At 39.3% G+C, this 144,179-nt stretch overlaps 3 protein-coding genes across 6 annotated transcripts; 2 read left to right on the top strand and 1 right to left on the bottom strand.

Annotated features, from left to right (window-relative positions):
• The first annotated feature begins 5,638 nt into the window (after positions 1 to 5,638).
• PIP4P2 (phosphatidylinositol-4,5-bisphosphate 4-phosphatase 2) lies at positions 5,639 to 30,050 on the top strand. The gene is made up of 7 exons (XM_051785389.1): positions 5,639 to 5,895; positions 11,792 to 11,940; positions 13,282 to 13,388; positions 15,066 to 15,189; positions 20,990 to 21,042; positions 27,242 to 27,332; positions 28,471 to 30,050. The coding sequence occupies exons 1-7, from the start codon at positions 5,790 to 5,792 to the stop codon at positions 28,612 to 28,614; spliced, it is 774 nt and encodes a 257-aa protein (XP_051641349.1). The 5' UTR covers positions 5,639 to 5,789; the 3' UTR covers positions 28,615 to 30,050.
• A 14,975-nt stretch (positions 30,051 to 45,025) lies between these two features.
• Positions 45,026 to 59,725, top strand: CUNH8orf88 (chromosome unknown C8orf88 homolog). Of its 3 annotated transcripts, none has more exons than XM_051785390.1 (6): positions 45,026 to 45,128; positions 47,211 to 47,317; positions 48,125 to 48,201; positions 51,646 to 51,730; positions 55,211 to 55,317; positions 59,485 to 59,722. In XM_051785390.1, the coding sequence occupies exons 2-6, from the start codon at positions 47,230 to 47,232 to the stop codon at positions 59,521 to 59,523; spliced, it is 396 nt and encodes a 131-aa protein (XP_051641350.1). In that variant the 5' UTR covers positions 45,026 to 45,128; positions 47,211 to 47,229; the 3' UTR covers positions 59,524 to 59,722. The 3 variants fall into 3 exon arrangements, with proteins under 3 accessions (XP_051641350.1, XP_051641352.1, XP_051641351.1); XM_051785392.1 differs by having other exon boundaries at positions 45,050 to 45,128; positions 47,226 to 47,317; positions 59,485 to 59,725; XM_051785391.1 differs by lacking the exon at positions 45,026 to 45,128 and adding an exon at positions 45,138 to 45,231 and having other exon boundaries at positions 59,485 to 59,725.
• Positions 59,726 to 62,909: 3,184 nt separating this feature from the next.
• Positions 62,910 to 122,334, bottom strand: NECAB1 (N-terminal EF-hand calcium binding protein 1). Of its 2 annotated transcripts, XM_051785382.1 has the most exons (14): positions 122,016 to 122,334; positions 117,629 to 117,653; positions 112,033 to 112,089; positions 107,171 to 107,279; positions 98,443 to 98,468; positions 95,977 to 96,074; positions 80,463 to 80,599; positions 78,427 to 78,539; positions 75,490 to 75,566; positions 71,357 to 71,410; positions 69,783 to 69,895; positions 67,462 to 67,539; positions 66,375 to 66,466; positions 62,910 to 63,262 (listed from the first exon to the last, which is right to left on the bottom strand). In XM_051785382.1, the coding sequence occupies exons 1-14, from the start codon at positions 122,280 to 122,282 to the stop codon at positions 63,234 to 63,236; spliced, it is 1,275 nt and encodes a 424-aa protein (XP_051641342.1). In that variant the 5' UTR covers positions 122,283 to 122,334; the 3' UTR covers positions 62,910 to 63,233. The 2 variants fall into 2 exon arrangements, with proteins under 2 accessions (XP_051641342.1, XP_051641343.1); XM_051785383.1 differs by lacking the exon at positions 112,033 to 112,089 and having other exon boundaries at positions 122,016 to 122,332.
• Positions 122,335 to 144,179: the final 21,845 nt, after the last annotated feature.

The raw sequence follows: 144,179 nt of genomic DNA, 5'->3' as shown, positions 1-144,179 counted from the left end.
TTCCCCTCAAACCCCCACCCTTAGGACTAAAAATCAGAGATCAAATTAAAATTGTATAGGATGCTAACATTTAGAAGTGTCTAATAACTTTAGAACTAAATTAATTCTTTAAAATTAATTCATTCAAGAATAGAAAGAAAGTAGAAAAAAGAATTAAAAGATTATTCAAAAGCTACTAATACAAGACCATTTGACTGGCATTAGTAAAGAAATTGAATGATTTTACAGAAGGAAGAGATCTAGATATTTAAATATAATACAGATATTTAATAATATAGATGTTTATTGAGTAGCAAAATCTGTCAATTAACAAAGGAAAGAATCTTGACTATATGTAATGTGATTCAGAGAAGATTAATAAATTAAATAAAGATTTTTGAAAGCAGCTGTGTCTCCAAGATGACCAAAAAAGAGCTTAACAGTTATGCTAATACACTGAGACAGAACTGGGCTGGAAAGAAATTTAAAACCCGTAAACAATTTTCCTGTCAATAAACATTGCATTTTCCAGTGTGAACTGCTTCTTAATTGAGACTGAAAACTCCTCCATTGTTCTAAAAATGAGGTTAACTAGAAATAGCACCAATACTGTAAAAAAATGACAGATGTACAATAAGGGAAAGCTGATAAGAAGATAACACTTTACAAGAATTGCAATTCCAGTTAGAAATAGCAGAAGACATCTCCCTTTGTGTAAATGAAGAGTTCTTTACTATTATAATTTCTGTCTGTCATAATATACTGTGGTAAAATTAATGCAGTCCAGGAAATTGCAGCTTTGTAACAGCAGCTTCCATACATACATTTGCATGAGTGCTCTGTAGTGACAGAAATATAGGATAAAAAGAGACTAAAAATAGACTTGTCTAGTCACTGGCCAAATGCTACCCATTGCTTTTGGGACCAGAGGGTGTGACAGGCAGAGGCTGTCAGTGCAGCAAGTATGACCCTTCCCACAGCTCTGGTATTCTGTTCTCCTGCCTGTGTAGCTCTGCAGGTGGGAAGGAGTGGGTTGAAAGAACAAACCCTTTCTGCAACATTAGCTGCTGTCACCCTCCAAAGTCATCACTGAATAACATAATGTCTGTGTTTTGCCAGTGGGAGAGTGACTTATCACACAACCACAAAGGGATGAGCAGTGTTGATGGGATTAAAGGTAAAATTCTTCTGCACATAAGAGGTTCATATTTAATTCCTGTGCTCTGTAGACCTACTGTCTAACTTCTACAATATGGAGAGAAAACAGCCCTTTCCCAAACACAAATATATATGGAATTTTATTACATTCCCATTTTGATGGTGCTTGTATACTTTTGCACTTGAATAAATTACAGATACATACATTAAAAGGAAAAAAAGAAGAAAATAAAAATAAACATTCCAGCATACTAACCATTCCAGAAGTTATCACATGGTTGTGCATATCAATGCCCAGTCACAATCCTATCTGGAGTCGAAAGTCTGTGCTAGTTTGTGGCATGGCACAAAGGACAGAACTGAGAAGTATTTTCAAAGCCTTACCTATCTTCCAAATACTATCCTGGATATTGTATCATAGTTATTGTGTTAGTTTATGTTGCATTACCTTACCTGAAACCACATGTGCTATCCTACAGTTAGTTATTTTTATAACTGGTGCTAATTATTATATCCTGCATCTCATACTATACACAGTAATGCAATTACATTTTTCAGACTACCTGCAATATAAAATTTTATTTTGTCACAGACTTGATCTTGCAGCACAGGATGGATACCTTTGCAAATGAAAATCCTGAGAGGATTTTATGTGTATTGTATATGCTGCTCCTATGCACCTCTCTGTATTACAGTTTTAAAAAATAAGCCAGGTCTCATATTAGCTTACTGTGCTCCTTCTAATACAGTCAGTCTGGGAAAATGTAAGAATAAGCCCTTACCTTTCTATTTTTATTCAATATACTTACCATTAGGAAGAAACTTGGTTTAGCAAACAATCCTTTGACTGAACTCGAGAAGAACTATATTCCAAATCTTACACTGTGAGTGAGAAGTTATGTGAAATTGCATAACCTGTATTAATTTTGAATTTTTATTTTTATCTTTCTTATATTTTAAATGATCAGGGTATTCCTTTATGTCTTTGAACAGCTCTTATCACAGTGGATTTAGGCTTGCAGACTCTAAGCATTGTTATGAAAATAAAAATAATAGACAGATAAAAGGTTATTATCGGAGGTTATTTGTTCTTAAATATAACACAGAAAATTAGAAAGTTACCTGAAACAAGTCTGCACAACACAAACACCCTCCCTAAGGTAGTTTTTTTACACTTACTAAAGAGGCAAAATTAACAAGAAGTTGTGGTTGTTTATACTATTGATACAAAAATATTTTTGCATCTGACAGTGAGCTTCAACATTTTCAGTGTTTTGTCTCATGCTAAAGTAAATAGATTCTTTTATCTAGGGAAAATGAAAAAAATAAGAAAAGCATTGAGGGTAATCTTTTCAAAATGAAGAAAAATCTTGAACATTACCAAGCTTCTCAAAAGGTCACCCTAAGCATGGAAAATCAATAAAGATTGTAGAAGAAAATATGTTATACCACATTAATTTTATGTCTCTGCTTAATGTAAGCCTTGTTTAACCAATATGCTGTCTTGCTCAGCCCTCATTTATTTGGCATAGAAGTTTATATGAAACAACACAACACTGGGACAGGACAGAGAGGTACATATGTGATTCTATTCTGTGACACAGGTGAAGACACGTGGAGAAATCTGTAAGGCTGTTCTCAGAGGTGTAAGTGGTTCATTTGCCTGTGTCATTTTCAAAGTGCAATTTACCTGCACTTATGAAGGCATCTTCCACAGAGGCACATGGTTTGACTCTCAGTCTGTGTCACACAAATTTCAATGCTGAGATGCCTTGGCAGCACAAACAAGTACCACAGTGCAAGGCTGACATGTCCTGTGACTCACCACTCCAAGGAGCCTGAGGGCAGAGTGCAGAAAACTGATGTGTCCTGCACTGTGGCTTGTGCTACAACACTGAAGTCAAGTGGTGACTTGTCTTCTGGATAGTTCAGTCACAAACAAGGCTGCTCAGAGCAGAGCACCCTACCCACCAGAAAAGGTAGGATTTTCATAGGAGGAAAACTGCACAGCAGTGTAATTAAACATGTATCAGAAGGCACTTCTGTCCAGAGGAAAAAGAGCAGAAAGAAAGCAGCAAGTTCTCTCTGACTAAGTTATCTGCAGCCTGGCATTATCTGATGTTTGAATTCTTCCCTCTAGAGCCCGAGTAACATCCAAAGAAGGCTTGTTACCAGCTGAGTCCATTGCCTTGTTTCCCGGTACAGCTTTTGGTACACTCCAGTGTTGTTATCTGCATCCATCCAACTTCCCATGGATATGGTAGACAATGCTAGCAGTCCTACATGTCAGGCTGCAACATTTGAGTTGGAAAGTCCTGTAGACCTTTAACTACCTTAAACACATGGACTCAAAATACTAAAAAACAGAGGCAGATGACTGAACTATTACCTAATTTCTGCTATTTAGACTGTTTAGCAGCTCAGGTGACTGGTGTTTAAAGGGTTCTGACAAGTCAAGTCAAGGAGCTGGAGGAATGTTTATTTTTTTTTATCCCAAATGGCTACTTATTTACGATGACTGTCATATTTCCAAGACTAGGGCAGCATGTTGGGATGGTTAATAACAATAATTCTCAGATGTATGTGCAGACCTGAGCTGTCAGACTGAGTTGTGACATAGCTTTCCCTGCAGGTACCTGGGAATGAACTTGAACTTCTTCAGAGGCACAGGAGAACAGTTCAGTGGAGAAGGAGGTCCCACACAGACAATTTGCTGTAATTGCGGCAGGATGGACTAGGTGTTGGTGGAACTCAGTGCTGTCTAGTTGTCACGTTTAACAATGTATAAAATCTTTTCTGTCTTTTCCCAGACAAGAAAAATTGTAAAGAAACCTGTTTGCAAATGCCAATTCCTGCATTAGGACTCCAAAGAAAGCCTATGGCTCTGTACTTGTTGAAAACTGGGCATGTGATAGCAAAGTCATGGGCTGAAGATATAACCTCACAAGTACTATTTATGATCTACTTTTGACCTGTCAAGGTTGGCCTCATAGTACACCTTGAGCCTTAAAAATCCTCACAAATTCCTCCCTCTCCCTATTACTGTTAAGAATTGATTTGAGCTTGAGAGTATTTTGAAGCTGACTGAACACTGGAGGCTCCACCTAATTTATACTAAAAAAGCACCTTCCAGATTAGTTACCACATTTTTCGATAGAAACCATAGCCTTACTGCATTTTTGCATGATAAAGACAGTTGGCATAACACAACCAGCTGCCTTATAGCACCTTATCACTTACATGATAACATCAGAGCTCACTCAAATTCAGAGTTTATTTCTGTAGGAAATAACAATGTTCAAAGCCACAATTTTGTCCCAAATGAGAAAGAATGAACAATATTTCAAAATTTACTTCAACATTTTTTTTTCTTTTTTGGAAAACATTAAAATAATCTTTGAAAACATTTTGTTTTGCCATCATATTACCATAGCTTATTAATTCCATATCATAGTTATTAAAGAATTCCATATGATAGTTGTTAAAGTAAAAATGAATAATTGGAATCTTATAAAAATAAAACACATCAGCCTCCATTTAATTTAATGTTTTGATTATTTCTCATAGACTCTCAGATATATTAATCAGTTTTTATAGAACAGTCTGATTTCCTAGAGTCAAATGTAAAAAACAGTTTCCACAGAAAATTTTCAACATGATGCAAGAAACCCTATTTTATCATAAATTGTATTAGGGACAGAATATGACCAGCTTGTGAAGTCTCAGGCCATGATCTCTTCTTTACCCACTTCTTACAAAAACATTTGCCTTCCACATAAGCTGTTTCAAGAAGTGTCTTGCTTCTGGGTAATCACACCGCATGGACATAGGGTGGCACTTGGCAGCCGTGTCCACTTGTGTACAAAGTAACTGCTTTTCTTCTGCTGTCACTGCAGCCTGGCAATCTCCGACTGACGGACAGTAGAAGCACATGATACATGGCTGACTAACATCTGCTTTATCTCAATATAGTCTGAAAAATTAACCAGGGAAGGCTATTTTCCCTCTTTGCCAGAGACTTCCAGATGGTGCCCGAGTGCGCTGTCTAGCAGAAGGATATTAAGTCCTTCCGTCCTGAGAGAGCTCCCTGACACCAGGGGAGAGGCTACCCAGTCGAGCAGATTTGCTAACGGGTAGATTTATGTCCACTCGTTCAGAGCGCCCTTAAAGGTTACCACCACTTTCACACCTGGGTAAGTGCCACCTGAGTCGGTCTGCATCCCCAGACTCCTGGAAAAGGCAACTGGTTCCAGTTAGATCAACTATAGCACTTCCTTGGTACAGACGTCGATATCTACACACAGAGCTTAAAAAAAAAAAAAACAAAACAGAACACCCCCCTCCCCAACAAACCAACAACCAAGAAAAAAAGAACAACCCTACAACCCAGCAAATGCACTTTCTTTTGGACAAATTTATTTACAGAAGGTTGTTACGTTCCTCCTGCAGACACCGCCCCCGGCCCGCCCCGCTCATTAGCCCGTGCCGGGGGGCGGCCGGCCCAGCCCCCGCCCCGCCGTCCCTCCTCCCCGCCTCACTCCCATTCATTCCCAGCCCCTTCCTCTGCGCTCCTTCCCCTTCCCCGGCGCCGTCGGTCCGGCCGCGTCCACGCCGAGCGCCCGGCCGCGGCCAGGGCCCTCCGCGCCGCAGCCATGGCCGCCGAGGGGGTGGACGAGCGCTCCCCGCTGCTCTCCGCGCCCGGCTCCGGCAATGTCACCCCGACCGCGCCGCCCTACCTGCCGGACAGCAGCCCCCGAGGTAAGGCTGTGCCGGGCGGGGGGCGGCGGGGCCCTGGGGGCTGGCCTTGGCGCTGGCAGGGGCGCGGCGCCTCCGCGGGTGCGGCGATGCGGGGGCTCCCCCGCCTTGGCCGGCGAGGGGCGGCGGGGCCGGGCCGGGGCAGCCCCCGCCCTGCCCCGGCTGTGGGGGCGCGGGGGCAACAACAGGTAACGCCGCGCAGGGCCGGGTGTAGGCCCCGCTCCCCGCCGTGCTCCCCGGCCTCGGCGCCTCAGCAGGAAGAATAAAAGACATTAAAATAATTGTTTGCAGGGGCAGAACAAGCCCGAACCGGTCTGCTTATTATAACTCTGTCTCATGCTGCAGCTTGCAGAGTGATTGCTGGACTTGGGTTCCCCCATTAATTAGGAGCAGGATTAGGTGGAAGATCCTGAGCCGAGCTGGGCACTGGCAGCTGCAGGAGGTCTCGCCGCGGTGTCAGGCGCAGGTCCCTGTGCTGTGCCGTCCATCGCAGTGCCACAGCCCAGGGGTGCCCAGCTGCCATCGGCTCCTGTGCTGGCAGTCGGATTGAAATAGCGAAGGGACTCGGTGCAATGTGGTAGTTGAAGTCCAAAACCACTAGGATGTCCTTGCAAACGCGTTTCAAGGCCATAGCTGGCTTTGGCTTTATTTTTAAAGCAAGTCAGATACTGTGGTTCCAAATCTGTAATCGTGGCATAATTATATGGTATTACCTTTCTTGCGCAGACTTAAGAAAATCATCTTGTTGATCAATACTGAATATTTAATAAGTAGGTGAAAAGATTTTACTTAGCAACTATAAATCAGGGTGTTTACAAAGTACATTAGTAGTTTTTTTTGTTTTTGTTTTTTTTTTTTTGTTTGTTTTTTGTTTTTTGTTTTTTTTTCAGTTAAATGTATTAGAGCAGAAAGTGAGGTGTGGAGAAAGCTGAAGGAACAAAGAATCAATAAGATTAGAGTATCTTTGCTAGCAGTAGCCTTTAAAATGTAAGATTATAATCCTTATCTCCGTAGCTCCGGTGTGTTGGTCTTTTCTTGTGGATTTATACGTAATTGTATATATTTATGACATATATGTAACTAGAATGAGTGAGCATCTGTCTCTTTTGAATAATATTTAAACTCATGGAAAACTAGTTCTCTTTGTCTTAATATGACAATGTATTTCAGTTAGGGCTGTAACTGGTATTGACTGTTTACTTTCATTTGAATTGGACAAAGGAATATTGGAAAATCAGCAGAGGTTGGGGGTTTTGTTTTATTTATTTGTTTTTTCCCTAATCAATTTGTGTAGGATTAGCATAATCTCCTAAATTAAAAAAAAATAAAATCCAGAAATCCATCTGAATTTGAATTCTGGTGTTTGATGTTTTTATTCTTAGTAGTCTTTATCCTGTAACCATTACTTTTGTATACTTTTTTTTTAAAGTTTTTATAGATTTAAAAAGTAATGAAAATGCATTAGATCAGTGACTCTTGCCTGAACCCAGGGTGAAACTCATGACCTGGTAAGGAGCTGGACCCCAGATTCTCATTTCAGTTGGTAGCTGTGTCCTGCTGAGCCTTCAGTGGGCATCTGTAATTCGTGGTAACTGGCTGGGCACCTGTGGTGGGGTGTGGTGCTTGAGATAAGTGGCTTGTTCCCAGAAGTGAGGAGGAACCAACTCTAGAGCTTTCTTAAACATCAAAGACCTCTTGTTCAGTCAGTCCATGAGCAAGCATACTAGGTAGCCCTTCAAAACTGCTCTACAATACTTACAAAAAGATAGCTGCAGAACAAAATCTTGCAGAACTGTGATATAGGCCCAGTAGCTCTACTTCCCTTGCTCTGTTTTCCTTAGTAAAAGGATCTATGCAAACTAAACCACGTTTCTAGCTAACAGGCAGCCTTTATCTCTCTCCCTAGTACAAGTCTAGATGTAGAGGGAACAAGCATTCTTGTGGAAAGTTGGGGTTTGCTTCCAAACCTCCTTCTGCAAGAGCGTCCTTGTTTAACATCACCTGACTGGTGTGGAGTGGCAGAGGAAGGAGGAAGAAGCCCTTTGCCCTTAAAACTACCACCTGAATGTACATTAATAGACTTATCCGTGTAATTAACTACTGTGCTCAATATGTCATTCTGAGCTTTGAGAGGCCACAGTCTGAAAGTAGCCTTCTCTTCTCTTGTTGGGCTGCAGCTGGGAACTAGTTGACCCTTTTCAGTATAAGCTGAAGTGGTTGAATCCTGGTAATGGCTCAGTGTTTGTTCCTAATGATGGAAGCAAGCAAGAAAAATCTTTTCAGTGTGGATGCAGGCCAGAGAATTTGAGAAACTTTTCACATAGACAAAGGGTGGGACTGTCAGCTCTGCTCCCTGTAGTAAGGTGGTTATTCAGTGCCTTTTTTTTTTTTTCAGGGTGCCCTCTCCCCTCCCCCCCAGGCTTTCTTAGTTCTTAACTACCTATCTCTGACATAAATCATTTAACTTTCTCCCTCACCCACCCCCTCCTGGGTCACGATAAAGAATTATTTAATTTTTTCTTCTAAATTAAATAAACAAAACAAACTCATTTGTTTGACCCAAGTAAGCTGCAAGTGGTTCTCTGTGGTTTCTGCCCTTCAAATACCAAGGGAGGAAAGTGCACAAGCACCACAGGAATTTCTCAGGTTGAATATGGGATATCTTCCATTCCATTGCTCTCCTGTGGGGATGAGAAGGGACTCAGATGTACTGCATGGTAGGGCATTTTGCTAATCTTGCTGAACTAATTAGTGTTAAATTTTCTTTATTTTTTTAAAAGAAAAATTGGTAATATAGCTGCAAATTGGTATGTCAGCAGCAGGAAATTCAGTATCTCATTAAATGTCTCACGGTGTGTATGTGAAACTTGCCTATAATCCAGTCGTGTCCAGCGTGACAGGCCTTTATGAACTGGTTTTAGATATTATAGTTAGGCTGAAATTCAAGCTGTCAAAAAAAAAAAAAAGGTCGTACCAAAGTATGTTAATGTGCTTTGAAACATTTTTATTAAGGGGTAATAAGCAGCAAACTCCGAGACAATGCCTTTATTTTCCTTTTCACCACCCCCATGCCCTCACCCTCTCCAATATACTTTTCTTTAAACTTAATTTTGGTGGCTTTTGCTGTTTTTGTTTTTTGGAGCTCTTCCAAATGCATGTTTTCTTTAAGCATGAAGGTTGCAGTGCCAAGATACTTCTGGCTTTCTGCTCCATAGCAAATGTCACTTGCTGCAGCACCACTCTGAAAAGCAGCCATTATTTCCTTGCTATCTGATATTTGCTGAGCCAGCAGGACAGGAACAGCGAGGCTGCTTACCTGGAAGCCAAGCAGCTCCAGAATGAGGCTGGAGAAGTGGCTGGCAGTGTCTGCAGGGGCTCTTGCACCTCAGTTAACCAGCTTTCAAACTCCTAAGAATTGTCACTTAGAAATAGGGTACAGAAAATTATAAATGTCTAGAAGGGTATAGTTAGCAATTTTTAAAGTATTCCAGGATCATGGAAAGCTGAAAGGCTGGGGGGGGGGGGGGCTGTGTGTCTATTTTTACGTTCTGGTACCCTTCCAGATATTGTTTGCCTTTCCTCAGTACTGCTGCCCTATTCCCAGCTGATAGAGTTAAGAAATTGCACTTTAAATGGAGAGGACAAAGTGAAAAAGTTCCAGAACACAATTGTTGCTTTTCAGAAAAGCACCCTTAAAGCTGGGAGTGAACTGTAGAGTTTGATATGTTGTTCTATTGCTACCTTTTTCCCAAGCCAGAAAGTGTCAGCTGCTCGCTGCAGGAGCAGTTAAGCAGCCTGCTGACTGCCAAAACCCCCTTGCAGCAGCCTTGACTTTGCCACTCGTGGTGAAGACACTGCTGTTCCTATCATCCAAAGCTTTAACCTGGTTTCTGCAGTGATCTACTAGACTTGAGGTTGTTTCCAGTTGCCAAAGTGTGTGTGTATTGGGGTTTTGTCTTGTGTGTGTTTGTTTTGTTTGTTAATATCTTGTAATATCTCCTGTCTTATATGTGGCAGTCTTACTTAAAATGGGGTATCATAGTACTGCAAAATATTGTGGGTTTTGTTTTGTGGTTTTTTTTTTTTTTTACTGGATGCTGCATTTTTTCAGGAATGTTATTCCTCAGAAACAGAAGAAATCACAACATTGTTACCTCATATCTCTAAATGATGTTGCTTTCTCTAAGTGGTATATCAAAGATGAAGGTGTGAAGTTCACTTGCTCAAATAATGGAGCATAAGTGTGTGTCATGACTTCAAAATTGTATTGCTGCATATAAGTTAATTTTTTTCTCATCTGAAATAATTCAAGTATGTTGGATGTGATTCTGACACTTTTGAAGGTATCCACTGTTCTCCTGCTGCCTCCGTGAGTTAAAATCAAGCACAGGTCTGGGTCATTTGTAGACCAAGTGGCAAAGAGAGAGAGCGAGAGCACACTGAACAGCAGTGCTGCTTCAAAGGTGTGGGATGACTTTTGGATCTGAAGGGCAGACAGGGTTTCTTATATCTCTCCAGCTTATGACATTCACTTTAAGAAGGTGAAGGAGTGATGAGTGCTTTCTTACATGCTTAAATTTAATATTTCAGCTTGTCAGCTTTGATAGCAGCCTGTGATTTCCCTTGCCACCCTCCAGCAGATACTGTTCTGTTCAGTGCTGTTGGTAAACTGAAAGTAGGCTCATCTCTCATTGCTGCTCTGAAGAATTTGTTAGCTGCTTGGATGTAATTTTAAAAAAACTTACTGAAGTCCAAGGCTGCAGGTATTTCAAACTACTAGTATTTAAAAAAAGCTAACTATGAACTGCTGAATATGCCAATTCCATATTTGCTTACCTGAAGAACCCTGAACTTGGTGAAATAAAAGTTGGTGCTATTACATGCCAAATAATTGTCATAATAAGCTTGTGAGAGATTGCCGTGTTGAATTATTTTCATTCCATGGATTCCTAAACCTCAAAGGTTCTTTAGCATTTCTTCCCTGTTGCATTGTGGACACAAGACTGGCAAAGTTGAAGTTTGCTCTTCCACAGAGGCCTAAGGCCACTACACTATATCCTTCCCTGTGTTAGCCTGTCCTAATTGACTAAAGACCACCTTGTCCATCCACACTTTGACTTTTGGACAAGAAAAATATGTGGAACCCTTAAAAGCAGAAACTCTGACTTCATCTTTTTTTTTTTTTTTTTTTTTGAGATAGGATAAGTATACTGTTGTTGTGCTCAAAAAAGAAGCATTTCATGCCACTTCCCATCCAAGATTTGATGTCTTTACAGGACTGTTCTGTGTTTTTACCTGTAGTATTTATTACTATATGATAAACACTTGTCTATATTTCAGTCTTTTCAGATGTTTGTAAAGGCTGTTTATGACTCCTTTGCCTACTTTTGACTTCTGATGTGTCTTATTTTCTGTTTTTTTTTTTCTTCAAAAGCCAGTCTCTGGTTGCTACTAATCTGTAGTAGGTTTGGGGTTTATCTGAGTTTCCCCCCACTGTGATTTCTAAAGACTATTAAAAGTTGGTATAAAAATAAAGTTGCAGAGATGAGCATTTAGTTGGATCCTCATTTCTGGGCTGATTTAGTGTACTCATAGAATCATAGAATCAGCCGGGTTGGAAAGGACCTCTGTGATCATCAAGTCCAACCCTTGCTGTGTTTGTGTTGCTGGTTTGCTTTACCTACAACTATGGGTGATGTTTGTGTCCACAGAAGCTGTGGAGAAGGGGAATGCAAACTTAGGTTTGTCTTTCTTTATGCTAACCATTAACTTCGAGTTGTTTGGGGCCTTTTTAATATTTTTTTTTTCTTTTTTTGAGACTGCGACTTAGGGATGATATTTGCTGAAAGTATTTTAGGATCCTCTAGTGTTTCAGCTGAGATTTCCTTATCTCTTGCAGCAGAGCTTCCTCCTCCATACACTGCTATTGCAAGTCCAGATGCCAGCGGTGTTCCTGTAATAAACTGCCGCGTGTGCCAGTCGCTAATCAATTTGGATGGCAAGCTACACCAACATGTGGTTAAGTGCACAGTTTGCAATGAAGCTACGGTAAAATGGATTTTTAGCATTTTCTTTTTGTGGAGGGAAGCGGGGGGGAAGCTGAAGTATGTGGTTGGTGGAATTCGTGTCGTCACCTACAGAGGGTGAGTCCCTTCCTGCCATCCTGCAAAGGACCTGTGAGCCCAGCTGACTGCTGGTGTAGCTACTGTGCAAGCTCAAGGGTTGCTGGCACAATAAATCTTCGTTTAGCTGGCTGTTCAGGATGTCTCCTGAGGAGGACAGAAAGCAAAGATGTCATTTAAGTAATTACTCTTCTGTAGAGAAGGATGAAATTGGTTTTGATGGGACAAAGAGAAATGAAGAATTTAGTTATTCTAAGTGTGGGAGAAGCAAAGCAACTACCCCACACCTTTCCCTGGATGTATGCCCTCTGTACTGCCCTGCAGTACTATTCAGTCAATTAGTTAGGTTGACAGTAGACTACAATACAACAACTTTGAAATGCTAAGTTGTAGGTTCTTTTCCAGTGATCACAGACCTATTTGTTTCTCCTTCTCTTTTGTTAATTCAAGTCTTCACTATTTAGCTCCTGCTTCTATTTTTTTCTTCCTGCCAGTTTCATGATACTGCAGTGCTCCACAACTACTGGAAGCATTTGTATGAAAAACACAGGATTGGATTTATGATATGAAAAATACTTTAAATTATGTCCAGAAGGCAGGTAGCCTTAAAACTGCAGGAAAACTTTTTTTTTCCACTTGAAAGAGAGAGTACAGAACCTGCCATTGATAGTCACTTTCCCTGCAGATATATAACATTTCAAGCCAAAGTATCTTGCAGCTTTGGAATTGCTGTATGAAAGGGACACTGAAACTTGACTCCGAGGTTGGAGACAGATAATTTCAGTATAAAGTAAGATTAGAGTACAGTGATGTCTACATGTTCCCTTAGTGACTGAGAACCAGACTGTGATCCTTTCACTGTTGAATGAAGCCATTGTACCAGGCAAGGAGACTTGTTTGACTGTCGTTATTTTTTTTTAAATATACCACTCGTTAAGCTCACATTTAAAAAACCAAAACTGAACTGAAGCCTTGAATTGTCATTGCTGAAATATGAATATTTTTTTTTCCTGAGTTTGCAGAATCTCTTTGTTTTTTCTATTGAGGAAATTTTTACTTCTTTGTCTGGGAAGAGAGAAAAAACTTCTAATTTTGTCTTGACTGTGAAGTTTCCTCTGTAAGAGGAACTGTATTTCTCTGTTAGCAAGAACTTGTCGCTGAAGTTGTTCTGCTTTGTCATACTGTTCTGTGGAAAAAAATGAATTGCTATGACTTCTGATGTGTGTTCTCTGGTGGTTGTGTTGGTTTTTTTTTTTTTTTTGTTTAGCCAATCAAAAACCCTCCTTCAGGGAAGAAGTATGTTAGATGTCAATGTAACTGTCTCCTTATCTGTAAGGATACGTCTCGGAAAATAGGCTGTCCAAGACCAAACTGGTAAGAATAAAATACTCTAAATGCGTTGTGATAGTTTTCTTTAAAGCAACAATTCTCTTTGTGTTGAATTTTTAAAATTAAAAGATGTTCAAGGCTGGGCCTCTGCATGTGGACACTTAACAGAGCATTACTGAATTACTACAGACATAGGTAGTGCTGGTGTCAATTTTGAATATTTTTTTTTTTAAGATTAAAGAGGAAAAAAAGTTTCTTCTTCTTCTTCTCTTTAGTGTTAGTCTCAGATGTGTGTGTCCCATTTTATCTACTTCATAAGGAAAAAAAATGATATAAAGAACAACAGAGAAGAAAATCCACTTCTTGTTTCTGGGACTTAACATTCACAATTTCTTGCAGACTTAATTATTATAAACACACAGGATGCTCCCTTTGCTTAGTTCAGAGTAGGGACTCTAGAATGAAATGGGAGAGGAAACAGTCCTGTTCTTCCTCCTGTTTATGCTGAGTTTTCATTTTCCTCTCAGCTCTTTACTTTTGGTGTTAAAGATCCCACTGAGGTAGGAGTAGTTTGATTGTAAGTGGTGCAGCTCTAACACGAGAAATGGAGATGAAAGCTAAGTCTGCAGACACATGAATGGAAGCTCTACCATACCAAGTGCCCTAGTCACCAATATATTGGCTGTTCTGATTTTGAAACAGTTTGAGAGTTGTGGGAATTTTTCTTTTTAATAATACAGTGTTGGGGAGGACTTCAAAACATTCCAAACACTTTCTCAGAGTGCAAGAATGTTCATGGGATACTTCAGTTACCACATGGTTGCTAACTAAACTGAAGCAGAAACTCTGTAATTTTATTAAAATAATTTCAAAAGTATATATCTCAACAGTTTCCCTAAGATGGTCTATGTATTTGTCTTGCTAGAAACTGAGCAAAATTGGTGTACTTTGAAGGAGAGAGTTGTGAGTAAGACTCCAGATTGAATGAAGGGAGGCCATCCAGAACACAATTTTGATTGTATATGGAGAGAGATGCAATGCAAGTTAAATAATGCTTTAATTTTCCCCTTCACTTTTTCATGCTAAGAAGTCTCATCCTGATTCTGAGTTGGTTAATTTGGTTACTGTCATTTTGGACTGACAGATTTTATAATTAAACTTGAAACAAGTTAAACATAAAAGCAAATACTTACAGACTGTTTTTTAAAGTAAACTGCTTGCATTTAGTCAACTGGGGTGGTTTTCTTTCTTAGTTTACTCAATTTGAGTTGAATTTTTACTGTACAAATGTGGAAATGCTGCTTATATTGACGTGATTGTCAGTAGCGTGGGAAGGAGAACTAGGTTATGGAAGAGTCCATACTCTTTCTACATGTTTTCATAGGTACGTACATTTCAATTCACGGGCTTGCTCAGCTCGGGTATTAAGATTTCATTCTCCTGATGAGTGTTTCTGCCATATGCTGGCAAGTCTTTGATCTCTACAGGGTTCAGGCTTGCATGGCTGATCTTGGAGTGAAAGCGAATGTTATCAAAACTGAAAAGGAAAACACTTCAGAGAGAGACCAAAACTGGGTGCATCAGCTGTTTCTAACAAGCAGATTGTAGTTAAAAAGTGTAAAAATATTTGGTAGCGAGTTGCTTAAATTGCTAATTGCTTAAATGCATCGTCCTTCTCTTTTACTAGCTTAATTACATGTGTATCTAATGTTCTTAACGCAGTAGACGCATCATTACTCTTGGTCCAGTAATGCTGATTCCAGAAGAGCAGCCAGCTCAGCCTGCCTTGCCAGTTCAACCAGATGGAACTAGAGTGGTGTGTGGGCATTGTGGAAATACGTTCCTTGTAAGTAAAGCACCAGGTTCTCCTTCTCACCTCACTGTGCTATCCCTCAAGGTATTTGTTGTAAGCACTTCTAAGGGGTGTATTGCCTCACTCTCTGGCATCAGTGAGGAACTAAAGCTTCTTCTGTCCTCATATTGCTGTGGATGTATAGTCTGTATTTGGTTATCTTTATAAGCATTTCAAGAAAACTTCTAACAGTCTTTCTGTGTGTGGATGGATAAAGCTTAAAGTCTGTCTTACTGGTTAGTGATGGGAGAGTGGACAGTGCTGAAAAACAAAGTTTTGCTTCCGGATTCTGTTTAGTCTTGCAGTGGTGGCTGTGTTCTGCAGTGGCTAAGAGAGCGGTTCTGTCATTGCTGTATGGATCCCTGAAAGCTGTTTATGGCACTTGCCCACTGGCATATCTGTCAGTTTTTACAGACTGGAGGTTTTGGTTTATATGTGAGGCTGACAGTTGATCCCATTTTTTAAGTGGAAGGATGCAAGAATATTTTTCTGGTTTTGAACTGTTTGCAGCCTTCTAAATGGATAAGAGGCTGCTATACTTGAACAGTACACAAGTTAGCTTTAGCTTCATCATTCAGCAGTGCTTGAATCTCTGTCAGGTTTGTGAGTTATGGGAAATGGCTATGATAAGTGGTACAGCTGAAGGAACCACATAGTCCTGACAGCGGTGTTACGTTCCTGAAACAAAGGATTGTAAGATACGTAAAGACGAGAGAATACTCAAGGAAAAAGAAAGCTTAGGGAATGGCACTTCATGTTGCCTTGTAGCAGGGAGAGAAGGGTTTGTTTGTGATGGGCTCTATAATGGAGTAGACTTCTGCCTTCAGATTTTACTTCAGGTTTATGGATCAGTGAGGCGCTTTTGTGGCTTAACCCAGGCCATCACTGCGAACACCACCCAGCCCCCTGCCCAGATAGGAGGAAAATCGGACAAAAGGCAAAACTCATGGGTTGAGGTAAAAACAATTCAATGATTGAAACAAAAAACCCCAGTACTACTAATGATGACAATAATAATAGTAATGAAAAGAGAGGGAGAGAGAAATAAAACCCAAGAGAAACAAGTGATGTGCAATACAATCGCTCACCACCCGCTGACCGATGCCCAACCAGTCTCTCAGCAGCAATCAGTGTCTCTCAGCCAACTTCCCCCAGTTTATATATCAAACACGATATTCTGTGGTATGGAATATCCCTTTGGCCAGTTCAGCTCAGCTGTCCTGCCTGTGCTCTCTTGAGTTCCTTGTGCACCTGGTTTGCTGGCAGAGCATGAGAAACTGAAAAGTCCTTGACTTAGGGGAAACACTACTTAGCAACAACTAAAACATTAGTTTGTTACCAACATTGTTACTGAATCTAAAACACAGCACTGTACCAGCTACTAAGAAGAAAATTGATAATCCCAGCTGAAACCAGGACAGGTGTGCTATAATTGTTTGGCTACTATAGTAGGTGATGAATGCAGGAAGCAGGAAATAGCCCTTACACTTCTCATTTTATTTTTTCAGAGGAAATTAGAAATTTGATTATGAATTTACAAGTAATGTGCTAACTGAAAAGCCATTAGAGAGATGCTCGAGAAATATTCTCTCTGGTAATTCTACCTATATATTGAAAAAAATATATTTCTCTTATAACCCTTGCAGAAGAACAGAAAGTAATGGAAGGTAACTGAAGGTAGCTGAAGTGGGTTTTCTACTTGCCTTTTTTTTTTGCCTGTCTTTGGGGACTTTCATAAGCATGGGATTTTTACTTGGCTTTATCCCCTATTTGCTTTATATAAGTACAGCCTAAATCACCTTTGTACTTTACACAATGAACTACTTCAGGTGAAAATAAGGGGAAAGACCTAAACCCATAAAGGCTGTTTTTTTCCTGTAACTACTAGATTATGCCTTAAAAGGCTAAGTTTTTTCTATTTTGGGATTTGTGCATGTGACTTCAGATCTAATTATTACTTTAGGGAACTGCGACATTTTGAACTTCAGAGTTCTATCTGCCACTAAGACAAATTTGTCACTTCATGGTACATCGAAAAGAAAATTTCCAAATCACTAGAAGTAGGAAGTTTGGTATTCTTTTGTGCTGAGTTATCAAGACACAAACCCATTTTTTCTCACTTCACGCAGCTTTTCCACCAGACTTTTGCTTCTCTTGTTTTCTGTAATTAAGTCTGAGATTCTCCACATAAAAGTTTTAGTTAATAAAAATCACAAAATTGCTTGGATTTCAGAGTGAGCAGAGAAAGTGTTTTAGCCAACCTGGAAACTCGGCTCCTGCGTAGGTATTTCTGCCTTTTGCCATCTCCACATTGTAAAGAAGATACATAATGCTAGATGCATCTCTCAGCAATTCAGTTATCCCTTTTACTTGGCAGTTAAAATATAAATAGAATAGACAAACAAAGCTGGAATCCCTGGAGTGGGAAAATCAAATTGTCATTTGCATGTTCTGTGTTCTTTTAAGATTATCAACTTGTTGACCACTTTCCAAGATTTTTTTTTTTCCCATATGAAAGCATCAGTATGGGCTGTGCTTTCCCTGCCTCTCTACACATGTGGGGGTGTTTTTACAGATTATGAAAAGCGCTCTCCATACTATGGAGTGCCTTAAAGTTTGTCTGTCTTAGCTGTCAGGCTTAGTACTAAAGTTATACTGTAGCTGAGCTATCCATAGTTATTCACATTTTATTAATGAGATCTTCTTTTCCCTTGGTAACCTGATAGAAGTTTTTTCTGTGTTAAGATTTCCACTGTTTCTGGGGGATTTGGAGTTCAGACAACTGGAAAAAGGAGTAGAATAGAAAAGGAGAGTAGGACAAGGGTTTAACTTTGTTGCTAAATCATGATTTGATCTGGTTTGGGCTTTTTTGAGTGCTTCTGGACTTGGGCTGTGACAATTAATGTTTCTGCCAGCAGTAAGTCATTCCCTGCAACCCCCCCCACCTCCTGAGGGACCTCTGCCTGTGATAGTCTGTGGCTGTCAGAGACTGAGTTGCCTTTGGAAATGGTGGTGAACAAGGGATGGCTGTCCCTGTGTTGTCCCCCTCTCTGCCATCTTCCTGCTACCAGTCCTGCTTGCAGACACCTCAAGGACAAGAAGTCAGGAGCAAGCTATGGAAGCCACAGGCTATAGGCTAAGCACTGTACTTTGTCAATTTATTTTTTTTTTTAAACTAATCAAATATGAAAATTATTTCTTCTGAAAAAATTGAATAGAAAACCCTTTAAACTTTCCAAAAAACTTAGACGAGTTTTAACCTGCAGAAGTATTTTACTTTCTCAAAGGACCTGAGGGGAGTGGAGGGGAAGCTTCTTTTGCAGAAGCAGCTGTATGTAGGACTCTGTGCATAGAATTTTTCTTTCTCTTTTTTTTTTCCTCTCTCTATCTTACATTAAATGCACTGAGAATTATTTTAGGCTCAGAAGGAAAAAAAGTTTGACATATTCTTCTAGTAATACGTTTGATGGATGCCTGGTTTTGTCCACAGTTGAGATGAAGAGCTCTGGAATCCTTATGTCCTCATTTGTGTTTCAGTACATCTAAACAGGGATTTGGGCCATCATTTATTCTACTGTTTCAATTAGAAAAATACAGTTTGTATTCTCAGCAGAGAGATAAATTTCATGGGACTGGAACTTGAAGTTTTCTTAACAACATGAATCAATATTAGGTACTTTAAAGCACTCTGGAATATGTGTAAAAAAAATACCAGCTTAAGCATGATTTTAACTACTTGTTAAACCCACCAAAGCTCCATGACTTAGAATGTACATGAACATGGCCTTTCCCTACTGCTGATGGGATCTAAATTCTTATGGTTTGAATGTCTTGTCATATTTTTACTCTTTTTTTCCTGCAAATATTTCTGGTATGTGCAGAAAGCATCATAACAGTTAGTGCTTCTGCTACTTCCAGGTAACTCTCTATGAAAACAGATTATTGCTGCCTCTCTTTTCCATCTATACTTGAAGCCCAACTCATGCATTTGAGTTTGTAGCCGTTAATAATTAGGGCTAATAATTAGAATCTTAAGTAAAATTCTAGAAAGACCATTAATGAGTAACTTTGGAAATGGAGTAGTCTACACTGTGATAAAAGTAATGTAAAGAAGTGAAGGTGAAGTACTCTAAATCAAGAACTTATATTTAACCTATTTCTATCTTCTGTTTCTGGAATTGTAGTTTCAAAAGCTGGAATAACCCCTCTGATGAGGCCTATCTCCATTCCTAACATTGACAACTGCATCCAATTCCACTTTCATTATGTGTAGAACTAAGGGAAATAGAGTAGGTTTTTGACAGGGATGCAGGCGAATATCTAACTTGCTCCTCTGCCAGGAATGTGGAAGTAGAATTAATGCTCCTAAAAAGCTTTGCTCGGGTGGGGAGTATTACAGAAGTCTTAAGGGATAAAATAGAACTATGCTAAATCAGTTTGGCCAAGTCTTGTAAACAAATAATACCAGTTACATGGTTGTTCTTTAAATGCGTTATTGGAAAAAAAGGATTTCTTTTCAGTGGTGAAGTATCCCCAAGTAAATAAAATTGAGAAGTAAATAAAACTGAGGGACACCTTCAAGAGGCAGGAAAATACACTCTAAATACTATTATATTTAAATACTACAGATTGAAACTTTACAGCAAAATCTGCTGATACTGGCAAGGCATGAGAAGACACATCCTCTTTCTTTACACATAAAATCATAAATATTTTCTTAATTTAAATGGTGCTGTGCTGTAGGCTGGTCCTGTTTTCCATGCAAGGGCAGGCTTTGATTTTGATTTGTGGTTCTAGCAGTTGTAACTATTCACTTCAGTAGGCCAACTTCAGATTTCTCACAGAGATAAGGCAGATCCTAATGGAGGTGAGGTACTGGTGATCTGCGCTGTGGCTTCTTCCCCTGCTATTAACTTGCAGTGTGACTTTTGCTTAAATCCAGGAGGGAGGGGAGAGGAGAACTATATTTCACCAGGAAAACTGCAAACTAACTTCCACTTGAGAAAGGCAACAGAAGAGAGCTGCAATTATAACTTCTTAAAGGGTGAAGAAAAATAACCTTATCCCCTTGATCAAGGCAAACATGTTTAAAATGCTTGTTTAGTACTTCTGTTATCACAGAATGAAATTTAACAGAACATGCTGTTTTTAAATGAGTATATCACTATGTATCCCCTGGTTGAGGTAGTTCTAGGCACTACTTTCACGAAGGCTGTTTCCCATATAAGTTTTTGTCCATGCACGGAAGGTTATGACCATACCACATACAGTTTTATATATCATCTTTTTAAAAGTCATGTAAGCCAACAGTATTCTCTGTTTTAATGGCATAAAACTTAGATGCCTACTTTCTAAAATATTCTTTAGCTAATCTTTCTGTGCACCCGTAACTTAGTTTTCACAAATGATGCAAGGATTGGGGAAAGATGGGAAAATGCTCCCATTTGTAATTGTGCCAAAGAAAACATACTTATTTTGATTTAGGGTATATTCATAGCTCTTAAGTAAGAGAAAAAACCAGTATTATAATGTTGCCCATAGTATGCCTGTGGATGCAACCACATTACGTCAAGTGAATTTTGTAATACCAGGGTAAGTCATGGGAAATGTTCACGTGGAAATCCCAGTCCTATGTTGCCACTGACAAAAGGGCATCCCATTTATGGAAGAAAGCAAGAAACAAGTTAAAGGAAGTCTGAGAAGCAAAATGTTTTCCTAGTGACATTTAGGATGAAATGCAATAAACATTTTTTCAGGTCAATTTTTCAACCTTTTTCTTTTTTTCTTTTTACAGTGGATGGAACTGAGGTTTAACACACTAGCAAAATGCCCACACTGCAAAAAAATGTAAGTTTTTTGAAAACAAGGTTATGTAAATTACTGTGAAGTTGCCAGTGTTTCTTCTGTAAAAGTCTTTGGAGTAACATGTGTCAGCTGTGCTGATGAGTTTGCCGTGCTCATCTGAACTTCAGGGCTAAAGCGCATGTTGTGTGCACGTGAATTCTCCATTCTTTATGCACAAATCAGGAACTTTGACAAATCCAACCTGCATTTATGAAAAGTCTGATTGAATTGACAGAGGCAAAAATAAACTACTAACAATAGGCAGGAATGGGTGCTAAAATTGACAAGTTACGTCCTTGAAATTTTACCTCTTCATGCAGTAGTAATCAGATGTCGTCTTTAAATTTAGAACTTTACCTGCCTTATTGTAAAAGGAGGAAAGGAACTAATCTTAATTTGAAAGAGGTTTTACTGATATTATAAACTCAGCAACTAACTTGTGTTAAGCATCCTAATGCATTAGCTTGTTTAATGTTTATGAATTACTGTGGAATAACTTGTCTACTCATTTGTTATTACTTTAATGAGAACAAGAAAAGTTAGAATACAGGAACTGTAAGAGTTTGTTTTGGTTTTTTGTTTGGAGCTCTCTTTTTGAGTATTTGGCCTTTATTATTTGAGGTCAGGAATACTTAGTTGGAATTGTTGCTAAAAACTACACTACTAATGTACACTAACTCAACCACAGGATGTGAAATAAGACTTAAATATTACTTCAGAGACTTTTGCATACTGCTGATTTATTTAAATATTGGTCTTCCTTTGACAGGCAAGTGTGACTTCCAGTTGAAGGAGCAAATGTGTTTTCCACTGGGAATGGAGAACCACAGCTGTGTTGCATGTTGTAGGACAACTAGCAGGTCCCTCAGGAAGCAGAAGGCTTAGCATAAATGTACTGTAGTTGTGGGCATGACCTGGCCTTCAACAGTGACTGAAGTCTTTTTATTGGAGTATTTGATAGAGAAGTCAGTCTAGTGCTGTGTTTAACCTCAGGGCTGTAACCGATCATGTGTGTAGTAGTGGATATGTTCTAGTTTGCTTAAGTCAAATAAACTCAGTCTTGGTGAGATGCTTCAGGGATTTTTTAAGGACTGTAATTGCATTAAGTCTCTTCAGTCCTGAGGGAGGGGCTGATGTTTTGCTGTTTGGTTTGTTTTCAAACTAATTGCAATTATGTTTGTATTTTATCATGTCACTCTTGATAGCTGACCTCAGCTTTTTTCTTGACTCTCCTTAGGTACAAAATTATTTGCTGTTTAATCTTAAAAAAAAAAAAGCAAACCAAAAACCTCCAGCAAAAAACAACCAAACAAAAAAACCAACTCCAACAATAACAGCAGCAAAATAAACCATACTCCAAGCAACAGTCGAAAAGTCATACCATGTGATCTTTTGGTTTGTCTTCTGTTGATTAATGTTGCTTGTACTTTAAATTCCAGCTGGAGTCTAAGGTTTTCTTAGTATCTCTGTCGATAAAGTGGAAAGCATGCTATCTGTATGTAAGGAAACGGGAGCCTCTCTGCAGTGCAATTTGTGATAATTGCAGCTTGCCTGGCAACTGTACAGCAGAATACAAAACTAATTTTAACAAGTGGGCATGTCTGTCCTTGGGCTGAGGATGCAAACTGTGGAATATTGTAATTTAGCCTTGAATGAGTTGCTTGGTGTTTTCCCACATTTGAGATGTGATGGTCAGGAGTTCTGCACTTCCAGCAGCATAAACATTTTTAACACTTGGATTTAGGGCACAGCATAGGTGAGACAGAGCTTTGAGTCGTGATGATGGAATAAATAACTGCGGTGACCTGCTTTTTCTCGGGCCTTTGTCAGAGGTCGTTGTGGCCAAGTAGTTAGAAGGGAATGTGGGGTTCTTTATTTCAGCTTATTAATGCAAAGCTTCTTTCTTTAGTAGCTGAGTAGTCAGATGCAAAACTATTCATTCCTTCTGTTGACTCAGTGGATGACTGTCACTGAAAAAAGGATAGTGTAGACTAAGGCACCAGGCACCTTGAATGACTGCAACAGTAAGTTTTTCAAGGAAGCATCAGCTGAGACTTTTAGATTCTCAAATAATTTTCATAACTTTGTTTCAAATGTTTTTAAAAGTGCAGTGCATCTCTGCAAATTGTTTGTTTGTGACCTCCTATTTGGTTGATGGAAATTAGATCTTAATATTAAGAATGTCTTTTAAAACTGCAGGGAGATCAGGAGTTATTACATGAAAAGGTCAATAATGAAACAATGTTCAGGGAAAAATAAAGCAATCGTGCCTTAGAGTATGTAAACAAAGGAACCTTTCTTATCTGGATGTTGGGGGAAATAGGATCTTCTTGTTTGTTTTTAGTCCTATCTATGTGCTATCATTGTGGTTACAGCTGTATTGTTTTGTGACACTTTTTTTCTCTTGCAAAATAACTTGGGAAATACAGGAAATTAATTGTGAGGCAGAGAATAAAATCACTTGTTTAGTAAATGACCAAATGTCTTTGAAGTAGGCTGTAAACCTTGCATGCCAGTATAGGTAAGGTGTTTGCAGAAGCCCTAGTGGTGCGTAGTGGTTCAGCCTGTCTCAAGCCCTTAGTTGCATGTTATCCACTGCTTTGGGACAACAAATGTAGCTAATGAGTAAATTGTTATGATACAGCTTTATTTTATAGCGACACCTAGGAATGGGAGAGAAACTGTTACTTTTTACTCATTGCAAAATAGCAGATGTTTCTCAGCCTGTTTCCCAAAAAAGTAAGAGATTTAAAGGAAGGTTTCTGGTATTTTTCTTGTTTAATGATGAAGAAACTTTTCTTTTATGTTCTCTTAATGTTGTTTTAATGTCTGCAATTCTCTTTCCCAAGCTGTATTTTAAATCATCTAGAAACTTCAGGATCATGAATTCAGTTACTAGAAAGAGAATTGAATGCTACAAGTTATTATTTCAGAATTTCAAATCTTTTTTCCTTTAGAACCTACCTAATTTACTTTTTACAGTCTGACAAAACCATGAACCCTAATGAATGTATAACACCTTTGCTCCATAAAGACTGCAGGACTTTTAGGAAAGAGAGAGATGTTGGAACCCCATCACTACTATGGAGGCTAGTTTCAGCAGTGCTATTCACCTTCAAAATACTGGCATTTTGATTTTCCTCTTAAAAACCCTCCTGAAAGCATGTCTGAAATCCTGGCTATAATTCCTATTATTTAGAGCACAAGAGACCCAGCATTCTTTCCTGTGGTACTTCTTTTATAGCCTTTGTCCCTTGTGGTGGTTTTCCCCTCTTTTAATTACTACCCAGTGCTAAATTGGCTCTGATGTCTTTTATATCTGCTGCTGCTGCCCAAAGGTCTGGCAGGTGCCTTTGCTTCCTCAGCAGCAGCTCAGAAACAAGGAACCACTGCCTTCTGGAGAGTTCTGTAGTGAGTTCCCTCATACTCCCACGGTGGAACTAATTGGCTGCTTCTGTGATATGAAAATGTTCTTTTGATCCCGGATTTCCAAATGTGCTTGTCGATGTCGCAGTTGGTAGGTTTTGAGGTAGAATTTTAACTTTCTTTATTCAAAGTTGGTTTGGGGTTTTTATGTGTAATTTGGTGTGGGCAGAGGGAAACTTCACTATTTAGAGTGGGCCAGTGGCTAGTGTCACTGTCAGGAGGTGAAAAATGAATTATGGTTTATTTGGATTGCTAAATATTTCCAGGTCTGTTATGTGACTGTAGAAACTTAATATTGCTTATTTCATGTTTGCTTTCTGTGGAAAGAGAAAAACTGTTAAATTGAGACATTCTATACGTTTCCTTTTTGTGGTATTTGAGGTGATGGTTTCTCCCTCAGCCTTTCTTCCTGGATAGGAGACAAAACTTGAGAGAAATATGTTTGGGAAATACACACAGCACCTGCAATGTTATGATTACAAAAACAGGATCGTAAGTCAGCTCTGACACTGAAGGTCTCTTTCCCAGAATTAACTTTGCCTCTGTGTGAAATACACAGCACGGTAAATATCATGCATGTTTTAGGTGTATTGAACATGACATTTCTACCAGCTTATCTGACAGTATCCAGCTCTGTAATAGAATTAACTTTCTGAGTACGTAGCCAGGAAATCCTGCAAAGGAGGGAATCTGAGGTCAGTTTGGCAAGCATCTCCTTGCTTTCCCCTTTTATAAAAGTGCTTTTTGATTTGATTATTTTTCTCCTCATGTAACTTGGAATTGGACAACATATCCTTTTTTCTGGAATGGCTGTAGGGTGGCTTTTGAGGGAGTGTGTAGAGGTGTGTGTGTGAGGATTGTAAGATATCATTATTTCCCCAACTGGGAATTCTCCCATACAGATGACACCACACACATCCTCCAGCTCCATCCCACATGTGTATTCTAAGGTTTTTGGTAAAAAATAATTTCCCCATGGAAATTAATGAGCAGAACTGCTTTGGGACTTTTCCTGCTCTTCTGAAAATTACTTGAGTGGTCACTGTATTTCAACTCTTGCCTCACAAGATGAGGCTCAGTGTGTTAGCTTGAGGACTGTGGTGGTGTGTGGTTTTGGTTTGGGTTTTTTTTTTTTCTTGGATCATTTCAGAAATTCCTTGTAAAGAAATAATGTTGGAGTAAAGCTGCTTAAACTCTGTTTGAAGGCTTTCTAAGATGAATGCTTAAAAAATTTTAGTCACATGCTAAGCATATGAGGCCGTACTATGTGGTTAATTAACTGGAGCCAGAAATTTGGTCAGTCATATGATGCATGTACTACTTTAATAGTTTAGCACTGTTTTCTTCTGTTATGCATTTATCTTAAATATGTTGAGCTATCATGAGATGAAAATTACTTTCCCTTGCATCCTTGAACACAGAATACAAGCATTCCATTATTTCCAAAGGTGTGTTGATCTCCCAGAATGGGATGAAGTAACTTAACTAATGATAGCATGCTTCAGGATGCTTCAAAACTACCTCTAATATAGATGGTACATGTTTTTATGAAAGAACCTCTGCCTCTGTAGTCCTTTTACTTGTATTTCAATGAAATTAAATCGTGTTCCTATTTTCCTCATTAGTATAGCTGCATGTCATTGCAGATGTGTGACTCAAGATGTATTTCCTAAACAATGCTAAGCTTCTGAAATAATTTTTCTAACCTCTAGTAAATAATGTTTTATTTGCATTTTATATTCTGTTTGACTGAAGCACTGATAGCTTGATGCAGCAAGTAGAGACAAAACTGTCTGTCCTGGAGTTCATAGTCCAGATGATGAGTGACAGAACTTCAGGGCATTTATTTACCTTGGTTGTCAGAAGTGATTTGTGCAGCTCATGTAACTTGTGGTAGAACTCTGAAAGAAATTGGAAAGTAAGAAGAACTTGTCATGTTTTTGAAGTTACCAAAACTGACTTAAAGATGTCTAAAGCATTTCAGTCTTTGGAGATGCTGAACATGGAAAAAAATTACATGTCTGTGACTAAAACAATTTATGTTTACCTTCAAGAAACAGGACAGTTTAGTTGCTGAACGGTATTGAGTGAACTATTCCAGGAAATGGATAATGAAGGTTGTTATTAATGACATTTAGGGGGAGTAGATGTGATTTCCAGTTAATTAGATGCAGTGAATATATTAAGGCCATATGCTGATGAATCAAGTCTGAAGGGTGTCTTGCAACCTACATAAAAGTTGCAAAGCCAACTTAAGTTTTGCAATCCAAAGGCTACTCAAGATACTTACCTTGATACACTCCTTGTGCTGTGGGCACAGGAGCTGGGACACACTCAAACTGTAGGTGTGGCACCATCCTCTTTCTTGTAAGCACCTAGATTTTTAGGTATTATATAATCACCAATAGTTCCCCTTTAAAACAAATGTGGACTGTGTCTTGTACTTTGTAGTAAAATTTTAAACTTTTCCTACAACTTCATAAACTTAAGATGGTGTATGTCACAGAATCACTGAATATTCTGGGTTGGCAGGGACCCACGAGGATCATTGAGTCCAACTCTTAAGTGAATGGCCCATGCAGGGATCAAACCCTGAACCTTGGCATTGTTAGCACCGTGCTCTAACCAACCAAGCTAATCTCAGGGTTGTGTGTTGCCATTCTCGTTCCACCCCCTCATTTAGTTACTGTTCATGGCAGGGGTTGTTCTTGTGGTGTTTGTTATTTGGTTGGATGGGGGTATTTTTGTTTAATTTACATTATTTCTTTCCTAACAGTTCATCGGTTGGAAGTGCGCTGCCGCGGAGGCGCTGCTGTGCATATATTACAATTGGAATGATATGCATCTTCATTGGCGTTGGATTAACTGTGAGTGATGACCTGTGATGGAATTGCAACTGTGTGGGAGGGTGCATGTTCAAAGGAGCGCTCTCAGTTGACTTGCTCTTCCTTCCCCAGAATTTGAGTAAACCTTCCTAAGTCTATGTTGGTTTTGTCATCTCTATTAAAACTGTGGACTTAGCCAGAAAAATGAAATGTTTCTAAAAAAAAAAAAGTGTTCTGTTCTGGCACTTTGAAAGTTTCTTCGTTCTTATGTTAAATTTGACTCTTCGTCTGTCTAAAACCTTCAGTTTTATGAAAAATGGTTTACTTCACTGTAGAAATACTGGAACATCTTGCTCTTGCTAGAGCTCTTAAAACTTCCAGGGTTCCAGAAATACATGTTACTGTATAGCCAGGAATGTAAGTTCCACTGCAGTAGAGGTGAATGGGATTCCAAAAGCTAGAAATATTTGTATTTGTAATTTGTACAAGCTATAAGGAGTGAAACCAGATAACAAGCTATCTACAAATTAAAAAGCTCACACTCTTGTTGCTCTGCTACTTGGAAAACGGTCTGGCTTACCAGTATCTGGTACTGGTTACTAGAGCCAACCTTCTACCTGGCAATCCCAGAGAAGTACGTGAGGAAATACCTGCAGTGAATTTATGTGTGTAATTCTCATTAGGCCTCTAACTTGCATTTTAACTTAAATAATTATTTATGTGTGAGTTTAAATGAGTTATGAAGGATTTTCCAGTTTCCCTAATAGAAAAAAAAAGACAACCAGAAATAAAAACAGTGAGAGATGGATTTCTTTTTTTTTTCCATGACCTTACTGAGTTTGAAAACTGTGTGGAAAAAATTTTCCACGAGGTTTGTCCACAGGCTGATGTAGCCTTCATCCTTGGGAGTTTTTTGGGACCCATCTGGGGTAAAACCCTGAACAACTTGGTCTGACCTTAGAGTTGACCCTGCTTTGATTGGGAAGTTGGCACTAGAAGTCTCCTGATGTCCCCTTCAAGCTCAATTACCCTATGGTTCTGTAAAATTAAGCTAATAAAATATCTGATTTGCCCTTACCAGAGTTGAAAGGGTGCTGAAATGCTTCTCCTTAATATAACTTGCTCTTCTCTGAAGAGCAGATAGTGCTGTGTGTTTGACACTTCTGTTTTCTCTTTTTAGGTTGGTACACAAGATTTCGCCAGGCGATTTCACGCAACATATGTTTCTTGGGCTGTTGCTTATCTCTTAGGTTTAATCTGCCTCATTCGAGCCTGCTACTGGGGAGCCATTAAAGTCAGTTATCCAGAGCACAGTTTTGCGTAGAGAAATTGTTAGGTTATAGATGAATGTCTAGTAATTCTGGATATTACATCTTGGACACTTTTAAAACCTTTCCTATAAGGATTCCATTCTGTTCAAAGTAGTTTAAAGACTGGGGGTCTCTAAGAACAAATGTTCATTGCACTACATAATATGCAAATAGTTTGTTTTGCTGCTAGATTCCCTAGCTCTGAATACTAAAGCTGTGTTTACATGTTCATAACTCTGTCTTTATAGGCGTTGAATTTTATTTCAATAGTCAGTATTAAGTTTTACATTTCCTTTGTTATGTTAAAATCCGTCTGCCATTTTTCTAGATGATCAGTAAAAGTTCAAAAGCGAGAGTGTTTATAAGTGTTTCTACAGTAGCTTCACATTTGTACTTCACATTTTAACTAAAATTATATTCAAGTGGCTTGCTTTAAAACCTAAGCAATAAGCGTTTTGCTTGAACTGCTTACTGTACCTTTTGCCTAAGATCATAGTGACCTTATTCAGGAAATGAAAGTTATGGGTATACTTTAAAAGACTGACACTGTTGCTAGAGAGACATTTGTAAACACTGTATGCTTGGAGATTTTTCAGGTAGAGAGATGCTATTTTGGTAGTCCAATTAAATTTCCATCTATCCAGGATTGGATTTCAGTTAGGATAAATGCTTTCTTCTCAAGGATCCTGGGACTGAGGTTTTGGGTTTTTTTGGTGGTTTTTTTTAACTGGCAAATCCTAAAAGCCATGCTCGGATTATGGAACTTAACTCCAGTTATTCGTACAAGTTCCTTTACAGGGTCTAAGGGAAGCATTTCGTATGAATTGGTTTGTAATACTTCAGTGTCATGTAGATGACAATAAGGTGGTGATGGGTTTCCTCTTACTTTTCTCTGATCATGTCAGATTTTCCCTGTTTGGGAGAGTTATGACACTGGTCACTGCAAAGGGAGACACTGTAAATTCTCATTAACTGCTGTAATAAGGAAATGAGTAAACTATTACTTGGACCATTCCATCCAGTACATCTAGTCAATTTAGCACTGACTTGCCAAGAGAATACGGAAACAGAAAGTTTTTTCTAATGATGTATTCACAAAGGATTGAGGGACCAGTTCTTGCACTGCCCATCTTTATAGTTTTAAACAAGTTTTTGCTAAATTCAGAAGGAATGTCCTGAGTGATTTAGACAAGTGTAGTAATTTAGATAATGGGGTCAGATGGGTAAATTAATATGGATGTTTCAGGGATACATGTAATTTAAATTATCTATGTTCCTGCTAAGTCAAAATGATATTCGGATAAGGATTTTGGAGCACAATAAATGTAAATGATCAAACTGTAAATGACCTGTCTTTGTATGATGCTAAATGTATAAAAGCAGTAGCTCAGGATTACAATGTACCTTTTACAAATAAACTAATAAATAAAGATTATTATTCAAACTTAAATGTATTTTGTTACTTATATGTAAATAAAAATGGACAAGTGGAAGAATTTCCTAGTGTGATACAGAAACCACAAAGGTATGGCACAGCAAAGGTGAACTCTGCATTTTTACCAAATGGCAGCCTCAGGAATATAAGACAGCAGTAATAAATTGCTCTTTGGTTGATGTTTTGGGAAGAATGAGGAAGTAAATAAGGGATGAAACCCATGCTGGGATTGTTTTATTAGTCAATTGCTTGTTGATGGACTACAGTAATATACTGTCATCTTTTCCTAATGCTTTTCACATCCCTTCGCTGTAGGAATTTGCAGTACATGCTTGCATCTTAAACCTGTGAATACTCTTTTCTGTTATTTTGTGTTTCAAAATACTGCCTGTTCTCCACATTCTGAAATAAAGTAGGCTGGGGCTGTACAGAAAATCATCCACTGCTTTTGTAATTTCAGTGGGGGTTGGGAGAGGCTGGGTATAATGTTTTAATGAATCAAAGGAATTTGCACTTTTTCCCCCTGTGTTAAGCTGTACTTTATCTCTTGTCTCGTGCTTCTCCTTTTTTCTTCTCAACTTCTTTGAGCAGAAGGGACAATCTATGGACAAAGTAACTTATTTTTGTCAGGGTACTAGCATGGTTTGCCTCTTCCTTTTGCAAAGTAAAACATGGTAGTTATTTCTATTAAATGTGTCATTACATTTCAACCACTGCTGGGTACACAGAATCGTGATATTTTAACCAGCTAAGAAAATTAATGGTAGAAGCTGATGGGTCTTTACAAGGGACTCAGGTAGATCTGGCCATTTGTGAAGCAGGCTTGTTTGCAGACAGTCGTGATGTTCTGTGCTGAACTACATGTCAAACTGTTAAACTTCTCTAAACTTTAAGTAAAAAACCACAAATATTAAAATCCTGTGCATACTGACCACTAGAAGAACTTTCAGTTTTTATAGTCACTTGTTGCTTTTGTTGCCTTTCAATAGTCTTTTTCTCTCGGTATTATTTTTCTGTTAGGTGTGGGAAGGAGTTACTCAAATTTACAGTTAAGGGCTTCTGCGCTTTCAGGCTTTATCTCCACCCTTCCTTGCTCTCCTTCCACTCCTTCCCACCAAAGAGCTTTTTTATAAACTGTGTGTCCTTGAGTAGGAAGCACTTCAGACCTTAAACTGTGTTTAATTTTTTAATTATAAACCTACTGATGCCTGAGTCTTTTACTGGTTTTGTTTGTACCTGTCATACATGTTCATATGTTGTCTTAGGAGGCCTAGGGGGTAGTAGGAGATCTTTGTCATAAGTAGCATGTTGAAAGAAGCTAGAGGTTTCAAATCAGCCTGATAAGAATTTCACCATGAAGTGCTTGGAGAAGATGCTGGAGCAGCTGTGGAGTCATTAGTGGTTATTGCTGAGAAATGGATGGTGGTTTTCAAACAATTTGATGTCTTTATAAACAGAGGAAAAGCTGGGGCAGCAGCTTAATAAAAAGTACTAGAAAATCATTGTAACTAACTTTAGGGACTTGAATAATAAGTAGGTGAGTAGCAGCAAGACAATTTGTCATGTTAGATCCATCTAATGGCCTTTCCAACAGCAAAAATTCCACACTGAATGCAGTATGCCCTCTAAAAATATCTGTGAAATATTCTTCCAAGCAAGCTTGAGAAACACCTCAGTAAAATTATTCAAAAACAGTGATTTTCAAATAGGGAAGATGTAGCAAATACATGCCAGCTATTTGGAAATACTTAATATTTTTGTAAAGGTAGTATGCTGTTCATCTATTTCACTTCTAGCTGTTAAAATTTGAGAGCAAGCTGACTGACTGCATTAAGTTAACTCATCCTGTTTTTCTACTTAATTTCTTTATGTGTGATTTGGATTAACAGTGGCAGGGACTGAACTTTCCCTTTGTTGTGGAAAAATAGATCAGTGTTGGAGAAATGAGTGTCACTAAATTACTCAGAATAGAAAATTCTAATGATAACATTTAGTATAATGTATAATATTTGAAAGCTAGACCCTCATTATATTAAATCCCCCTTCATGCTGAAGATTATTCTCTTTATAGTGGAGTTACAAACCGTGTTTGTTTCAGTAGCCAGATCAGATTAAACTGTCCCCATTCCTCAGCCTTCCACCTATCCTTCATCCCTATCCCATGGCTTACCCTCAGAGCTGTACTGGAGGAGTGCGATCGACTGCACTGTACACCCATTGCTGTAGGGCAAAAGCCTGCTTGAAAATAATTTAGAAAGTGCTTCCTTAATTCAGATTTCTTTCTATGATTTTTGTTGGTACAATTGCTGCAGCAGATTGCATGAAGGTGAAGGAGCAAAAGGCTGGTTGGAGGTCATGAAGGAGAGGCGAGAGAGGAACTTAATCCGGTTTAAGTTATTTGCAAGATTTTTGTTATGGATATTTGAGCCAACAAGAAAACAATATCTAGGCTCAATTTCCTACAGCTTTAATCACAAAAGGGCTTTTATTTTAGAACAATAAAGCTACTTGTAACTCATGTTACACTTCACTGGAATCTGGAAGAGTCTACTAGGGAGGTATCCCTCCATCACTTCCTCTGCTTTTTCTGTTCATCTGTAGGCATTCATGTTGGCTGGTCTGGGGGGGCGGGGAAAGGTCATGAGGCTAAACAGATTTTGGAACTGGGTTTTATGGTTCCTTTTTAACAGTTTATTAGCAAGAAGTGTGTTCAGCTAAAACTAGTGAACATAAGTGACAAATCTGACTGGATTGGAAATTGCTGACCCACATGACAAAGTTATATGCCATTGCAATGACTTAGTAAAATGATTATCAAGTGGGTTTAAGAACATTTATAAAAAATGGCTAAAAGATAAAACTGGATGAAACACATGGGGTCATAAGGACAGTTGCATATTAAGGTTTTATCCAGTAACAGCATGTCTTGTAATGGAGAAACAACAATTTATTTCTAAGTAAATTTAATACTCTCTCTTTTACATGGCTTTATATAAGTTTGTTATGACATGATTATAGTTCCAGCTTAGTTAAATTTATGTGCATTGCTTAATGCTTAAAAAAATAACAAGCCCAAAACAATTGGGGCAGAGATGGAGAGACAGGTTAGAAAAACACTTCTGAGGGCATGCTGCTTATTTTTCTTGCAATATTTCCTAAGGACTGCTTTGAATTAAACTGTGTGAGAAGGAAGTTGCTAACAGGCTCACAGGTCCAGACCAAATGGCATACAGAAAGATCAGAATTGGTTTCTAGTATTTCCAAAGCAACATCTTTAAACTTTCACTGTTCATTAGTGAAGTTTCTTACCCATTCTAGTACATCTTTCTTGTCATGCTTTCAGTTTGTTAAAAAAATTAGCAGAGTTGCCTAGATAGGAAATAGGTAGAGAATTTAATTTTTATATTATTTGCCTATGTAATATTACTGGAGTATATTGAGTCCTCTTTAATTTTGTGATGTTATTATCATATTTTTCTTTGGATGTTTTTAATTTCATATCTGTAACTATGTTGTATCTGCCAGTTTCTTGAGATAAACTTTTGAAGTATACCAAATTCTTGCCTCTTAACATACAGTTTTACATACTGAACATAATTTCTAACTATTTCAGAGAGATAAAATATAAAGTACCTTGAAAAAAACAATCTTTAATACAGAGTTTCTGTTAAACAGTAATTTGAAAGGTATAACATACCTCCCAAGAAGCTCTATAGACTTGGAGCCTCTTGCCCTGAGCAGGCTATATGGCAAGGAACCCCAAACAGCCACCAGATGAGCCCACAGAGAGCATGCAGGTTTTCACCAGAGTTCCCTGGCTGTATTTCATTGAAAATGCAGTCATCCTAAGAATTTCCCCTTCAGAAATCTGAGTCTGACAAACTGGCATTCTCTGCTTATTTTTTTTCCCCATCAAAAATTACTCAGCTCGCTCTAATTATCAGTGCTGAAGAGGGTTGAAAGAGCCTATAGTGCTATTTATAGTTTGTTTACTTTTCTTACTTAGGAGTAAGAAAAGAGGACTTTACATTCCTTTTAATATAAGTACACATTATTGATATTTTGATGGACAGGTCAATGAAGTAGGAAGCGTGCTTTAAAAAGTATTTAACTTACCTAATGTTTCGACTGTTTCGATTCAGAGCTTTAAATGTCTCTTGTTTTGATACTTATAATGTCAAATATTAATCTTTTAGAACAAAATTTTCCATCCCAGGTGTCTCAGGTATATTTTCTGTGCAGTTTCAGTTCAAATAGTACTGTTTTGCCATGAGGGAGAGCAGGGGAAAAACTCTTTATGCTTAAATAAAACCACATAGCTATACAATTCCAGCTATCCCTGCACCCTGCTTTGGAGCAGTTTGGCAGGATCAGTTGGCATTTTTAACTCTCCTGCCAAAGTGAGCTGAAATATGGCTGTGTTATGAGGCTTAGAAAAATTTCACCTGTGTGCTTTCGGTAGACATTTGTTAGAAGTAGTGAGCTAAAAATTTCAGAATATCTGTTTTGTGCTGGATATCTTTCCTCTGAACCGGTTAAACCGGTCCCTTCATTCTGGAGGTGCAGGAAATGCACATGGCTTTCCTGTAACTCCTCCTTCTTCCATTCCTCAAAGAAGAAAGGACTGCCTCCACCAGTACTGCAGGCTATTTTGTTGGCAATTGGGCAGCATGAAGGAAGAAAATAAAGGGGAGTGTCAGAATGAAGAAGTAGCACAGAGGGGGATAGTGATACAAAACTGAGGCCAAAAACACAATCCATGAGAGTCAGACCAAGGAATAGAATCAGAGGAAATCACACCATGGAAAATTAGGAAGAAACACCTAATAATTTATTAGCTACATTAAATTCTGCTTAAACCAACCTTTTTACAGACTGCTGCTTTTGTGGTTTTTTGGGCCTTTTAGCACAATTATCTAGTCCATGAAGGATTGCAGCATCTCTGCAAAGATGCTTTTGGTACTCCCAATCACTGTCCACCTGACTTTGCAGCAAAAGAATGAGGATGGAGAGAACCTGGGCTACGAGCTAGTCTTCTGGACTTACTGTTTGACACCAATGTGTCTATATCAGCCTACCCTGTATCAGGTAATGGGAGCTGGAAGATCTGTAGCAGCAAAACACTCCTCTGAAATTAAGAGCACACCTGTGTTCCCTGCAAGCTCCCTCCATCAGCACTATCCTATGTAACCAAGGGACCCTGGAGTTCCTGGCAGAAATGCCCTGAGCTTGACAACACCCACAGACAGAGGGGGAGCCCATATAAACTGTAGAGTTGAATCACCTCCTGAGGGCCAAAACGACCAAGAAACAAGAACTACAAGGGTAATCTTAATTTTTGTGGTTTTTTTTAATTATAAATGCATAAATGTCACAGAGCTGTTGTATTTAATGTTATATTTACATTGTCTAAACTGGACACTAGGGAGGTAATGAAGCTAAGAGAAATTGTTAAAAATGCATGCACACTACGAAAAAACCCTCCACAAAATAAATCGGAGTTTGCTATGAAACAGCTCAGATTTTCCTCAGAGATCTGGCGCTCTCATACACACACACAAACCCACACAAAAGTTTCTCATAGTTGTTATGCGTTAATCTCTTTCTGAGCTGGTTTGCAGTCAGCTCTATACCAGCTGCAAAACGATTGATGGGACATTTGTCACCATAGGCATCACTGTGTACCTACTGTGCTATGCAGCTCTAACAGGACAGCTACCCTCAAATCCATGAATTTTATTCTGATTAGAAAAACACTAAAGTAGTCTCATTTACATATTGCTGAACAGGACAGAGGCTTTTGAAACTGCATTTCTAGTCAACATACTTCCAGTTTTGTTTAAAATGTTCTGTCACCAGGATCAGAAGAGATGGGCAATAGACTTCATGGACTTGTAGGCTTGCAGCAAATTACACTTTTTGTGACTGTTAACAGTGAAAAGAAGACATAACCTTAAAAATGTGTTTTTCTTTCCTATTTTGGAAAACATGACATAGCAGCTATTATCAATAATAACCCCCCAGATGTACAAACATACTACAATTCAGTTTGCAAAGGCAGAAATGGTGTAGTCAAAAGATACTGTATAGATATGGTATTAAATCTGTGGCAGGAAGTTTAACAATAATGCTTTTTCCAGTCTAACAAAGTAAAAATTGGTGAGAATAAACCTTGGGATATATCTCATTTTGGGAGACAGGCTCTGTCAAACAAATTATTGACTTTTTCCTATGCTTTATTGTTAAGAAGACAGAGCAGGTTGAGAGTGCAGAGAGTTCACTGTCCTGCATGTCTGGACATGGGAACAGTGATGTTCGTGTCACGCACAGTCAGCGAGGCACTGTTTGGGATAGTGCCCTTCTCTACCCCAGAGAAGCAGCCTGGCTGTCACAGCAGCCAGCCCCTGGTACAGTGCCAGCAGCAAGAACTTCCAGCATTGACAGACAGTATTACCATTGCACAAGGCATAATCTTGTTAGACCCACAACATGTATTTTTTATATGCCCAGCTCATGTATTTTAATACAGCATTAAGTGTACTGGACTGTTGCTAATACTTGATTTGATTTCTGAGAGTAGGCAGAGAAAGAATAAAATGATGAAATTTACAATTCCAATGTTTATACTTGTGAAATTTAATTTACCTCCCCACTAGGATTAACTGCTTTTAGTTTCACACTTGTAAGTTCACAGGCTAGCTGAGCTGGAAAACTTGAATGGAATTTTCAAGTAACCACAGATCCTAATCTTGGCTTGAAAGAAAGCCTTGGTGTGAGCTGATTTAATGAGATATTTACGTGAGCTGACTGAACCCTAAGTTTCCTATTCCATTATTACTTATGGAATCTGTCATTTTTTAAGTCTATAATATTTTCTAAATTGTTGAGGAATATATGCTTTAATGAATAAAACAATTTCTAACACTCTTTGACTAGAGTGATAGAACATTTTCTGTTTAGTACAACTATATAATATAGTCTTAGTGATGCCCATATTGCTAACTTTGCTTGGATTCAGAACATCAAGTTAGGATTTACTTCTCCTGCAAAAAATGATATTGCTGATAAGAAACTGATACAACTGGAGACCCTGAAATTGCTTTCCAGGAATGAGGTAACATTCCTGGACAACAAATTCCTGACCCAGAGCAGCACATGCATAATGTTCAGAATGGGATACTGACAGCCATGTTTAACTTTCAAAATACCTGTATCTACCCCTACTTGGGGGAGGTGGGACGAGTGGAGAGAGGGTCACAGCAGCTCACATGATGAATTCTCATTGAAACTGATACCCTAGTGATAGATTTCTGTGAAGAATGGCTGTCAGAAGACTCCCTTTAAAATCTAAACTTCCTAGATGCTTTTGTGCTTAATTAAAAACTTTGGATTAAAAACTAAATAAATCTGAAAATGTGTTACATTTGTTGATTAAACTGCAATTAATATGTTATTTAAAAGATTATTCCAGAAAAGTACAGGTTTCTCATAAACCTTGGTTTTGATTGGTAGTGGCAATTAAAAGCATGGAAAGTAAAATACTTGCCTAAAAATACTTTTAATATTTACAGCCTTTGAGTCCTTTTATTTACAGAGCTTATATAAAGACTTTTTTTTTTTGCAAATTTCTTTCACTACATTCATATGATAAACATTAAATCTAAATTAAAGCTCCATAAAAATGCATTTTTAAAAACTTTTAATATAAGCTGTGGTAGAATATTATAAAATAGATGGATATAATGTAATGGTATAAATTTGTTCCAGACCAAGACATATTATTAATGTAATACTTCTAAAGCCCTAGAAAGTATGATTTATTAATTAAAACAAAGGAATATCTGTAACTGCCTTGTGGGGCCAAGTGTCTCTGCAAACTTATGCTCAGAGACTGATCAACAAACTATTTTCTACATAGAAATGAGAACTTGATCTGATGTTTTTGAGGTTTCCTTTTTATTTTTAATAAGATGAATTGAAAATCTTTTAGTTTTTGCCAGTTAGGGGGCTTACTCTCACTAACATCAAAGACTTCAACTGTTCATTTTGCAGGCAGTGAATTACTTTTTCCAATTCATATACAGAAGTAGAAACTTTTACATATTCAAAAAATCAAATTTCTGGGATTCAGTTCCAGAACAGGATTTGTAGGTACTATTTTTGGTTTCATGTTTGGGTTATTTTTTTTTTTTTAATTATTCCTACGTTTGGTTAATGACAGCAGCAATTCTTTTGTTTCTGACTCGCTGTTGTTCCTTCTTCTCATTTGCTGTTTGGTGACCTTTGCTTTTTCCCTACCTCTGTCAGTGTTTCAGAGGCACACAGTAAATAATGGGGTAAGATCAAGAGCATCCGGGTGAGAAAAACCACCTTCTTGGCCAGAACAACCTGCTGTCCCGTGTTACAAAAACAGGTGAAATTTGATGGGTCCATTGCTACAATGAAGTGGCAAGCCTAGATAACTGAGAGTAAGTAAATGATGGGTGTATCAGAGCATAAACTGTACAGTTTCTGGCTTCTAGTAGGATGATCTGCAGTAGGCAATGCCAAGCCAAGGCACACAATGCGTTCATTTTCCCTTAGTGCACCCCAGTGCAGGTCTTCTCTTGCCAGAGCCTTCCTGCTTTTGGCAATTAGTTTCTATGGCAAGGAGTCCCTGCCCAGGCAGGAGTTAGTTCAGTGACTCTATGAAACTGCTATTTCTGGCAGAGAAAAGGCAACTGCAAAGTGGACTGACAAAGCTTACAATGCTAGACTTTCTTCTGCACTCCTCTGAACTGCTGTTTCTCAGATCACTTCACACTACCTTGGTTCTCTCATGCTAGTTCACGTGGCAGGAGGTGGCAGTTCTTCACCGTGAAGCACAGAATGATGTTTTTTCTTACATTCTCAGTCTTTGACAGCACACACAGCAGCCACATTATCTCTGTGCAGTGAATAGGTGTGTGCTCCAAACTGTTTTAGGAGTTTAAGGCTCGTCCCCTGCCTCTTCTGAAATAGAGACGATGTATTTCATAATGCAGAAAGATCAAATACACACTAAAGTTACACCGACTGCTGCCTCATTAGTTCATCTTTGCAAGTTACTATATATACACTACCTAGAAGAATGGACAAATACCAACTTAAAAGCTATAAAAATATTAATCTTTCTCTTGTAAATAAATTAAAATTTAAATATCAATATAAGAAGCTTTATTTTGATTCCTTATAAATCATCCATACCTCACATCTAGCAGAAGCTAACTGAGGTCATAATTATTCCATTCCAATATTTGGTAATTTGCCTTTAGTAATTTCACAATATATTTCAAGGTGACAAAGCAAATCTGGGTGCATAAAAATGGATTAATTTATGAAGGATTAGTTTTCAATTAGGTCATTCTAACCCTCATATGTACATACACACATGACAGCTTTATTAATTTGAAATCATATTTCCTATTAGGCATATAAACTAAAATTGTCAACAATTGTCAACAACTTTGATAACAATTTTTCTCCACAGCTGTGACATAAACAATTATCTCAATCCAGAGAAGCATGAATGCATAGTTTTAATGTGTGTAATTTTTATAATCGCTACTGTTTTGCACAAGGTGTTTCCTTATGTCACATTCCAAGCTTTGGCCTTTATTTTTAACTTTTATGCTCTTGGTCCTGACTTATTTATTCGCATTTTACTCTGTCTTTATTTACCAGTACAGTTTTGGTGCCATTTGCTGAATCATGCTGATTTAGTCTAAATCTAAAGGTAGTAATGTCTTAGTCATAAGACCCTATATATATTCGTGGTATTAAAGTTATGACAACAATCTCAATCAGCCTAAGAACTAAAACCAATTCCCATGACTGAAATACTGGAAAGCAGAATTCCTCATTCCATTGGAGCAGGAGCTGATTTCTCTTGAAGTTTCTTTTCAGATTCAGAGACTAACTCCAGCATATATAAAGACTTTTAGGACTTGTAATTCAGCTATGATAGCTATATCAGATATAAGAATTCAGAGTAAAGGAATCTATACAAATAACAGGTGAAATTCTGGCCCAAACCCAGAAAAGAAGTGCAAAACTTTCACTAAGTGTATTAAGCCACGAATTTTAGTCTCCCAAAGCAAATTGAACTCTTCTAGGATTATTATTAATTATTAAATGCATGAGTCTCTTTCCCTGTACATATCTAAAAACACACAAGAGAACTATATGTGTGGAGGGGGTTTAGTGTTTTGTTTTGTTTGTCTAATTTGTCTGTTACTATGTGCATGTGCATATAGATTATGAAACTTTGTTCTGGATAATGATAGATGTGGATGAACTTCTATTGATTGATTCTGTGCAAGACCACAAATCTTAACTTCTTTCTCTTATGCCTTTGTTAATCTCTTATGCCTTTTGTTAATAACAAAAATAAGCAAACAGCAGGTACTTTGATACTTTCTGATACCCTGCTTCATATACTGAGTTCATCAAGCTGTTAGCTGCAGTCTTACAGTTTTCCTTCTCTAGGGATCCACTGTCCCATGGCATCTTCTTCCACTATCCAATGCAATATAACAAACTAAAGCTCTGCATCTGAGCCATGCCCTCCACATGGCAGTTCCTTCAACAGAGGTACAGTTTTGTGCATCAAAAAAGGGGCAACACTGAGAAGGGAGCAGTGCCTGAGCTGCTACCCTGTGACATGGCAGAGCCTACAGGTTTCATAGGCCTTCCTGCCTTTTAATCTTCCTGCCAGTGGCTTCTGGGATCTCTTTCAAGAAGCAGGATGTGCAGCTGGTGTTTGGTGTTTCAAAGCCTATAAAATAGGGTCAGTTGAAATGCTGATGTTCAGTGTCTGCAGTTATTAAGAATATTCAGTGCATCCTGAATGCACTGTTCAGTTCAGGTGCAATAATTAACCTCTGCAATTCAGTATTGCCACCCCTCCATAATGAGAGATGAACCTCCCCCAAAATAATGAATGTTTAGTTTTCGTAGGTCTTTTATATATTTATTTATAACATTAATTTTATCTGTCATTTAGGGATTTTTTTGATACTTGTATGGTGCCTTAGATCCATGTTGTTAAGATTTTCTCCACATTCAAAAAACTCAGAAATTAAAGGAAAATGTTGAGAGTCTGTTACAATTAATGATCCCAGAAAATTAATTTTAAAGGAAAATACAAAATCCTAATTCAGGAGAAGCATGACAGTTGATAGACTTGAAAGCATTTTTGTATGTGAAGAAAATATATTTGATATATGAATGTATGTAGTATTATATGCTGATCATAAACATTTGAGCCTCTATTTAGTTACATGTGGTAAGCACCAAATACAGTACTAACTTCCCATTTTTAATTCAACAGTTTCTGTAGTCAAAAAGAACAAGATTAAAACCCATGATTAATATTCTGAATTCTCAAGTCTATTGAAAGAAGAATATTAATATATTAAACAGATCAACTTTAGGAACAATCAGGGTATAAAAAACTTTTCCATTCTTTCCCTGGGCTGCCTCCCCAGGACAAGTCACTAGTTTAGCTGAAAGCAGCCACTTCACAAAAGTACAACTATAATATTCTGGGTGCACATATGTAGATTTACAAGTACATTCTTGTCTCTCAGTGTCCTGTTGATTGACTTAATAAAGCATATAACATTGGAAATAATGTTTGGTTTTGCTTTGTGATGAATTACTTTAAAAGTGGCTTTAGGAAAAAAAAAAGTTTCCCAAAAAAGTGCTCGTAAATAAATCACAATTACATATGCAAATAGGCTGATTACATTTGGCTGCACAACTGAATAACAAATTATAGAGAAAATGGCTTTTTAATCTTGCCACTACAAGTCTGCCCTCAGGCTGACCCAAGAGTCCTTTCATTTCAGCTCAAACCCATTACTTTGCTGTTAAGTGCCATCCACTACAAAACTAAAATCATGTGCAATTACAATTACACGCTCATTTAGATGTGCAATTGGTCATTTTTTACACATGCAATATTGATATCGTCTTTCATAAATGTTTTCTGCTTTCCTGAACCAAATCTACTACAGGGAGTGTAACTCTGTGGCTTTTTGCAATCTATGGCCTTTAGAAGCACAATCAGAATATTAAAAAGAAATAATCTCCGATTATTTCATCAAATAGAAAAAGACATTTGGTTTGGGGGTGAGTTTTTTCTATGTATATATGGATTTTGTTCACACATCTATTAAACCTTTAATATTTATATTTCGCTAAATACAGTAAATCTCTCGGCTAGACTTGTCATTGGCCCTTCAAAATTATTACTATATATATATCAAGTATTTGAGAGAGCACTAGATTATCATCATGTAATGTAAGAACATAGACAATACCAAATGAAGTAGAAATTTTCAGTAGTGTAATTACCAGCACCAAGCAAACTGGGAGACAATTGATAAAAGCTAAAGTTTTTTCCACTTTATGTTTTCATTTCCCACAATCAGAAGCACAATTCTCTCTAGGCACAGGCAAAGTTGCTGAAGACAGCAGGTTGCTGGGATCTGTGAAGTGGCTGCAGTCCAGCACTCCGTCTTCCTCTGCCAGAGGCTGGAAAGCCTCACTGCTGCTGCTGGTATTGCCAACTCATGGGCGGCAGCGTGTGAGGTGATAACTATTCCTGCTGGGACAGTCAGTGCCTCAAAAACCAGCCATTACTTGCCCTAATATTCCCATCTTCCCAGCAGGCCTAGGAGCAACAAGCTTTCAAAGTAACTGGCACACACCATTTTTTTCCTCTTGCCCTATTTCTGCTCCTGTCCCTTCTCTTTTCCTTACAGATTAAAAGCAGCAGCCCAGTTTACAGCCCCTATGAAAAACACAAGTGAGGATTTTTACTGTTTAGTTCATCCTTAGCATATTTAAATCTGTAAAAATACTGGAAGGATATGTAATTCTACGTCTCTGTGATACCATTTCAGTAAGTCAAGAAGGCTTGTGTTGATCTGGTGTAAATCTGGTTTGCAGTACCTGACATGCTTCTTTGAAAAAGCACAACAGTCCCATGAAAAAACATACCTTTATCTTAGTTGCCCCATTGACTTTCCCATCAGTAACAGTTCTGGAGTAGCAGCCAACATTAATATTTATGTGCACTTACATATTAATAATTGATAATCAGTTCTGATTTAGCTAAAACATGAATAGGGGAGTAACTGTTTTACATGACAATCTTGTGAGAATAGATGCTGGTTTAGAAGAAACAGGATATGTCTGAGTATAAACTAACTCACTTGGGAGAAATTACTTTAAAGAGGACCTTAAATGGCAGCAAGTGGGTCAGTGAGCATGCAGATGTGCTACATCAGTGTCTGCAAAAAGAATGTGATAGCACACCATGCGTGAACAGTTGAGGAAACCAACTGGAAGATGATGTTAGGAGAGACGACTATAGGAGCATGACATCTGTATATAATAGCTGCTATTTCAAGGACAGTTTCAACTCTGCGTACCTAAGTTAATAAAATTCAGAGACTGCAGCAAAGAACCAATATGCCTGATGAAATAAAACAGTCTTTATAAACTAGCCAGGACTGTACATCTTAATGTTGAATATTAATAATTAAGTACTTGCTATTTATATAGTTATGTGCTTGATGTTACCTACCTGTTCTGTACAGTACCTCCGGACTCCCTAGCAGGTGATATTAAATACGTATTAAAAAAATTAACAAAAAAGTTAAGGACTTTAATTAACGTTGTGTACTTAAGTAAGACGACTACTGAATCTAGCAAACTAACACCAGGAAATTGTAGTCTGCTCCTTTGGGAGTCAGCACGGTGTTTCCATTGTTAATTGTTGATTACATCATCATCATCATCATCATGGCTAGACTTTGCGAACGAAGATTTGGGAAGGCTCTATCCACATTTGCTACAGGCACGCTGGTGGCTTATGAGGCCAATACGAGACAGACATGTCTGATTGCAAAAGGTACAGCAGAAAGACTCCTTAGATGGTATATTCTGCAATACACGGTTCTTTCTGCGTTGCCTTTTTTCCTCGAGAGTGATCCTGCGTGTGTTCTCAAAGGAGACAGGAACGTTATAGATGGTGTGTCTCCAGACCTCCCGATTTGAGGCCAGAGTAGACCAGTTATGGTGATCAATATGGCCAAGGCTGAGATGTTGTTTCAGGGAGTCCTTGTATCTTTTCTTCGGGGATCCTCTCATGCGGCAGCCGGTGTCAAGTTCACCATAAAGCAGGATCTTAGGGAGGCGGTGGTCCTTCATCCTGGAGATGTGTCCTGCCCAGCGCAGCTGTGTTCTCAGCAACATGGCCTCAATACTTGTGACAGCTGCTTGTTCAAGAACAGATGTATTGGTCACATAATCTGACCAGTGGATGTTTAGGATTGAACGGAGGCAGCATTGATGGAAGCGTTCTAGGAGACGCAGGTGGTGGCGGTAGATGACCCATGATTCGGAACCATATAAGAGAGTAGACAACACTATGGCTTTGTAAACACTGATCTTGGTGCTTTTCTTCAAGTGTTTATTACGCCATACTCTTTGTTGATTACATATTGTGAGATAAAATACACTTGAATTTCCAAAGCACGCAGGATGCCATCCCCTCTGCTGCTCAGAGGCCGTTCTCTGGTCCCTCCTGCCCATGTCACTGGTCGGTGCCATGGGGTAGGTTGGCGAGGGCAGTTTTCTGACTCAGTGACAGCTTTCCAAGGCCTGTGGATTTCCCTTTTCTTTCTGGACGAGGTTAGCTGTGGAGGTCCACAGTTGTGTTCAAAAGTCGCTTATTTTCTCCTGTCTTCTGACTCACTTTGCGGGCCAGCGGAGGACACCACGTTCACTCATTTCCAGCCCCTCTCAGACCCGACCCCGGGGGAGCCGGGCCGCCGCACCCCTCTGGCTCTCCCCGCTCCTCGGGCCGAGGCTCCCCCGGCCCCTCAGCGCCTCCCTCAGGGCGACGTTCAACGGCGCCGCCCCGCACGCGCCCGCGGCCGAGCCCCGCGCGAGGGCCGCCCCGCCCCGCCCGGCGTGAGGGAGGCACCGCCACAGCGCCACCGGCCGCCAGCGGCGCGGAGCCCACCGGGTCGTGGGGCAGGGGCGCTGCCGACGGTCGAGGTGGGCTGGGGACCCCCCGGCCCAAAGGAGGGGGCGAGGAGGTTTTGTTTCTCGGGGGCTGTGGGGCTCCGGGTGCGGTGCCAGTTTGGGCGAGGGGGACACGGTCAGTTTCGGGGGATATTTCACCAATATTGCGTCAGTTCTCTTTCCACGCATTCAGGAGAGAGTCTTCCAAAGAACACTTGAGGTGGGCCCTCGTAAGATGCGGGCTGCTGTCAATGTCCAACTTGTTGAGATACTAAAAAAACCTGGGTCCCACAGAACTGCTGCTGGGCCTGTTTGCTGGTGCCAGAGGGATTCCCTCCTCTGGGCAAGTCTCCCATGGTAATAACTCCTGAGAAGCAATGTGGTCTTTATAAGGGGGAAGTCTTGGGATGCTTCCCCTGCTGCACTAGTGTCTCATGGAGGCAGTTTATTTCCCCGCTATTTAAACTATTCTTTCTCTACTTTTCTTGATACTAGTCAGAACACTCCATGAACAAGGAGATTGGGCTAGATAACTTGTTGCGACCTTTTCTAGCCTTTTCCCAGCGGGGTGGGGCAAGAGGGGCAAAATGTGTTGTTTTGCTGTCACCACACAGCTTTTTTTATTGTCAGAATGCTATAAAAATACAGATGCTGCATTCTAGAAGCTAGCTAGCCTCTTAAACAGTTTTTCCCGTTTTTAAAAAGCATGCATATCATTTGCAATCAGGGTATAGCGGAAAATTGCCCACCCCTTTTTTTTTTTTTACTCTTCCAGTGCAAATCTGTATTATTACTACCTCGCTCTGTGCGGAAATTTATTATAAATATGGTTTAAAGAAGCATTCCTAATCTGGGTAAAATGAAATATGGCATCCGTGTCAGTAGTCTTGGTTAACTGAGCTGCAGGAATTTTCATTGCTGCTTTTGACTACAGCTTTCAAATCTTCCTTTCTTAAGATGAGCAGGTAGAAAAACCAAGGAATCAAACCAGAATTTTTTTCTAGCTTTAGTTAAGTTGTTTTAATTCAGACAGTAGCCATTTAACAGTTAGTTTCTAGGCCTGAGTGGATTCAAACTTCATGTGTTGGAAAATTGTTACTTGACTATATTAGAAGTTTAGTGTCCAAAAAATTATAGTATAGTAAATTTGCAGGTGATTTTTGGTTTTCTTTCTATAATGTGGGGTTCAAGTTAAAGTGGGGTGTGATACTGGGCATATTTCAAAAAGCCTAACTTGTCTTTTCCTGTTCCCTGCTGAAAATGGATAATGTAGTTGTAACTCTTGCAGTCATGATCGTTTCTTTTGATTTTTTTTTTTCCATTATAACAATTATTCCCTTGTCTCGTAAAGTTTCCTAGAGAAAATAGAATTTCAATATCATTTTTATTGTGTTCATAGTTGTTTCTATTATTCTTTTTCTCTAAAAGAAGCTGAAGTTCCTTCAAATCATAAAATCTCCCAGATGACAAAGGAGATGGAAGTGGGAAGGTGATATATTAAGATATAGATGTTACAAATATACAAATATAGATGTTACATTTTACAACTGATTATTTACTTAAAGAGGGAGATTTGTCTGCCCACCATCACCTTTGCAGTTTTTGGTGCTTCTGTAGTAGCTAAACTGAGTGGGAAGGTACAAAACTGAATTAATGTAAGTAAAGTAGATATTAAAAAACAATTCTGTAGGTTTATATATGTATGTAAGAGAGCTCCTATCCAGACAGCAGAGTGTAAGAGGTACGCTGATGTTAATTAATTAAAAATCCATTGAATTAAATTGTTAGAAAACACCTTCATTTCCATCACATGTCCCCATCTCCTTTCTCCAAATGTACACACAGATATTCAGGGAAAAAATTTTTTTGGAGAGGAAGGTATAGGGTAGCTCAGTTGGAAGGAAAAATGAGAGAGGTGTCTGATTCTGTCTTCATGCAAATTTTATCCAGCATATTCAATCATATCACAAAATTTCTGCATCAGACCTTTTCTGCTTTTTCCTGCCCCGATGCAGTAGTGTATTGCCTTGTCCAATGCAGCTAACAAGTGGTAGGTAGACTGCTCTTCTTCCTTAACATCCTTTTCTTAAACTGAACAGTCTCTAATAATTTCAGCTGCTTTTTTTGAAGTGCAATGTTTCAAAATGTTGCAGAAGCAAAAAAGTTTATTGGCAAATCCCTTCAGCCAGCACGACCTGTGCATCACCTGTCTTCTAAACAAGGTGAGTAGCATGGCTAAGGTACAGTTCAGTTTGCCAAAGTTTTGGTTATGTTTAATGAAATAACAAGGACTTGTAAGGTGACTTGGTTTGTTTTGGTTTGGTTTGGGTTTGTTTTTTTTGAGGACTTTGTTCAAACTATAGTGGTGAATAAATATCTTGCCATGTATTGATCTTATCACATTATCTCTGTGATAAAATCAGAATTTAAACTTCAGGGTTATGCAGAACTCTTTGGTGCTGTTCTTCTAGCTTGGCATCTGAAATCTGGCTTCAGAAAGCTGGATCAGGCTTCTCTGTTAAATTTGTATTTCTTGGGTTTGTTGACACCTGCTATTGAAAACATAAAGTACACATAATTTAACAAATAGATTTTTTAGGTTTTATTGCGAGCCCAATGCGCTGCACTTCTCTGTTCTTATCTAGCCTTCATACAAGTTTAAAACAAAAAATTCCAAAAAAGGTTAAGAAAAATAAAATCATGCAATAGTTATGTCAAGTGAGAATATTTTCATTTTATTTATTTTTTTTTTAAATTTCTATGTGCCTTCTAGATATTGCAGTATTACAGCTGTTGTTATTGTTAAGTTAGAAATTTTCTGACTGATGTGGACTGAATCCAAGTGATGTGATAAATTTTGACTTTCTATAAAATTTTTGCAAGAAGTGGAAAGGGGGTCTTGTGATGAGCTAGACCTTTTAGGTTGTGAATAAATGCCCACGTAATCTCTTTGCAGTCAGGAATGTTCTTGTGGTAAGTTATGTGGAGTCTGTTGAAATTATTTTTCCTTAATGTTTTATCTTCACCAGCATCAGCCATTGCATTAAACGTTCAGACTGAGTTACCTGGCAGCACTGAAGTATGTTTGCAGAGTAAGGTTAACTGGGTGAGTACTGAGTAAATAGTAGATGATAAAGTTGATGGCGTGAGTTCTAGCATTTTATAAGTTGGAGATCACTTGATCCATTATGCTACCAAATGAAAAGCAAACTATTTCCTGCTAGGAGTGTCCTTGAATCAGAAGGTTTTAAACCAGGAGTGTCAGAACTGTTAAAAAGAATTATGAGTTTCAGGAATGCCTTTCCTTGGTATTTGCATGCACTAGGAGCTGAAAAATGCAGCTTAGGAATTTAAGATTCTTATGCAAGTCTGTGTGGCATTACTTTAGTCTTCATTGTGAATTTAAGACAGCTCTTTTGAAGTACACATATCTAGTCTTTGCTTATTATGTGTAAATAATAACGTTAGAATTCTTTTTGTTGTTAGCACATGCACAAATTCATTTGAGACTTCATAAAAGTAGGAAATTTAACAGTTCCAGTGCATTCTGTAATTATGTTTCATTCACTGTGCTGGACTGGGCAATAAGCGAGCTCTAGCATTCAGAAAAACAGAAGCACTGTAGTGCTTTATTGCCAGAAATACTTGGTTTGGGGCATGGCACAGTGCGTCCTTCAAACTTTAAATTGGTTGTAGCTGTTTGCTGCAAAATGAAGTTTGAAGTCTTCCAACTGGAATGCTTAATGTTTCATAGTCTGAATTTGATTTTCTGTTGCTTCTGATTTCAATGTTCTTCAGAGTTTATTGATAGTTTGTGTGGGGTTTTTTTGTTAGAACAAATGCCTATTCCTTCTCTTTTTCTTTTTATTTCAGAAGACTTTTAATAATCCTTATAAAGCTTCTGGAAGCTGCCTTTGACTTTTAAAAAAAAATTAAAATAAAATCAAGGTGTTAAGAGCCTGTCCTTGATAACATATAGGGAAATTAACAGTTATACTTGTCTGTTGAGCAGTAGTTATTGAGAAGAACAAAACCCAAACTATTCCCTTTTAAATAAGCCTGTGGTCAGCAGTGTTGTAGTCCTCATGTCAGTATAGCTGTATTTTTTATATTTTTTAAACTTTTTCTTTGGCATAGGATATGGGAAAAACTCATTAATAATACGTTTGGCTGTAAACTGTTTCAATGGGTACTCCAAATACCATCTGAACAGTGAGTGCCCTTCTTGATGGGCAACATGGGCCTGAAGGCTGGCAGAGTAGCTTCATAGAATATTTTTCTAAACAGAAACATTCTGTATTTAGTTCTGAAGATACTAGGACCTCGATCTCATGATAAAGAGTTGCCTATTATCACTATTTAATCAGACTCGATATTGTAGAGCAGTTGGTAGGATGATGTGATGGGACGTGGTGCAGGAAGAAATGCAAAAATACTGTGGTGACATTGGTGCATTACTGTAAATTGTGCTTTGTCATGGTTGTCTTTTTCTTATGGATTTGAGAACATATTGAGAGGGGCACCCTGTGCTGGGTTAGGAACTGGCTGGAGGGCCGGGCCCAGAGAGTGGTGGTGAACGGGGCTGCATCCAGTTGGCGGCCGGTCACTGGTGGTGTCCCCCAGGGATCAATGTTGGGCCCAGTTCTGTTTAATATCTTTATTGATGATTTAGATGAGGGGATTGAGTCCACCATCAGTAAATTTGCAGATGACACCAAGTTGATTAGCTGGAAGTCAGGAGGGCTCTGCAGAGGAACCTGGACAGACTGGAGAGTTGGGCTGATTCCAACGGGATGAGGTTCAACAAGGCCAAGTGCCGGGTCCTGCACTTTGGCCACAACAACCCCTTGCAGCGCTACAGGCTGGGGACAGAGTGGCTGGAGAGCAGCCAGGCAGAAAGGGACCTGGGAGTTTGGATTGACAGGAAGCTGAACATGAGCCAGCAGTGTGCCCAGGTGGTCAAGAAGGCCAATGGCATCCTGGCCTGGATCAGGAGCAGTGTCCAGGGAAGGACAACAGGTCCAGGGCAGTGATTCTTCCCCTGTACTCAGTGCTGGTGAGGCCACACCTTGAGTACTGTGTCCAGTTCTGGGCCCCTCAGTTCAGGAAGGATATTGAGGTGCTGGAGCAGGTCCAGAGAAGAGCAATGAGGGTGGTGAAGGGACTTGAACACAAGTCCTATGAGGAGAGGCTGAGGGAGCTGGGGTTGTTCAGCCTGGAGAAGAGGAGGCTCAGGGGAGACCTCATCAGTCTCTACAACTACATGAAAGGAGGTTTTAGCCAGGTGGGCTTGGTCTCTTCTCCCAGGCAGCTATCAGTAAGACCAGAGGGTGTGGTCTTAAGCTGTGCCAGGGAAGGTTTAGGTTAGATATCAGGAAGAAATTCTTTCCAGAGAGGGTAATCAGGCACTGGAATGGGCTGCCCAGGGGGGTGGTGGATTCTCCATCCCTGGAGGTTTTTAAGATGATGGATGTGGCACTTAGTGTTATGGTCTAGTAACCATGGTGGTAGTGGATCAAGGGTTGGACTTGATGATCTTGAAGGTCCCTTCCAACCTGGCTGATTCTATGATTCTGTGATTCTATGTAAAATCTTTGGATTTCTTTCTTGGAAAGAGCCTTTGAATAGCTAAGGCTTATGAAGACTAGCTGAACATCACAAAGCAGTTAGAATTAGCAGTATGGGCTCTCTGTTAACTTCATTCTCTGAAATACCTAGATTTTTCAGAGTTTTTACCAGAAGTTTTAGTTTAGAAATTTATTTTAGTTTAGACAAATCAGGAGAAGACAAATAAATTTCAACCAGAGGAAATAGAAATGTGAGCAAGGTGAATAAAACATAAATATTTTGCCATTTCACAATTTGTAGTTTTAACACACCATGAAAGCTGGTGAACTTACAATACCAAGTGTTAACTGCTGTCTCTGTGGAGAAAATAGGATCTCTCCTATTTTCGACAAATGCTTCCCAAAATTTTCAGTTCTTGTCTCCTTCCCATCTGTCTCAGAATGTTGTTAAAATTCCTCAGCCAAACTTGTGGAGCCTCTTCAGAGCTAAGACAAACTGTTGATGAACTGCTTTCCTACTTTCCAGAACACTCCCTTCAGGGTTTTGGGAGCTGAGGGAACTCAACATTATGCTGTAGATGCTGTTTCTTGATGCTTATGAAACCTTTTTTGCCAAGTGAGAGAATCCAAGTCCATCCTTTGGTCTTAAGGAAAGTCCTTCCTGCTTTTCTTATTCCCTAGTGTAGCAGCTTCTGGCTGCATTCTGGGTGAGATAACAGAAAAGGAGGAGATAATTATGTTCTTTTTAAAAACTAGCAATACCACTGTAAAATTCTGTGTAAAAATGGCTCTCAACTGTGTTTACCTGTATTGCTTTGTTGAACTGTTCCTTTATTGTATGTAATAAAGAGTAACAAACATTCTACAGGTTCAAATTAAACTGTGCTACAACTGTTATTTTTAACTAAGAAACTAAGAAACATACATCCCTGTTTTAATGTACCTAAAGGAGATAAGCTTCATAACTTTCCTTCCTATTTTAGTCATCTGAAATGACTGAAGTGAAGATCTTAACTCAAACTGTGATGCTCTGTCAACCAAAACAACATGAATCAGGAGCAAAAAAAGGTAAAATACTGTATGGAGAGCTGTGCCAGGATTGCATTTTCTGGATGAGAGACACCTGAAATATGAAGTGATGTGGGTTGCATTTTATTTTTTCTAATTAGCCAGTGCATTGGTAGTTTGGCTCTCTTCTGTACCACAGTTGGAGAGTAATATGAAACCTTTCTGGTTTTAACATAACACTCTAAAGAAGGTGTAAAATTTGATCATAACTGAGGTGGGAAACTTCCACTGGTAGACTTGCTTGCATGTAAGAGTGTAACTGTCTTTAAAAAAACCCAAACAAACCCAAGAAAGCAAACAAAAAACAAATGCAAGAGAAAACAGACCTCAGCCATAAAAAAATACTTTACACAAAATCCTAGTTTTGTGTAAATTGCTTGTGTGTGTAGAAGTACAGATTTGAGTTGCATCCTTTAGCCTGTTACAGGGGTCAGTCATGGCATACAGACTATTGCATGTAATCAATTAAAAAACTCAGTTTTTTGGCTTACTTGTCCTACTCTTACTACAGTGGTTCTGAAAGACTAATATTTATATCATAAAAAATGAATTAATTTCTCTAATGATGAGTCCTGGGCAGGTGATTCTTGTGTCAGTACTGTCCTTAAGGTTTGCTCCTTATGCTTTTCTCTTTGTACTGCCTGTCAGTACAGGTGGAGCATTGGTAGTAGCCAAAATTTTACTCTTTTTTTTTCATTAAGCAATAATCTCAGATTTCAGATGAATTCTCACAATACTTCTCTGCCCTACTTCCTACCTAATCCTTCATTGTTAAACATGTCACAGGAACTGCATGAGTGATCCAGCTCAGGTCATTGGTTCATTGAGACAACTTCTTTTGTCTGTATCTTCCTGTATTTAATCATCCTAGATCTCCATCTGTAATCTCCAGTCCTTAAGTAATCTCTGAAGACTTGGGTTGTTCTGTTACTCTTAGAACTCAAGAACTGAAAGAATTCTATTACATTTTATTGAGCCTTTCCTATTTTTCTCAGTCTGAGAGAGGTTGCCATCTCTCAGGTTCTTGAGCAGTAATTCTACTCTGTTGTGTGTTACTGACTTGAAAGGAAGTCCATTCAAGCTCAGGTAAGTCCTTTCAAGCTCAGGTTCATTTCTTCTATTCTTAATCTTGTAGATCTGTTATAGAAATCTAATAGATTTCTATTCTTTGGATCTAGTTGGATGTCAGTTGGATGTCAAGTTCTGTCTTTTTGGTGGTGGTGTTCTGATCCCTTTCTCATCAATTCTGCTTGTGGTTGTAGAGACTATTGTGCTCTACAAGATCTTAAACAGCTTCTCATCAGATCCTGGTCTCTTGTATTAAAGTCATCATTTTGGATGTTGTTCTGTGGTTAATTGCTCTTAGATGCCTCCCTTGAGTCTACTACACAATTTTCCACAAGTGTTTTCTCACACTTATTTTCAAAGGGCTTTTGTTTGCTGATTGTTGTAATCCTTTCCTTCAGAGTAACACAACTTTAGAGGTTCTGCTGTTCAGCTGCTGCCTACAAATAAGTCTTTTGTTTTCTTCTTTTTTTCCCCTCACTGTAAAATTTCTTCTGGAACTCCTTTTATCTTCAGCTGTACTTTAAGTTCTAGATAATAATTTCCATTTGATATCTGTTCAGTGGTACTCTGCTTCCAGTTATCTGTCTCTGCAGTTGTTAAATGCAGCATAAGGTTCCCATGGGCCCACTTCTTGAGTTTTTCCACGTCCTTCTGGATGGCATCCTCTCCTTCAAGTGTGTCAAATGCACCACTCAGCTTGGTGTTATCTGCGAATTTGCTGAGGGTGCACGTGACCCCACTGGTTGTGATTGATAAAGATATTAAACAGTATTGGTCCAAATATGGAACCCTGAGGTACACCACTCATCGCTCACTGATCTCCATCTGGACATTTAATTAGATACTCTTTGGATCATAGAATGGTTTAGATTGTAAGGGACGTTAAAAGTCATCTAGTTTCTACCCCCTTTCCATGGGTGGGGGGCCACCTTCTACTAGACCAGGTTACTTAAAGCCCCATCCAGCCTGGCCTTGAACACTCCCAGGTGTGGGGCATCCACGTCTTCCCTGGGTAACCTTTTCCAGTGCCTCACAAGGAAGAATTTCTTCCTCATATCTAATCTAAACCTACTGTCCTTCATCTTAAGGCTATTCCCAATTGTTCTATCACTACATGCCTGTGAAAAGTCCCTCTCCAGCCTTTTTGTAAGCCCCCTTTGGGTACTGGAAGACTGCTGTAAGGTCTCCTCAGAGCCTTCTCTTCTCCAGGCTGAACAACCCCAACTCTCTCAGTCTGTCTTCACAGGAGAGGTGTTCCAGCCCTGTGGTCAACTTAATGGCTCTCCTTTGGACTCACTCCAACATGTGATTGGATGCAACTGTCAAACCAATTCCTCATCCAGCAAACAGTCCACCCATCTAATCTATTCCTTCTGATTTAGAGAGAAGGATGTTGTGGGGGACTGTCTCAAAGGCCTTATAGAAGTCCTAGGTTTTTAATCAAGGGAGGGAAAAAAACAAGCTATAAGTTTTCAAGTATTCTTGTATTCTTTAAACTGTTCTTTTTAAAGTTACCCACATGCTCTCCCATAGGTTCAGCAGTTATTGCAATCACCTGTGGTCAAAGGCAGAAAAAAATCCCAGTCATAGTTGACTTTGTCACCTTATCTTTTGTCAGCATCCTACAGTCTGAGAAACAAAACTGTAGTCCATCAGGTGACTGTGTAACAGTCTTGCAGGCAGCCCATGATTCCTAAAGGAATAAACTTCTTTGTCACTAAGGACCAGAGATAAAACTTGTCCCTTCTTTTCCTAATTCCTTTCCTCTTGTTTCTAGTCTTGCTTGAGAATATCAGCTTAAAATCTGGACACAGCTAGACATGTTGTATCCGACACTGTGCTGGAGTGGAGACACTGCTGTGAACTCGAACAATAACCTGCATGCTCTAAGCAAAGCCCCGACTCTTGTTGATTTGCTGTAATACCCTTAAAGCTATTTCACTGGTTTTAAACTGTTTGCCAGTTTACATGCAGCACATCTCACTATTACTTTTTGCTGTTAAAAGAGATCCAACTTAATAGCTCCAAGAAAAGAGACACTTTATTTCTGTCTCCCTTAGAAATATGTACCACTTTGGTGTGAGTTATTAACAGATTCTTCTAGGATTTCAAGACCAGTTTGTGGTGTTTCTGTTAACTAGAACAAGATACAGGGAGTCTGTCTCTAGTGTAAGGTTAGATTCACCTTTTTTTTCTTCTTTTGTGTTAATTTACTGGTGAAATGCTCTGTAGTTTACTACAAATTGTCCTGATGCAAGATAAGATTGAAATGACTCCTGATTTTAATACTGATTTTTATATTTCACATGCAACATTTCTACCCTTCTAGAAGTAACCAAATAATTTTTCTGAATTTCCCATGTTAATGCCTTAAACAACAATGTTGAATTTAGTGCCTTTGTATATTCACAGAAAGGATCCAATACAGCAGAGATTTCCTTCTGAAGCTTTCAAGTGTTTCTCTCTCTCAGAAGAAGCCAGAGTTTCTTCCTGATCATCCAGTTGTACTTGAGAAACCAGTAAGTGCATTTTTTTGCATTAAGTGAAGTTATAAAATCATTCATGGAGGTTTTGACAACCCATTTGACAGGAAACATTTTCCTTCAGACTAGCCTGCCAAGTTGGTAAAACCTTCAAAAGACAGATTGTGCAGTTCAGCTCTGTTACTTTTGTATGTAACTCCCCCAGTTGGTATTTGACATCTTACTGGGGTAAGTACCATATAAAGAGAAAGGGTTTTTTGTTTTCAGGAAAAAGATCAGGTATGTTTCCATATGTTCAAAATAAAAGAGAACAATCTTGATAAATTTCCAGCTTGGTGAAAGTCTGAATCCAGTGTTTAAGTTGTCCATGCATCAATGTACACTACAAAACTATTAATGAGCTTAATGCATTTTGCATTATCAATATATCTGGTCTATGGTTTTGGGGAGAAATCAATAGAAATGAATGATGAATGTGAAGGATATCCAGGTGTGCTACCTTAACCTCTGTGATGAAATAATCCTCAAATATTTCGTATCCTAGGAGAAAAAAATCTACTGGTTTGCATTCCACAACTTAAGTTTGGGAAAATCTTCAGGGTAAATATTATTGTGTCAAAATAGGCTACATACTAGGCTGCTTTTGAGGCTATTGGGATGTAGTTCTGCTAGAAATAGGTTCCTATTATGGAGAAATATGTCCAGATGATTACTGTGTTGGCCCCATTTAGGGGTATTTTTAAACTCTTAAAATTTCTACCCTTTTAAAAAACAAAGTTAAACTAATATATGACTATAATTGGCTTTTACTGATCTTACTTTTTATGTCTTTCTATTTGTCCTCAGGATGAAAGCTTTATTTGTTTGAAAACCTGCCTTCAGATAGGGAAATTTCTGCTCTTGAATTTCCTTACTTTCCCTTGCCCTGTCACCTGAGTTTCTAAGGGGGGCAAATGTCTATAATCTATACACTTTCACATGGTTACATTCATAGGAGAAAGGAGGACCCCAGCAGCAATTAAATCAGTGATCGAATTAACTCTAAAATTTCTCATGACATGACCAAATGGCAAATAATTGGGTAGAGGGAAAGAAGGATAGTAAAAACTCGTAGGAGCCAAGATGGATTGCATGTGTTTTGAGAGACTGTTTTGGAGGCTAGAGGATGTTCACCTGTAGCATGATGACATAAATGTATCCAGTTCTATATATATAGTCTTGTCTTTAGAAATAAGGCTATCTCATGGTTTGTGAGGCCTGCTGTTAAAGTCTTTCCTCTGCTTTATGTTAGTCGTATGTTTGTAAGCCCCCACCTGCACAGGCTAGTTTGTCATACAGATACAAAAAGCAGTGAGATTTTTGATTCTATTCAGCTTCAAAAGGAGATGGGCAGACTACAAACCCTTGTTAGTCAGGATATTGTGTTAGAGTAAGGTCAAGTGTATCACTTAGCTATTGTTATTGGTGTCTTAAGCGCAAAGTGTGGGTGGTTGTGTAGGAAACTGAAGGAAAACAATCTCATTAAACAAAAGCAAAAACTTTCAGTTGATCTTGAGGAGTGTTGAAAAGAATATTGCAAGTATACTGGTCTCGTCAGTATATGAAGGTGATATTAGGTTACCAGTCATGCTTCAGAAGTTAGTTCCATATTTTGGTTGGTGACAGTCTGTTTTTCTTTTTTTTTCCTGAATTGACTAGAATAAATATTTTGTTGTTAATATAGGATAAAACTATCCACTGGTGTATTCTAGTGTTGAATGCTAGTATAGACATTGAACTTTTAGGAATTTGGGAGTTTTTTTGGAGGTATAGTAACACAAATGAAACACTTAAGCTCTGTGAATGTGGACCTTCTTAAGATGTACTTTGTATGTCTGTGTTCACTAAGCAATTTCCTCATTGGGAAGGAAGGCAAAAAAATTACTATTGCTTCCAATAGCATGGTAAAGTCTCAGTTACAGTATACAAACCTTGTTAGAATTTCTGAAATGTACTGAAATAAAAATTTTGCTTGTGGGACACATGAACCCTACCCAGTAGTCACTTTTTTATTAAGATTGAAGCAGTTGGAGACACTAAGTTTTTCTCTATGGGAATCCAAATACAAGAATCTGTGACTAGAGTAAAAGCTGAATCTTACCTTGGAACAGCTTAAACTTGACTTGGCCTGATGACTGATAGATCTTACTTTCAGGTCTTGTATATTGGTGTGAAAAGACACGTGTTGAATTTCAAGAATGAGGAGTGATAAAACAGATGTTAGAATAAGAAGGGAAAATGCAATAGCGTGAGAAGGCACCTGGAACCAAAGAAAAAAATGAAGATAAGTTCAGAACTAATTTATCCAGAAATGACAGTGATTTCAGGCTCCTAGTGCAGCACAGGGTCATCAGCATGGCATGTTAAATTGCCTGCTTTGTGTGACACCTTGCTTATCAAGACTACATGTCAGAGTTGGAGCATTCCACATGGAAGTAGAGAACAGATTGATTAATGGTGGAGAGCCTATAGGACAAGTACAAACAGCTTTAGTTTTGATGTGAAGTGTTTTCTGGGTGCTGTTTCTTTCTCATCTGTTTAGTTATGAGATGGAATTATAATCTACAGCCTTGGTTTTTTCTTTCATAAGCATGTTTTTGGTAGCTTTTAATGAATTTTCCTGGAATTGTTTGGTTTGGAAAGGACCTCTTAAGATCAGCTAATTCAACCCCTCTGCTCAAGTAGGGTCAACTAGAACAGGCTGCCCAGGATTGTGTTCAATCAGATTTCGGATATATCCATAGGCAGAGACTTCACAATCACTCTGTGGAGAGATTGCACAACGTGTTGCAGTGCTTGGTTACCCTCACAGTGAAAAAAGAATTCTTTTGGGGAGGCTGTGAAAAATGTGTCTCTTTCATTAGATCTTACTGGATGTTTCCACTAGTTAAGAAGAAAACACTAGATAAAAATCTTCTTCATAGCCTCTGTAGTTTCTAGAAAGGTGTAGTTTCTAGATACAGATTAATTTTAACATCCTGTAGAAGGACTTACATGGTAGTGAGAAATTAATTGAATGTTGCTTTTCTGAGATCTCTACAGTAAGTGGATTTCTGTGCAGTTCTACTTGTGGCATCCTGTTAGCAAGACAGTACTCTTTAATAGAGCAGTACCAGAAATGGCAGTAGAACATTTGTATCTTGATGATATAATTGTTCAGGTCTTGTTTTCAATGGAGTGTGCAAAACCATTAAATTTACTTTTCTGAACAGTTGGTGATCTTCACTTGTTCCATTATCCATCCTATTTCCTCTACACTTTGGTTTTCTTCATGCAGCAGAAATAGGACCCTGTGAAATTTTAGAAAATGCCTGTTTCTTCCTGTCATTGCCCAAGTGCTTTAAGAGACAAACCTTTAATTTGAAATGCCTGAGATGGTAATATGATTACAGTGAAAATAAATAATTTTACATATTGCTGTGGCAGCATTTTGTCCTTGAATTGTTTGTGTTTTGCAGCCATTGGTTTTCTTCATTCAGCAGATTCTGTGTGAGAAAATACCAGTGTGTTGACTGATCCCATGTCATCCATTTTTCTACAAAGCAGAGGGATTGATGAGATGCATGTGTAAATTAAGTGAGCGATGCCTAAAAGTGGCAGAAGGTGGCCTCCAGATAAATTTCTGATGACAAACAGGCAATCCTACAATATGTCAGTGACATTGTATTTTGGACCAGGTGGTTGTCAACAGTTTGCCACTGAATTAAGTATTCAGGCAGTTCATGCCTCTCTTAAGACTTTCCTCATTCTGAATTTTTGCAGTCGCTGCTGAAGTATATGCCCATTTATGACTGAAAGTTGTATTTTCAGATGAAGAAAACATCGGTAAAGTGACTTGTACAAGGGAAATGCTGTTGTTACAGTCAGTGGACTGTGGACTGTGTTTGTCCCAAAGGACAGTGACTTTTTTTGTGATATGGGGCTCAGGGTTACCTATACATAGCTCAGTGTTTGAACAGATTTTACTGTATTGACAAAGTCTTCTAGGAAAATTTTAGATTAAGTCTCTATGATTAGTGAAAATAGAACTGTTTGCTATTAAAAAAAAAATCAAATTGTTAAATGTACATGGAATAGGAAAGAGTTATAAGTGGATCCAAATGAAAACTTTGTTTAAATGACCTGTTATAACTGAAGTAATTTGAGAGTCGGTTTGTCTTACAGGTAAAGAACAAACCTTTTATTGACATATGCAAGAAGTGACATGTTGTTTGGAAGATCAGAAATCCATCAATGAAGGAGCTACATATGATGTAGGTCTTCAAAATTTTTGAAGGTATTTGGGTGCCTGCAGATGGAAATAGGACCCTGTGAAATTTTAGAAAATGCCTGTTTCTTCTTGTCATTGCCCAAATGCTTTAAGAGACAAACCTTTAATTTGTAATACCTGAGATGGTAATATGATTACAGTGAAAATAAATAATTTTGCATATTGCTGTGGCAGAATTTTGTCCTTGAATTGTTTGTGTTATGTAGCCATATATTTTGCCTGACCATAAACTCTAAACTGATACTTGACCAAGACTTTTTGCTTGCTCCCAACTGCCTTCCTAAGAAATAATGATGGAACAACAAATACTGGCTGTGTCATATCTCAGGTGTCTTAGGGTATGTACTCCTCTAGTTTGTTGGGGGTTTTTTTGACAAAACTTCACTTGTTTTCTTTCTTAATTTGAAATCTTAATTTTGTCACAGGATATTCCTTAATATTTTGTGGATATACATGCCTTCTTTCAAGGTATGAAGTCTTGTTTCACTAAAATGAGAAATCCTCTCTCATCATGGATCAGAACAGGAGATACGCCTGTGCACTGCATTCCTTAAAGTTCTTTGTAAATAATGGTCCAGTGTTTCTGACTTTGAAAAGTGAAAGCAATGGGCAAAACTGAGCAACAAGAGAGATTTTAATCACATCTTACATGGGTAAATGGGTATACCACTGCATAGTTAATTCTATCACTTTTTCCCTTAAATTTCCCTTAAATCTAATAGTGAAATGAAAAGCAGTAGTTGAGTATTTCCTTCTTCAGTTTACAGACTTCAATAATAGTTATTTTGTATGAATATACTTAACTTCAAAACCCATATTCAAACCTACAATAACATCATTTGGGCACTGAAGGCAATTTTTTAACCTCTGTCAGAAATGATAATAAAAGCTAAATGAGAATGTGCTGAATGGCAATTGCAGTAGTGCAGAAACCTTTCGAGTTGTGTTTGATAGGCACTAGATTTCTTTCCCTAGACCATGCAAATAAATCATTTTGTTGGTTAATATTTAATCACTGGATCTTTTTTCCAAGTAAATGTTGAAGACAATTTCTGCGTGTAGCTCTCAAAACTCTTAAGTGAAACTTCTCAAACTTCTTCTGTATGATTCATCAAAGTGTGTGTTTACTAGTAAATATACAAAGGAGAATAACTGCTAGAAGGACATATGACCTAGTAGAACTTTTTTCACCCCTCCAGCACCTAATTGACATGAAGTTCTAAAACAGGTTATTTTAAGAATGATTTTAACTTCGTTTTTCTTTTTCATGGTGAAAAGGAAAAATGTCACAAACTTCAGTGTAATTTCACTTAAGGATTTATCCTGCAGCTCTGTCACATGTCACTGTATTTCCTTGGTTGGTATGTCCATAATGACAAAAAAAACTATGCCATACATTAGACAGACATCTTGGCATGGCAAAAGCAGTTGTTCAGGAGTATTTTGCTTTTACTTTGCTAAAAACAAGAAACTAAACTTACAGTGATGTCACTTGTAAGGGTAATACAGTTATTTGGGTGCCTTTTTAAAAATGGACAGATCAGTAGTTGCATCATGTCAGTAAGGGAAACCTTCAGACCAGTATTAAAAACATTCACTTTTGCTGAGTTACCGTCACATTTAAAGGTGAAATTTGTCTCTAACATGGCACCTAAATTTAGGTGTGCAGGTATCGCTTTCTGACATCCACATTTGTGTAGAGAACTTAGGCCTCATGACTTTTATTGTCAAAGGGCTTGATTCAGTTGCCTAAAGGTAGGCATCTGCTGTTATCTGAGACTGTCATGTACTTTTTGGGTACTGCTTGTAACCTTGGGCTGCTAGATGAGAGAGTGGTCATATAGCATGTAGAGCTTGTCAAGCTGTCATGAAGGTGTGAGGGAGGTTATAAAGGTTGCTTTCCTTTCGTTCTTGAGCTGGATGCCTCAGATACAGGGGCTAACAGTCATAACACTATGACTTGTTAGGGAATCAAATATTTCTACTTCCAGGTTTTATGGAATCATAGACTATCCTGAGTTAGAAGGGCCCCACAAGGATCATCAAAGTCCAACTCCTAGCCCTGCACAGGACAACCCCAAGAGTCACACCACATGTCTGAGAGCATTGTCCAAATGCTTCTTGAACTCTGTCAGGCTTGGAGCCATGAGCACTTCTCTGGGGAGCCTGTTCCAGTGCCCAACCACCCTCTGGGTGAAGAACCTCTTTCTAATATTCAACCTGAACTTCCCCTGACACAACTTCAGGCCATTACCTCAGGTCCTGTCACTGGTCACACAGAGAAGAGATCAGTGCCTGCCCTTCCTCCTTCCCTCACAAGGAAGTTGTAACTGCAATGAGGTCTCCCCTCAATCTCTTCTTCTCCAGGCTGAACAGACCAAGTGACCTCAGACGCTCCTCATACGGCTTCCCCCCAAGGCCCTTCACCATCTTTGTTGCCCTCCTTTGGACACTCTGTAATAGCTCAATATCTTTCTTATATTGTGGTGCCCAAAACTGCCACAATACTCAAGGTGAGGCCACACCAGTGCAGAGCAGAGCAATCCCCTCCCTCGGCTGGCAATGCTTTGCCTGATGCCCCCAGGACATGGTTGGCCCTCCTGACTGCCAGGGCACTGCTGACTCGTATTCAACTTTCCATCGACCAGGAACCCCAGGTCCCTGGATGTGAAGGTGATCTGGCTGCAACATCTGTCACCCCATTGATCAGCCGGGTTGATTGAGCAGATCTGACTGGCTATAGGTGGGGGTGTCCCCTTCCTCCGTCAGTGCTCCATGTGTGTCCCTTCTGAAGCTGCACACACTGTCACAGAGTGACCTCTGATGGTACTGTTTGTTGCTCAAGGGTGTACAGTAGCCCTGCTCCCCTGCTAGAACCTCCCAGTGAGCTCAAGGTTTATAGCTATTTGTGTTCTAACAGCAGTTTCTCTAATGACTTTTCAGTCATTGGAGCTGCCAGAGATCTAATAAAAATATTTTCTGAGTGATCAGGACATAGAGTTCAAAGCAAATTGGTTGTGAAATGTTAGGTCTGGGGATGTGTAGTGTCTTGACAGACAGGCAGGTATGTTTCCTCTTGTAAGGGTAGGGGCTAGAGTCTGTGAAGAGAAGATAGTACTGCCTTGTCTTCTTGTGAGCAGAAAACATCCTGTGTGAGGGAAGCTCTCTGTTAGCACAAAGAGTTGGCCCTGTGTTTATTCTCTTAATTAATGACTTACAGCATCTCTGCAGACATGTGAAAAGGTGTGCTCATGGTCATACCTCTTTCTTCTGTCAAAGGAGACCACAGCAGCATTATGTAATGATTGTTTATTAATGCAAGATTGAAACTTTTCACAAATACTTAGTCATACAAATCAAGATGTACTTCTCTGTGATAGTTTGGACTGAATATACACAATAAATATCATAGTTGTCTTATTTCAATTTTTAGAATACATCATGTCTCCGAACTAGTCACAAGAAGAGAAGGTAATAAATATGCAGTTTTCCAGATTTTAAGATGGATAAAGTGGAAGAGATCGCATCCATAATAACAAACATTATCACATCATAAATTCATAGCCCAGCACACCTGTACACTGCTATATGAATGTTGGTGTAATGAAAAACAGTGCAACATTAACATTACTTGGAACAGCTTCTAGTTGTTATTGAGGACCCACCACGATGCTGAAAGAGAAAATTTATTTATTTGTTAATATAAATGATATTTCTGGTAAAAATCCTAAATAAAATAGCCATAACATATATATAGAAACATTAATTTATATATGCGGTTGATACTGGTGAGAAAGAATACTCAGAATACTGGGAGAGCTGAGTAGAACTGGTGGGGGCATGGCTTTAGCACAAGAATTTATATCACCTTTTGAAAACATCCAAAGAAGCATTAGCATGTCATAGGTGTGGTTGCATAGAATTAAGCACCCAGATCCTCATTCCTGTGCTGCTGCATGTGTCAGTATTTAAGCTGAGCACTGTGTCCTCTGGCTGGTTGTGTTACCTTAAATAACTTTCTTCCCTGGTGACATTAATCAAATCTGGTGGTGTTTTTACACAGCTCTGCAAATTAATAGTGTTTTGTCCCCAAAAGTAAGATAATTGATGAACATGTAAAATGTCATTCCTATAAAAGGATCTGTAATCACCAGATTATAGACAGAGCTGGAGTGAAGCAAATGTGTGTTTCTTCCCCACAGTCTCTCTTTGGCCTTTTGAAATTGAACCTTACGTAGAGAGGAAACACGAAGTGTGGAGAGAGACAGGATGGAAAGAAAGAAAGGAATTGTGACTATCTGAGATGCCAAGTGCCCATAGCAGAGGGGTGTTCTGAGCTCACTGAGTTTTGCACTACACAGTTTGGGGATTATATTCATTAACACAACTTGTTTCTTGTGAATGTATCCATAAATCCTTCCATTAATGCCATTTAAATGGAAAATATTATTATTGAAGAAAAATTATGAGAAGATACTTACGAATCTTACCTGAATTTGGGCTATGAAAGCCTAGTAGTCTCAGAAACTTCAGTGGACTAATGAATTCTGGCCCCAAAAATGCCAGTTTAACAGTTTATTTCATAGATTTATAGTGTTATAAGTGTTCGACAGTTTTCTCCTAGCTTTTGTTTTCTTCAGGCAAAGGTTCTCTAGTGTCCTCAAGGCCAGATCTGCTATGAAAATTAGGCATTCACTGAAGATGAACTAAGTGATTCATGCCACCCTGGTAGATTGCCTGAAGCAGCTGGGTCAGCTCACAGGTGTCTGAATGGTTATAATAGGTTATGGTTCCTATAAAGTGATTTTAAATTAATTTTCTATAGGTTAATACTGGATTGAACAGTCTTAAAAAGTGTTGTCTCTCTGAATCATTCTTGGCCACATAAGTGTATCCTTGTTAATTTTAATTAATTGGTGGGGTAAAGATTTTGGGTTGTAAACCTTGAATCAGGTTTAGATTACAATTTGTAATTCTTTCAGTTCTTAGTTACCCAAAGCTGTAAAAAGAGTTTGGAAGTTTCTGAGCTATGGTAGATTTGTTTCTAGAACAGAGCTTATCCGTGTGCTAATTGTGGACAGGTTTGGTGTTTTTTCTCCTGATTTTACAGTGTTACTACACTATGGTGTCTGAAATTCTTTCCTAAAATATACTGGTAGGATTTCAGCCATCATTTTTTACTTCAAGAACTTTTTCTGTCTTTCAAACACAAATAGGATTTCACAGAATCATAGAATCGACTGGGTTGGAAAAGACCTCTGAGATCATCAAGTCCAACCCTTGATCCAACACCGCTGTGGTTACTAGACCATGGCACTCAGTGCCACATCCAGTCTCATCTTAAAAACCCCCAGGGACGGTGAATCCACCACGTCCCTGGGCAGCCCATTCCAATGTCTGATTACTCTGTAAAAAATTTTTTCCTAATATTGAACCTAAACCTTCCCTGGCACAGCTTAAGACAATGTATAGACCAAATTTGTATAGATCAGTCGTAGGAAGTACTTTCCATGAAACAAAAGTCCACGTCTCTGCACAGATTTCTAAATTACAGGTAATCTATAAAATTGCACAAATGACTGTGAATGCATTTATTCCCATTGCTCCAGCAAGGAGTGCACAGTGAGAAATGCTGTTCCTATGGCAACAGTCTGCCAGGATAGAGTGCTGCAGACTGAAATCCTTCTAAGCAGGCAGAGTCAATGCTTTAATGAATATTTGGAATTCAATTTCAGACACATCTATATTTAGGCATTTAAAAATAATGTTTATATTTTATGTTAATTTTACTTTACCTGTGAGTAGACTACCCTGGAACGCTCCTGGATCATATGCAGTCTAACACTCCCAACACAAAGAATTTTGGGAAAAGGCATCATTGTTTCCTACAGCCAACTTTGTTTTTTAAATTTCCCAGTAAGATACAAGATTTACAGAGATTATTGGTTCATTAGGTGTAGTCTCTTGGTACTGCAGGAATCCCTGTCATATAATTGTGCTCAGATCAGGCTCATGAGGTCTGAAGATATCTTGGCTGGTTTCTTTTAAGGAGAAACTCAAGGTACAGGACTACTTTTTTTTTCTACTAGGTGTGGTTTTGTGATTTTAAATTTAGCTTGTACGGAGACATAGAGGAAATTAGGGTTTTATTTTAATAGATTTGTGTTCCGTAAAATAAAAAATAATTGCTCTCCTCCCTGTGTAAATATGGGACTGATGCTTGCTTTCCTTCATTCTGCACTGTCTCTTAACTTTCATTTCTAGGAAAAGGAAGATTTTGCATGCTCATTGGTTTGCATTAGGAATAATAATTTGGAATCTTTAACACCTTGTTTTTTAAAAGTAGTTTTTTAACATAGCAGGAAAAATGTAAAATAGATTGGTTAATAAACATAAATTATTAGTAATTAAGGCTCCCTTCAGGCAGTGTAAATAGGATTAAGTTGAAGTCTTCATCAGAAAGCATTTCTTTGCTTGAAAATCTTAAACAGGGTCTGTTTTACCATTCACAAACAGTATTGTTTATTCTAGATATTTTCTTAAACAGAATATGCTTGTGTATGTTTGCACTATATAAAATAAAGCATTGTGGGTCTTCTTCTTGCTGATGCATTTTATATTTCTGTGGTTAAAATAAAAGCATTTGGAGTCCTTTTCTCCTCCATACTTTACCAAAGATCTGACTAAGGGTGACATTATGCAGTGGTCTTGTGTATGGAACACACTAATATTGCAGAACTTTTTATCTGGAACTAACAATTTAATGTGAAAAGTTGATATTTACCAGGGACTAGCATTGTTGTGATGAGCTCTGGAGTTTCCAAGAAATCCACATTACTTCTTTGGAATGTCTTGCTGTAATTCATTTGAAGGTGGCTAAATGTAAAAAAAAAAAAAAAAAAAAAAAATTTTTTAAAGGGACTCAATTTTTTTTTTACGAGCATTAGAAATTTTACAGTTGATGCTATACAGAGATTTTGTGCTTCAAAACTTAGGCAATGGTGATAGTGGGAGAGGAGTCCAGATAAGCTGTGAAGTGCTTGCATATTATATTAAACACAGGTTTTCTTCTGTGCATCTAGCTGTCACTCTGATGCTCGTCTCGTGGTTGTGACCCAGTGTAGTGTTGACATGTGTTATGAGTGTTCTTGAGTCTTTGTGATAGGAAACCCAGTAAAACTTGGGTTTTGTTCAAAAGGAAAGCGACTGAGCTTCGAGAGACTTCTCCATCTCCCTTCAGAACAGTTTCTGTCTTCAGATCATAGGGTTGGTTTGTGTGGGGTTTAACCTAAATGTAGTTAAGGACAATCCTTTTGTCTCTTCTCGGTTTCTTATCTTCCTGCTGGAGGGTAGAATTCAACTAGTAGGATTTTTAATCACTACAACTTCTATTTTGGGCCCAAAAGAGACACTCTGGGAGTCTGTTAGATGGGTTTTTGTGATGTGGATTGGGAAGCTGTGGGAGAGCTCCCCAGGACTACTTGTATGCTGAACTGTGCTGCGGGATGGCGTGTTCTATCTGTTGGCTCCTTCTGTCTCTTTCTTTCCCATTAAACTCTGGTAATATTGCAGCCTTCCTGTTCTTTTGTCTCTGATGAACTAACATCTGTCTGATGATATATTTTTATCACTTTCAGACTTTTTCTGTTTTGAATTAGTTTTGTCTTTCTGATATTTTTATTTATGTTTCAGTATATTTAAGTCTAGCAATTGAAGTATTCTGAACTATTAATTGTGATATATTTAGCAAGAAATTGGTTAGCAGTATTTTAAGTAATTTATATTCAGTCTTTCTGCACAAAACCTTCAAAACTTTATGTATTACCAAAAAAAAAAAAAAAACCCAAACACCAAACCCCCCCAGAGCTTACCTATTCCAGACATTGCTGTTCTCCCAGAACTCATAAACAATGAAGCGGAAATTACTTGGAAGCTTCTGTATGGAAATACTAAGAATTGTACAATTGAACTAATTTAATAAAACACAACAAAGTTATTGGACATACACATCTTATTCCAAACTGCCTGTAAGTAGGACCAAATGCAGTGATTTTTGAAAAAAAAAAATAAATAAAACAACAAAAGGAAAACCAAAAAACCCAAATAATAATTTTAACAAATGAGTGATCATATACTACAAATTATCTTAACTTTAAAAAAAACCCAAACTCTTGTTGTATACTTATTTTTACTTAGTAATATTTTATATTGCTACACTTAAGATGGACTCTTATTTATGAAACTCATTTTTCATTTTGCTCTAATAGTACCATATTTGTAAAGAAATGCTAATCAGTAATACATAAAATTAAATAACTGTGGTTCAGGAAAGATCAGCTAATACAGAACCACAGAATATGCCAAGTTGGAAGGGACCTGCAAGGATCATCAAGTCCAACACTTAGTCCTGCACAGGACCATCCCAAAGAGTCACACCATGTGCCCAAGGGTATCGTCCAAACGCTTCCTGTACTCTGTCAGGCTTGTGACCACTTCCCTGGGGATCCCGTTCCACACAGTGAACAGTTTTGAGTAAGTTTGTAGAGGTTGTTTCACTGAAGAATTACACAGTAGGAGTTATCTTTTTGTATAAGAGATGCATCGAAGTGTCATGGAATTTCTGTGCTTTGAAAGCAAATGGAGTATATCTACAATGTAGTGTAAAGTCAGATAGGCTGATATCTGCTGCATATACATTTTTAAAATAATATTTTGGGTACTAGTTACTTGTCCTTACACTTTTCAGCTAACAATATATCATGGATCAACAGAGTATCTGTTGATCCTCTACAGATAATCATCCCACTTACTATCCTGAGCATAAAACCTTTATAGCACGTACGGTATTAATGCCTGTGGGTACTCAAATTAGTGTTTAGATAAATAGTACAAAAAGTATATATACATATTTCTCTAAGTGCCCAAATGTAAGATTGCTGATCTCACTACTGATGTGCTTGAAAACTGATATCAGATTATATTTCATACTGTAATAAGCAATGTTTTATGATTTATTGGTTTTCTCCTGCTGCATGTGCAAGCACATGGTAAAATAGCAAATACATCGAAAGCTCTTGGAAAAAAAACAAATCCCTGTCATTACCAGCTACAGCAAAACCCATCCGGTAGGTGGCATTACAAACTTACCAAATGCCTGTGAACTTGGGAAAGAAAGGAACTTCCTGCCGTCATTTGTTAAGTTGCATTCTAAAGTCATGTAAGCTCTCTCCCCTGACAAGTCTGCAGTCACTACAGTCTTTAGCTTGGTGTTCATTTTTGGAAGGGGCCAGAGGGGCTTCTCTTGGTTTTTTTTTCCATCTCTTGGCCAACGGGAGAATTTTATTTTCCTCATCAGTCTGCCTTTACAAGTGAACCACTGCAGAAATTTCACTTCTCTTGCAGCTTAACTTACTTTTTCTGGTCTGTGCGGACACTATTGATAAAATCCTAAATGTGATGATCTCATAGCAAAGGCTTATAAATTAGAGGTATAATAGACAGGCTTTGAAGCCTTTGAATATATAGGAAGATCCTATATTGTGTACACATATAAAAATATCTTTTTCATAATGGTCTACAGTGTGTACAGTAGTAACTTTCTCAAGTGTGTGAAATTCAGAAATTCAGAACAGCGGTGAGCCATGAAAATTTATTCTTAACCCATAGTAGTTTATTTAATAGTTTATTTAATTCTAAAAGGAGCAAAGCAGAAACACAGTTTCATTGAAAATTTTGCTTTTTAATTTTCCCAGTTCTGTATTATGAATTAAAATTTTAAAATGACAGCCTAAAGGGAAGATTCTGAAAGCTTCTAAGCAGAGAACTGGTGAACAAGTTGACAAGTTGCCAGGTGAGCACAAATGAAGGCTGGCAAATGAGTTTTCCAATAAAGAGTCTCAGCCTAGGAGCTTCCAGAAGTCATGAATAAATGACCTGTGGAGCTAAGAAGCCTGAAAAGATTGTTTAACATCTTTGGGATAGCCTTTATGGTCATTTTTTGATAGTACTTTAAATCTGCACATTTTGACATCTTTTTCTAGTTCTAGTTGTCTTTGAAAAGCTCTGTCTTACAGATTATGCACAAGCTGCCAGGACAGGTGTTACAGGTTCTCTCTTTATAAATAATCCCAGTTATTCAAGAAATGAAACTACCTTCCTTCCTTCCGCCCAAGGACAATAACATTGTACTTACTGCAGGCAGCCACCCAGAGTAGAAGCAGATTCCACATACTGCTTCAGGGCAAGATGGAATTCCTCAATTTTTTCTTCTATCACACACATTTGATTTTGAACGATCATTATGTGCTGATACAAAAACATTACAATATTACTGCCATATCATCCTCTGAATTCCTTGTACTTTAAACTCAGAAAAGTCATATCATGAAACGAAAAAACCATAAAGCATGAAAGCAAATCCACAGAAGTTCCTTTGAAGTTTGCAGTCCCCATTTTAGTGCTCTTGAGTGGAGAAGTAGAAATGCTCAAGTGTGGCTCTTATGTCTAGACAAGCTGAGGTACAGAATGGAAACACCCAAAATGAGTGTCCATCTCAGAGACAGTTGTCCTAATCCTGGATGAGAGAGTCTTTTCAGAAGAGTGCAAAGCAAATGCTGATCTTTGAAATATTCAGTAATAAAGACAGTGTGTTTCCTTGGGTGAATCTGTATGCAAACAGGTCTAAGGTCTGGGATAAGAGCAAACCCCCACAGTCTGCACTGGATATGTTGTTACTTTTACCTTTTAGAACCCTGACTCGCACCTGAGTGAGATGCCTAAGGCAGCCCATGTTAAGTGATCAATAGAGAGGGTTTTCTTTCCTCCACCTTTCTGAAAATGAACAATCCTTATAAACAAGACTGGAAACACTCAGCAGTACAGAAGACTATTTATCCTTTTAGCTATTTTAAATAGTTTACTTGTTGATTCATCTGTTGAAGCTTGACAACTTTACTAGTGGAATATTCAAAGCAACACAATGTGCTTCTTAATGAATACAACTTAATTTCTTGTACAGGTTTTTGACTAATTTCTGCCTTGATTATTAATACATCTATCTTATGAATTATAAGCAATCTGTCTAGCAATATTGTATGGTCTCATTTAAAAAAAATCTAATGCAACTCCTGTGATGAAATAATGATCCAATTTGATGGATCATCTCTCTTGGTTATTTTTTCATGTATATTTGATTTGCGTTGCATTAGGTTCAAAACTCTGAATTTAGGAATGCTAATCTATCAATCTTGGGACATAAACTTACTTAACAGTAAGTTTATTTCTGGTCATGATTTTGATTTTGTACATTGTAATATCGATTACTGCTTAGCACTAGATAGTCTCCCATCTTTCCTGTTAAGATTTCCTGTAGCAGTTTTGGGAGGGAGGGAGGCTGTACAACCATGATTTAAAGCATGCATGCAGCATTAGGTGATTTGAAGCAGAGAAGCTACCGCCCCATAAACACTGCTGCCAAATTTGTAAATGTTACTAATGACACCTTTTCCTCCTTATGCAAGTTAAGGTTTGGCTCCCTGTATCCTTTGAAAACAACGCAAAAATTAATGTAAAATTTTTCCTCATGTATTCCAAGTTTTGTTCTGTTGCCTCTTTCACAGTTAAATAAAATGGTTTCTTATCACTGGAAAAAGTGAGAGTAATGATTTTTACAGTTACTTTTTAACAAAAGAGACCAGATGAGATTGTTGTCTCAACAGCTAGCATTCATAATCACATGTGAAAATCGTTATCTTGAAAAGTACTTACAGATCTTGCATTTTCTTCTAAAACTTCCTCTTCAAATGGCTCAAGCTTTAGGTCCTTTTAGGCAGTTGAAAAGAAAATAGAAAATAGAAGAGTCAATACTACAGCCATATTCTGCTCTTACCTTTTTAACAAACTATTCCAATAGCTAGATTCTGTTTTATTTCAAGAAGTTATAACTAAATGCCTTCTTTATTAGCTGTAAGTCAAGCATAAATGTTGATCTGGTATACCTCAGTGATTAATCCAGGCTGGGCTGTTTTGTAAAGGTTTATCTCTAATGCTCAGCAGGTTTTTTTTTCATTCAACAAAGTAACAAAACCACTTGTTCACAAATGTATGGACTTAACTGAGAAAAGACATACATGCTCTCAAATTGTCCTGTGAACTATAGAGATGAGCAAGAATGGTAATTTGGAATGAACTATCAGTTACTATTATGCCATGATAAAACTTTACACAAAGGGAGATTCTCTGCGGGAGGTTTATAAAGGGTTGCAAGGGGCTGTTTTCTAGTGTCAAGAGATTTGTATGATGGTCCAGGTCGGGTTTCTGAACTGCTGCACTTGCTGTGAGCACAGGCTGGGCACCAGCAAACAGATGTGTCTGTGAGGCAGCAGCATGTTTGGCACACGGGCTGGATGTGCGCTTCATGAATCAGTGATTGACACAAACACCAACTACTAGTGCACACAAAATCATCCTTTACATGCTAGGCACATGCAGTACTTTCTAACTCAGGGCCATTACGATATTCTGAAAAATATCCGTATGCCTGAAAAAAAAAAGGAGACTGATTTCCAATCAGCAGCTGGAGAAAAAAGCACTCTTTGTTTGTGGTGCTTCACTTCTCACTGCACACAGTTCTTGTGCAGCAAAGAGAAAAAAATTTCTTATGCTCCCAGCCTGGGTGAGGATTGATTAACCTCAGATAGCAGGCATTCTGCCAGCACAGATGCTGTACTCGCTGAAAACCAACAAGAGATGTGCAGGTAGAATTCAAATGAACAGAGGACCTCCACCAGCAGCAGGTGGCAGATCAAGGCAGCAGTGAAATACTTAGAAACTACTGTGAACGTGGATAGAAAAGCATAAAATGTGTGTGTGGAGGGAAAAACACAGCTTTATTGTCAGTTCAAACACTTCAGGTAAAAAATCTGAAGGGAAAATGCATATTCCTGTAATTCTTCCATGCTTTCAGTGCCATTTTTTTCTAGGGAAACATGGCAAAAGAGAGGAAGGAATGATTCTGCAAACTTTCTCTAAAGGTATCAAGAAAAGAATTCTTTTTTGGTTTTCGGTGTATGTAAATTTAGAACTCGAGTAAAAATAGGCAGCTTACAAGACTGATTCATGGTCAAATTCACTTTTGACAGAAGGCAGCAGAAGACTTAGACAACACTGCATCAATCCTTCACCAAGTTGTTTTCCAATAGAAACCACTGACTGATAACTTGCTACCCCTCCAAAAAATAAAAATAATCCATAGCAGTTCTTCAGTAGTGTTATGTTATTAGACAGGGCATGACTACACAGATAGGATGTCTACAGAGCCAGCCCATATGACCTTGGAGCATGTGAGCACTGGCCCATAGTCCTCATCTGCGTGGAAAGAGTGCTTATGCACTGCGTGGCTTGACTTTGAGCACAAGTGAAGTAGCCCAGTGTGCATAACAGAGGCTCTGCCAGCTCGTTGCCAAGCAGCCTGGAAATAAAAACTCATGCAGCTCAAAGCTGGGGCTTTAAAATGACTCTGGAGTCCTATCTCACCCAACTGAGAAGTGGTGGCTTTTGAAATTGCCTTTTAGCATGATTCTGCAATCCTTTCCAATCTGTTTCAGGGCAAAGTCAAAAAGAGGGACTTTTAATAGCTGCTGAAAGACACCTCTCACAGTCAGACATGGCTGAGAGATACAAAGTCAAGCAGATGCCAAGTTAGGCAAAGGTTAGGGTCTACTGGGAAAGACTGTCTACTGGGAAAATTAGGCTTATCTAGTTGCTGTGTTTTAGTAATCAAGGTTTATATTGAAAAGGAGGTAATTATGGGAGTTCAATGCCCTGTCATTGTTTCCCTTTGCACTGAGATCCTTTTCAGACTGTCATTTAAACATGGCAGATTTGATATTTTTATAACATCCTTGTTGTAAGTTTATTCACCACAAAATGGTTGGCTGCTTTCTGTAATGTTTGCATTGCATTATTGCTGTAGGCCAGGTTTCTTTTTTTTTTCACATTCTTTTAGATGTTAGGTTTTCTTTTGGCATAGGTCTGTGTTGGGCTGGACAAGCTGTGGCGGGGCAGTGAGCTGCTGTTTCCAAACCAGAGATGGGAGTAAAGCCAGATGAAAAGTGAGATTTACCTTTCATGATGGACTTTGACATTTCAAAATCTAGTTTATATCTATTCAGGAAAAATCAAGTTGCCACTAAAACATCATTAACGTGGCAACTGCCATGTAATTGCCTTTCTCTTGCAGAAATGATCTCTGGGAGGAAGCAGTTGTATAGAGGCTCACAGGTAGGCTCTGGCCAGAGGCTTAATGGGCTGAGCTGCTGAGCATGACAACGAGCAGAGTGAGAAGCCTACAGGACTTAAGGACAGTACTTCAAGTAATGGCCAAATTTCACAGCTGGTTAAGGAGAAGTGATGAGCACAAAGTCTTGCAAGGCCAGCAATGCTGGGGCTGACCATATGCAGCTAATCAGTAATAAGACTGAGATAACTGAAATACCCAATACTGTTCCCAAACTGGGAGCAAAGGGCAAAAGTAGCTAGAGGTGTTTTTTTCATTTGGGAGGGAGCAATGGCAGAGAAAGGTCAGTATCCTTCTCTTGCTGAGCCCTGTGCCAAGTCACCACTATTTTTATTTTTTTGTTAAATCCCTTAACTATTTTCTGTGTGTGCAATTTGCTACTGAACTCAAGTTGGATGACTGGTTGAGGGAGAGGAGACACTTGTCTGCCAGGGCCCAAGGTCTGAGCCAGTGCCTGGGTAAGAGGTGCGGGTCCAGGCACAAATACTTTAAACCCATGATAATGCTCACGAGGCATCATCCCCATGATCATCCCTGATCAGCTGAAAAGAAAGAACAGGATCAGACTGTTTCATCTTCCTTCAAGTGCTGCTGTTCATGTTCATGTTCCTGCAAGTGCTGCCTGTGTGTGGGTGCTGGTGAAGACACCTGTGCCAACGTCTTTGGAGTACATGCACAGTCTCATTGCTGGTGAGCACTGACCTGTGGGTAGAAGCTACATCAGCTGCACAGGGAATGGAGCTACTCCTGAGTCTGAGAGCACTCGGTCTAAAACCTCACCTCCAGTGGACCAGGAGGAAGAAACCCCATGGTCCCAAAATCCACTGAATTCAGCCACTCCCAAAAAAAAGAAGTCATCACACACAGATAAAAAAAAACTTTTGTACACCAGGGTAGCAAGTAAATCTGAATAATAATTAAAAATAATAGATACTTTCTGTATGGATAGACGTGGCTCAGGATTTTACAAGCCCCCGGATTGTAAATGCTGGCATTGTTGGATCAGATGGGTCATTTTCAGACTCCTGGAGGGGTCTGATTTGATGTGGGAACCACAGATGGTTTCTGGGCTCTGGGGCCTCTGCAGCCAGCTCCCAGGTGGGATTGCATCAGCTTTTGGTTGAACTTTACTTATTAGGAAAGTGTTTTAAGCTTTATGCATGAGTATTCTCTGATGGAAAAGGAGGAAATAAAATGTTCTGTCGTGCTTTCATGGGAAAGTTTGGAGAGGAAAAGAAAAATATCATATTCTAAAACCAGAGGCTTATACCATGTTCCCCAAAACAAGCATAACTAAATACAGTAACATTCTCCAGGCATATTGTAATGCAACTTTTCAGATCTTTATGAAAAGTTGAATCTGTGGTGATAGGAAGGGGAAAGGGGAGCATGGAAAAACTATGGCATGCTGTCATGCAATAGGAAAGAAGAAGGTGGAAGAAAAATGTAGGCATTTAATGAGTGTTAACTCTCTTAGGTGGTGTTGAAGTTTCACTCATTGTTGATTGGAAAGACTGCAACTGGGGCACTGAAAACATTTGTGTTTTCAAAAGGGTTGCTTTACTGAAAGTGAGAGAACAAACAGGTGGAAAAAAACACACACCTTCTTTTCCAGTCTATCAATTAGCTTCTGGAGTCTGTTTATCTGGGTCATCCACTGGCTGTCTTCCTCAATCCAACCTTCGGACAAGATAAATAATGAACATTTAAAAAATGTTACTAAAGTGCTGGAACATAGTGTATTCCTGTATTTTATTTAAAAAAAAAAAAAAAAAGCTTAGCTGCATTTTCTTTTTCTTCTCAAAAATTATGCTCCAACTAGTTCAATGTTCATTTAGGTAAAACTAAAGGAAAGCATGATTTTGACTCTATGAATGATTTTTGTTCTTTTTAAGATACAGTAGAAAACCACTATGGAATTAAAACTACATTCTAGATTAATGCTAGTGCTTTGGAAATTGTGCTGGTACCTGAAGAAAACTCTCCATCTCTACTGCAATTATATTCCTGCCTGTATAATGACCTGATCGTAGAATCATAGAATGGTTTGTGTTGGAAGGGACCTTAAAGATCATCTAGTTCCAACCCCCCTGCCATGGGCAGGGACACCTGCCACCAGATCAGGTTGCTCAGGGCCACATCCAACCTGATGTGATGTCATATATCAAGGGTGAAGCTAGAAGACGATGTTCTACAAAGGCACAAGCATCTGGGCTATGAAGATGGTAAAGGGCCTAGAGGGGGAGACCTACAAGGGAGCAGCTGAGGTCGCTTGGCTTGTGCAGCCCACAGAAGAGGAGACTGAGGGGGGACCTCAGAGCAGTCTGCAGCTTCCTTATGAGGGGAAAAGTAGGAGCAGGCACTGATCTCTCTGGTGACAAGTAACAGGACCAGAGGAAATGGTCCTATGAGGAGAGGCTGAGGGAGCTGGGGTTGTTTAGCCTGGAGAAGAGGAGGCTCAGGGGAGACCTCATCACTCTCTACAACTACCTGAAAGGAGGCAGTAGCCAGGTGGGGGTTGGTCTCTTCTCCCAGGCAACTATCAGTAAGACAAGAGGGCATGGTATTAAGCTGTACCAGGAGAGATTTAGGCTGGATATTAGGAAGAAATTCTTTCCAGAGAGGGTAATCAGGCATTGGAATGGGCTGCCCAGGGTGGATTCTCCATCCCTGAAGGTTTTTAAGATGAGACTGGATGTGGCATTTAATGCCATGGTCTAGTAACCACGGTGGTGTTGGATCAAGGGTTGGTCTTGATGATCTTGAAGGTCCTTTCCAACCCATCTGATTCTATGATTCCATGAAATGGCATCAAGCTGTGTTAGGGGAGGTTTAGGTTGGATATGAGGAAAAAATTCTTTACCCAGGGGGTGGTTAGTCACAGGAACAGGCTCCTTAGGGAAGTGGTCACAGCACCAACCTGTGCTGCTCTAAGTTCAAGAAGCCCTTTGACAACACTCTCAGGTACAGATTCTTTGGGCTATCCTGTTCAGGGCCAGGAGTTGGATTTCAATGATCCTTGTGGGCCCTTTCCAACTCAGGATTGTCTATGATTCTGTAATTCTGTGAGTCTCTCTGAAGTCTCTGGAAAATTTTGCTTTGCTAAAATCTCATGAAAATTGTCTACTAGATGGAAGGGATAATACTCAAGAAAACAAATATGTGCATTATTAAAGCAGTTCCTGACATCACTCACAGTGTAAATGTCTACATAAGTGGTTACTCTAAGGAGAGAGGCAGGTTATTTATCAGAAACTGAAGAATTTTCAATACATGCTCTTGTTATGCACATTCATTAACCTGCTTATTTTCCAGCTGAGAGTTTTTGTGGCTCTTGAATATGTTTTGACTAGAGAAATCCTAATGCTGAGAACATACCACAGCTGTGGTCTGTAGAGGCAGCAGAGTGCAGCTTTACCTGAACAAGTACATAGTCTAAAGAAATGCTGGCTTGAGCACTGAATGCAAATACACACCTACAGTGTTCTGTGCATGTGAGCAGAAGGCAGTAAGGAGGAAGATCAAGTGCCAAGACGAACACAAATCTTGTGCAGGAAAGTAGACAGCTATTAGCTATTAGTAAAACTGTGGGGAAAGATGTTAGCTCTTTAAAATTACATCAATACAGTAAGGTGATTTGGTAAAGCTTGCATGTGTTTGGGTTCCTTCTGAACTCTGTGAATTAGCAATGCTGCAACAAGGCTATGTGACCTTCCTTGTTATGAACAACAGTAACTCACAACAAAAGACCAAACATCATCCTGTATCACTGAGCCAAAAGAACAACATTATTTGGTGAGTGGCACAAAGTGAGTCAGGAATGTGAGTGACAGAAAGGTCTTCAGAAGAGGGTTAAAAAGGAAGAGGTAAGCATGTGGCTGCAAACATTGAGATCTGCATGACTGGTCAAGAAGTGAGCCTGTTCCATCACATATTTTGTTGTTTCAGTGATCTTCATGCCTTGATTTTGGCATCACTAAGCATGGAGACACCTTCACTGCAGCCTCATGCTTAATGTCACTGCTTCCAAAGAATCCCATTAACCAAAGTGCACTATCACATTTTCTAAAGGAGAAATGCTGATTCAGATTTTTTTGGTGTCATCTGAAATGAAATATTATTTTCTTTCACATTTTATATTTTCCCTTTCTGTTTCTTATTTGTTCCTCTCAGCTGGGATGTAAGATATGGCAGAAAACTTGGTTCCTTATAATTTACAGCCTTCACCTTTTCATTCAATTCTGCAGGCTACAAATATTACCTAAAAATGTTTAATCAATCCAAAGTCCCCAAACAATATCACAATTCAGCCCATAATTATATATTTATTTTTATCAGTTCACATCTATGTATATATAGTCATTTTCCTCATGGTTTGAGTTAATACCTTCTATATTAAATTGAAATTGTCTTCTGTCAGTAAAGTATCTGAGTTAGTTAGGTGTCTAAATTAAATTTTTGAGAGAAAGATATGTGTATATTTTTCTGTATATGTATGTATGCCCATGTTTTAAGTATCTTGAAAATGTGAAATACATACCTGTGCTAGAATGAGGGTTATTTGATGACAAACTGTTGTTCTTCTGAAGCCTTCGAGCCGAGCGTTTCCCTGGCCATTGGACTGAGAGCACTTCTGGTTTTGTTGGATCTTTTCTGCACAGAAACACAGGAGACTTCTTAAGATAAAATTTGTGGGAGAGCTCTCCTCTCTCTGTTTTTAAAAAATGTGCTTCTGCGTTCCCTTTTCAATTAAAAGAAAAGAAATACCTATTGAGACCACTGGACTATTTTCCAGATTTTCACTATTACTGATTAGTTGTGGTTATGTCATTAAAGAAGTTAAAAAAAAAAAAGAAAAAAGGAGGGTTAAGCTGGCATAAACTGTAGATCTTTTAGGGATAGAAATCTCAAGGTCAGTGTCTGTCTGTAATGTGGCTCTGACCTGACCTAAGAAATCATTCACTCAGTTTCTTCATTCACAGGAGTTTTGTAGCATCGCTGCAGAGGAACTTCACAATACCATCTAAAAATGAGATAGGAACTTTAAAAATTGACCCCTACAGCTTAAATATTAAAAAGATAATCAGCAACCTGTATCTGTTAATAAGGAAGGAAAACTGATGAGAATTAGCTGATATTGGATGCAGGACTGATACACTTCTGGGACCAGTAGTGAAACATAGCAGATACAGAAATGATTTATGTTTTTACTGTGATGACAGAGTCATTGAAGCTTGATATTTTGTGTGAGGACTAAAGGCTGTCTTTATGTGGTTCTTCATCATCCAGCTGGCATGCAATGAAGGACCAGGACTATGGTTAATTTTGAACAGTTAGTTAGATGAGTGGTTGCAAAGAGTATTAGACAGTAGCCTAAACAGTTCAGTAAATAATTCTCATGCCACTGTTTTGGAAAGATATCTGGTCTCCTGAAGCACAGAATAAAGGCTCACTAAAAGTTCACACACTGTGTTAAGGAGATGTTTTAGGATGGTGTTTTCTGCAGCATCAAATCCCTTCACAGTAAGTCAAATTGCAGCAATTCCCCACTGTGAGCACTCTGAAATTAGTTTAGGAGTGTCTTAATGGGATTCTGATTCAACCAGTTTGCCCCTGAGTTTTGTTAAACATAACTGAAGATGATTTTACATGTGGACTGGGGCATCTGCACTAAGAACTAACTAGTTTTCTCCAGAATAGCTGTAGTTAAAGTGCTGAGTTTGCCTGGCTTTTTACTACCTTGGAAAATGGGAAAGATGGTATTTGGTTTAAGTGTGTCACACCTCTTTTTTTTTTTCTTTGCCACAAATGAAATTCAGCATTCCAGAGAATATTTCTGAACAACTGTACTGATAAAACTGGAGAAAAAAGTCTCCACAATGCCCTACTAGACAGTCAATTTGGTCAAGAAAACTCACTGCAAAAGGGATGTTCATGTCACCCAGTTCCAAGCACCCAACTGGGTAGTTTGAGTTACTCAGATGGTCTTTCTAAACTGTATTTCCAGAGAGGCTGTCCTAAAGGGCAAGTCAGAGAAATCAGTGATTACTTCAGAAGATGTAAGGGCACCTAAGTTAGGCTCTAGCTCTGAACTGGCCATTCAAGATTTCTTTCTCTCCTATCAGTTGCTGCGGAACCTGGAAATATGTATGCATGAACAGAGAGATATATAGATACTGTTCGTGCTTGGTGCATCCTCAGACTTCCAAAAACTGTTTGATTTCTACGGTCAAGCTGCTGGCACAAAACCCCAGGGTATTATTCATGTACTTTAGAGATCTCAAACCCAACAGCAAAACAAGCAGATGACATTTCCAAAAGAAAGGTCTTAAGATCTTCGTCTGCAAAACAAAACAGTTCATATTTTGCTTTCTTTATCATCTTTAACAATAGCATACTGAGGGGGAAAAATCCATAAAAAACTCCTCTTAGTGGGTTCCTATATGGAATAAAAAGTGTAACCTTGTTTCTCCTGTTATTCCCTACATCAGATTGCTGGGTGAGATGTAAAATAGAAGGTTCACAGTGACCCCACTCCTCACCCCTTCATTGCAGCTGAAGAGAAAGTTTGCTCACCTCTCCTGCCGGGTCTGCTCCTCCGTGGTTTCCATGGCACACTCCAGGGAGCCCTGCAGGGACTGAAGCTGGTTCAGTGTCTCCTTCAAGAGAAAGCGAGTCACAAACTGCTCCAAATTAGAAGCCTCCTGATAGTCCTAAAAATTACATAGGGAAAAAAATAAAGGTAAGGCTTTGCCTACTAGGTTAGAAATACACAAGGGAAGGTTCAGACTTCATTCAGAAAGGAAGCAGGTTGGATGTTTTCACAGTTGTATGTGCAAACCACATAATCAGCCTTTATGTTTCTGGACAAAAAAACCTCTGAATTTTCAGGTATAGACACAAATGCCAGCCATGCTGAGAGAGGCCCAGATACACAGTGGCACAGCATAGTTTTTACTCAAAAAATCCCTTTTCCTTACATGTCTTAACTCCAGTTGGTGGCAGCACCACATTACTTCTTAAGTGTGGTAAAGTCAAAATAAGACTGACAACTGCAGAATTGAATTTAAAGTTTTTATTCAGATCCACTTTTCTGAAAATTGTTTATCAAGCCCCACTGGCCTGTCTCTGACAGTAATTATGGGAATAGTCTCTGAGCAAGGCACATGCTTAGTGATACTCCCTTGAAAAACTCCTCCTTCAGCTGGCTGAAGGACCGATGGTGCAAGAGAGGTTGCCTTCTGAATTTAAGAGTCTTTGACTGATTTTTATTTCTTTAATTTGTTTAATTATTTTTGAAACCATATATATATATATATTTTACAATTACATGAAATGCATCTAAATGTTATTTGAGCTAAAGTTATTAGAAAAGTTTGCACCTATACGTAGCAGTCTGTAGTGGTTCTTTGTGTAATGACATTTCCAATATACTGTATGTATTCAAAAATATTTATGCTTTTTTGGTGTAGATAATTTCAGAAATAAATTCTTACCCCTGCTTTCTCCCTGGCCCAATAAATCATATGCCATGGATGGGGTCAAATTTAATGTTTCTGGCAAGCCTAGATCTGCAAAAACCCGCTGTGGTCTCTTCCAACTGTATCCATTCTGTGATTCTGTAGTTCTGCAGTAGCACATAGGTAATGCTGTGTGAGGGAGGTCACCTTTACAATAATATAAACACTCTCTTGTTTTCTCATTAGTAAGTGTAATAGAGAGGATAGAACAGACCCCTAGAGCCTCTGTTTACTGTGTTGAACTCACATTAGGAACAGAGAAAGAAAACAGATTTCCATCTCTTAAACTCTGAATGAATTTATTGGCTCCCCACTCAGCTGATCTTGAAAACCTTTGGGTACAATTCCACCTAAAACAATTTCATAAAATATGAGATACCTTAAATGAAAGATTTCTTTAGTCACGACATCCAAAGAGATGCTTTAAAGAAGACGTCATTTCAGTGGTGTTGCCTCCTACTCTGAGAACCCATTTGAGTAGTTTTGGCAATGCATATGGGTATTTTTAAGCTCTTCCATGTTCTTCCCAATATGAATGACAGCTGAAATGCTTTTTTGATTTTTAGACTTCTCTTAGAATTTTTGCATGCATGTGTTTGCAATCAGAACACAAATAAGATGTTTTGAAATTTAAATGTAAAATTGAAGACTGACAGATAATAGCTTTAAAACCATTTTGCTTTCAATTGAGAGTGATCTATTCACAATATATGTTATTAAGTTAGTTCTTGCTGGAAGATTTCTGCTGCAGAAATCTCAGGTGTTAAACCACTCATGAATCATCAGAAGTTACTTATGTAGCCAGAAGCTTTGTGGTCTTCTATATTTACTTCTTCTGTCTTCAGATTAATCAGGTGTGAGTCACTCTCCAACAATAATTTTTCATTTATACATTTTTAAAATAGATACTCATGAGAGATTGTCTGTCTACCTCAGTGAATACCTGAGACTCACACCGGTCTATAAATAATGTTTATGACAACCTTTTTACGATTACTAAACCTTTTTTATGCAATAGGAAAGCTGATTTTTTGTTCTTCTTATAAATTTCCTTCATTGGTTCTCTGGCATGTTAGAACAACATGTGTGAATTTGTGTAGCATGGACAGCTAAATAAAACCCTGCAGTAGAAATACAGGGTATGATTTAGTTTTCTTCAGCTTTTGCCAGTGCTTTTGGAAATAAATGAACAAAACATGACAGAACTGACAATTTTTCTAAGTTTTTTGATTGTTTGAAGTGTTTGAAGTTTGAAGTGTTTTAAAATTCTGGGCATCCAAAAAGTAAATGCTGCAGATACCTCCATATTGTTTTCCGCTCGTGGTCATGATAAATCTGATACTGGCATGCTGAATTACAACTTAAAATGTACACCTTTGTTCTGTTCCCTACACTTCTCTTGCAGTTGTCTGAGAACAAATACCATGTCTGTGGTGCTCCTGTTGGCTCTGAAGCCACACTGACTTTCAGGTAGAATTCCTTCTTCTATAGTGGGTATTAGTCTGTTCAAGAGTATTCCTGCCAGGATTTTGCCAGCAATGGAGAGCAGAGTAATACCACAGTAATTTGAACAGTCTGATTTAACTCCTTTCTTCTTATACAAAGTGATGATGACTGCATCACAGAGGTCTGATGGTAGTTCGCCTAGTTCCCAACAGCCCACCACAAACTCGTGAAATTTAGCATGGAGTGCTTGGCCCTCATGCTTTCCGACTTCAGGTGGAATTCCATCAACCCCAGCTGCTTTGCCAATTTTCACCTGCTGTACAGCCTTAGGAGTTTCTCCCAGAGTAGGGGCATATCCAATTCATACTTTACCAGTTGTTGTGTGATGGACTGAATTGCTGAGTTTTGAACTACACAGCTAGTACTGAAAAAAGTCTGAAAGTGTTCAGACCATCGATTCAAGATGGAGGTTTTATCTGTTTCACCACTCTACTTCCTACAGAAAAGTACTTTATTTTGTATTTTACTAAAGGCACACTGATATAACATTTCTGTAGAAGAAAGAAAATGTTAATTTTGAATTTAAAAAAAAAAAGTGTATAATTTTATTAAGTGCATATCAATTTATTAAGTGTATATTATGGTAGAATCAGCTTAACTGTCATGCTCAGCATTTGTATTGTCAGTGTATCGTGTCACAAATTAATAAGGAGACCCACAGATGGTGTCTGTACATAAACTAGAAAAATGGCCTGGTTCTTGAATTTTATCAGCTGTAAAGTACTGTTCATTAGCATATACATTATACTGCACCACACTTTGGGCAGTCCAGATGAAATAAATCTGCGTTAACATATTGTTCTGGTTGTTAGTTTTACTGACTGTGAATGAATGAGGGTAATTTTCCACATCTTCCTCATCAAGAGGCAACTGTGACCTTTGTGAGCAGCAAAGATTTGAATTTCCATTAGTGCCACTGAAAATACACATAATTAGTGATTTCCCAGTGGAAAAGGTCACTGTAGTCTTTAAAAGTGGCTTATGGCTATCTTAAAAAAGTGCTTGAGAGGTTGTCCATTTACAGCAGCAGAGGAGGCTGGGCTTAGGTATCTCCTAGGGCACTCCACATCTCAGGGTTACAACAAGAGGCTCAGCAACACTCTTGATCCTTTTGATCTCTGGTGCCAACCCCAGTCCTCATCCCTGGGGTGACCTGACACCACGCAGATCCACTTATCAGAAGAGCAGCTCCTTGAGACGGAGAAGAAGGGAAATACCGGGCAAGCAAACTAAATTTGAGTGGGACAAAAAATAACCCTGCAATTTCTCAGAAGGCGTGGCAGGTTTGACAAGAGTTTCCATAGGGCTCCATCTTAGGGCTGGTTCTTTTCAACATTTTCATAAATTACTTGGACACAGGACTTGAAGGTATACTGAGTAAGTTTGTCAACTATACTAAACTGGGAGGAGCTGTTGACTCCCTCAAAGGCAGGAAGGCCCCACGGAGAGACCTTGCCAAATTAGAGGGCTGGGCAATCACCAACCATATGAAGTTCAACAAGGCAAAGCACAGGATTCTGCACCCAGCACAAGACAACCCTGGTTGTGTGTATAGACCGGGGAATGACAGGCTGGAAGGTAGAGCTTCAGAAAGGGACCCGGGGGTCCTGGTTGATGGCAAGGTGAATGAGTCAGCAGTGCAGCTGACTGGCACCCAGGAGGGCCAACCGTGTCCTGGGGGGCATCAGGCAAAGCATCACCAGCAGGTTGAGGGAGGGGATTGTCCCCACTCTGCTCTGCACTGGTGCAGCTTCACCTTGAATATTGTGGCAGTTTTGGGCACCACAATATAAGAAAGATATTAAGCTGTCAGAGAGCGTCCAAAGGAGGGCAACGAAGATGGTGAAGGGCCTCGAGGGGAAGCCATATGAGTAGCACTTGGTCTGTTCAGCCTGGAGAAGAGGAGACTGAGGGGAGACCTCACTGTAGTCTACAACTTCCTCATGAGGGGAAGAGGAGGGACAACCACTGATCTCTTCTCTGTGGTGACCAGTGACAGGACTCGAGGGAACAGCATCAAGCTGTGTCAGGAAAGGTTTAGTCTGAGTATTACAAAGAGGTTCTTCACCCAGAGGGTGGTTGGGCACTGGAACAGGCTTCCCAGGGAAGTCACAAGCACCAAGCCTGACAGAATTCAAGAAGCATTTGGACAATACTCTTGGTCACATGGTGTCACTCTTGGGGCCATCCTGTGCAGGACCAGGTGTTGGAATTTGATGACCCTGTTAGGTCCCTTCCAACTCAGGGAATATATCCCTTCCAATATTCTACGATTCTATGATTCTACAAACTTAGTGGGAAAGGATGTCTGGCTGTGACGTTGTCCAACCCCACGTTCAGAGCAGGGCCAACTTTGAAGGTAGTTCGAGCTGTCTGGGGATGTGTTCAGCTGAGTTTGCAACTCCTCCAAGGGTGGAGATGACACCATCTCTCTGATCTGCTTTTTCACTCTCTTTGTGCATATTTTCTGTATGTCCATTCAGCATTTTTCTTTCTGCAAGATGTAGCTGTTGCCTCTTGTGCTTTTGCTATGCACCCCTGAAAAAGACAGAGGTGTTCTTTTGTCTTCTCTATAACTCTTTAGATTAGATTTAACTCTTTAGAATTATATCTTCTCTCTGCCTCTTCTCCCAGCTGAACAAACCCTTTACTGTTTGTTATGTTCCTGTTTTGGTATATAATAACTTATCTATTAACATTACTTATAATACTAATTTCTTACTATTATACTACTTAGCAATTTGCTGTTGCTTATTTTATATTTCATATCAAAATAATTTCATAAAAAATATTTAGGCTTATCTTTTCAGAAAATACCCTCAACTGAAAAATAGTTATTATTGAATAAAATTCAGTGGGGAATAATCCATTTAAATTTCCCTTTATCATGGAATTTCTCTTGCCCTGTGTGTTTAGAGCCTAAAGTACTGGGACAATGCCCTGGGTTACAGCTTAATATTGAAGATATAAAATTAGTCAAAATGACTGTACTAAGATAAAAAAAAACAAAATTTTTTCATTTCAATCCCTAAGATCTAATTATTCACACTGTAGGAAGAAATCAGAACTGAGTCAGAATCAAATCATAATTTCACCAGAAGCCATATCCAGAGATGCTCAGTGTGGTGACTTCACACAAATGCAACCTTTACATCATCCTCATTGTAAAAGTGATCAGAGGCATAACATGCCAAATTATTGGATTCAACTTTGAGTATGGCACTTTACAAGTTTATCCAAGTATTATATTTGGCATAAACTACGTGTTTAAATTCTGCCTATAGAATTGGAACAGTGACAATCTCTTGCAGTGCTGACTTAACAGCAATGAAATAAAATAGGCAGCCATGGCTGATTAGAGAGAATATTGACACACATTTATAATAATGTCCATCAGGACAGTCTATCACTCTCCTTTATTGGGATTATTGAAGGAGTAATATACTCTTATTGCAATATTTACAAAATTCATGCACAGATAAAAAGTAGCTCCTATTTAACTGCTATTAGGTGCGTCAGATAGCTTAGAGACAAGAAACTGTTTTGGCTGTGTTTGATGTTATCAGGTAGCAGTAATCAATGTAACAACATTGCTCCAGGGAGAAGGTTGTAAGGATACGTAGGAAACATCAAAGCTGTTGGTGTTTTTGATAGGTATCAATAAGAGAATGGCTAGGTTAAATGTTTACTTTTCTCCTGTGAAGTAATTTATATACACTTTTATGTTTAGAGGTATGAATATTAAATTAATTAAGGAATTTTTGGGTTTTGTTTTATCATTAAGTGCTGACTATTTAACACATCTTCTCTGCTACCGGCAAAAATTCAAGCATTCCTTCTGATCCAGTAGGTATAAGACTTCCACAAAAAAAGATCAAAGAAGTTCCCAAGAGTTTTCATTACTTTGATAAGGAGCTAGGAGAAGAGGAAAGGCATGAATCTTTGGAATATCCTTGCATGACTGCTCAGAATTAATTGCCTGCAGCTTTTTGAATTTATCTTACTTGACTTGCACTAATAGTCACAATCTTAAAAATATTTTTTTTTAATAGAAACTCCAATGAAATAAAATTCCAAAATGTATTTTAATAATGTCCCTAGATAAAAATAGCTGTTTATTCACAGAGTCCTCTCCACCTTGTAGAAGGATCCAACTGATAATATATTTAGGTCTATCACCAGCATTCTGCTCTTCAGCTGAGAAACAATCAAGTCAGTTTACTGATGGGAACAGGCTTCCCAGGGAAGTGGTTGAATCGCCATCCCTGGAGGTATTAAAAAAGCATATAGATGTGGCACTTAGGGACATGGTTTAGTAGTGGGTCTGGCAGTGTCACATTAACGGTTGGACTTGATGAACTTAAGGATCTTTTCCAACCTTAATGATTCTAAACCATAATGATTCTATGATTCTATGATTTTAGATTGACACTGACCTGAAAAAAAACATTAATGATAAACCCAAAGGAACAAATGAACTGGATTCAAAGCCAATGCATAAAAAAATTAATAATCAGGATAAAATGATCAATACCTGCCTTATGTTATTCTTATGCAGCAGCTATTCCATTACATTCATTCTGTGTAAAAATGCAATTTCAAGGAAAACAAGACTGGATTCTTTGAAAAATGTTAATAAATCCTAATCATATACAAAAATGGGTCCTAGCCGATATAACAGTTTTTGTGAAAACAAAAAAACAATTTGAAACTTCACTTTTCCTTCAGCAGAATGCTAGTTGTGGAACACTATTGTCAACACATGCTTATCGAGCTTTTTTTCCACTTAATTTGTTTTGCTATATAATTTACATAAATGCACTTGTTACTGAAATATGCAATTAAAAAAAATCTAGGTATTCTGGTTTATGATAAAACCCTCCAGAGTGCAGTAATTTGCATAATTACCATAAATGTACCATCAGTAACTAAATTGCAAGTCCCTGCGTTACTCTCTCAGCTCCTATAATCTTCTCTTTTACCAAATCTGGTTCCTATTTTTAGACTATTCAAGAAATTTTCAAGGCTACAGTGACTTTGCTTAGCTTTGGGGTTTTCTGAGCAAAGCAGAAAAATTACTGATTTCATAGAAGCAGGTAATTAGACATGCTGTGTCGGTCACTGAATCCAGCATTTTGCTGTTGCACACAATGCACATCCCTTTCTATTTTTTTGCAAGCAACATGTAAAAAGCAGTTAGGTTTTTTTGCTCCCAAAAAACTTGGAAGGCTATTCGAGAACTTGATTGCTCCACTGAAGAAGAACTGTTTTTAATTTCCATCCTAAACTTAATATGTTTATTTTTTGCATATATAAATGATGGGTATAAACTGGTCTTGATTAAACCAGTCTTGATTACTGCTGCTTAAAATGGTGTTTGCTAGTTCACCGAGTCTGGTCCCCTGCTCTGACAGACGGATCATTCCGTGTCTTTCATAAAACAGTTGCAAGGGTGGCAAGAAAATCTCTCCAAAGCAAAGAATGTGAGACTTTATGGAGTCTGAAAAGGAGAAAGTCTGCAGTGTTCTGTCCCTCTACATTCTCTGCCATTCCTTTCCATGGAAGTCTGCATTGCTTTTGTCTCTAAAAGAAGAACTGTACCAGTATTTTCAGGAGTAGTATGCACTCAGAGGTCATCACTTTGAAAAAGTGTATGTTAGCTGTTCTGGGCAAAGCACCTTCTAGTTTTCATCTGTGGAAGAAAGCTAAATGTTTTCCATTGCCTATACAAAAATTCTGGCAAGTCCATCTGGGAGGTTGCTGTTGCATTATAGTTGTTGGCTTTGTGCTTAAGATATAGGGTTGTCTCAGGTCAAGCTACACTCTCGCTCACTGGACCAAAGTTTCATCTTATAAGCATTGTTAACTATAAAAGCTAGTTCTGGTTTGCCTTTTTTTTTTTTTTTTTTTTTTAAAGAATCTGTATCACTATGTCCTTTTGAAATGGAACTATATGATCTAATGAATATAACTAATAGAATCTAAGTAGCAGCTTAGATACAAAGCTTTTTCTTACTTGAGATTGGATCACTTTTACAAGAGGTATGGTGGTCTTAAGTCAATTTTGAGACAGCTCATAGGCCTCTGTGAGAGCTATACAGGCACTGCACTTGCAAGGAAAAAGAAACAGTTGCATGAGCTCTTAATGCCACCCTCCCAAGGAAGCATCTCTGCCAGGTTCAGTTACTCCCAGTGATTCCCAATTCCCACTACTTTGCCATTGTGCCAATGCAAAGAGTCTGAATTCCATTTGTTACTCCAGTAAGTTAAGACCTGGTACTCTATGTCAGCACCATTTTCAGCTCCATGACAGACTAATGGGTGAGGTGAGGCTCAAGCCAACAATCACTATCACAGAGCAGGAAGCGTGTCCCATCCCGAAATAACCCTGGCATGGTCACTTGGCCACCAGCCAGTTGTGGTTGGACTTTCACAACAGTGCAGAATAAACTGCCCTCAGGAGCAGTGGGTTTAAAATCACCTAAAATGGTTCCTGCTTCCCTGCAAGCTTCTGCTGTCAGCCTTCCTTGTGAAGGTGCCAGTGACAGCACCAGTGGGGATTCATGGTGTCATGGTTTGAATCTTGTTTTCCCCCAGAGGCTAGAAAAGTGGTAGACCCCAAGGGGAAGTTTTGGAGTTCTGTCCAATGGGCGCTCCTGCAAAAATGTCAACATCCCACAAGCTCACCGGAAAAGAAGGGTTGTAGTTTGGTTGTTGAGGAGACGTAGCCATGTTGTAGAGCCACGAGGAAGGGGCTCTGAGCCCCTTGGGCCCTCTGGGCCCTCCCAGCCCCTGGCTGGGGGGGGCTGCAGGGACCTGGAACAGCATAAAGCTGGGAGATGTTTTCTCCATGGGCGCAGAGCAGCAGCCGGCTCTGACCAGAGAAACGGTGGCAGAGAGCCAGAGCAGATAACACCTGAACTGAAGGAGCAGCAGAAACAACATACAGAACCGCAAAGAGAAGACTCCTGGAAAGAGAGCCGAGGAGAAAGAGAGCCAGCAGGCTGAGAGACAGAGTTCTGGGGGTAAGACTGTACCAGATCCCCTAAAACTCCCTTGAGACCCCTCTTGGAGAAGAGGGACATGGACTCCTATTTAGGAGAAGAGTTTTAGACATGCAGCACCAGAGAGAGAGAGGAGCTGAGAAGCTCAGAGCGTCCTGGAGTTGGACCGGGACGGCCAGAGGAATGCGGGGGAAGTTGACCTTGGCTCCCCCCCCCGCCTTGCACTGCTGCCACGGTGGCAGCCTGAGAGACAGGGCACAGAGGCCCTGCAAGGAGCTGAGTCCCCTGGAGATACCAGACCGTCACGAAGACCCCCCTGTGTCTTCGTGATATGACGTGGTGAAACGACCTTGTCTGGGGTTACGAAGCCCACAGAAGACCCCTCGGTTGGAGGCGATGGGGCCGAGAGAGAGGCTTGAATACCTCCCTCGTGGATGCTGGCAGAAATCCAGCTATCAGCTGTTGCATGTGGAGAAGACAGACAGACTGCTGCCTCAGAAGATGCTGCTGTTCAAAGACTGAAAGGGATCTGCCCTTCTTTCCCTCCTGGACTTTTATTTGGAGGGGAGAAGAGATCTGATCCACTGTAAATACATATGTCATGGTAGAGATAGTTTGTGATCATGTGTATAAAGTGATATGGTATTTATTTGTATAGTCATTGTAATATATTCCCTTTCCCCCACTTTGAGTCTGGTGTGTGTTTTGTCTGGAAAAACCCATCTCACATTAGGTTGAGATGTGGGAGGGGGGAATGGAGCTAGGGAATTGGATTTTGGGGCTATCTCAAACCATGATACATCCTGGCTGGAAAATGACCCTGTGCTGTTGGCATAGGGGAAGGCAGGAGTCAGAAGGAGAGGGGTATGCTCTTGAGCTGGTGAAAAAAGTGAACTTCAAATAGGCATTATGACTGAAAAAAGGCACTGTCAGATCAGGGCAAGATCTTCCTCTGTGAGACAGCTCCTCTGGGAAAAACCTTTCAGAGACCTCAGAGCTATTAAAATACCTAAACTAGAGTCTGGTGCCCTAAAAAGACCCACCTGGATTCCAGCTGGTGCCCCAGAAAGAGGTCTCATCATGCCCCTGGGTCTCCTAGAGATCCTGCATGCTATTTGTCAGGCCTGTGCAAATGTCTTGGATATCCTTGAATACCTCAGATCTTCTAAAATTCTTTTAGATAACTGTTTAAACTCCTGAATGCTTTTATATTGTCAATTTAATTTCATATGTAAATTATATTTTTGGTGATCAAATGAGCTTCTGCTAGTTTACTGAGTACAGAATAGTTCACCACCTGCAGCAGGTTGCATTTCCAATACTAGAAATCAAAATGATAGAGCAAAACTTATTCTTACCAAATAGATGACAGCAGCAACAATTTTATGGCTTGTAAACTTAAGAAAGACATGTTCTTTAGTCTGTACGTTTTTGATTTTCAATATTCACAAGTCAATAGGACCAAGATGTTGAGCACCTTAAAAAAATTTTCTACTTTCACCTATCTACTTTGTTAGTCAGTGACAGATTTTATTTTCTGTGCTGAGTGTTGCAAAGTTTCTTGTAATTTTATTTATATGTGACTGCAAGCTACAGAATGTTATTAAAATGCAGCTTTCTGAGGGTAATAAAAGAGAAGATTAAATATTTTAACTAAATATGCTTCTGTGGTTTTTTTTATAAAAAATTTCAGAAAAAAAAGGCTTAAAAAAACAAACCTTCCAATAGATTTGTAAAGTTTTGCTGAGTGTTTAATTTTTAATGCTTCCTGTATATAAGAGGAAAAAGAAATGCAACAAACAGAACTGTTCAGATAGTACTTTGATCTGGAAAATACCAAGCTGGCAGGTGCAAGAAAAACAACTGACACCAATGATTAATCTGTCCTTGCCACTCTGGTATAAGCAACTCATGCAGACTCACCATCTTTAGGAGAGAAATTATCAAACATTAAAGGGCACAAATCCCCCTAAAAATCCTCAGACATGCGTTTCCCTTCTTTGTGTAAGGATAAAACAGAAGGAGACCAGTACCAAAACAGAAGGACTGTAGCTCCCCTACTGTCCTCTTGTACGATGGTCTTTGTACTAAAAATAGATTGTTTGCAAATGCAACTCAGTCTATTCCCTGCTGAAAGATGTTCCTAGCTATATCTATTTCTCTGCATTTCTAGCTTAGCACCTTCCCATCAAGCAATGGAGCATGAACAGTTCCTACACTCCTAAGGGCTTCCTGTCTTCCCTGCTATTTAGTTTGGTTTGGCTGGAGGGATCTGGCCCAAGAATGGTGAAAGGAAGTCTGGTTTCAAACTTCTTGACCCTGCTAACACACTGGACATTTTCTCCCACAAATGACTCGATGTTTTCACTTTCAGATAGCAGAGGACTGGAAGACTGGAGAAAAACTCCGTTCAAGAAAGCTGAGCTGACAGCTCTTTCAAACTACAGAGGGCAATAAAATACACAAATCATGCTGAAATTGCCTTGCAAGAGCCAGTTATCTGCTAATCTATTGGGGAAAAAATATCTGCATATGGAAATCATTTGGAGGGATGGGGAAAATTTGGTTGATCTTGATTTAAATCCAGGAGTCCATAGCCAAGCCAAGTTCCAGTTGCTCTTAGTGGGATATTGTGTTGAGTTTGTGTGGCATGGTTTGGGTTTGGGGTGTTGGGGTGGACACCTACAGGGATGGCTTCTGTGAGAAAATCCCTTCTACCAGAAGCTTCCCCCATGTTCAACAGAATCAATACCAGCCAGCTCCAGGATGGACCTGCCACTGGCCAAAGCCAAGCCCATCAGCGATGGTGGTAGAGCCTCTGGAATAACAGATATAAGGGAGCAGTGTTGGATCAAGGGTTGGACTTGATGATCTTGGAGGTCTTTTCCAACCCAGTTGATTCTATGATTCTAAAAGTTACTGCAAAGAAGGAAACTGCAGTCAGAGAAGAGAGGAGTGAGATTATGCGAGAATAAGAGCAGGAGGTGCTCCAGGTGCCAGAGCTGAGGTTCCCCTGCAGCCCGTGGTGTAGACCATGGTCAGGCAGCTGTGCCCCTACAGCCCATGGAGGTCCACAGTGGAGCAGAGATCCACATGCAGCCCGTGGAGGACCCTATGCTGGAGCAGGTGGATATTCCCAAAGGATGCTGTGACTCTGTGGGAAGCCTATGCTGGAGCAGGCTCCTGGCAGGAACTGTGGCCCCATGAAGAGAGCAGCCCATGCTGAAACAGGTTTGCTGGCAGGACTTGTGACCCCGCAGTGGACCCCTGCTGGAGTAGCGTGTTGCTGAAGGACCCCATGATCAGACTGGTTTTTAGATTTTTCAGACATGCCAATCCATACTTCTCATTGAAGACAGACACATCTTCCTTCTCCTGGGTTTCCTTGGAAAAACTGATGCTGAAGAATTTTTCTAGGGCTCCAATTCTGCAGATGCCTCTTGTGAAAAGTATTTACTGAGTCTGGGCAACTTGAATTGGTAGGAAAGCAGGGATTTTCTATGGGAAGGGCTGAGTGCTGGCTATAAATAAAATGAATTAAGTACCAAGTTGCTCCTTTCCCCACTAAATACTCAAGACTGAATGAGCTGCCTGCCTCAAGCAGGACACATTCTGGGAAAGTTTAGCAGAGACTGATAGAAGTGCTGAGCTTTCTCCAATCCATAAAAAGTAGAGGGAAGGCTCATGACAACCCTGAGGACTGGGTCTGTAATCAGCCCCATGCTTTGCGGGGTGGAGTTCAGATTCAATCTCAGCAGTTTTTAATAGGACAATTTAGTCCTTTGAAATTTGGTTCTGGTCATTGGAAACTGACTCAGCCACTGTAGGTACACCATGTCTTGGTAGGTCTCAAAGTGTAGGTCTTCAGTTCTGGACTTTTTTTCTATATATGAATTTTCCAACTAGGTCATCACTTAGAAGATAGTAATAAGTGCTCCTACTACTCAGTGACTATTCAAGGGACTCAGTGACTGCAGTGGCAGAACAGTGACAACGTTTTTTAGTGCACTAGGAGAGGAAAGCCAAGCCTTGCTCTGGATCCATGCCAATGGCCATTTAAAACCAGACCAACCATTTCTGAGCACCTACTCGTCTGAGCCAGGGAGTCAACTCGAGCTAGATGTGTCACTGTTGATGAACATCATTTATCCATGCTATCTTGATATACAGCACTTCCAGCTCTAATTCTAGATAGATGTAGTCCAGAGTTTAGACCACAAACTTCAGTAAATCTTGAACTATTTAAGATAGAAGTTTTAATATTTGCACTACAATATTTATCAGGTAGTCAGGTCACATAACCCATCTGTTTCCTGAGAACTGAGTTCCTATTGGGAATAATCCCAATTTGTATTTCCATACAAAGCTGTAGTGGCTGAGCATATCCTTGGCAGAAAGCTCTAGTTTAGAATATTTGAGGACATATTTTTTTTGTTTGACTGTGTTCACCCACTGTTTCTACTAAGAGGAATTAAAAGTTTTTTTCCAGTGTCAGCCTTTCTCTGGTTCTGCCACCTCTAATGAATGGTCAGTTGAAGTATTCCTGAAAGACATAAAACCCATTAAACTTGAATCTTCAGTTAGGAAAATAAAATTTAAGGAAATTGTAGTTTGTTTATATTTTAGATGGGTTCTTCAAGCAGACAAATGAAAGACTTATTAATATTCCAGACTTTCTTGTCCATTTCTCTGGTCAGGCCAATGCACACATCTCACAGGCTGATAAGTTTTCTGGCAGTCCTACTTAAAATTACCTTCTTAAGTAATTCTTAAATGCTGTGGTTTATTTACTTCCAGTAGCTATGAGGTGACATGTCCTCCCCTTTAGCAGCAGTAGTTTATACACATGGCTATTTTTTTAAATTATGCATAGCTAAAATGAACCAATCTGTTGCTTTTCAGTGTCCAGCTCAACAAGACAGTGAGTCAGCACACAATCACTTCATTAGGAATGGAAGATGCACAGTATGAAAGAAGAGACTTACTGGTTCAAACTCTAAATAAATAAGCTACACTTTCAGGTTTTTATTTTGGCAATTCATGTAAAATATATGAGTACTTTACTCCTGCAAACACCCAAATATCAAAAATAATAGCTTCACTAATGAAGCACAGCTTTCTTCCCATTGATCTCTCCATTGATTGACTGAAAAAAAAAAATCAGATTTTTTTGACACCATGGGATCTCACTGAAAAATTTTTGCTGAAATTTCTATTCTTGATGACTAGCCTGCCAGTGAATAGTCTTGTGGTGTGGGTCTGTGTCTGGGTTTGGAGTATCTAGGTTCACTTCCTCCTCTGGGTTGTGCTTTCCCTCACCTTTTGAAGCTGATCCATCGTGAAAAGAATATTTAACTGTTCAGCTAGGGAAGAGGAGCGTATTATCCAATGTCTTGATGCAGTTTTGGTCAGACATAGAGCTGGGATGAATGAGCAGGTCTGAACACAGGGGTAAGCATGTCCATAATGAATCGAGTGGATCACTACCTGGCATGCCCTGCAGCATGGCTGCATGCCTGTCAGATGTGTGGATGGATAAATCGAGCTTCTCCCCCTGAGAAACGTCTCCTCCCTTGCTGTGCTGGTGGGCAACAGCCCTAACAGCTCCTCTTGGCAGGTTCTTTCAGTCCTGCTTTTGTTTAAAATGCCTGAAATGGAAATGAAATCTTGTTCTTGGCTGGGAGGTCTTACTCAACACAACACGTTATGTTTTCAAATTTGGTCTATTTCCAAATATTTGTGCTGATACTTCCTCACATTTGGCATGGGACATAGAATCCTCTAACCCTCTCTTGGTACAAAAATATAAAGAACATTCTTCAAACCATTCACAAAGACAAATTTGGTTATTTCCAAACTGTAATACTTTGCAGACAAAACTTTACAGATTTGATATACAACGATTTTGACAAGTCTTTTTCCTGCTGGACTTTTGCTACAAACAGGTATATGTAGAAGAACTTAAATACGAATTAGTAACTTTAGTTAGGACAAATACTGCAAATACTATTCAAATAAACAAAATATGCAATATAAGAAAATTTCACAGTTTTTACTTACTTTCTTTGTTTTGTCCATTGCCTTCAGTATGGTTATGTTTAAGTCTTCCAAAACAGATAGAACATTTTCATACTCTCCTAAGTGCTTGGAAAAATAATCTAAAAGAAATAAAAAAAAAACATCTATTAATTACCTGAAAAATCAATATTTCATTAAATATCAGTTTTACTAACTCTCAATTCAGTTCATTTAATAATGGTATTATTAAATATGTAAATATAAAATGATAAGGAATGAGAATGAAAAGGATAATTTTATTTTTTAATTTGGTATTATTTCTCTGCAAAATCATTCCTGGAATACTTAAAATACCAAAATCAGTATTTCAAAACATTCTCTTTCAATAAATGAGTTACCAAAATGACAAAAAATTTACAATATCAATTTGATAGCTGAAACAAACTTATTTTCAAAATATCTACGTTTTCTTTGCCAACTTGATTTTTATTCCAATAGTCTACTTTACAGGTACTAGCAGGAAATGAAGTTTTCATATGTATGTACTAAATTTAATTATACTGATACAAAAATGAATAATTCTGGTAAAGCCCTTAGAGGAGATAAGATGAAGTCGGGGCTGTTGTGAGTTGTGGTTGGTTGAGACCAGTTGTTTCTATCCGAGAAATTAAGAGACCATGAGTTGGCCACATAAACTTCTAATCCCAGGTACTATGATTATATTTTCAACAAGTATGATGCATGCAATATACTTTTTAATGAAAATCGTGGAAATAACAAATTGCAGGATGTCCTTGTGTGGCTGCTTAAAGCAAAGAACATTTTAACAGAAAGAGCTGATGTAAAATCAGGGGGCACAACTCAGTCAGAGGGATTACAGCAAGAGAAGGAAGCAAATCTGGGAAATCATGACCTGAGTTCCCATTGGTTGATGTGGGGAAATATAATAGAGGGAGGCACAGGAAGGAAAAAGTGTGAAAAGGAAAGAAAAAAAATTATATTAAAGCTAGAGACTGTGTTAGACAAGACATTTAGATATCAAATCACCTAGAAAAGCACAAAAAGCAACATCTAAATGGCAGATGGGAAGAACAAGATTAGATAAGGTCTTTTTGAAATAATAAATAGCAATACTTTGAAGCTTTTAAGAGGTCAGCATGAGCTTCTCAGGGGAATCACGAAAGCATAAGTTATCAGGAACACTTCAACATAACCTGGTATTGCTAAAAGGTTGAATGAAAACATATTGTGAATTAATATGTGGATGTTTTTTCATTTAATTTCTCAGGTGAACTGAGATAACTCAGGAAGAGTTGTATAATCACAAGCTCAAACAGGTGTTGAGTAAACTTGGTACCAGATTCACAGATGAGAAACACTCTGGTAGCAGCATATGAAAGATTTAAAAGGCAGCTGAAGCAACTCATATTTAATCAAAACAGACAGCAAACAGAGTCAGTGCTGGATTAACACCCCCCTCAGCCCATCCAGCCTGTAAACCTCCAGTACAATGTCAACAGCAGTAAATCCCTTGTGGAACAAAACCTGTCTTCCTTGGCCAGGTTTATACAATTTTAACCAGGTGCTCAACCAGCACTAGTTGTCACAGCCCAATTCACTTCAGATGAGTCTCTTGTCATATATTTGTAAGCCACAGGCTGAGGTACCTCTTCGTGGGTTCTTGGCCATGGGAAGAGTCATCCTGTGGGTAAGTAAATGAGCTTGTTTTCAACTTGACAGTACTTTCAGCTTTTAAATGTCTTTAACATTGTTGACCATTGGAACTTAGCAGGCTACCAGCTCTCCCTCAGAAGAGGCGTTGACAAGTATAAATGTTGAGGTTTTTTTTCCTGACATTCTGTGGGAGGACTTGCAAAAATCTTATGTGAATTGTTTTCTGCTGGAAGCAGAACTCCTAAATCAGGGGCTGTAAGATCAGCTGGAGAGCAAACAAGGTGTTGGAGAAATGATTCACAGCCCAGAATAGGGTACAGAAATAAGTAATTGGGCCAAATTCTAGGCCTTGCAAGAGTTTTACTGTCATGAAGGATGATAAAACTTCTCAAACTGCTGTTCTCGCTGGCTCAAGTAGGAGGAAAGCAATGAATTTTCCTCCAGTGGGGTACTAATATGACAATCTTTTTCAAAATTCCTAAAGCACTCATACTTGTTAAAATGCGAAACTAAATAGAAAAAATATCTCATATGAGAGGGAAATAAGATTAAAAGCCATCTCTCTATTTTTCTATGTATCAGAACAAATTTTGAATCTCGGAGAATGTGAAGTACTGGGTAGGAAAAATATTTTCAAAGTAGTTTCTGCACATAGTGGATGATAGAGTCTGAAAATATTATAAGCCATCTGCATTTTCCCAGGAGTTCTTTGAGTGGAAATTATTTCCTGTTTGAGCTACAAAGATTAAACAGAAAAAAATAATCACATGGTATGTTCATTTGCACAGGGCTGCCGCAGGCATAGATTATGTTCTTTCCCAAAAGGGAACTTACCACAGAGTTCTTCTGTGTCAAGATTGCTGGAAAGATAAGAGTATAGAGGGTTAGTGAGCTTAGTAATATTTTTTTTGTTGGATTGGTAAATAGCAGGACTCAAAGATTAGCCTGACTAGGGTATGAAACCCCCCTGCCTGGGCTGCAGCAGGAGTTGAAAGTGCCTGGCCCTTGCTGGCCTTGCTCTGCTGCCTTAGGGAGGCTTGTCTGAAGTAGAAGGTTGCAGCCTTTCTGAAGCTGGTGGCAGGTGCAGCCTCCCTTCATGATCACATTCCCACTGGCACCTTCCTACTCATTAACAACCCACTTTGATGTTCCTTGCCCAGCCTTTGTGCACCATGGTGCAGGGTCACTGCTCCTCAGGCCTTACACATTTGGTCCCAGTTCTGGCAGAAATCTATCTAAACATCAGAAATGTTGGTGGGTTTTTTTCTCCACCTTTCTGCCTGTACTCCTCTTCTGTGGACAGTGGGGCTCAGAGACCTTGGCCCTCCATGCTAAATGAGGAAAAACCCAATAACTTTCTCCCATTTGCAATCCTTCTTGTGCAGTAGTGTTCCATGGGAGAGACAGTACAGTAGGAGGATAAAACCAGACATATTCCATCAGCACTCATAATTTCCAACGCTTTCTGGCCATACAAAACCATTTCACCACTACTAGCTTCAGCAAGATTAGTGATAAGAAAAGTATAGCTGTATTGCCATATTCCCATGCCATTATATAAGTACATAAATGCAGGCAAGTATTCTATACAATTCAAACCTGTTCACTTGGAACAGATTTTGTCTTGATCAACTTTGAAGTGATATTTTCTCTCATAAGCAATATTTTCTCTCTGAGGCCTTAATAGACAGAAGAAAAAAAAATTTGACCTACAGCTCATTACTTAAAGTTAGCATATTGACTTTCTTCCAAGGAGGAGAAGAAACTGATTATTAAAGAAACTTAAAAGCACGAATGTCCTCTTTGAATCTTGCTGAGGGGTGAATATTGAACGGCTGATTGCACTTAGGGTATTTTCACTTATCTTTTTAATGGGATTCTTTAATTGACCTTTTAATAAAATGATGACACAGTGCTATCTTAAAATCACTTTCACCACTGCTAACTTCCATACATCTGGCTTTTATTTCACAAGGGAGAGAAACAGGGAAACTGCAGGATCCTGGGTTATCACAAACTTGCATACTCAGGACTATAAAAACTTCTGAACACTTTTAATTGATAATGTAAATGAGATTTTCACACAACTTTTATTAATTGAAGGTGACCTTATCTGCATTTGAACAGGCCAAGTTAGATGGCTGCCAATGAGACTTGCACCTGATTTTTTTTTTTCCAATGACCTTGGTGGAAGGTACAAAGAAATTCATAGTCTGTAAGAACAGGTGCTGAAGCTGAGAAACTTAACTCTTAGGTCAACAAATGATGTGATGGGAAAAAGTGTCTGCAACTCCTTAAGGCTTTTTACCACAGATCACTACAGCATCAGTGGTCAAATGTGTCTGACCACCCACTCCTGCAGTTCAGCAGTCATTTTTGGAACAGTCCAGGTGTTCACCCTTTGAATGCAAACTGAATTCCCGAAAGCTGGAAAATTGCCTGAGTCAAAAAGCCTTGACAGAATATGATGATGTTAAATGACAGGAGTTTGCTGTTATGATGCCTACTATTTGTTAATCATCCCTTCATTTTCTTCTCTTTCACATCATCTGCCCTAATGCCTTAATGTAAAACACATTTCTGCATTTCTTAATGTACAGTTTGATAACTATGTTTAAAATAGCCTTTCACAGTTACCCAGTCAAATTCATGCTCTTTTCAAATTTCGTATTTGAATCTATTCTCATCCTTGTCCTTCTGCAGTATCCTCAGTACCATGGTACTGATATAGGGAGTAGCTTGGAGGCTTTCAGCATCCCTGTTTTCAGTATGCTGTTAGTCTTATTGGCAGGAGTGGCACAGCTGCAAATGGACTACCAGTGCAGATGGAAAAGTATTTAGGTGCTGAATTAATTTTCAGTTAGAATTGGACATCTGAATAATGAGAAAAATATTATGCAAAGCAATTTTTGCAGCAAGCCTGTGACAGAACACAGAAAAGACACAAAGTACATGGATTTCAGTCTAGCATACTCAATATTTCTTTGTTATAAATACCCTTCATTGTTCTTGGCATCCTCTTTGAAGGGGATGCTGTTCTAGGCAGGGAAGCTATAATTTTGTGCACAGATTATTTCATTCTCTCAGAAATTATAACATGCTGCTTCAAACATGCTGCTTCAAACACAGTTGTGAACAAACCTAGGAGTTCTTTTGCTGCATACAAACAATTTTGAGCTCCCTGCAAGATGCTACAGAAATAATTAAAGAAATTTGGCTTGTACTTAATAATACAGGAGTGAGGTACACACCAGAGGGCTGTTTCTGTTACTCAGTACTCAGGTTTACAGCAGGCACCTGTTCATCATTTCAGTGGGTACACATGCCAAGGATGCTTCTGCTTAGACCTATAATCTGGAAATGCTGAACATGTTATTTGCGATATTTACTGGATGAATCACATCCAGCCACCAGCCCTCCACTCACAATAAGCAACTGAGGCATCGGGTGTAGCCAAATGTATTCACACCATGTTAGCATGTTAATTTTTTAAGTCCTGCTCTCAATTTGCTTTCTGACTACTAGATGCAGTCCTTCTACGTCTATGCCTAAAATGTTCTCTACGTAAAAACATGAGCTATTTTTAAAGAACTATTACACTGAGCTGTCCTGATCACTGCAAAGTTGATCATACCTGTTGCTCAGTGACAGAAAAATAAGCAAATTCACTTGAATGAACTGTGGCAAAAGTGCCTACTCATGCTACCTCTGGAAGTGGACCAAAATGTAGAACTGCAAAGCAGCTGTGATCTTTTTCTGCCCACCACAGTTAGCTGTGGACTGGGGGCTACCAGGGAGGAGGGAAGGTTAAAGCTATTCCACTCATTCACTGCTGTGGATCCACTGATCCACAACCCCACCCACTGACTTGACACATACTGTTCTCTGATAGGAAAGGCACCTCTAGGCAGAGGTACCAGCAGAAGATGTGGATATTTTCCCTGGACCACAAGAAGAGACAATGATATCTCTTCAGGAGTTATATACAAAGTATGGAGTCTGGCATTTAAAGCAGATACTTTATTGAAGAATCCAATACTATATGAAAGACTTTATGAACAAACCTAATTTAGAAAATTCATTGCCATGACATAGCTGGAGAAGGATAACACTTTCTTCTTCAGATCTCTCTCCATTCTCAGATATGCTAAGGATTTTTTCAGGAGCTTGAACCAACTCTCTTTTACATCCCATTTGCATGACTTTTTGCTAAATTTGGTTTTAGGGAGGAAGGTTCAAAGCTAGTATCACCTGTTGTTAAGTAGAAGTATATAATTTGTGAGTGAAAGGAATTATATATTACTTAAACTATGCAAGGGTGACTGCATAGTCATCCATGGACAATCTTGGCCAAAATGCTCTTTGCAACATGAAAGCCTGCATACCATCCCACTTTAAGTCAGCAAAAAGAGGTAAGTGCTCCAACATTACAGAGTGTTTCACAAAGGAGTCCTATGTGTGCACTTCCAGTTTAGGGGTTTTCTGTCTCACAGCTGCTTTGCATAAGTGAATACATTTCTATTCAGGTTTGTTCAAGGTTTCTTACCACTGGAGGCAAAACTGCCTCCAGGATGTTGCAGTGCTGTGATAGGCCCAGGTGTTGGCCTCTTGTCACAGAAAAGGAAGAAGGAGAGGAGGAAGAAGAAACAGAAGTGGGACAGAGCTCCTGAGTCTGTCCTTGAGGAGGCAAACTTCCTTCTGCCCTGAGGACACTGCAGCTATTCAACTCCAGGTCCAGCTGGACTGTGCATCTGCTGGACCCTCAAAGGCAGCAGCGAGCTTGGCTTTCTGGGCTCTGACATGGGCAGCAGGGTCATGACTCTTTTAATGTCCCACATCCTGCTGCACTAAATAATTGCCTAGTTTGCTTATGCTTAGCTTCAGGTTAAGTGATAACTTCAGAATCATCACTTACTGTTCTCCTGTGGCAAGACTGCAGGAGAGAATAAAGTTTTGATTTTTTTCTCCTAAGAACTCATCTGAAAAAACAATCCTCTAGTCCTTTGCATTCAGCAATGATTTATAGGGATGCAATGACTACATAGCTGACAAGTTATCTTAATCATCTGAGCTACACCAGCCTCTGTGTTGCTAAAAGAGGCTTAATAATACTATTAAAACTCAAGGTGTATGTCAAAATCTGTAGAGCATTGTGCAAGGGCTGCAGAGGTATGATTTTTTAGCAGAGTCTGAATGACACAAACCTAAATCAAACACTACATCATGGTGGCTCTTTTGCCACAGGGAACAAATTTCAGAGTTTTTACCCCATAGGACATGTTTTCATTTCTGGTTCTGTCTCAAAATGATTCTTAAAAAAAAACATGAGATTAAATTATTTATTTTTAGACAAACTAAAATGTTACATTGTTTTATTAAACTCCTTGGAAATACACATCTTGATAGAGGTGCCAAAATGTTGTGGTTCTCTGGGAAACCCAGACTAGGACTAGGCTTTCAAACCACACCTACCATTAAGCAATGTACTCACTGCTGGGAAGGCAATGTTATCTTCTGAAGAACTGAAATGAAACACTTTAGGTCAGCTCCATTTAGGTAAATGCAACTGAAAATAGTCATTACCATCTGATTTCCTCAGTGTGAGTGATTCTCACTTGTTTCTGCAGAAAGCTGAATTTCCCATTAAAAATAATCATCCATATGGAAAATTTTGAAGCAAAATTCTATTTGCAGCTTGTCTGTCTAACGAGAGGACCTAGTAGCATCAAGACTGTATAAATCATTCTCAGTGAACTTCTTTTGATCAGTCGTGAAATACTAAAATGAATAATCAGCTCACTCTGACCAGTATCTTGCCTTTGTCTCTGTGCTTCATTTTCAAACGGATTTCTGTAGCTATTGTCTGAAAAATCTGATAGTTAAAGTCAATAGTTGCAATTACAACTCTTAAATATTAGCAAACATACCTTCCTGATGTCAATGCTGAACCATGTCCCTGAAATCCTAATTTAACGTAAAAGAACCATTTTTAAAAATGGTCAAAAGCCAATAATTATATTCCTCTTGCATTTTTTTTTTGCATTCAATAATTCCTTTTTAGAAAAAAACCCCTTTTCACTCATCTGCAGTTCACCTAATTAAAGAGCCTGCCTGTATCTCATATCCTTTTAAATAGATATTTTATTTTCCTAATTGTTAGAAGTTAATTATTTTTTTTCTATGTATTTGTATTGAACTGTGAAAGATCAGCAATACCAGGAGACCAAAATACACCTTCCAACTAACAGAGAAGAAAGCCTTACAAGGCAGAGATAATTAGTATCCTTAAACCATACTTAAATTACTGAGGTTTTGTCACTATTATCTTTACAACCAGAATGTTAAAGGAAGCATTCTGGTCCATAAAATATACATTTCATTTTAGTTTAGGTGCACAGTACTGGGCCACAGGCTAATGCAGTCAGATGGGTTCCTACGACTGCAGGGACAATGCTAACCAGCTTCTTGCTCTCAGACATCCAGCTGGCATCCTTTCGGAGTTTGCTGCTAGGGCAGACAATCTCAGCACTTCTCTTTTGACCCAAGGGAAGAACTAGGGCTCAGCTAATGAAGACCTGGACAGGTGGGAGGGAGGTGGATTCACTTTGGGACTGAGTCCTAAATGTAGATGTCTGTGTGTCCAATCTGCCCTGCCAGCCAAAGTACCCCCAATATATTCAGTGGAGTTGGAGGGTTTTAACTGAGCAGCTAGCAAGAGACTGAGTAGTAACTAGATATAACATATCCAGAACACCTAGTGTTCCTTCAAATGTTCTAGCATTTCTCTTGCCACCTATGTCCCAGCTGCTTCTCCTGTCATCCTTTCCACATTAGGCTGATTTTCAGGTGCAAGCATCTTAAATGCCTAATACCTGGGCAACAGAGCTGAAGCCTATGTGAACAGCATCACATCTTAGGTGCCAGTGACTTCACTGACCAAGAGGGAGCCTCAGACTCCCTGCTGACACATACACATGCAAGTGTAGATGTGTCTCCATTGTGCCAAGTCACATCCTGACATGCAGTACATGCAGCATGATGGACTCTCCCTAACACCCAGCATAAGATCAGTGCTGCAGGTGGCCAAGGCTTTCAGGTCCTCACCAAACTCATCTCTGACTTGTGCATAGTTTATCTTGTGCTACACACAAAGGTTTAATGGGACCTCCCTACCTTTGGGAGGGTGCCTGTGCCCCAGGTCCTGAATAGTTTAAGCATCCCTCCTACCTTGTAACTAGGGTCCTGACTGAGGACTTCATTTTACTAATGAGTAAAGTGAGAAGAACAAGTCTGATTCCCCACTGACTCCTGTGAGTCAGTAATCAGTGAAGCATTTATCGCTCTATTTCTCCAGCAGTGCTGCAGACTGAATCCCCTTGAGATCCTCTGTGTATCTCTTAGTTTGTAACTTTGCCAAATATTCTCATTATTTTCTGACAACTTTTCCCTGAGGATGCCATTATGCAAAAACAATTTCCATGAAAATTATGAGTGGGAGAAGGAAGGGTGAAGGATAAGAGTTAAAAAAAGGGATGTTTACATTTGCAATGACTGCTAAAACTTATTCACTAAACCATTAACCATGTCAAGGATTCTTGCTCTGCTGAAACACAAGCTCATTAGAGTTGACATTAAAATTAAGCAGAGGCCAATTTACCATGGAAATGGGCTTTAAAATTCTTCACCCCTTAAGCCACTAATTCCACACTTTTCCTGCATACTTCACTCCATGTATAAAAAGACCTGTGTTGCTGATACCTTTCTCTACTTTCAGTACAGTTATTCAGGCAATAACACATGTAAGGAAAACAGCTGTATTTCTTCAGAACTGCCTCTTCTGAAGTCCAGCTGTCCTTCAACACTGTCTTGCATGAAAGCTGTTTTGCTTTCACTTAATAACCAGAATGCTCTTAGACAGCAGAGCATTAGGTCTTCAGCTCTGAAATTATTTCAGCTCATGTCATCCATGAGCTGTGTGTTGTCACCTTCCTTGTCAGCCTCAGGAAAGACTTCTGGTGCCTTTGCAGCACTTGCACTTGCAATACCCTTCCTGTTGCTTCCTGCAGAGCCTTGCTGAGCACTATATGGCTTGGAGCTAAGATTCTGGGGGAATACAGGGGAGATGAACCACGCGGAGAGTAACTTCAGACTCACAGAACTCCAACATGATTAACTCAGCTTTGAAGTAGAGTGCATTGAGGTTTTCTGAAGTCCTAGGACAAGCACTGACCAGCTCCAGACTGAGACATTACAGGTGTATAACATGGATGTCATGTCAAATAGATGTCAAATCAGAATGCAAAGATAAGCTCTTCCTCTTGTCCCTTCCCAGCTCACAGCTATGCACTCATGTTGGCCTAGCTCATGCTGTGGGGGCTTGGCTGCTACTCAACACACCGTGGCCTTGGATCTATCTCTTGGAAACTTTATGCAGTGAAAACTAAATCCTACTCATGTATTTTTCCTGCTGATTATGGTCACTGCAACACCAACCTTTTACTTTGTAAGAAGATGACACCGGATTGCACCAAATACCAAGGTGCAGAGATCTCAGTCAGGCAGACACAATCTGAATTACCGTGAAGTTAAAACATCTGTTATTTGCTCTGCTATCATACTGGAAATGGTAATTACTCATTTTAGCAGTCTTCCACAGCCTATCTGACTGACATTAGAGCCTGTGTAACAGGAGGTTTTAATACCTGGTTAGTTTAGTCCCCTGAAAAGTGTAAGTCTCTTATACTTTGAATATTTTATTGAAAGATTGTTGCAACAGAGCTGAGAAGGGAATTGAGATTTCCTGAGCTTGTGGCCCATGGTTATCACCCCGAGGCCACATCTCCTTTTTTATCTTTAGGCTTTGAAGTACAAAAACCCATGCACACAGACAGTGAGGTTTTGAATGTTGGCAGAGTTAAAAGATTTAATGCAGGTGGAAACACCCCAAAGCCTGCACTTGTGACACGCTGGGTATGAAATCTTGAGATGCTCCAAGAAATGAACTAAGGGATCATGACACGCTTCCCTAGCCATCTGTCCCAGGCATTTGTGTATAGTGTGAATCACTGCATAATCTCAATGCTAACAAAATATTTCTGGGATAGGGAACTACAGTCTGCATTTTGTAAATAGCGAAGTAAAATAGAGAGAAGATAAATGACTTGCCCAGACTTTGACAGTCTTTATTTTAACTGGATAAGAGAGACAAAGTAATCTGTACAAAGTATTCATCTCATGTAATGAATCAGTAGGATCAAGAATGGAGGAATCCATATTTATGCCTGAAGGAGGCCACAGCTCCTTTTCTTTCCATGAGTGGGGAATAGAGAAGGCATTCAATTTCCACCCTGTGTTCTCAGCTACCCAAATCACATTTATTGGAACACATATGCAAGTATATTAACAAGGTTTCAAAACACTTCACTTGTACAGCCATATGACACGGCCTAGCTTCCCTCAAGCAGCTTTCTGCTTAGATTTGTTTCCTAAAATCAGCCTGATGTCTTTTTTCCATTCTCAGGTACAAAGAGTGGCACTGGAACTGTAAGAAGGGGGCACTTACTCAGTATTGTGTGTATCAATGGTGTGAAAAAGTTCATGCAGTTCTTCTCCACTCAGAACTCCATCAGCAAAGTAAGCTTTGAATTCGTCAAAGGACAGTTTTCCATCATCTGGAACAATGAAGAAACAAAAATTGCCTTAATTTCATTCGTAATTTTGCTTGTTTACTTCATGCAGTAGGAGAGGAAAGTATTAAAACCTTCTAGGTCTCCAGCTTAAATGCAGAAGCTTTATATATTTAATAAAGAACATGATGCTAAATGTATCATCTGTTGTATCAGAGTTCTCTGCTTGGTAACTCAGTTATTCTTCCTCCTTCTTATCTTTTATGAAAAGATAGTTTGGTCTTGTTAAATTTCTATTGGCAAACACATCAATACAGTCCTGTTTTTGCTCTGATGCCATTCACTGTGGCTTCTCCCCATCCTGCCCCATCCTTCCCCTACTTACTCCCTGCCCTCTGCATGGAAGATCGGCAACCTCCTGAGACGGAGTGGGGTAGAGAAAATCCAGGGAAATACAAAAGCAAGCAATTGTTGAAGGAATGTGCTATTTCAATGAAAATTCCTTCAGCTATCTAGAGCTATCTATTTCTTTTTCCTATTCCTCCTCTTTCTTTCCTCTGCTCCCTGCTTTCCACAGGGGAGACTGAGACTGAAGTACACAATTAAATAGCAGCAGGTATCTGACCTGGCTCTCCTCTCTAGCTATAAACACTAGTCAATACACTGCACTGGCTTGCAACACTTGTCCTTCTTCATAAAATACATCTTTCAAAAAAGTTCCATGCTTGGTGTGTAATTAACAAATAAATGAAACAAAAAGGTTGACTTTCATGGAATAGGAAGCCAGCCTTGTGTCCTCTTTCCTGGAAAGAATTTAAGCTAATTTTCTTGGGCAGCAGAGAAGAGAAAACATTTCTATTCACCAGCATAATTCATCTGAAGATTACACCAAAATATAGGAATGAGAAAAGTGGTTTGGACATATATCAGAGGTCAGTCAAAATGCTCAGATCAATTTTCAAATGGAAGTTGAATTGGCCATTTAATATTCAGGGAAGTCCAATTATGAAAAAATTTATTTTATAAATAACTATTGTTCTCATTTGTTTGGGACAAACCCAATTATAACCCCTGGGTGCTAATTATTATCAATACCATGATGTAGTTAGGTAGTGTCTGCAGGACTAATGGGACACAGAGGGAGGGGAGGTACCATCTGATAACATTTATGAGAACAGTAATGTGGTTTACATTAGTTCAAGAGGGAAATGTTCTTATAATAGCTATACATTATTTAATGCAGTTTGTTTCATCTGTTTCTTAAGTTAACTTTACTTATAACAAGTTATAAGCTTTAACTTATAGCAAGTCCTTGACAACATGAGACAAAATCCTTGATGAGGTATGTTAAGCAGATTAATTCATCTGGTATTTTTATGATGTTACCACTTCAGATTGAGGCTCTACCCTCCTTCGTCAGATTAAGCACAACCATCACTCTTTGCTATATAATTTCATTGAAAAAAGGGATCATACTTGTATCTCACCTCAATTATACATATATGGTAATTCCCAGAGGTGTTTCTGTACCTCAGATTTTCCATGCTTTTTAATATATTTTTAATTAGTTTATTAATGAGGCCAGAAATGTATAAAAGGTATTGCAATTTGGACAGTTTTGGACATTTGTACAACTCACAATGTGGCCATGGGTGCAGTGGTAGAAGTGTCAGACTTTAGGCTACTCTATGTTTTGGAAAGGAGGACTCTGGGAGCAAGGAGCATTAAACTTTGTTAATTCTGGACTCGAATCATATCATAGTGAATATTTAAACAACATATGACAGCCAACACAACTAATTTTTTCCCGAGTACATGATCCAAGGCTAAAGAGAAGGAATCAGTCAAAGGAAGATAAGTAAGATAATTCTGCATGCTGAAATGATCTACAACCTGGATGAGGCTTTGAAGGACATTGTATAGAAGGTGATGTGAGAAATCAGCCAATGCTTGTCAGCAGGATGTTAAATAATAAAAGATGTTTGTAAACAGAAAGCTGACCCGGCAGAAGTCCACGAGCTTTCATCAGAGATCCCTCAGTTACAGCTGACACTTACTTCTGTCATGAAGAACAACTTCCCTCTTTTGTTTGTTTTACAGACATGACTTCAGAAGAAGTGAATGGGTCAGGATGAGGCAAATCCATACCATTTAATTAAAACAGTTAAGGCAATTTGTTCCTCATTGCCTAGTGTAGTGAGTTTTAAATGAAAGAGAGATAATCAGCAAAGAAAAGCCAAAGAAAGATTCACCTTTTGCTATTATTTAGAAGAAGTTTGAAAGATTAAACTGTAGTTAAGTAATCATTTATCTAAACTGATTGAGCTTTTGCATGAAGCATAAAGAATGTTTTTATAACCTAACATTTCATAACTGATTTGGGTAGCACTAAATTTAGGTTCACATGTTTCTTTCTCTTCCTTCAGTAACATATTGAATCCCTCACAGAGCACTAAACAACTGTATAGGATAAGACTAAGATGTCCTAAGCACCAGACTAATCCACAATGTACTTTGGCATAATTTTATAATGGCTGAGAATCTATTCCAAAAGCAGTATCTAAATCCTGTAAATACATACTGTACTACAGTAGGCATATTTAAAGAGTACAACTGAGGAGTTTCCTCCATCTTTTACTTGCTCTTATTTCATAATTTTTTTGATTTGAATATGTGGCTTCAGATATGTAATCTTCAAGAGGTTTCAAAATTGTACAAATTACATATCTTCCTCAACAAAACCATTTTGAAATGTTTAATATGAAAAGACAGATTGTAGCTGGAGATTATCATTATGATCAAAATAAAATGTCAAGATCTAGAAGAGCTAAAAACCAAGATGGCAGAAAACTGCCATGATTACCTGACTGAGAATCTCAACACATTTGCCATTTGGCACTGGTTACAGGGAAGGAATATCAAATACTGAGTTTGTCGAAAGAAGCTATGCTTCTTTTGGCACATATAGATACAGTTAATTGCTTAATCAAATTGCCTCTGCAGCTTTATCCTTTGCTGGGAAGGGTGATTTTTATGCAAGTTATACATGTACTTAAGAAACTAGTCACTTGGCAACTTTCCTGAGATAAACATATTATGAATTTACCCACTGAAAAGCCTGTGGATATGACACAAAACCTGAAACATCTCTGTTTATTTCTGTCCTTTAGGATCATTGGCTTTACCTCACTCCAGAAAATCATTGATCCAACAACAGCCAGGTTGGGCACTGTAGCTATTTTCTTTAAATTTTATCATCCAAGAGCAGACATTGCCTTTTGCTTCATTGCTAGTTATTCTCAATAACATTCAGAATGTTACTGACATTGACTGACACACCACTGAGCTTGTTGTTGGCAAAACACAAGGAGATTTGAGCACCTATTTGGTACTTACAGACTTCATAGAGTTACATTAACTAAAAAAACCTCTGACTACTCAGGGCATTTTTCTGATATTTTATGAGTGTAACTGTTTTGTTAGTGCAGCTGGGGAATCAGCCACCGGTGGCCCAGGCCACCTGTGCTTCCTCAGTGCTCAGATGAAGCTTGGACCCAAAGGCTAAAAAGTGCTCCTTGTGCTGTTAAATTGAAGATGCATTTGCCTAGCCTGTTCATTGTTTTTTCCTTTTTTCCCCTTAAGTGTCAAGAATATCAAGAATAGCTTTTATTTTAAAGTCTGTATTACATGTCCTCAGCACCACCTCTCTGGGCACACCTCACTGCCCCCAGAGCAACAGATAAATGCTGTTTGGTTTAAGTGCTTCAGAGCAGTTGAGCAGAAACTTCTATTATAGATGCTTAAATCCTTTCCACTGGCAAAGTGACAGGGGAAGGATGACTCATGAAAGGCAAACTTCTCCGAAGCTACACATCGCTCAGAGTAATAAACCTTCAGCAGTATTTGCCTTGCAATGTCTCAAAGAAGCAGTTTTGCAAGACTTGCTTGCTTTTGTCTGTCTTCTCTGACATCTTTCAAAAGCAGTGTTTCTTCAAAAACAAGCACAGTCACCCATCCTCCTTGAAGCCAGAATGCTCCCATCTGGCAAACAAAAATATAAATAATAAAATTAATCTCCCCATGAAGCACTTGCAAATTTAGAAATATAGTTACACAGTGGTTTAGAGGAGTCTTTCTTCAGGTTATGATTGCATTCTTACATTTATTTCAGTAAAATTCACCTCTCTATTAAAGAGATTTTTTTTTATAAAATAGGCCCAAATGATACCCCCCAGCCAGTCTGCTGCATAAACACTAGTAATCTCCAGGACACACATTAGATAACTGATGGAGGAAAGCCACACACATACTCTCTCTTGGAGTCGAAAGTGAGTCAAAAGATATCAAGCAAACAATGAACACCAAACCAGTCTTCTTATCAGGAGCCACATCAGATGGAGCTTGTATGGCTGAATGGCAATCCTAGGGCTTATGGCAACTGGAAGAGCCACATGGAAGAGTTTATGGCAATCAGAGGGGAAAGCCACACTAGGCTAAAGCTCATCCTGGGGTTCATGCAGGAATTTGGAAAGTAGAACCCACAGCACTGCCCTGCCCAACCAGATGGTTCCCAGCCTGTCTGCAGACTGGCAACATGCACACTGCCAGGGTAGTCAGGTTTTTTAGGGTCTGGGGCTCTATGAACAAAGATCTCTGCCCTTGTAGGCCAAAAATTAGCAAAGGAAGAAGAGACAACAACAAGTGAAACAAATAAATAGAAAAATCCTCTGTGGTAGAAAGTATTTATTAACCAGGAAGGTAAAAAAGGACTAGGAAATGGATCCCCCTCCCAGCTCACCTGCTCCTGGGGACCTACTGTGGGACTTGTCTTTTTGGAAGGAACTGACAGTCGACACTGCTGTAAAAGATTTGGATCAGAGCACTTAAGTGCTCTAAGATATTACCATATGCACAGAGATCAAGGTAGTGGGGGGGGGACACATGACAGCAGACATAGACAAACCACATGCAAAAATAGGAAAACCACCCAATTTACTGGCATATGGCACATAGGCTGGAATCAGATCAAGAACGAGCTGCCAAAATAACAAGTTTCAGTGTGCCAAAGTGAGCATGCTAATAATATCCACTAGGTTCCAGTCATAAGGGGTGGCATCAGAAGAAGTGCAGACATAGGCTGAAGCTTTGAAGAGTCTGGGCAAATGCACTTAGCTTTCATTGACTCTGATCTGTATTGTATGTTGATAGAATCAGAAATAAGGTTGAGCCATTATTCCAGCTGTCATGCTGGAAAAGCTTAGCACATGCAACCAAGTGATTCCAAGGGGACTAGGCTAACAGGGAGAGAATTTAGGTTGTCTCTATAGCAATAATTTCTGGAACTTGGAGCACAGAGTCCAGCCCTGCAATGCTTGAAGGACTCAGGAAGGTCAGATGGGGAATCTCATCCCCAGGAGAGCCTGGGCTCTGAAACAGGAGCCAGGGTGATGTCTGCAGTGGATGCAGATGGTCAGGAACCAAACAACAGTGTGCTGAGAGTTCATAGAGGATCTACTGCAAGGGCTTTGCCTCACTAATCCATTTTACCAGTATTGATTGAGTAATTTGGGAACTTAAATCTGGGATGCTGCAGTTCAGAGAATTTCTGTCCTCTGGCTCCTGTTCAGAATGTGAGATCTATAAAGTCATCCAGTAAATGTGTGGCTCAAACATGGCCACTTTGCACCCCTCAAACCTGGCCTTTCTGGGAACCATGGTGCATAGAGCTTCCTCAAGGGATTCCTGCATACTGTTGTTTTTCTCAAGGAAGGGCACACAAGAGATGAGTCACTCTGTCATGCTGTGACCTATTTGGCAGGTCTGTATGGAGGGAAGAGTCCATGTGCTGCTGCAGCAGCCATCGAGCAGCACTGCTGGGGGCAGCCCATGAGCTGGCTGAAGACCTCATGAGATGTCAGGATGTTATAGCCCCAGATTAGGAGATACTGGCCTAGGAAAAAAATGCTGAAATCAGGGACTTGGCATTCCCTGCTTTGGTGTAACTATAACATTTTTCTTGAAAAAAGTTTAACCCACTAAGTGACAAACTTCAGAGAGCCTCCAGGCCAACTTGGACAGTTCACTTTAGGGTAGATTCAAGAGATCCCCTTCCCTGCTTTCCCTGCCTCTCAAAGGCATATTGCCTCAGTTCTCTGGGATAGCATAAACTATCACTCTGGTAAAAAAGCTAGAGCCACTGAGAAGTCATGGTCTGAGGACTGCTGTAGTGAGACAGTTGTCATCCTGCCAGAGCTCACCTAGAGGTGCATGAGCAGATGCAGCTGGTAGAAAACTCACCTGAAAAGTCAGTGTTTATTCTGCAATGGTACTGTCAATAAATAATGAATATGAAAACACCTATTCTATCTCTGCAAAACTGACCTAGAGTAAGTGTTGCAAGATTTCCTCTTGATGATCATACAGGTGCAGTTCAGTGGCTTTTTGTTTATTCTGTGGAAATCTTGTTGGGTCACTCAAGAGTGTATGATCTGTGAATCAATCCCCTTGGTCACTGACACCAGTGGAAGGAGTAGGATGCTACTGCTGCACTGATTTTAAAGAATCCTGTATTTATGACCCATGCTTTTTTGATGGGCTAATATTTGCATGATTTTATAGCTGGGCTGAAATCCCCAGATCATTGCAATCAGCAGCAATTTTGATACAGGTGTATTATCATGATATTTTATAGTTTGAGAATTGTACATTTAAAAGTCTTATGTCCCTGCTCTGTGTCGTGGACATCAGGGGTTCTGAATGAAGACACATGACAGAAAGCAAAGATTAATCAAATCTGGCTGTATTTTTTATTTTACAGATTCTAGTTTAAATACATTATAAAAAACCCCTTTTTTTGGGGGGGGAAGCTTTCACTGAGTGCTTGTTTGATGTGTCAGAGAAAAAAATGAAAGCAGGCATAAATGTACAAGTTCTGACATTAATAAGATTTTGTTCCTAGTCTGCTGGTTGTTTGATATTCAGGTTTGGCAATCTATGGAACTTTAATCTCCTTTTGTTTAGTCAGTTTTTAAAATTTTCCCTCGTTTGTTTGCAGTTATTCTTGACTGCCTGCAGCATACTGTTTGCAGTGTTCTTTATGGTTAAGGCTTTGCAATTTTTTTGACAGTGACTGCTTCTATAGCAGTTATTACCTGTGATGTTTTCAAGTATCTTTCTCTTAGAAGCTTTGAGGATGTTTGAGGTATAGGTTATAGTCAGTGTTTTTTCATAATAGCTGACTTGTATATGCAAATCAATGACAGCATCTATACACAAACGAACTTTTCTAAACCTGTCATATTGAGTTGCCCTCTTTAGAGCTGCTGCTTGGAGCTTGAGCTCCTGCTTGAGCTTGGGGGCAGGAGTTGTTAAGTTTGGAACAAGGAAATAATGAAATACCAATTCTAATTTGTGGAGGAGAGGGACAGGTGAGAGGGTCTTCTCCTGGAGAACATGGCTGGGGGTCACTTCCTCCTCCCTCCAGGTTTGACTGGATGGATGTTTCCACACTGAAAAGTGCTGAGGGGAGTCTTGAATGCCAGAGCATGCCATGTTTCCAGAACAGAAGAGGGGACTCATGCCTTAAAAGGTGACTGTTGTTCTGGTGCATACACTCAGCAGCCCACTGCTAGGTAAGCCAGTCATTGGGCTTGGGGTAATTTGTTTCCACCTTTCTAAGAGAACAGGTCTGCAGCAGCCAGGCTCCCTGCAAGAAAAAGCTGGAGATGATAAAGTAGAAAGACTGCTAAAAGGTAAGAGTAACTGTCTTCTTCCCCATGAGGATGGGAAATGACCCCTACCATAATGCAGGCAAAGGTAGGGCCCTTTCTCCAGTTATTTTTTTATCTGGTGCTCCTTGTCTTTGGTCTGTGTTGAACCAGCAGTGTTGAGGCACCTTCCCTCAGCTAAAGGCTGACTGTTCCTCTTGCAAGATCAAGAGTTGCATTATCAGTAGATTATGACCTTTGTTTTTACCATCCGTTTAGACAGTCACATTGTTCATGATTGGATTTCTGCAACATAGTCTATATTTGAAATTACATTCCTGTGCTAAGAGGAGAGAATTATAGCAGAGGCTCTTCTAATTGGGAACATGCCAAAGCTGCATGGTCAGGAAAGGCCCCTGGGTGACCTTTACCAGCAACTGATATTGTTTCACTTGACTGCAAGTCACTGTAAGGCTAATGGGGAACTCCATTTCCATCTCAGCATATCAAAAGGTGAAAAAAACACCTCATGCTGACAAGCACGTACAGATGCCACATTCACATATGTGTGGGGTTACTACTGCTGCCTGTGAGATGAGAGACGTAAAAAATTGGCATTTTCAGTTTCCATACTTCTTCACTCCGTCCCTTGCAGAATAGGGACAAGATCTTACTTTTTGAGAGGAATTTAATGAATTTTGTTTTAAACAGTAAAAAAATTAAATAAATGAAGATTTTTCCTTTTAGCTGAAATTAGTTCTGTGTGACATCCACACACTTTCCTTTGAGTGTATAGAGTTTTATAAAGTAAACCTGACCAAAATTTCATTTTGACATGCAGACCTGAAACCTCTCCTTTCCGAAAAGGTCAATGTACAACATTTCACCTTTATGAAATTGCTTTTTTTCCCTCAGGGTTTTCTGTTGCTTTTGTCAATATTATGAACCATATATTTCTTAAAAATCCTTCCCTATGTTTGTCCTCCATCTAAAAAAGTCATATGACCTTTCAGTTTTAAGAAGGAGTGCAGATCTGCTCCATACAGAGCAGAGCTGCTCAGCCATGAAATAAGAACTGTAGATAAGTTTATGAAGCTGAGTCTCTCATGGAAGCTGTGCACAGCTGATATTTCCAGAAACGGAACAGTAACAGAATTATATACATACTGAGGCTGGCAAAGAAAGAAGCCACCACATTTGTATGACTTCTTTCACATACAGGAATGACTGTTTGCTAAAGGACTTTCTCAATTAAACATAGACATAAATCATTGTAGTACTTTTGAGTAACAGCATATAGAGGTAGGAATGACAGCAACTAAATTCTCTGAGGCTGATAAGGTTTTGTATTGTGGAAACAGTTTGTCATGGGTCATATGAGCCGTTTCCCTTACTTTCATAGCCAAGTATTAGTAATGAGATAAGTAATGAGCTTATCTCGGGGGGTGGGGTGGGGGGTGGGGGAGGAAACCCGAATGAGGACTGTAAGTGTTCTGACCACTGAAGTGTTGTGGATCCACCAGGGCTGGGACAGCATGAGCTCAAAGTCAAGGGCAGGGACACAAAGCTGGAGGGACTCTTTTTGACTCCAAGGGAATAATGTCCTCTGCTCTGCACTGTGCACTCTGACTCTCATCAGTCTTCGGGGCAGACACACACACATCTATTTCCAACACCATGAGGAGGTCTGGGGGGAATGCCAGCAGAGCTTGGCCGTGGTTGGCAGGTAGCTAACCTAGAAAGGCACTGCTGAAGAGGAGATTCTTCTCCTCCCCATTCCAGCCCTCACTGTGCACCATCACTGCCCATGCAAAACACTGGCAAGCTGACTGAGGGAGATAACAAAGAAAGCATTACCAAAACCCTGTCACATTGATGGATTCTGTGGTTCCTGAGCTCTCTAAAGGAGGCTGTCATGGTCTCACAGGAAGTGCCACTTGCTGCACATGAGCTGGGGCAGGAATAACAATCAGAGATGGGCTGTGGGGGTGGGACTTCCCTCTCAGCAACAATAAATGGTTATTCAACAGGCTCATTTATACCATCAAACTGTACAGTAGCCCTTACTGGTCAATAGTTCTCCCTTGTAAGTTATTATCTCCGATTTTCTCAATGGTATCTATTTGCCTTCTCTTTATTGAATGTACACAATATCCATGTTCTCAGGATTGACTGGGAATCACTTGTCAGGGTTAAACCTGTCTTAGCTGTGAGTTTAACACTGTTCATCGCTTCTCTCATTAATAAAAAACTCAAGACTTCTGTGCCATAAATATGTGAGCTAGATTCAAGGCTTTATTTTGCCTATTGACATGTAGAAAAATACATAACTGCAAAACGTAGGAAACAAATGTGATTTCTGGATATAGCCTGTGGTGCTTTTAAAAAGTACTAAGATGAAGCTACTAACAAGTATTTCAAACCAGATTTTGTCAGTGTCACTAAGAGAACACCCACATGCACCCAATGTACAACAAACACACACACCAAAATGTGAAAGCACAAGATCAGCCCTTGAAGAACCTGCAGGGAGGATCAGTGTACAACATAATACATGGCATTGAACCCGTAGAACACATAAAATGAAATGAGGGATGGTTGGCTTTCCTGTTAGGATGACTTAACATGGTGAATCAGTGATGGATTCTTTTTTCCAAAGGGAGGGGGAAGATGTGTGACCAATCTTACCATTCTTGTCTGCTCTTCGTAATATCTAAACAAAGAGAGAAAGAATAAAGTCACTTTTTCTTTTTTTTTTTTTAATGCATTAATAACAAACAATGCTGTAATTAGTGTAGATTTTATGGTTTAAGATTTACATGACATTTTCACAAGGCTGCAGACAATTGTAAAGTTCTTAGTGTGTCTCCATACTTCCCCCAGAGTATTGTTTTATTTAACTCCTCCTGTGTTGTGTGCACTACATACCAAGGACCATAACAAGAACCACTTTTATTTCTAGTTTGTTTATGGATTATAAGGATGATGTTTAGGCACACAACCTGATACCCTATGGCTACAATGATACTGGATTCAGCTTTGAGAGAAGTGGTTTAAAGAAGCAGAGCAAGTATGATAGCTGGGAGGATGCACTGAGCATCTGAGATGGTGAGAAAGGCTAATGGTTTGTAGGGGTGGAGGAAGCAAAGGGGTAAGTCAGGAGAGGAGTCTGGTGGCATGAAGGGATCAGACTGGGTGGTGGAGACAGCAGCATCAGATGTATAGGAGCAAATTTGAGGACTCTGATAGAAAGTAGAACCCCAATATAGAAGAGAGGGGAGAGGGAAAGCATAGAGGTTTATAAGCTATGAAGCCAAGGACAGCATGAGGGTGCTTACTGTAGATCCCTCCCTTCAATACGTCTGCCACAAAATTGTATGTGACCCCAGCTTGCCCTCTCATTGGTCTGCCTTTTCTTCCCACTGTAAATGACACCTGAGGAAGAAGCTATTTAAATATTTAGGTGAAATTCTGTAACTCCTCATGTAGAATCTGAGAAGATGATCCTGGGGAATTAATCCACAAAGAGAGGTGGCAGAGCCTTCCAGGCTCAGCCCTGCCATCAGCAGGGACACAGCACCAACCCATCTGGGACTGTGTGCAGGGCCCTGTCTTACTGCTGGTGACATGCTGGCATTGCAACTGTCCCTGCTGGAGTCCCACCACAGGCACCACCACATCAGTGGACACTTTGGAGAAAGACTCAGGGACGGAGAGTGGAACCGACAGAGGGAGTCTCCTCCAGCTTCTTTGCTCCCTGCTCTTCAGATGAGGTGGTTTTGCTGTGGTGTGGTCACTACATGACACTTCAGATATGAGCAACTGCCATCTATTGTCACCCTGCTACATTTCCGAACGTAATCCCCACCAGTACTTCAGCCTGAACCACAAAAGGGAGTCGTCTGGGCAATGCTGTAACAAGTGTAGGCAAGGGAAGAAAGCAAATCTTCCAAATATAGTTTCTATTGCTGCTATGAATATCAGTAAAGTGTTTCAAAATGAGCACATACATTTTTGAGGGCTGACAGCAACGAAAAAGTTCTTTGGTTTGATAAGCCACTAGTAGCATTTAAACAGCTTGTCCAGCACAGGTCGTAACTCTCTACTCCTGGAGGTGAAACCAAAGAAGAAACTCAAGGATCCAAGTGCCAAGCTCTGTTGAAGCATCTTTGTGATTGTGTTCTGTAGGTTGAGGTTGGTGGGGAATGAACAGAGTTGTGACCCACATCCAAGATTTCACAGTTGGTCTCTAAACTGAACTTTGCTTTGGATCAAGTTTACAGCAAATAAAGTGTGAAATTTACTTAGTAAGATGATATTTGTCCTCTCTATATATCCAAATAAATCATACACTCAATTTTCAGTATGAGGATTGGGCTCTTGAAAGGTTTTAAGTTTTTAATCTTTTACTGGAAATTTTATCCCAATGAGAAATAAATACTAAATGCAGAGCAAAGGAAGGATCACGTAAAGCATCATTAGAACAAAATAAAACCTCTTTCTACAGTTCTTAACAGGTAAAATACAGTCCTAGATTTCTGGTAGGTTAGGCTGGAGTTTTGCTGGTGCCTGGGCAGAGCTGCCAGCTATGGGCATGGGCACAGCATGTCTGATGTGGAGGAGCACAGCATGCTTCAGCAAGGGGATAAATATCTGCAGCATGGACCCAAGCAACATGAAGAGATGACCAGCGACACGTGCCACGGGTAGCAAGGGCCCATGCAGAGCCACAAGGGCATCACACCCACACCAGGGAATCCAACCCAAGACCTCTCCGTGACCAAGAGCACTGGCTCGTGGATGTACAGGACTGGGGCAGATGTAGCCGTGAAGTTTCAGTCAAACAGAAGTGTTCCGTAAATATGGGTCAAGGGTGGCACAAGCTTCTGCACAAGTAATTTTTAAAAACTGATTTTAAATAAATTATTTTTATGTCTTTATTAATTTTATAATTGTTATTTAACATTTGCATTAAGTTTAATTAACTTAAAAAAAACCAAAACAAAACCTTAAGGAAATATTAAAATCCTTTGGGCACTTTAGAGGGACTTTGACACAAGGCCAGGGAGGAGGTTGCACTGGAAATCCTGTCTTGCTCTCATTAGGTCTCTCTCTAGAGAGAGACTATTTACAAGAGCATGTAGTGACAGGACAAGGGGAAATGGCTTCAAGCTGAAAAAGAGTAGATTTAGGTTAGATATTAGTAAAAATTCTTTACTATGAGGATGCTAAGGCACTGGAACAGGTTGCCCAGAGAGGTGGTGGCTGCCCCATCCCTGGAAGTGTTCAAAGCCAGGCTGGATGGGACTCTGAACAATCAAGTCTAATGGAAGGTGTCCCTGTCCATGGCAGGGGGGTTGGAACTGGATGATCTTTAAGGTCCTTTTCAACCCAAGCCATTCTGTGATTATATGCCCCAATTGGACCAGGACCTCAGTGCTTGTCCTTTCTCTGCAGTCTTACAGCCAGTCTCTTGCTGCCTGGTCTAATTTAAAGGTGTTTGTACAGATGGGGCTACTTCACTGAGGGGTAATCACATAGCTACCCCCCCCCCCCAAATGTCTAAAATATCTATTACATGAGTGTAGTTTTACAGGAGGAAAGACCTCTAGGGTCCAGTCCCTGATTTGAATCAGGTAAGAGACTTGATTTGAATTTAAAATTTTCCTCCAGATGTAGGAGCAGAATCACAGCAGCAGCCCCCCCCCTTCCTCCTCTTCACAGTTCTGTGAAAGGCATCTGCTTTCCTATAAATATGAACCTGACACTGGTTTAAGAAACTGCTGAAAATTAAACAACTTTAATTTTTTTTTACTTTGGTAAAATCATAAGTTTTCAGTCTATCAGATATTCTGACCATATGCAGTTTCCTAATCCAGTGTGCTGAGTTAAACTGGGGAGTTGGTTTCATTCAATGTATTTTAACTCTTTCCTGGCAACTTAGATTTCTGTCTTTGTGATGTATGCCTGTAATTCTCCTGTTCCTCTTACAAATGGTATCTCTAAGACAAAAATCTGCATTTTCATTATATACTTGAACTGAAATAATAGAAGTCAACAAAGAGTCTAATTTAAATGATTTCTCATGGAGGTTAGAGATAGGAGATGAGCAGATGAGGGCTGCTTGAAACAATTCAGCGGAAAGGTCAGGGAAGTTATTGTCAGCACATTAGAGAAAACATCTAGATAAAGGACCCTTTAATGCAGAGCATGGAATTTTGAGCTGATATTGTGGAGTAACCCCAATACAGGAGCTGGTCTGAGGTAGGTCAGAGTTGGCAGTAGAGTTGGTCTGAAGATTTGTAGGTTTCATTAAGGTCAGGGAATACCTTGGAGATCTTTAGGTGAGAGTTTGCCGTTTATCAGGACTTCCCCCAAAGAAAGGTTTTGTGCTGGGCAAGTTTGGACAAAAAACATAACAGCTGCACCTTGTGATATGCTGAGTTCTTAGTGATGGTCTAAGGGTGGCCAGATGAACAGCAGGGCACCTTGCTGAGCTCGCCCTCAAAGGGCTCAAGGGCTCAGGGTTCTCTGTGCATTGACCCCGGGCACCTCAAATCCATCAGGGTCTAACGGATGGGAGGCAGTCTGCAAGTGTGGGGAAAAAAAATCTTTTCAGGGTGAGAAACTCTGTAGTGAGAAGCCCCTTCCAAATTAAAATAATAAAATTCCAAGCAACATATTTTGAAAGGTGACTGTTTTCACCCAGAACCTCTCGTAAACACCCACAACCACTAACCTGCTCTTCTTGTACATGCAACCATCAGAAGCGAAAGGGGAAAGGAAAAGGAAGAGGGGAAAAGGAAGGGGAAAAGGGAAGCAGAAGGACCAACAGTCTCACTGTTTTTCACCTCTTTCCACAGCTCCAGAAAAAAAAAAGAAAAGAAAAAAAAAAAGAAAAAAGATAATAAAAAGAAAGAAACTGGGGGGGGGAGGGTGGGAAAAGGAGGGGGGCAGGAAAAAAAAAGACAAGAAAAAAAGGTAAACCAGAACAAACCATATGCCCCCCACCCCAAACGCTGGCAGCTGTCCTGTGCGGAAGTAGAGGCTCATGCCAGGAGTGCCGCGTACTCACATCGCGGAAGATGCGCAGCCCCGCTCCCCGCTCCGCCGCCATCCGCCCGCCGCAGCCGCCGGCACCGCCCGCAGCGCCCCGGGGCCGGGATGGGGGCGGGCGGACCGGCCCCGGGGATGGGGCTCCGCCGGGGGCAGAGCCGCACGCCGGCCCCGCCTGCCCGTGGGAAACCTCCCCAGCGGGGGCAGGAGAAGAGGCGGCCGTCGGTGCTGTTTGCCCGTGCGGGAAGGGTTTGTCCCATCCCGCCGCGCACACACCCTGTTGCATCTTTAAAGCGTGTTCGTGGGGAGACTTGCTTTCTCTCCATGAAAGAAACTTGGCTCTTACAGTCTGTCTTTGTCAGGCCACATCATCAGTTTTCATCATCATTTTGACTGCTTTCCCCATCAGTACAGTCACTTTTGGGGAGGTTTTTCTCGAGCCACAAGACCCCAGACTGAGGTCTCGGCGGTGCGGAGGGGTGGTGGGGAGTGACCGTGCTTTCACATTGTGCTTGCCGTGCGGAGACCGCGATTAGCTGCACTCTGTTAAAAGCGCTGGGGCTTGATGAGAAGGTTCTTGAATGTAATACACCTCTCAAAGCGGCCTGGCCAAAAATCAGGGGCTGCGGGGACATTGGAGCGCCGGTGTTCGCGGAGAGGAGAAAGCGGGGAGCTGTGAGATGGGGCAGGAGCGGGCTCTGCGGGGTGAGGGCAGGTGAGGAGGAGAGTGCCGGAGTAGGGGGAAGGAGAGCAATCCTGAGGGACCTTCCCCACGTATATTTTCAGACCCGTGCCAAGAGGTTATTTCATGGGTATAGCGTAACGGGGGCTTTGACTTTGTTCTCTCACCACATACCACCAGCAGATGGCATCGCAAGTATAGATTAACAATAAAAATAACATATATTAGATACTATGTTTTATATATTACCGTATATGATATTATGCTTCACAACGAATGTTAGAGTGAAGTTTTACTTTAAAACACCTTCATGTTGAAAGCCCTGGCGTGACTTGCTGAGTGTGGGTGTTTCTGCTTCTTCCACCTCCGTTTCCACATTTCAGAGGAAAATCTGAGAGGGGAGAGAGAACTGTCCAAATGGAGAGACAAGGCATTTTACAAGGTGAGCAATTTTTATATCACTTCCTAAAGATGGTTTGAAAAAGAGGTGGAAAGATCATCGTGACCTATTTTTGCTTTTTAATAATAGTGAAAGGCTTTTATTTAATCTGACTTTTATAACGGAAGTATGGGAATGTATTTCTTTCCAGAGAGATAAAAGAAGAAAAAAGTCCAAAGGTTGTACCAAGAGCCAGGAGAGTGAGTGGAGATAAGAAAAATCTTCTTTAGACTATAGAGGGAGCTTGTTTTTCTTAACTCTTACAACAACCACAACAATAATTTACATATTTAACTTTTTTGACTAGTTACTATCTTGGAATAAAAAGGCTTTCCCCATTGATCGGCCTTAACATTCACTGAGAATATTTTGTTTGTATAGAGAAATCTTCCTTAAAAATTGTAAGGAAAAAATTATACAATGCTGATATTTTTAGGGCAAAAATTAAAACATAAGAAGCAAAAATGACTCAGGACTTTTATTATATTAGGAAGCTTTATTTCCATTACTAAAAAGCTTATTTGCAAATCATCTTTGCATGACATAGAAATGTGAAAGTACTGTTTCAGTAATCATTCTTAGAGACTTTAATTTCCAGGTTTGTTTTCCAATGAACAAACAAATCTTTGAGTAGAATATACGTGTAACTTACTGATGATACTTTTTATACCATTTCAAAATTACCTGAAGTAATATCTCAATTTTAACAACACAAGCAGGATGAGTGCTCTGAATTTTACCAGCTTCCCTGTTCATTCAATGATTTCCCTCTGTCTAATCAAGAAGCTGTGAGGGAGAGGAGAGAGGAATGTATCCATATGGTGTCCTGTGATGTGGGAGTACAGGTACTGCCTTAATGGGAGAATGATGGCTTTGTGAAATGCCCAGGTGAGGTTAGCAGAGGTCAGCACTGCACACTCACCTCTGCAGCCACAGATTTATGCTGCTCATCATTTATTACAAGAAATAAAAGTTGTTTCGTGTGTGTCTGAGGATAAAACCTAAAAGGGCCTGCTCTCTTTCTTTCTGTGTGTCAAATCATTAAACTTTTATTCAGAAACCAGCTTACTAGACCAGCATCTTCACTCATGTGAGATGAAGTGGTCAGCCAGTATTTAATGATTTTGCCCTTTTATCTGGGAAAAACAAACAAATGAAAGCTGGCAGCAAGAGCGACCTTCCATTTACTGTGCAGTGGGCTGTGCAATGAGTAACATCAATGCTGAGATAGATAGACAGCAAAGTTTCCTTTTTTCTAAGGAAGTGCAAGCTGTCCAAGCGTCTAATCAAGTCACTAAATCACTCCATGATGGTTAGCTGTGTGTGTGACCTCTAAATGACAGGAAAAACACTATGTAATGTTTATGTCAAAATATAATCTTTTCAGCAGAACAGTACTATTTGCCCTTGGCTAAAGGAATGGGTCTGCTTCATGGTCCTTTTCTTTATTGCAGGAGCTGACTGATACCTATCTAAAGAGCTGAGTTAGCATAATACAATGCCTCCCTTCAGCTCTCAAAACATGTTGTTTTGTCATGGTTTCACCACCTGGTCTGGTACTCTGCAGGCCAACCCCAAAGCAGCCTCTGGTTTGAGTACTCAAATGCTGTCCCTGTAGTAGCTCCCTCATAAATTTCTTGGTCATAAAATAAAAATGGAGAAATTTCAGAGTTAGTATGTGTGTGGCCATGACTTGTAATGTGAGCAGTAACAGAGGAATCTGGAGGCTACATTTCTCTTTCATCACTTTGTGTCTTACACATGGACAGATCTGATCCAAGTGAGAACCAGTATCTTTACAACTCCAGGTCTCTACGACTAGGACTGTGAGAATGAAAAAGTGAGTCCTCCTCCATATGGTATATGTGCCATTGATAGCAAGGGTAGATGTACTAAACCCCAAAAGGAGTGGTTGCATGCCTGGAAAACCATTAGGTCAGCCACCTATAACAGGGAGTATGTGGCTACATTTAGTTCATCAATGAAAATTACTCCAAAGTCCCCATCTCTGGGAGCTCATTTTACCCTCATCTTGGTCCCTCCTGGAGGGAGTCTGAGTCTGCTCCCATGCCCTTCCTGCCCTTCTACTTTCCCGCTGGTCCCATACCCACTCTGTGATGGAAAGGAAGCCCAGACACAGGTTGGACTGCCAAGGGCAGTTCAACAGCAAGCCAGTGTAGACAAGAGGGATGTACATCAGCAGTTGAACCTGAATGCAGTCTGCATATATTGGAGTTCTTTCCTAAATCACTAGTAAAATAAATGCAAGTAAAACCATAATTTCACATGGGCAATTCAGGAAGATGATGGTTTCTGTGCTGTTTAGAGTTCCAGCATGAGGAAACCACACACCTTGCACCAGAACATTATTTTTTTTTCTTTTTGTTTATTTGCATCCTAATTATAATTTGGTGCCTTTGACAGACTCTTCCCAGCCAGTGGGAAAGTCCAAGCCTGGGATCTCCTGGCATCTAAGGCAGGCTTTAGACCCTCAGCTATGAACTTCGGTTTTTCTTTACCAGTCCCCTTTCTGTCTGTATGTGACATATAATACCCCTGGAATAGAAAAGTATCATTATAAAGATAAACATAGCAAAGATGGAACAGTTCTGGGTCAGTAATGCACAGCAGTGCACAAGAAGGGCCTAAGTAAACTATATGCATATCACTGTACACGGAATATCAATTGTTTCTTGTAAGAGGAACCCACGTTTTTTAACACACTCCTTCACATAGATACAGACAATGTGGTAGAGTTTAGGACAACATTTTAGGGCAGGTAAAATGCATAAGATGTGTGATGATAATTAATACACTGTGTGAACTCTCCTATGCACATTATGGTTATGACCAGCCCTCTGGGAGCATTTTGGAATCAAGAGTATAATAAAAACTGCTGCAATGGGGCATCCAGCAGAGACTCAGGCTCATGTTGAGAAAAAGCCTGTGGTGTGACTGGATTGCTAAGTCAAATATTTACTTAAAAGATCTAAGAAAAAGAATAAAAGAAAAGATCAAAATATGAGAGTCAGAAGCAAAACAACACAACAGCACAGTAAAAAAATATGTACTTTTATTCTTTGTATTTGTAACATCTTTGTATTTGTAACAGTCTCCCTGGAGACTGTCTGAGACCTGTGACATGGAGTAATGGTTTTGGACTTTGGCACAGCTTCAGTGCCTAAGCTTTCTTTAGGTACCTAAATATTTTTCTGGTTGTAGGCTATCATCCTTCATGTGTAACTGGGGTTTAGTTACGTGAATCCAGTAACAAGATCATGGATCTGAGAAGAGTATCTCAAACTCATTTCTGCAGCTGGATTTGAGAAAATTTTAGTTTTTAAAAAGACAAATTGTATTATTCCAATGGTTTTGTGAAATGAAGAATTTTCTATCTACCCTTCCCAGGCTGCTTAAAAGGTACACATCTCCCATGAAGTAGTACCTGATGTGATGATGCCAGCTCTTTTCTTTACTTTTCATTTTGAAAACTTCTGGCAGTTGTTGAAATTCTGCTGTCAGAAATGACCACCTGGCTTATTCCAGTTCAATAATTTCAACACTTGCAGCCACGCTGACAGATCAGAATCTGCTGGCAAACCCCTCTCTCCGAGTCGGGCAATGCTCACAGCCTAGTGGAACAGGAAAGGAAGGGGTCTTCAAGATCTTTTTGACTGATGTTTTGATCATACTGCTACAGCTGTAGAGGAGACTCTCTTTTGCTTTTAGAAGATTTTGGAGGGGGACTGAATTCTTGGAGAAAAAGCAGATATGGCACCATCTTATTTTAAAAAGATCTCTGGCAATTGCCAGAGCATTCAGTGCCAAACACTCTGTTTGGTCCCCATGTTCGATATTAGGCTAAAGGGCACAATGCAACAAAATGTAAAAAAGGGAGGGAAATGTGATTTATATGTTATTGATTTTAACAATAATTAATAAAATTCATAGTTAAATATTCAGTATCACTAATAGTTCTCTACTGGACATAAAGAGTCAGTTCTGCCAACTGACAGAACCAAAAGCCTTAATCCAAACAGAATGCAGCTTTGGAGAAATTTCTATCCAAATGCAACTCTGTACTAGACATTGAAGTAATTTCCAGTAATAAATATCCAAGTTTGGCCCTTCTGAATATTGTGTTTCTTTGGAGAAATTCTACCTAAAATATTCCCAGACAATTTCTGCTTACAGATAAGATCTAAGATTGAGAATAGTAGTAAGTGATTTGGACTAATGTTTCCCACTAATGCTGCCATTATTCCAGAGACATGTGAAGGCTGGTTTGATGCCCCAGTGTTAGCCCACACCAAAGACAACTAAGTTAAATTCCTGGCCATGTTCTGTAGGGTCCTAGACAAAGAATTTAGTAGCACTAGTGTGCCTAGGAGCCCCTGGATCCACAAATTATCTGCAAACTTGCTACAGGTGCACCCTGACCCATCATCCTGGTTATTAACAAAGATGTTATATAGTACTGATCCCAGTATTAGTCCCTGTGGTGCACCACTAGTGACTGGCCTCCAGCTGGCCTGGAGAGGCTGAGAGAGCTGTGACTGTTCAGCCTGGGAAAGAGGAGGTTCATCAGTGCATTTACCTATACAGATAGGGGCAGGAAAACAAAATTCTACGGATATGCACATGATTTCAGAATGTGGTCACTCACTGTAACACAATCAGGGAACTGTAAACAAGATTTTAGTTCTCTACAAAGGCCAAAACACTAACTCAAACATCAGAGGATGCAATAAAACATCAGGGACATTCTATGTTGTTTCACAGTGAGATATTTTTAGCATTCAGGGACTGATTGTACACATCATTTTACAATTAATGGGAATTGCAAGATTGAGTTTTCTACATGGGACACATATTCTCTCTGAAATTTAAAGACTCTTTATTACACTCCATCTAAAAAATGAGCAGACAGTTTATTAATTTTCCTGATCTGTTTCTGTGTTGTGTTATATTAATATCATGGCTGGGCTTCGCGAACGAAGATTTAGGAAGGCTCTATCCACGTTTGTTACAGGCACGCTGGTGGCTTATGAGGCCAATACGAGACAGACATATCCAATTGCAAAAGGTATATTAATATAAGAAAAGAATGATTGTATTCTTTGGTGTCAGTCTGTTGAGCTCTGGAGAACCCCCTGAAGCAATGCTGCTTTTTGTGATAGAGGATCTAACAGCATGAGATGAGAAGTTGATTTCTTTAATTTCAGTTAGAATGATAACTATGGGAATCAATCACCATTTCTTCTCTCCTTTTTTTTTTTCCTTTTCCTCTTCCTCTTCCCTTTTTATTTTTTTTAACCTCCTTTACCTCCTTTTCAGTTTCCTTTCATTTTCCTTTTCCCATTTCCTTTTCCTTTTTCTATTCCATTTCTTCTTTTTTCTGCAGAGCTCTAAGTGTGGATTCCTTCCCTGGAAAGATTTTAATCTAAAGAATGAGCACCCCTCACCCCATCATATTATGGGCTTCCTGGAACTGCATTCTGTGTATGGAGAACTGAGCCCTGAAGTAGGGCTGCAGTGGATAATAAAGACAGAAGTATGGGAAGAATTAGGAGGAAGAATATTATGTATTCAACTCCCTCAGGCTGTTTTGAAAACCATATCCATGATTATTAGTGAATGTCAGTGACTTAAATTCTTACTTTACTAGAACATGCCGTATAAATATTACACCAGGCATAGCAAGAACAGTCACAGGCATTTCCCAGTTACTATAAGGAAGGCTGTCAACCCAAATCAATAATTGCTAATTAAAGTTTCAGATCTCATTTTAAAAATTGCAGGCTTTTGTGTATTTCCTCACTGCACAGATGAGAGAACAGTTTGCCTAGATGAAGTGTAGCAAATCTGGAAAGGTCAGTTTTTCATTCAAATGCTAGTCAGGAATTCTGATTTACTAAAAGAAGAACTGAATAATGAAGTTATTATTTTCCTCCTCTGTGGATATAGATTAGATGACTAGATATAGATATTTCTGATGGACATGTATCAGTATTTAGATGACTTTATGTTCAGATTTTGATTATTCTGCCATGATACCTCCTCAAATCCCTAATATTTGTGAAAATTACTGTCAAACATGACAGCACAGAAATACATAGAAAGATAACATTTTTATTGCAGACATTCCTAGAAATCTTAGTTGTGAAATATCACTGTTTTGCCGGATGCTTAACAGCTGGAAGACAAATGGCTAAACTCACTGGTGAATTATAAAAATCACATAATTTTTGTTTAAAAATCCACAACAGATATAATGAAATTCCTCCTCCCTGCATAGTTCTCAATCTATATCTGCTCCCCTTTACCAGATATCATCTCAGTAGTTATGTGATAATAAAAGCAAATATTCTGGAGACAATAAACCTATACTGTCTAGTTCTAGTTCCTTGTGATACACTGCCAGAGCAATGACTGGGTTAAATTTCCAAAGTATTTTCTGGGTCTTTCAGAGCAGTGAATCTGAATCCCATAAATCCATATTATTAACTTACTGTATCACGGAGTGCAATTACTGCCTTGTGGTTGTATTGTAAAAAGGCTATTTCCAAAAGGTCATGGGTATCTAACATCTAATTAAAGATTGTTCTCAAACTTTTTTGAAATTCAAAAATTGAAGTACTGCAGTGGCAAATGGAGTTATCTGTAAGATAGACAAAGTTTGTTGGTATTAAAGAATTTTCCAGCTTAAAAAAATAAATCACTAAAAAGCTATTCGATAATCTTTGGAACATTTGACGGAAAGGAATCCAAAGTTACAGGGCTCTTTTAGATCTCAGACAAAACCGGTTACCTTGTTATGAAATAATTTTTGCTTTGAAATGTAATTTTATTGTAAATATAGAAGCAGTTGTTTATTGAAGATAGAAGATTTCAGCATTTATAGGCTCAGAGAATATTGCCCTTAAAGTAGAAATAAAAGCTTTTTCACCAGAATAGGATATTTTTGTCTTGCTAATTGATATTAAATACTATGTTAATTTTTGGTTTTAATCTGTTCATGTCAGGCTGCCTTATGCAGTTCTATATACCTATTACAGCTGTGCCATCTTGTGGTCTGCACAAAACTCGTAAATTTTTAGCTTGGAAATAATTCACAAGTGCAACAAATCATCATCAGCCACAGCCAAGGTGGAATGAATCAAATGGCACCCCCCTTAGCAGTAGTCTAACTTCTCACAGACAGGCACATGCCCAAACCAAAGTTTCAGGTCTGCAGGCACCTGGCTTGGCAGTCATGGAGAACAAGGGATGGCATCGTGGTAATGCTCAGAGGGCTTTTCACCTTCAAATTGCATACATTTCCTACCTAGAATCACAATAATTCATAGCAAAAGTGTATGTAAGATTTTCTATAAGGGCCTGCATTTTTTATAACCAGCCTCTACTGTAGCAGTTCAGCTTCAGCTGTGGATCTGAATGTTGGCTGAAGATCCCTATTGGGCTTGTTGCTCTTCTTCTTGTAATTTTTTTGCTCTTTGTTTTTAGAAGCTGCAACAGGTGAGTCTACGGAGTCCAGGGAGATTTCACTTAAAACTCCAGAGTCAAGCAGCTGCTTGTTCTGGTGTAGAACTGTTCTTTTAATCCCAGCATTAACAACTTGTTACAGACTCCTTAGAGAGTAGTCTCTCCTGTTGAGAGAAGAAGAGGTGGTTTTGCTAACTGCCATGCAATTGAGTATCTCTTGGGCTTCTGTATGTGCAGCTACAAATTAGAAATGCCTTATGGCTTCTTTTGGTTTCTTTTTCCTGCTGCAGGATGGCAGCGTTCAAGATGGGCCTTCGATATGCTGAGTAGCTGCTGTCCTAAAATTACATACACTTTTACTTGCCTTTACTGGGAGACAACTCTGCTTCCTGGTAGTCATTTTTCCCTCTGTGTTCCAGGCTAAACATATTCATGGCCAGTTTATTTTCATGTCTTTCTGTGTCAGCTAAAAGTCCTTTTTCTCCCCTGAGATTTGGTCTTGATATTTTTACAGAGAATAATAGCCTTGATTCTGCTAGGCTAGTTAAGTTAAACACTTAAATGTTTCTATTATTAGAAGAAGCTGTCAATTCCCTCAACATATCTGCTTCTGTGCGTTGGTTCATGTTTGCTTCTCTTTTTCAAAGCAAGGGACAGGTGTTTTATACCACCTTCCAGAAAGACGTCAGAAGGAAAATGTCATTACATGTCCCCTCCTCTTTGCTAGAATTAGCTCAGAATCGCAGAATCACAGAATGGGTAATGTTGGAAGGGACCACAGTGGTCCCTTTACAATCTGGTCCAACCTCCCTGCTCAAGCAGGTCATCCTAGAGCAATTGGCACAGGATTGTGTCCAGACAGTTCTTGAATATCTCCAGTGTGGGAGACTCCACAACCTCTCTGGACAATCTGTTACAGTGTTTGGTCACCCACACAGTAAAGTTCTTCTTCACACTAAAGTGGAACTTCCTGTGCATCCGTTTCTGCCCATTGCCTCTTGTCCTATTCCTTGGCCCCACTGAGAAGAGCCTGGCTCCATCCTCTTGACACCTTCCCTTCAGCTACTTACAGACATTGATGAGGTCCCATCTCAGCCGTCTCTTCTTGAGATTGAACAGACTCAGCTCCCTCCTCTTTTCCTTGTAAGAGAGATGCTCCAGTCCCCCAGTCATCTTTGTAGCCCTCCACTGGGCCTGCTTCAGGAGCTCAGACAATACTTCCTAGATACCTTTGCTTCTTTAAAAATAAATCCCTGGTTCATGATCTCCCGAAATGATGCACTCCCAGTCTGTAACACAAATCTCGTTGCAGGTCCAAAGAGCAGGGTCTTACAACATCAGTTGGTTAGAGCATGGTGGTAATAACACCAGGATTGTGAGTTCAATCCCCATACTGGCCATTCACTTAAGATTTGGACTTGTTGATTCTTGTGGGTCCCTTCCAACTCAGAATATTCTGTTATTTTGTGATTCTGTGAAGCTCATTGCCACTGCTTTGACTCAACGCCCTAAAGTTCTCCAGTTCTTCCTGAATGCTATTACAGTCTTCTGCTTTTCCACATCTGAAATTTCAATCAAAAATGAAGTTTTAAGGCCAGGAATAAAGCTATCTTTCTGTGCTTATTGTTTGCTTCTGCCCCACAGAGGGACCTATTGTCTTCACCAGTTGAAAGATGACCTGGCAGTGCTGTCAATTGGACTTGAGTCCAGAAGGTTTTGTGGTGTTTGTGCAGCCCTGCAAACCCTTCTGAAAGTGTCCATGCTTCAGGAAAGTGCGAAGCATCCTCATCCCTGCACTTGCTGGGTACTGAAGCCCTGTCTGGAGCAAATGCTGGCAGCCCAGGGGAGGACTTCCCCAGGAGGAAGGGAACTGCTTGCAGCACGGGCTCCCACAAGCTGGGTGACGCAGCTCAGGGTCCAGGGTAGTGTTGCGTTCATTTGCTGAGCAGCTCTGAAGCACCTGATAAAAAAACCCCTCAGGAACTTAAGGGGTTGGGGGAGGAGGAACAGTGTAAGTACTGTTACAGAAGATGACTATACCGCAAAGCCACAAAGATCTCTGCTACCAAACTCCTTCCAGTATATTAATTGTCTTTTCAACAGAATCAGTTTACCATCTGCTCTGTTCCAAACCTCATGCATTTTCACAGTTCTTTTGTGAGTTCCTTTATCATTCATCCAGCAGATATAGTCCCAAGTGACAGCACATTAAATATTTTCCTGAAGTTCAGATAGATGAGATCTGCATTTCCTATTCAAATCTCTCAGGACATCAAAGAAGCTTGGTCTGGCATGATCTACCATTGGTAAACACATGCTGCCTTTGATCTCATTTTCTATTAACCTCTGTGAGCTAAAATTATAATAGATGTGCAGTGTTTTCAATTAGAAATCAGAGTTCCCATGAGTCTCATTTTTTATTTCTACTTTTGTTCCCTTCACAGTTGCTTATACATTCATGAGTATCAATGCAAGTATAAATAAGTATGCATCAAATTCCTGAAAAGTGGGAGATTAACAGCTAGGACTGCTGAACTCCATTAAGCTACAGATCAGGTACAGCACAAGCTACAGCAGTAGGAAATGCTGGTCTGCTGAAGAAGTCAGGACAGAAATATCCCAAACAAAGGGTCTAGAACTAGGGCTCTCCACAGCCCAGGTGGGTGGTTTGGGCACAGCCACAGCCTGTCTTCCAGCCACAGAGGCAAGTGCTTTGCCTGCAGTGGGCCCTGCTATTGAATCCCTGAATAGCCTACAGTTCTCAAGTTTTTATTTTCATTAGTTGACTCTTGTCTTAACTCTCAGAGATCTCTATTTTTCTATTCTCAGTTGTGCTGCATTTTGATGTAAAAAGCACACAAACCCCAAACTGTTTTAACCTTTCAAGCAAAATGACCCAGGCTGCAGGCACACTCTGATCTTCCCTCTGAACACTAATCTGCCATGAGAGGAGTACTCCTCCTTTAATTCAGATTTAATTTTTTACACTGCAGCTTGATATTGTCTAGCCAAAACTTTGGGGAATTTTCTCCAGTCTCTTCTAATTAAAGTGCTAAACCAGCATATTTTTGGCATATCTGCCTTCTGCTGGCTCTAAACTGAGTTGGTAGAATAGAATAATAATATTTGAATAATCTTTTTAACTTTCCACATTAAATTGTTTGCTCTGAATTAAACAAGTAAATCATCAAACATGCTTGTGAATAATGCATTTGACAAAAGTTGTAAAACATTAAAATTACATTAACAAATACTCAGATCATTCTCCCTTAACATGTAAAAGGAACAGGAAATTTATGTTACCTTTTTAGAAAACAGAGTTTATAATATCTTATTTATATTTTGGGGAATAAACATGATACCTATATTAATTTTAACTCATTTTGATTTTATCACATTTAGATAAAAATCAGAATTCTAATCTGATGAAACACCATGAAGGTGGTTTGAACAACATAACTTCTTTGTTTTATGGGCTCTGTCATTCCCAGTGAATTTCTGAAATGGAACAGAAATTCTGAATCTTACATACCAAATCTTTAAAACAAGAGATTTAAAGCTGTGCCTCCTATTCCCCTCTGCATGACATTCAGCAATTTTGTTTAGTCTTTAGAAAGCTATGGTGCATGGAAAGAGGTTTACCAGTCACATCTGGTTCCCATCTTATGTTCTTTTCTTTCCCTCCATTTTGCATTTGAATTCCTAGAATTGAAAGGATGTGAACAGGTTAAATGAGAACAGTGGAAATAAAATGCACACATATACAAACTCCATCTGCACAAAGAGCATTGGCTACACTAAGCCTTCCTCACAGATAAGAATTTGGGAATTAACAGGAGTTAGTAGTGTTTGTCGTGTATTTGATTAAACCATGGAAGCTATTAACAGGATGATGACCTAAGATGCCTACTAACGGGCTATCAGTTTCTACAAACCACAAATTAAAGTGGGGAAAGTGCTTACACGGAGAGACAGGCGTGGGCACTGTTTGCAGAAGCTGGCACGGTCTGTTGAACAATCCTCTCTCCTGAGCAACACTGTGTGTTTGATTGCAGCATCTTTAATAACTCAAAGATGTTGGCTCCTGATTCTGTTTCTCAAGGTAGAAAGCAGGTGATTTTCAGAAAAGCTTATTAGGATGGAGCTTTAATTCTGATGAATATAGGAAGAAATCCTGTGATGAATACAGTGCACAAAAAAATTACAAAAGTGGGAGATTTAATCATTTCCCCATTTGTCTTTTCTCAGCTAATTGATTTGTCAATATGATTATTCTTAGACAATTCTATTTCTTGGCTGAGAGGGGATTTAATGTCTGAAACCTTTGTATAGATGAGAAAGTTTACAGAGATGTATGGCAGATGTATTTTTTCTTTTATTATATATTTTTTAATAATTCATAGGATCCCAGCTGACATCTCCTTTATCTATAACAGACAAGATCCTCATAGCCCCAGGGTCTTCATCCAGAGAAGTCTCTCCCTTTAGTTGCCTCTGCAAGTTGTTCCCATGCCAGCTTCCTTCCCACAAACCTTTTTGCTTCACACTGTGCAAGGCATTTTATGACCTTACCTGGATCTGACCATCCTACCTACCTGCTCAGCAGACATAAGTGAAAAACAGGAGTCTGCCTGAGAGGTAGCATGCACCAGAGGAACATCTATGCTGAATTTAAGGATATCTGGTGGATGAGTTATGTAAATTATTCTTTCCTGTTTTGTAGCTCAGACTAAAGCAGTCTGCACTGTGCTCCTTGCTTCTTGCATGTGGCAATAAAATGGCCATTTATGGCAGAGTCCTTGACTCTCAGCATTAATTAACAGCTAAGATTTACCATCCTTTCTTGCTTTATGTTGCCAACAACAAGGAATGTAAAGGTAGTTGAACAGTAAACAGAAGTATTTATTAGGTGGATCTCACGAGAAAAGGAAGCAAGTTATATCCAAGACATTACAAAGACACTAAAGAAGTAAAGGTCTTTAGTAAAGGAACATAACCACTGCCTATTGTAACCTGGGAATAACACCTCTGCCAAGCCTGGACTATGTAGAGTAATGGCAAAGGTGCCTCTGCAGAAGCCCCTGGACTTGCTAGAAAGGCTGTGGCCAGATCTTATGTGTCTCAGTGACCTGGTGAGGTTCCTGACCTGCACAGAGGGTGTGCACGCCCTCCTCATGATGACATTATTTACTACTATGGCAATTATTTACTATGCAGGTGATACATACATGAAGTATGCTGGTCTCCACCTTAGAACCCCAGTGCACTCCAGCTTCTGTTGCTTCTTTCAGCCTCCTTCAGGGAGAAAGCCACACTGCCTGCAGTGTGTGTACTCTGTCTAATCATATCTTCTTGCCTAAGGTAACATTTTCATATGTGTACTCGGTAATAAAGGTCTGTAATCTCTGGCAAATAGGCCTTGATTCTTAAGTTGCTGTTTGTTTGGGGTTTTTTTCCCCTGTCCTTCAGAACAGATGTTGCTTTTGAGTCTACAAAACCAGCTTGACAAATATTTGTCATTGGTTACCTCTGACAGTTTCCTACCCAGAAATCTTTTGCTTCGACTCTGTTTGGCCCTGCTGTGCCCTCCTTGTCCCAAAAGCCGAGCATTATTTCTTAGTTCTTTTCCCTGTGTTCAAGAAAATGGATGCCCAGCTGATCTCCATTCACTTCATTTGTAAGAGCAGGCAGGGAAATTACACAACAGGTCTGCAAAAGCAACTCCATCCTCTCTCTAATTCCCTATTAACCTAAAGAAAACCAATTAATTTTTTTACTGTGCTCCAAGTATATCCACTCTTTGGAAAGCTTTTTCCTTTTAATTAAGATACTATCTGTGTATTTTTCAACTTCAGGCCTTACTCCTCCCTCCTAATTTTTTTTAGATAAGCTTCTTTCCATAATCTACCCATTTCTCTCTGATCACCTCTTTAAAAGAAGGGCCTCATTTAGCCAGCACTCACTTCCAACATGCAAAACTAGATTAAAGCTGGGGTGTGCTGTAGGTTTACGGCATTTACCAGTATAGTTTGGTATCAGTATTTAACCCTTAGACAATCTTCCATCTATAAAATGCCATAGACGTTGAGATGTAATGTCTGTGTTGTAATACACTTTCATACTGGCAGATGGAGTAAGAGACTCATACCCAGGTACAGTGGTAGTGGAAGTGGTGCAAGTGCCTGTCCAGTATTTTTATAACTGTGTGTCAGATAAGCAGAGGATTAAAAAAAAAAAATAAAAAAATTAAAAAAGGTAAGAAATGTACTGTAGGAATATTTCTCCTTTGGGAAACAAAACTTCATTAAAAACTGAGCCATCTGAAAAATATATTACTTTTCATAAAATTCTATGATGAAAAGAATTGAAAAGCATTTTAACGTAGATGTGATTAATTTGGATCTTTTTCAGAATAAATTGTTTCATGTTTGAAACTCAAAGTTCTTTGCTAATTAATTATCTTAGGTTAATGCATTTCAATTTTCCTGAGACAGCATCTCCTCTAGAAGTTGTGTATTAAGAAATTATAAAAGGTTGATTTTGTTCCCATTCAGGATGAGCACAACTTTAAAAGAGTCAGAATTTTCCAACAAATTCTGACTGTTGAGCAGCTGAAAGTAATTGGAATGATGTTATAAAAAAAATAATTTTTGAGTCTCAGTGGACACAATAGTAAAGTTTAGAAATTAATTATAAGGATGATGAATTAGTAGCTACATGCTTCCATCAGTTCTGCCAATGTAAACTCTTGTGGAAAAGGTAATACTAGCATTTTTTGTTCTGTGTCTCTCCAGAAAAGTCCAAGTGCTCTTTGTCTCTCACTCTCTTGCTGATGTAAATTTAATGCTGATGTCAGTCTAGATCTGTAATATTATAAATGATGACTGAACCTGACTATGTTGTCTTAATTTAAACACTGGTGACCTTCAGGACATCTCACAAAATTGTGCTGGTGAAAAATGGTAAATATCTACCTATGGAATACATTACTGCATCAGAGCTAGTTATTTTATTATTGATCTTAATATTATTAATTAAGACACTTCTGTTGCTTGTATTGTCACCAGTTAAAACTTCTGCACCTGGAAAACTGCTGACTCTGGGAACTTTACTAATAGGGCATGGGACAGAGTAAAACACTGGCTAGTTCTGCTGCTTATACAGTTCTAACAAATGAGGCTAAAGCTTAGCTTTGTTTCCAAAATAAGCAAATTCAAGCAAATCTATAGAGAAGAAGGGTATGATTAGTTGCTGATGATACTTGCACAAATTTCACTTGGGTTAGCACATCTCCATTTACATTATAGCCATAGGTTTAGGCAATTATATTCCAATTATCAAAATAGTAACAGTTTATTCATTATCATATATTATATAACATTTAGTAGTGTTAGTGGGAACTACATTCTTCCTTTTGTTGGAGATTTTCTCTCTCCTTCACTCAGTGACCTTTTTCTTCTGCTCACTTTCCTAATATAACATGTGAGAAAATAACAATATAACGGAGAGTACAGCTAAGTGAAAGTTCCCCCAAATGGCCTAATTATTTGACAGCTGTACTGGTTTCAGTCAGATTTACAGTCTAAATGCAAGTTTTTGCTTTGGTGTTGTACTTCAGAAATAGCAAAATGGTGTTTATGAAGTGCTTTCTACAAATAAACTCTTCTTTCCTCTTCTTCTTTCCTTATGCCTTCACTGGTTTCCACCGGCAAATCCTTTGTGTAAGTATAAGATACATATTAATCTAATTAGTACTGATAAACATCTCCATCTTTAGTTTGAAGGATGAAAGTGGTTCTTGATTGGATAAAGAAGAGAATACGAGGAAGGATCATTACATACAGAAGATGGGGTCTGAGTTTGGGGCTGGGTGAACATCTACACCCAGATACAAAGTGGGCTGCGGACACTGGTTTGAAAAAGTCAGCTTCAGAACTGGAGGGATGAGACTTCAATTCATCAGCAAAATCCCTTGGAGTTAAGTATTTTGAAATACTGAAGTTTAGCAGAGGATGAGTTTGGCAGCTGTTGAAACTTAAAAGAAAAGAACAAAAGAAATTATACTTCCTTGTTGTACAGACAATTTTGCCGTAAAAGCAGGGAAAGGTATCTGATGAACATTTGTTGGCATAGCAGTGAACATGAACAGAACTATACATGGAAACATCTTCCGTGAGCAAGGAAAAAGCATCAAGATGCTCTGTTTCCCTTAGGACTTCATACTTAATCAAGGGCAAAATAACAGAAATACTCATTCTCTCCCTTGCTCAGGATATGACAAGAGTTCAGCCATCCTCACCGTTTGGCAGTCTTGTGAGACCTGTTCTGCCCATCATTTCTGACTGAGCAGCTCCTGAAGTCTCTCATGTTTGTGGGCCAGAAATTCTGATCTCTCATAAGCTTCAGGTGTACTTATAAATACTTATAAACCCATTGCTGAGTATTCTGAGTATTTCTTAAAGCCTACTCTCCTGTCTTTTTCTCCATAGCTTCCCATTCCAATGCCCTTTAGCACAAAGAATAAGGCTTAATAATTTACTTTTGGCAAGCAGCAAAGAGAACATTCCAGGTGCTGAATAACCTGAACCAATCAGATTATTTTAAATATAAGTGGCAACAGAATGAAACACAAGCACTTCTTTTGTTGGGTGGGCTGTATTTGCACTGCTCTTTCTCTCATACTCTCCAGCTCTGAGCATTCCTATTGCCTTTTTCTTCAGTCCCTGTCACTAAAGCTGGCTGTATAAGCTATATAGCATATACAAAGTATAATTCTGCTAAACTATAGCTATTTACAATGGGTAAACTTTCTAAAAAGTATCTGGAGATGTGCAAGAGACTAAGGGTTTGTATCAAGGTCTCAATCATGGCCAAAATCTCTCTAGATAATGGAATTAGAGTTGCTAACTTGTGAAGCTTTTCCCAAGAGGGAACCTGACCTAATTCAGGAAGTGACTGAGCTCCACCCACAGAGAGAAGTGTGAGGATGCCTCACCTGCTGCAGTGTGTGCATCCATCTGACCCCATGCCTGAAACCAGCACAGAGTTGGTCACATACAGGGTACTGCAATTTGTGCAACTTGCACTTTCTGTAGAGTTATTAGCATTTTCCATTTCCTACACTAAAGGAAACCACAAAGGACATTTTTTCAGTCTCAGGAGAGTCCACATTGCTGGGCTCTGGGAGTTCCATAGAGGGTGAGTACTTGACAGGATCCTGAGCTCATCTTGTATATTACAGCTAAAACCAAGACTTTATTATAAAGGGCAAAGATTAATAGTATGCTCTCTGGGAAAATCTGATTGTCATGCTAGTATTCTAAACATGCAATGAGGACAGACAGTATACATTATTTCAGGGTCATGATGGCCCTAAGCAGATTAGTTTCTCTTGAAACCTCTCCTAAAAGGTACATGGCATCTTTAGATTGACTGGCTTTTAACATTTTTAAAGAAGTTTAATTGCATGCTGAAGAGAGCTGCCAAGGAGACAGCTTCAAATGTATCTTTTGACTTTTGTCCAATTATTAAACAAGTGTTTTCCCAGGAGCTACCCTGCATTGGCTACCTAGTAAGTGCTCAGGAAGTAAAAACAGAAAAATAATTTCCTGTTTTATTTTTGACCCTTCTCATTTCTTAATTAAAAACTTAATTCTGATACAGTCCTTGTTTTCTTTATTTTTAGCTACATAGGCTGAAAAGTGATACCTGAAGTAAGCACTGGAAATAATTCCTTTGCTGCAGCTCTCCTTTTCTGGAGCTGCATGAGCAGTACAAACTCTCTTGCACGTACTAATAATTTTGGTCTCCTCTGCACTTAAACAGGACTGTTTAGTTCAACTTAGAAGCCTGATGAAATTATTTCCTTTTCAGGAGGCTCTTCTATCTTAAAGTCAGGTTCATTCTTCTAATTTTTAATTATACTGCTGCAGAAATATAGGAAATAAAAGATAAAAACTTTGGCAGTGACACTAGTTGTGCTACTACAGTGTATGTTTAAATTTAATTCCAGAAAATCATGTTTATGTGATAATCTGTATTTTACAGGATAGGACTTTATGCTTTACTGCCTGTATATGCCAGCATTGAGGAAGAGCCTGGAAGTTCACTCATGTCCTGAGTTCCCTCAACCTGGCTTTCTTCTGATGCTCGTGCATGCTTGTCCTCTCCTCTCTCAGATCCTGATATAAAGTGTTTTCATCATCCCTTGCCACGTTTTTGTCTTGATTAAGCTCTGAGAAAGAAGAAATCTCTCTTGGCTCTGAAGTCTGTCCCCTCAGTTGACCAGATTTCCTTCTTTTCCCCACGCCGTACAGCAGAGATGCTGTTGCAGACCGCAAAGGGGTGATGTCTGCCACACATGTGCTGTATCTACAAGCATCTCTTACGGGCAGAGCATCTCTACCGCCCCCCACCCAGTACGGCGGGCGCAGCGGACCCCGTCGCAACACTGATCGTTAACATGTAGCTCATGTTGTGCTGCTTTAAAATCACAGCTTCCCTCCTCGACTTTGCTTCCAAACCACAGAGACTGTTACAGTCTATGGGAGGGCAGGAAACGGGGAAGTATTCTGGGGCTTTTTACATGTGCTTCGCTCTGATGTAAAAGCTGGCAAGAGGAGGAGCAGTTTATTGTCCAGTCATATGTGGTATACATCCACCTTCTACAGCCACAGGTGACCTAGTCTAGACTCTTCCTAACAAACAGCTTAAAACCAGCTGATTTTACGCTGTCAAAAGGAAATACAAGCTACATATGTGAATCGAATTTTTTAGGAGCTCTGGGTGAACTGCGAATCCCGCAGCTGTTTCCAGGAGTGGCAAGCACAGCCCTTTCACTTTCCCAAAGAAAGGAGAGCTTCCTGCGCTCTAAAAATTGCCTCATCAAAATTGTGCAGGTCAAAGCATATCGAGAAGATATTGGGTGCTTTTGATAAAGAAAAAAAGAAAAGGAAAAATAGAATGCTTCTCTTTAAAGCTCTCCTCTTGCTGAAGTTTCTCTCTGCTGTGTGCTGCTCTGGGACTTCTCATTATTTCTCATCATCAATCAATTATTCTCCCCAGTGAACCAGCTCGTCCACTCATCTTCACCTCCCTGAAATTTCCCAGTGAGGTTAGAAACAGCAAATTGCTATAATATTAAGTAATAAACCCCAACCTTTTTATGACTTGGCTGTTGCTCATTTTTCTCTAGTGGATACCAATAAAATAGAAAGAGCTCCCTTGAGCAGCACATCTGAGAAGCTGGAATGCTTTTAAGTGCGACAGGTTAGAAGAGGTCTTTAGAGATAATCTCCACTGCTCTTTAAAATTAACTCCTTGGGGAAATCCTAAATAGTTCTTCATAATTAGAAACTTCATGATTGGATGCAGCAGAGTTACAACTACTTCACTGCCTCTGTTGTTGAAACAGCCTTCTGTTACACTGAAGGCTCGGTAGGCCTGACTGCTTCCATGTCTTCCTTTTCTGCTCGTGCAAAACCTCTGATGCCAAGGAGGATAATTTCTCCTAGAGTTACTATAAAGCCCTCTTGAATCAGATCAAGTCTTTGCCTACGTAACTTGTTGTGTAGAATTTTATCGATCTCCCTCCTCCAGTCTGTTATCTCTTCATGAAAATAGTTTCTAATGAGAGGATAATATCCTGCAGGAAGGGTTTACTGCAAGAGTCAGTGTGGCAGGGAGGGGACACAGGTAACATGGGCCTTAATCTTCTCCTTCTCCCTGTCTATCCTTCTTTGGCATCTTCCAATGAAGACTCACATGCAGCACAGTTTCCAGATCTGCAGCAGGGCTGGATCCACCCTTGTTTGTGTTTGCTGTCCATTACTGACATTCCATGATCATGGCATGTGTACTGTACCATAAAATATGTAGTGAGAAATGTATAGCAGACAAATAAATGAGAAATATATTTCTCAGTAAAAATATATTCTGAGTAAATATTTTCTGCATGTTATCTAAGAGATATAGAGTGCAAATAGCCTTCTGAGAACCTCACGAAGAAGATATTTGGGAGCAGTCATGATGGATTTGCCAAAGGAAAATCATGCCCAAGTAACTTGATTACCTTCAATGGATTCCATGTGTAGTTTCTGAGATGAAGGAATGACAACAAAGATGGGAAAGGGCTGTTTAAATTTAGCTAAGTAAAATGCTAATTAAAAATCAAGACAATAAAAAATAAATGCTGTGTGGATTCCAAATGCCAGTGTAATTAATTGTTCCTGTGTTTGGTATGTCTATAAAGAGTAACTTCGCAAAAAATCTTCCTGTATCTCTTGGGAAGCTGCTGAGATTGACTATCACTAGAAACTAAATTGTCTTAATTCTGAAGCAATCTGCAAAGGTATTGCCTAAGAAATGTAATCTGCTTTCTGCCCAGCAAGTTTTGGTCAAATGGGCAGTGGAGAAACAGCAAATAATGAAGTAACATAAAGCATCTGAAGGGTTGAAAGTTTGAAGTACATGACAAATTTTAAAGGAAAGGGCAACTAGAAAACAATAGGGTGAAATCATAAAGACTGAAGGTCTTACAGAGACCCAAGATACTAGATCTTTGCTCTCAGCACCTCACATCCAGCTTCTTGCCAGTTTTCTGATTTCTTTAAGGCACTGCTTCATGAGACTCTTCCTCCATGAAAGAAAGAAAGAAAGAAAGAAAGAAAAAGAAAGAAAGAAAGAATAAAGAAAGAAAGAGAAAGAAAAAAGGAAAGAGAAAGAAAGAAAGAATCCACAAAAAAATAACAATAGTTATTGCAAAACAAAAGAAGCATAAAAACATAGAAAGTGCAAATAATTTTGTTATGATATGGATGCAAATAAGAAAGATGTGATCCTTCTCTACACTTGTCAACCTTTATTAGCACATTAACCATGCATAAGCCAGACAAGTAGTTTGCATTCATAACATAATTTTCCTTAGAATTAGCAAATTAAGTCCAGCTGGAGATTAAGCACCATGCAGCCACTCTCTCAACTCCCCACTGCAGTGGAATGGGGAGAAGCATCAAAGTAAAATTTGTAGGTTAAGAGTAGTTTTATAATGGAAAACAAAGTTAAATACAGTAATAATGTTAGATTAAAACAATAATTATAATAAAAAGGGAAAAACAAGTGATGCACAATGCAATTGCTTACCACTTGCTGATCGATGCCAGACCCTCCTTCCTGAAGCCTGATTGGTCCCCTTTCCAGGTTTATATACTGGGCATGAGGTTCTGTGGTGTGGAATATCCCTTTGGTCAGTTTGGGCCACCTGTTCTGGCTATGCTCCTTCTGAGTTTCTTTTGCTTGCCTCCTCACAGGTAGAGCATAAGACAAAAACCCAACCAAATAAAAAAATCCCTACAACCCCTTGCCCACCCTCTCCCCCAGAAAAAGAAAAAACAACGAAAAAAAAAAAACTGAGTAAAAGAAAAAAACCAAAGTCCTAGTCTTAGGATAAACATGACTTAGCAAGAACCAAAACATCAGTGTGTTATCAACACCATTCTCATTCCAAATCCAAAACACAGCATTGTAAATACTGTAACAGCTACTGAGAAGAAATTAACTCTATCCCTGCTGAAAACTGG

This window comes from Manacus candei, unplaced genomic scaffold, assembly GCF_025592945.1.
Source record: "Manacus candei isolate 608988 ecotype Guabito, Panama unplaced genomic scaffold, ASM2559294v1 h1tg000019l, whole genome shotgun sequence".
Lineage (NCBI taxonomy): Eukaryota > Metazoa > Chordata > Aves > Passeriformes > Pipridae > Manacus > Manacus candei.
Note: the sequence above shows the minus strand (reverse complement) of the source record. Positions and strands in the feature narration are given on the sequence as shown.

Excerpts from the sequence above, each read along its gene's own strand:
- CUNH8orf88 (XM_051785392.1), top strand. The coding sequence starts at position 47,230 with ATGTTTCAAAATGTTGCAGAAGCAAAAAAGTTTATTGGCAAATCCCTT. Across the intron at positions 48,202-51,645 it reads TGCAGAGTAAGGTTAACTGG|TCATCTGAAATGACTGAAGT; the intron begins GTGAGTACTGAG and ends TTCCTATTTTAG. Across the intron at positions 51,731-55,210 it reads TGAATCAGGAGCAAAAAAAG|AAAGGATCCAATACAGCAGA; the intron begins GTAAAATACTGT and ends GTATATTCACAG.
- NECAB1 (XM_051785382.1), bottom strand. The coding sequence starts at position 122,282 with ATGCAACAGGGTGTGTGCGCGGCGGGATGGGACAAACCCTTCCCGCAC. Across the intron at positions 69,896-71,356 it reads TAGAAGAAAATGCAAGATCT|CACATAATGATCGTTCAAAA; the intron begins GTAAGTACTTTT and ends TTTTTGTATCAG. Across the intron at positions 66,467-67,461 it reads AACAGCAATGTCTGGAATAG|CCACCTTCAAATGAATTACA; the intron begins GTAAGCTCTGGG and ends TTTTACATTTAG.
- PIP4P2 (XM_051785389.1), top strand. The coding sequence starts at position 5,790 with ATGGCCGCCGAGGGGGTGGACGAGCGCTCCCCGCTGCTCTCCGCGCCC. Across the intron at positions 5,896-11,791 it reads GCCGGACAGCAGCCCCCGAG|CAGAGCTTCCTCCTCCATAC; the intron begins GTAAGGCTGTGC and ends TATCTCTTGCAG. Across the intron at positions 21,043-27,241 it reads TGCCCACACTGCAAAAAAAT|TTCATCGGTTGGAAGTGCGC; the intron begins GTAAGTTTTTTG and ends CTTTCCTAACAG.